Consider the following 143,038-nt stretch of genomic DNA (forward strand, 5'->3'; position numbering starts at 1 on the left):
ATGGTGAGAAAGCCACGGAGGCGGAAAATGAGGCGGACAAAGACAAGGGTGAAGTGGGGTCCGCGTCCCGCGCCAGAACCGCCACCGCGGACAGACGCCCACCCAGACCCTCCCCTATAGGTCAAGGTTTTGCGGCCGGGAGTCCGCACCTTTGGGGGTACTGTCACGTTCTGACCTTTATTTTCTGTGTTTTGTGTTTAGTTAGTATGGTCAGGGCGTGAGTTGGGTGGGCAGTCTGTTTGTTTGTCTAGGTTTTGGGAAATTCTATGTTTCGGCCTAGTATGGTTCTCAATCAGAGGCAGGTGTCATTAGTTGTCTCTGATTGAGAATCATACTTAGGTGGCCTGGGTTTCACTGTGTGTTTGTGGGTGATTGTTTCCTGTCTCTGTGTATGCACCAGATAGGACTGTAATTTGAGTTTTCACGTTTTCTTGTTTTGTTAGTTTGTTCATGTGTACCTTATCGCATTAAAAAGTACCATGGAAAATTACCACGCCGCGTATTGGTCCTCTGATCCGTTTCGCCTCTCCTCTTCGGAAGAAGAGGAGGAAACTCGTTACAGTATGCGAGTGTATTTGAGTATTTTCAAATACTTTCCAAGTGTAAGTCCAAATACATTCCAATATTCAACTACTTGTTTTTTTTCAAATAAAAGGTTATCTGAATACATGTTTCAAATGTATTGAAAATTAAATTAGTATTTGAACCGATGTCTGACACACACACACACACGTTTGTGATTTATAACAGGAGTCTATGTAAAGAATCAGAAACATGACAGGTTAAGTTTAAAGAGAAGGGAAAGCACACCTGGGTCGGTGAGGTGCAGGCAGGCAAAACACAACATGTGACATGACACAATACCATAGTAGATAATTTGCATTTGAGCAAGAGAATCCAGGCTTGTGGAACAACGTGCAGAAATACGCTAAAAGTGTATATACAAAATGTGCTGCTGATGTAGAGATTTGACGCAATTGGATGCAGTCTAACAAGGGAGCAGGACTGTCTACAGGCAGAGCCACGGACACTAACATGTTGGGTTTGGTCCCAATTGGCAGTGGCACCATATTCATTATATACTGTCCTACTTTTGACCAGGACCCATAGTGGGTGCCAATTGGGACGTAGCCTTGGTTGATACAAGCAAAAGACCAGCTGACTTAGACTAGTGGAGGGTGTTCGGTAGACAGACCAGGCTGCACCACAGCATCCACCTTCCTTCATCTCAGTACCTGGGTGGACTACATTCAAGTTTAAAGAGGAAATCGTACAATAAAATAACATATCCTTCACATTCCACCAGACATTCTAATACTGATAACCCCTCCCAGTTTGCCCAAGACTGCTCTCTCTGAGTCACCCTCTATACCAAAAGCCCACAGCCACTACTCAGACACCCCTCAGTGAGAGAACGCATCCAGGAACCCCAGTTTACATCACTACTCTCCCCCACCAGGGCTACCTCAGCAAACAGACCCACAGCAGACGTAGCTTCAGCAGCAGGCCTGTGAAACTCTTAAAGCAGAGGAGAAGGGTGTGGGGGAGGGAGGTTCAGTCTTTCAACGGTAGAAAGCACTCAAACAAGTGTCATTGTTTGTCTGTCTACACATTGGTTCTAGATGGTGGTTTTATACATTGTTGGATCCAGAGTTTTGTTGATTCTAGAAGTGGTTGGTTCTAGACGTCGGTGGTGCGGATGCCATCATCGTCCAGGCTGAAAGGGAAGCTGCCGGCTTTGGGGGGCTGAGGCTGAGAGCGGTGTCTCCTCCGGCTGCTGGAGGGGTCTGGAGCTATGGGGCCAGGGCAGGCTGGGACCCCCACACCACTGACTAGGGCTGGAGCTGGGACCCCCTGTGGGATGAGAGTGGGAGTGGAGGGGGAGGATGAAGATGAGGAGGTGGAGGAAGAGGTGGAGCGAGAGGAAAGACTGGAGGGCAGATTGCTAAATTGACTGTCCTTGTCAAGTGTGCCCAGAGCGGGAGCCTCTCTTTGGGGTACGGGCGTCCAGGGCTGCCACCCCGGGGCCACGGAACACGACTTCACTAGTGGGGGTCTCCTGTCATCTCCCTGGCGACCACGGAACACAGAGGGTGGGTGGGAGGAGTTACCATGGCGATACAGTGAGGAGGCAAACGTAAATGCAGAACCCTGAGAGAGAGAGAGAGAGAAAGAGATTCCATTTTTCCAATTCCCCCACTGAATCACGCTTGCATTTGGGAATGCCATAAGGACCACTAATAGTACTGGTCTGAATTGCTAGTCGGCCCGTCGGATCATGTGGGGCAAATTCTGAGGAGTTGTGATTTGAGGCTTTTGTATGTATCTAAATCTACCTTGGCAGGGCCTCTGAAATCCTGTATCTTCAACTCAATGTCTCTGATCCAGCCCTGCATGTCCTCTGGAGTGTCTGTCTGCAACAAAACCAGCACATGCTTACACATCACGCTTAAAAAAACTCAGTAAGCACACACACACACACCTCTCTGTGATCTGAGGCCCCCGCCCCTAGTCAGCTGTTCTCCCAAGGGGGACAAGGGATGTTATTGTTCTTACGGTTAAGTGTTGGGAAAGTACTCCTCCAATTCACAAAAAACATCCTGTCCATTTCTCCAAAAACAGAAGTAAGGCCACACATGAGCAACAGAGCATCAAGCCAGAGAGGAGTCAACACAGCTGGAAGCCCAACTGACGACAACACACACACACACACACACACACACACACACCCCCCCCCCCCCCCCTCCTACCTGGACGTAGAAGACCCTGGAGCTGGTGATGATTTCAAACAGGTTATCTCTCATCAGCAGGTCCCTGACAGAGATGAGTGGGTAAGACATTGAGCTTCTGTGTTTGTGTGTGTGTGTGTGTGTCTGGTGTCGAGAGAACGAGAGAAAAAGAGGTGTGTGACTCTCACCCAGATTTCACCAGACACTCATGGACCTTCTGAATGTCTCTCAGAGAAACAGTTCTCAGGGGCTCCTTATCCTGAAATACATATCAAATGCAGGTTACACACACATCAGAAAAACACCACTTTACTCTATTCCACTGACATATCTGTCACACAGAACACTAAACACACAAAACCAGAACCAAAGACAAACATGGAGGACACATGATTTCTCCTAGAATGTATTGGCTTGGTTTGTATTTCCTATCCCAAATCCATGAGGACATCTGTAATTACACCCCAGTGAGGTCTAAACAGCAACAGCGTTACCACTCAGAGCCACACACAGAGGAGAGGGACAGGATATGACCTCACCATCTCACACTTGTAGTAACTGACAGCGTTGTGGTCCAGTGTGAAAAAACGTCTCTTCCAGCTTTTCCTCTGAAACACATAACAGATTAGTTCAAAAGTGTGTGTGTGTGTACGAGTGTGTGTGTGTGTGTACGAGTGTGTGTGTGTGTGTGTGTACTCACCACGTTACCCTGTTTGACACAATAGCCACACCTCAGTACACCTGGTCTACTGCCTACAGAGGAGACCCTCCTGTCGCCTACCTCCATTTCTCCCCCCTCATTCTGCAACACATACAATCATCATCCTCACAACTATCATCATCATCATCATCACGTCATCATTACCGCCATCTTCACTGTCATCATGGCAATAGTATATTTGGTCTAGACCATAGTACCTGGTAGATGGGTGTGTGTACCACCACTCCCCCGATGATCTCAGTCTTGTAGGCCAGCCTCTTACCCCCTGCCTCACCGGTTACTGTAGAAACCTCTGATCTGGGCTGGAGAGGCCCTGCTTTAGGGACCTACAGAAAACAACAGTTTGAGCAATAAGTCAAACACACAGCTAGCAGTTGGCCTTTAGCCAACAACACATTACCATTCAGGTTTACTTATTGATATCCTATGAAACTATAAATGCATTTTAACACATTTATGGAGTGATAAACAAGAAATGTGAGATAAACAAGGCCCATAAGGCATACAGGGTTTATTCAATGGGAATACAGGGCAGTTAAAGAGGAAGTGGAAGAGCGAGAGTTGTGTGAGGACAGGTGACAATAGAGAAGAACGCATCACCACACTTCAGCCTCACAGAGCCACAGATAGTGGTGACCTTTCTGACACAGGTTCCAATAATCTCTCCTTCCTCCCGAAGTGTGACACTTCCCTTCATGGATTGGAAAGAAAATGACTGCTACAGTGCCGTACGAAAGTATTCGCACCCATTGACTTTTTCCACATTTTGTTGTGTTACAGCCTGAATATAAATGTGATTAAATAGAGATTTTGTGTCACTGGCCTACACATAATATCCCATAATGTCAAAGTGGAATGATGTTTTTAGAGATTTTTACAAATTAGTTCAAAGATCAGTCAATAAAAATTCCGCCCCTTTGTTATGGCAAGCCTAAATAAGATCAGGAGTAAAAATTAGCTTAACAAGTCACATAATAAGTTGCATGGACTCACTGTGTGAAATAATAATGTTTACATTTTTTTAATGACTACCTCACCCACCACATACAATTATCACCTGTAAGGTCCCTCAGTCGAGCAGTGAATTTCAAACACAGATTCAACCACAAAGACCAGGGAGGTTTTCCAATGCCTCACAAAGAAAAGGGCACCTATTGGTAGGTGGATTAAAAAAAGCAAGCATTGAATATCCTTTTGAGCATGGTTAAGTTATTAATTCGACTTTGGATGGTGTATCAATACACCCAGTCACTACAAAGATGCAGGCGTCCTTCCTAACTCAGTTGCCGGAGAGGAAAGAAGCCGCTCAGGGATTTCATCATGAGAGCAAAATGGCTGTGATAGAAGAAAACTGAGGATGGATCAACAAGTGTAGTTACTCCACAATACTAACCTAATTGACAGAGTGAAAAGAAGCAAGCCTGTACAGAATAAAAATATACAAAAAAACTTGCATTCTGTTAGCAATAAGGCACTAAAGTATAAAAAATAAAATAAATGAAATACTAACGATGTCCCGAATACAAACCGTTGTGATTGAGGCAAAGCCAACAACATGTGGCTGCATCATGTTATGAGTATGCTTGTCATCGGCAAGGACTCAAGTTTTTTTGTTATAAAAAGAAACGGAATGGCAAATAGAAATCCAATATGGATGGTGTTAAGAAATAGATGGGAGGGGTCTAATGGAGCTGAAGGTTGGGACTAATAACAACAAGATAATTAATGTAAAACATACTGTGCCCGGTAAACATATATAGGTTAAGAACTTCTATGAAAGAGCAGTTTGAAATATATGGCAAATAGAAATCAAACCGGATGGAAGTCAGGAATAGATGGGAGATGTTGAGGAAAGACGGGAGTAAAAACAAACAAAATAGAACTATTGTAAAATAGACTGTCCAGTAAATATATATAGTTTGTATAAGCTGGAAATACAGGCCTAAGCATTGTTGTTCATTAGTTTGCTCCAATTGGGGGAAGGGTGGTAGGGTAATAAAGGAAACTATATTTTTAAAAAGGTGTGTGTGTGTGTATAAGCAAAAAATATATATGGGGGATTGGAAGTGATGCAGACAATTAGATTGATGGAAACTACAATCTATCTGCAATATTAAAGCTGATCTACACACTAAATGTAAAAGAAATTCAAAAAAATAAAGTGTAGTTACTCCACAATACTAACCTAAATGACAGTGAAAATAAGCAAGCCTGTACAGAACAGAAATATTCTAAAACATGCATTCTGTTTGCAATAAGGCAAAAAAAATAAAAAAATGTGACTTTATGTCCTGAATACAAAGCGTTACGATTGAGGCAAATTCAACACAACACATCACTGAGTACAACACTATAGATTTAAAAGCATGGTGGTGGCTGCATCATGTTATGAGTATGCTTATCATCGGCAAGGACTCTGGAGTTTCTTGGGATAAAAATAAATGGAATAGAGCTAAGCACAGGCAAAATCCCAGAGGAAAACCTGGTGTTCAGTCTGCTTTCCAAAAACACCGGGAGACAAATTTCACCTGTCAGCAGGACAAGAACCTAAAACAAAGGCCAAATATACTGTTTACATATCTGGCATTGCTCATCTCATAGGAATATACTGTTTTCTACACTATTCTACGGTATCTCATTGACTTAATAATGCTTACATACTGTATCTTGCATTACTCATCTCATATGTATATACTGTTGTTTCTATACTATTCTACTGTATCTTAGTCCGTTCCGCTCTGACGTTGCTCATCCATATGTATATAGTCTTAATTCATTTCTACTTAGATTTATTGGGAACTGGGTATATGTTGTGTAATTTATTAGATATTACTTGTTAGATATTACTGCACTGTCGGAGATAGAAGCACAAGCATTTCACTACCCCTGCAATAACATCTGATAATGTGATTTGATATACACCGGAGTAGCTTACCAAGACGACATGAATGTTCCTGAGTGGCCTAGTTATAGTTTTGAATTAAAATCAGCTCAAAAATCTATGGTAAGATTTGAAAATGGCTGTCTAGCAATGATAAACAACCAACTTGACAGAGCTTGAAGATTCTAACATGTATTGATTCAGGGGTGTGAATATTTAAGTAAATGAGATATTTCTGAATTTAATTTTCAATACATTTGCAAACATTTCTAAAAACATGTTTTCACTTTGTCATTATGGGGTATTGTCTGTAGATACAGCCTGATTTTTATTTTCACGTAACACAACAAAATGTGGAACAAGTCAAGGGGTATGAATACTTTCTCAAGGCACTGTATATGGAAACTCCCTTTAGGCCTACACCAATCCAATGTTTTCACATTTATGTGGAGTGGTGAACGAGTGCACACTTCAGGAGAAAAAAAGACAGAGTTAAAATAAAGATTATTGGGACATAACCACTAACTGCTGCTCTCAGCCTTCTGTAGAAGTGTGGAGGGGAGGAGTTACAGGCCTTCAGCATTAAACTCTCTGGTCAAGAAGTTTGTGTGTGTGTGTGTGTGTGTGTCAGATTTTTACGGCAGCTCCACAGACAAACAGCAGATGTGTGTGGTCCTGGTAGAGCATGGCACTTGCAACTAGAGGCCTTCACGGGTCCAAAAAGTTGGACCCGTTCCGAAATGGACCTGGGGCATTCCCATCCGGAACAGATATGCATGAATTCACTTTCTTATTACCGGTTCCAAATGGACCTGGGGCATTCCCATCCGGAACAGATATGCATGAATTCACTTTTTTAATACCCGTTCCAAATGGACCTGGGGCATTCCCATCCGGAACAGATATGCATGAATTCACTTTTTTAATACCCGTTCCAAATGGACCTGGGGCATTCCCATCCGGAACAGATATGCATGAATTCACTTTTTTAATACCCGTTCCAAATGGACCTGGGGCATTCTCATCCGGAACAGATATGCATGAATTCACTTTTTTAATACCCGTTCCAAATGGACCTGGGGCATTCCCATCCGGAACAGATATGCATGAATTCACTTTTTTAATACCCGTTCCAAATGGACCTGGGGTATTCCCATCCAGAGCAGATATGCATGAATTCACTTTTTTAATACCCGTTCCAAATGGACCTGGGGCATTCCCATCCGGAACAGATATGCATGAATTCACTTTTTTAATACCCGTTCCAAATGGACCCGTGAAAATCAAATCAGATCCGGCCCAGAGACGTGCCATTATTTAAAATTCTGGATCTGGTCCCAGATCGGGTCTCGGGTATTCAGGTACAAGTGGCTCCGTGAAGACCTCTACTTCCAACGCCAAGATAGGGTTTGATTCCCGGGACCACATGTACATAAAATGTATGCACACATGAATGTAAGTCACTTTGGATAAAAGCATCTGGTAAATGGTGCAGTATATACAGTATTATATTATAAACAGTGTGTGTGTGTGTGTGGAAAGCCCCCACAGGCTGAATATAGGATTCAACACACACTGTGAGGGAATGTGCTCTGTGAAACCTCAAAACACAAATCATGCTGTCCTGTTTCACCATTTCCTCATATTCTAGATGAGAGATTGTGAGAGTATGTGCGCGTGCCAAACCAAAAGCATAATTAGCGGTGGGGGGAGGGGGGGGGTCCAATCGTAAAATGAGGAAAGGAGTAGCACTGTGTTGTGTCAAGACACAGAAATCAAGTAGCTGCCTGGTGCTTTATGGTGGGAATTTATTTCTCCTATCAATCAAATTTGTACATTTTGCATTTCACCTCATTTGAGAACAAGTTCTCATTTACAACTCCAACTTGGCCAAGATAAAGCAAAGCAGTGTGACAAAAACAACAACACAGAGTTACACATGGGATAAACAAATGTACAGTCAATAACACAATAGAAAATCTATATACAGTGTGTGCAAATGTAGTAAGATTAGGAAGGCAATAAATAGGCCATAGTGCCAAAATAATAAAACATTGGTGTGATAGATGTGCAAGTAGAGATACTGGGGTGCAAAAGAGCAAAAATAAATAACAATATGGGGAGGTAGTTGGGTGGGCTATTTACAGATTTGCTGTGTACAGGTACAGTGATCTGTAAGCTGCTCTGACAGCTGATGCTTAAAGGTAGAGGGAGATATAAGTCTCCAGCTTCAGTGATTTTTGCAATTTGTTCCAGTCATTGGCAGCAGAGAACTGGAAGGAAAATCAGCGAAAGGAGGAGTTGGCTTTGGGGATGACCAGTGAAATATACCTGCTGGAGCATGTGCTATGGGTGGGTGTTGCTATGGTGACCAGTGATCGGAGATAAGGCGGGGCTTTACCTAGCAAAGACTTATAGATGACCTGGAGCCAGTGGGTTTGTCGACGAATATGCCAACAAGAGCATACAGGTCGCAGTGGTGGGTAGTATATGGGGCTTTGGTGACAAAACGGATGGCTCTGTGATAGACTGCACCCAATTTACTGAGTAGTGTTGGAGGCTATTTTGTAAATGTAAATAAATTGCCAAAGTCAAGGATCGGTAGGATAGTCAGTTTTACGAGGGTATGTTTAGCAGCATTAGTGAAGGATGCTTTGTTGCGAAATAGGAAGCAGATTCTAGATTTAATTTGGATTGGAGATGCTTAATGTGAGTCTAGAAGGAGAGTTTACAGTCTAACCAGACCCCTAGCTATTTGTAGTTGTCCACATATTCTAAGTCAGAACCATCCAGAGTAGTGATGCTAGTTGGGCGGGTGGGTGCAGACAGCGATCGGTTAAAGGAGCATGCATTTAGTTTTACTAGCATTTAAGAGCAGTTGGAGGCCACAGAAGGAGTGTTGTATAGCATTGAAGCTGTCTGGAGGCAAGTTAACACAGTGCCCAAAGAAGGGCCAGAAGTATACAGAATGGTGTCGTCTGCGTAGAGGTGGACCAGAGAATCACCAGCAGCAAGAGCGACATCATTGATATATACAGAGAAAATAGTTGGCCCGAGAATTGAACCCTGTGGCACCCCCATAGAGGCTGCCAGAGGTCCGGACAACAGGCCCTCCGACTTGACACACTGAACTCTGAGAAGTAGTTGGTGAACCAGGCGAGGCAGTTATTTGAGAATCCAAGGCTGTTAAATTAATTATTACAAGGGAAAATTTACCTGTCTCTCACTATATGTTAATGGTAACGTTAGCTACAGGAGTTGGGGTACTCACAGTGATCTTGGTAGCTTTGTTCAGAGCGAGGACCCAGTCTTTCAGGTCAGCAGCATCGTTGGCATGGAGGAAATAACGCCGAGACACTGCATTGATCACTGCAGACATAGTTATATACAGAAATACAGAACATAAATACAGAGGTTATAATAGCACTGATCACTGCAAGGAGGATAGAACAGGTAAGGAGGAAGCACCAGAAAGAGGGTTGACACCCACCATCTTAGATTGTTCTTAGCAACAGATACGATGAGCATTTCTGAAACATTATTTTGTTGAAATATCATTTAATCTATGAGAAATTAAGCTAACCTATTGCACCCAAATTGGCTATTTTAATGTATAGGATTCAGATAATATTCAATTAATATAGTACCCAACATCCGATTCGGACCAAACGTCTTCCTACCACCCACACACACCCACACCCACACCCCCACACACACACACACACACACACACAGCTCAAAAAATAAAGGGAACACTAAAATAACACATCCTAGATCTGAATGAATGAAATATTCTTATTAAATACTTTTTTCTTTACATAGTTGAATGTGCTGACAACAAAATCACACAAAAATTATCAATGGAAATCAAATTTATCAACCCATGGAGGTTTGGATTTGGAGTCACACTCAAAATTAAAGCTGAAAACCACACTACAGGCTGATCCAACTTTGATGTAATGTCCTTAAAACAAGTCAAATTGAGGCTCAGTAGTGTGTGTGGCCTCCACGTGCCTGTATGACCTCCCTACAACGCCTGGGCATGCTCCTGATGAGATGGCGGATGGTCTCCTGAGCGATCTCCTCCCAGACCTGGACGAAAGCATCCGCCAACTCCTGGACAGTTTGTGGTGCAACGTGGCGTTGGTGGATGGAGCGAGACATGATGTCCCAGATGTGCTCAATTGGATTCAGGTCTGGTGAACGGGCGGGCCAGTCCATAGCATCAATGCCTTCCTCTTGCAGGAACTGCTGACACACTCCAGCCACATGAGGTCTAGCATTGTCTTGTAGACTCCGTCTCATGCTACCACTAGAGTGAAAGCACCGCCAGCATTCAAAAGTGACCAAAACATCAGCCAGGAAGCATAGGAACTGAGAAGTGGTCTGTGGTCCCCACCTGAAGAACCACTCCTTTATTGGGGGTGTCTTGTTAAATGCCTATAATTTCCACCTGTTGTCTATTCCATTTGCACAACAGCATGTGAAATGTATTGTCAATCAGTGTTGCTTCCTAAGTGGACAGTTTGATTTCACAGAACTGTGATTGACTTGGAGTTATATTGTGTTGTTTAAGTGTTCCCTTTATTTTTTTTGAGCAGTGTAATATATATATATATATATATATATATATATATATATATATATATATTTTAAAGCCACCCACGGAAGCCTCACACTTCATGCCAATCCCACCCCAACAACCAGTATACAGTATCAGCTCTCTATTTTTGACAAGTAGTATGAAGCTGTGGCTTGCTTCCCCATACCATGTAATGTATTCCCTGTGAATCTGGTCATGTTTCTTTTCCCCTGTTCAAAGAAATGAGTCATTGAAGAAGCTTGCATTATTTACCATAAAGTAGTGTCAATGGTTTATAGAGAGGGTTTTCTAAGTGGGGAGCGGACCGATGCGGACTGTTGACCTAGAGGCCAGAGAGGGAGCACACGTGACAAAGTTTCACCGTTTCTTTAAAGAATTGTACCCCTCTGATTGTAAATCCACTCCAAGCCAGACGGAGTCCTTTTTAAAAATGTAAGAACTCTTCTTCTCTCAACTGAAGCAGGTTTGATTTGAGCCCAAATCTCTCTCCATGAACTTAAAAAGGGCATTGGATTGCATGAATAAAGACAAATCACCTGGTTGGGACAGTTTTCCTTCTGAGGTCTATTTAATATTTTGGAACCAACCGATCAACTATTACTCGAAATGATTAACACAGCCAATCAAAGGGTCATTTGGAAGGAAATTAAATAAAATATTTGGCATGGGTCCTTAGATCCTCAAAAAGGTTTTACAGCTGCACAATCGAGAGCATCAGTGCCTGGTATGGCAACTGCTCAGCCTCCGACCGCAAGGCACTACAGAGGGTAGTGTGTATGGCCCAGTACACCACCGGGGCCAAGCTTCCTGCCATCCAGGACCTCCATACCAGGCAGTGTCAGAGGAAGGCCCTAAAAATGGTCAGACTCCAGCCACCCTTGTCATAGACGGTTCTCTCTCCTACCGCACGGCAAGCTGTACCGGAGCGCCAAGTCTAGGTCCAAGAGGCTTCCAAACAGTTTCTACCCCCAAGCCATAAGACTCCAGAACAGCTAATCAAATGACTACCCAGAGTATTTGCAATCCCCCCTTATGCTTTTGCTACTCTCTGTTATTACCACTTTAAAAACCCTACCTGCATGTACATAATTATCTCAACACCGGTGCCCCTGCACATTGACACATTGACTCTGTACCGGTATACCCTGTATATAGCCTCCACATTGACTCTGTACCGGTATACCCTGTATATAGCCTCCACATTGCCACTGTACCGGTACCCCCTGTATATAGCCTCCACATTGACTCTGTACCGGTATACCCTGTATATAGCCTCCACATTGACTCTGTACCGGTATACCCTGTATATAGCCTCCACATTGACTCTGTACCGGTATACCCTGTATATAGCCTCCACATTGACTCTGTACCGGTATACCCTGTATATAGCCTCCACATTGACTCTGTACCGGTATACCCTGTATATAGCCTCCACATTGACTCTTGACTCTGTAGCCTCCACATTGACTCTGTACCGGTATACCCTGTATATAGCCTCCACATTGACTCTGTACCGGTATACCCTGTATATAGCCTCCACATTGACTCTGTACCGGTATACCCTGTATATAGCCTCCACATTGACTCTGTACCGGTATACCCTGTATAAAGCCCCGCTACTGTTATTTACTGCTGCTCCTTAATTATTTGTTTTTCTTAAAACTGCATTGTTGGTTAAGGGCTTATAAGTCAGCATTCCACTGTAAGGTCTACCTACACTTGTGGTATTCGGAGCATGTCACATTTCATTTGAAATACAGCACTAATTTTGGTTTTACTCAAGAAAAAGGTAAAGATGCCACACAGTGCTCTCACCATCTTTGATAAACACAGAAATACAGTTATTTTCAAACATTCTGTCATTCCATCTCAAAACTTACTTTACCAAAATGGTACATCCAGACCAAAGCGGGTTTGTTCAATTATTATCCTCAGATAACCTTTGTCGTCTATTACTTATCTTACATCAGGGACTCTTTTTAAAAAATTGTTTTATTTTAGGACATAAGACTGTTAAAAATAAATAAATAAATCAGCTCCAACTGATATTAATTTTGGAAATATGTCCCAAAGTATTTCCACATATAGAGAGATATACACTGTGTATACAAAACATTACAAACATCTGCTCCTTCCATGATATAGACTGACCAGGAGAACGCTATGATCCCTTATTGATGTCACTTGCTAAATCCACTTCAAATCAGTGTAGATGAAGGGGAGGAGACAGGTTAAAGAAGGATGTTTAAGCCTTGAGACAATTGAGACATGGATTGTGTATGTGTGCCATTCAGAGGGTGAATGGGCAAGACAAAATATTTAAGTGCCTTTGAACAGCGTATGGTAGTTTGTGTCAAGAACTGCAACAATGCTGTTTTTTCACATTCAAAAGTTTCCCTTGTGTATCAAGAATGACCCACCACCCAAAGGACATCCAGCCAACTTGACAACTGTGGGAAGCATTGGAGTCAACATGGGCCAGCAACCCTGTGGAACACTTGACACCTTGTACAGTCCATGCCCTGACCAATTGAGGCTGTTCTGAGGGCAAAAGGGAAGAAGGGGCAGGGGGGGTGTAACTTAATATCGGGAAGGTGTTCTTAATGTTTTGTATACTCAGTGTACGTGATTGTTTTTTTCTGCATAGAAAAGTATTGGCTGGGCCACCTGATTGTTTTTTTCGGGACGTCTATGTCCCCAAAAATGATTCGTTGGGTTGGAAAAACATTTTCTGCGTAAACGACTAAAACCAGATATAAAGTATGTAGAAAAGGGACCTATATATATTTTTAATAAGATCATATTTGAGAACTAACAGTCAACAAAATAAAAGCTAGATAGTCAAGCTAGCTAAAAAATGTTAAATGATGTACATTGTACATGATGCGAACAGGTGACTTGACGTTTTGTCGTCAAGCTGACATCTTCCTCAGAGTGACCTGACCATTGCACATAGCTTCGATGTATAGCCGAGTGGCCAATTGAGACACAACAATGTAAAAAAATATAATATGTTTCAAGGTAAATGGCAAATTATAGCATAACATAATAAGATAGATATTGTGTCTTGTTAATCAATAGGCCATGTCAAAATATACATAAGTGATGTGTGTGTGTCTGGGAATCTGGAGACACAGATAGATACCAAAATAATCAAGCCAAGTTTTTCTTAGTAAACCATTCCTTATTTTTGTCATTGATCACCCCTCTGTTCCTTTGCTTGCTGAAGCGCAAAGGCCCACCTTAACACATGATTAAACTACTATATGCCAATCCCTCAGCCATAATAATGACAGGCAATACTGGCTCCATTCAGAATAACTAGAAGTAGCAGGCAAGGTGATCCCATCTCACCTCTGCTATTATCACCTCGCCATTATTTTTAAAACACACTCAAGAACCTCCAGAAGCTAACCAGCTAACTAGCTACAAGCTATTTAGTCATTGTTAGCCACTGCTAGCGGCTTTTACCTTTTGCACAGCCAGAGTTTTTTAAAACATGGATAACACTCGCCAGTCCAGCTTCCCTGCCCCATCCACCGCTGCCCCCCTGGACACTGATCATTTGGCTACATAGCTGATGCATGCTGGACTGTCCATTAATCACGGTACTCCATTCTGCTTGTTTATGTTTTATCTATCGGCCCCAGCCGCACTCAGGCTCTGTGTGTAGTTAATCTGACCCGCTCCGCCTAGTCAACACCATTTTACCTGCTGTTGTTGTGCTAGCTGATTAGCTGTTGTCTCACCTACTGATTTAGCTACTGTTTTAGCTAGCTCTCCCAATTCAACACCTGTGATTACTTTATGCCTCGCTGTATGTCTCTCTCAAATGTCAATATGCCTTGTATACTGTTGTTCAGGTTAGTTATCATTGTTTTAGTTTACAATGGAGCCCCTAGTTCCCCTCTTCATACCCCTGATACCTCCTTTGTCCCACCTCCCACACATGCGGTGACCTCACCCATTACAACCAGCATGTCCAGAGATACAACCTCTCTCATCATCACCCAGTGCTTGGGCTTACCTCCGCTGTACCCGCACCCCATCATACCCCTGTCTGCGCATTATGCCCTGAATATATTCTACCATGCCCAGAAATCTGCTCCTTTTATTCTCTGTCCCCAACGCTCTAGGCGACCAGTTTTGATAGCCTTTAGCCGCACCCTCATACTACTCCTCCTCTGTTCCGCGGGTGATGTGGAGGTAAACCCAGGCCCTGCATGTCCCCAGGCACCCTCATTTGTTGACTTCTGTGATCGAAAAAGCCTTGGTTTCATGCATGTCAACATCAGAAGTCTCCTCCCTAAGTTTGTTTTACTCACTGCTTTAGCACACTCTGCTAACCCTGATGTTCTTGCCGTGTCTGAATCCTGGCTCAGGAAGGCCACCAAAAATTCTGACATTTCCATACCCAACTATAACATCTTCCGTCAAGATAGAACTGCCAAAGGGGGAGGAGTTGCAGTCTACTGCAGAGATAGCCTGCAAAGTAATGTCATACTTTCCAGGTCCATACCCAAACAGTTCGAATTACTAATTTAGAAAATGTCTCTCTCTAGAAATAAGTCTCTCACTGTTGCCGCCTGCTACCGACCCCCCTCAGCACCCAGTTGTGCCCTGGACACCATTTGTGAATTGATCGCCCCCCATCTAGCTTCAGAGTTTGTTCTGTTAGGTGACCTAAACTGGGATATGCTTAACACCCCGACAGTCCTACAATCTAAGCTAGATGCCCTCAATCTCACACAAATCATCAAGGAACCCACCAGGTACAACCCTAAATCTGTAAACAAGGGCACCCTCATAGACGTCATCCTGACCAACTGGCCCTCCAAATACACCTCCGCTGTCTTCAACCAGGATCTCAGCGATCACTGTCTCATTGCCTGTATCCGCTACGGAGGCGCAGTCAAACGACCACCCCTCATCACTGCCAAACGCTCCCTAAAACACTTCTGTGAGCAGGCCTTTCTAATCGACCTGGCCTGGGTATCCTGGAAGGACATTGACCTCATCCCGTCAGTTGAGGATGCCTGGTCATTCTTTAAAAGTAACTTCCTAACCATTTTAGATAAGCATGCTCCGTTCAAAAAATGCAGAACTAAGAACAGATATAGCCCTTGGTTCACTCCAGACCTGACTGCCCTCGACCAGCACAAAAACATCCTGTGGCGGACTGCAATAGCATCGAATAGTTCCCGCGATATGCAACTGTTCAGGGAAGACAGGAACCAATACACACAGTCAGTCAGGAAAGCTTCTTCAGGCAGAAGTTTGCATCCTGTAGCTCCAACTCCAAAAAGTTCTGGGACACTGAAGTCCATGGAGAACAAGAGCACCTCCTCCCAGCTGCCCACTGCACTGAGGCTAGGTAACACGGTCACCACCGATAAATCCATGATTATCGAAAACTTCAACAAGCATTTCTCAACGGCTGGCCATGCCTTCCGCCTGGCTACTCCAACCTCGGCCAACAGCTCCGCCCCCCCCGCAGCTACTCGCCCAAGCCTCTCCAGGTTCTCCTCTACTCAAATCCAGATAGCAGATGCTCTGAAAGAGCTGCAAAACCTGGACCCGTACAAATCAGCTGGGTTTGACAATCTGGACCCTCTATTTCTGAAACTATCCGCCGCCATTGTCGCAACCCTATTACCAGCCTGTTCAACCTCTCTTTCATATTGTCTGAGATCCCCAAGGATTGGAAAGCTGCCACAGTCATCCCCCTCTTCAAAGGGGGAGACACCCTGGACCCAAACTGTTACAGACCTATATCCATCCTGCCCTGTCTATCTAAGGTCTTCGAAAGCCAAGTCAACAAACAGGTCACTGAACATCTCGAATCCCACCGTACCTTCTCCGCTGTGCAATCTGGTTTCCGAGCCGGTCACGGGTGCACCTCAGCCACGCTCAAGGTACTAAACGATATAATAACCGCCATCGATAAAAGACAGTACTGTGCAGCCGTCTTCATCGACCTTGCCAAGGCTTTCGACTCGGTCAATCACCATATTCTTATCAGCAGACTCAGTAGCCTCGGTTTTTCGGATGACTGCCTTGCCTGGTTCACCAATTACTTTGCAGACAGAGTTCAGTGTGTCAAATCTGAGGGCATGCTGTCCGGTCCTCTGGCAGTCTCTATAGGGGTGCCACAGGGTTCAATCCTCGGGCAGACTCTTTTTTCTGTATATATCAATGATGTTGCTCTTGTTGCGGGCGATTCCCTGATCCACCTCTACGCAGACGACACCATTCTATATACTTCCGGCCCGTCATTGGACACTGTGCTATCTAACCGCCAAACGAGCTTCAATGCCATACAACACTCCTTCCGTGGCCTCCAACTGCTCTTAAACGCTAGTAAAACCAAATGCATGCTTTTCAACCGTTCGCTGCCTGCACCCGCACGCCTGACCAGCATCACCACCCTGGATGGTTCCAACCTTGAATATGTGGACATCTATAAGTACCTAGGTGTCTGGCTAGACTGTAAACTCTCCTTCCAGACTCATATCAAACATCTCCAATCGAAAATCAAATCAAGAGTCGGCTTTCTATTCCGCAACAAAGCCTCCTTCACTCACGCCGCCAAACTTACCCTAGTAAAACTGACTATCCTACCGATCCTCGACTTCGGCGATGTAATCTACAAAATTGCTTCCAACACTCTACTCAGCAAACTGGATGCAGTTTATCACAGTGCCATCCGTTTTGTCACTAAAGCACCTTATACCACCCACCACTGCGACTTGTATGCTCTAGTCGGCTGGCCCTCGATACATATTCGTCGCCAGACCCACTGGCTCCAGGTCATCTACAAGTCCATGCTAGGTAAAGCTCCGCCTTATCTCAGTTCACTGGTCACGATGGCAACACCCATCCGTAGCACGCGCTCCAGCAGGTGTATCTCACTGATCATCCCTAAAGCCAACACCTCATTTGGCCGCCTTTCGTTCCAGTTCTCTGCTGCCTGTGACTGGAACGAATTGCAAAAATCGCTGAAGTTGGAGACTTTTATCTCCCTCACCAACTTCAAACATCTGCTATTTGAGCAGCGAACCGATCGCTGCAGCTGTACATAGTCTATCGGTAAATAGCCCACCCATTTTTACCTACCTCATCCCCATACTGTTTTTTATTTATTTACTTTTCTGCTCTTTTGCACACCAATATCTCTACCTGTACATGACCATCTGATCATTTATCACTCCAGTGTTAATCTGCAAAACTGTAATTATTCGCCTACCTCATGCCTTTTGCACACAATGTATATAGACTCCCCCCCTTTTTTTTTTCCTACTGTGTTATTGACTTGTTAATTGTTTACTCCATGTGTAACTGTGTTGTCTGTTCACACTGCTATGCTTTATCTTGGCCAGGTCGCAAATGAGAACTTGTTCTCAACTAGCCTACCTGGTTAAATAAAGGTAAAATAAAAAATAAATTTAAAAAATGGTCTATAGATGGGTTAGCTGATATCGTCACATGGCACCCATGTGCGCTGTTTCATCGGGCAGAAGTCAGAGTGTGTTGTTGTGATTCTGGATGGCCAGTTTGCTAGCAAGAATGACAAGAAACTGGCATGTGGGGAATCGTAAGTGGCTCATTTCATCTTGTTCTTGATAGCTGTCTTGTTTTGAGGTATTTTGACTGATTTCATGTCAATGCTAATATGGCAAAAACATTATTGCTAGCTAACCAACAACTGTAATGATGTATGAGAGACAACAAGTGCTCATTGTGCAAATGCATTTAATTATTCAATAAACATTGGAGATTAAATATCACTTACATGGGTGCCATGTGGCTCAGTTGATAGAGGATGGCACTTGCAACGCCAGGGTTGTGGGTTCAATTCCCATGCGGGACCATTACGAAAAGTAAAGACTCGCTACTGTAAGTCTTTCTGGATAAGATACATATACAGTTGAAGTCGGAAGTTTACATACACTTAGGTTGGAGTCTTTAAAACTCATTTTTCAACCACTCCATACATTTCTTGTTAACAAACTATAGTTTTGTCAAATCGATTAGCACATCTACTTTGTGCATGACAAGTAATTTTTACAACAATTGTTTACAGACATTATTTCACTGTATCACAATTCCAGTGGGTCAGAAGTTTAAATACACTAAGTTGACTGTGCTTTTAAACAACTTGGAAAATTCCAGAAAATTATGTCGTGTCAATTAGCCTATCAGAAGCCTCTAAAGCCATCATTTGAGTCAATTGGAGGTGTACCTGTGGATGTATTTCAAGGCATACCTTCAAACCCAGTGCCTCTTTGCTTGACATCATGGGAAAATCAAAAGAAATCAGCCAAGACCTCAGAAAACAAATTGTAGACCTCCACAAGTGTGCTTCATCCTTGGAAGCAATTTCCAAATGCTTGAAGGTAACACATTCAACTGTACAAACAATAGTACGCAAGTATAAACACCATGGGACCGCGCGTTCTTCATACCGCTCAGGAAGGAGACACGTTCTGTCTCCTAGAGATGAACGGACTTTGGTGCGAAAAGTGTAAATCAATCCCAGAACAACAGCAAAGGACCTTGTGAAGATGCTGGAGGAAACAGGTAAAAAAGTATCTATATCCACAGTAAAATGAGTCTATCTATATCGACATAACCTGAAAGGCCACTCAGCAAGGAAGAAGCCACTGCTCCAAAACCACCATAAAAAAAAGCAAGACCATGGTTTGCAACTACACATAGGGACAAAGATCGTATTTTTTGGAGAAATGTCCTCTGGTCTGATGAAAAAAAAAAAAAAAAAGAACTGTTTGTCCTGTTTGTCCATAATGACCATCGTTATGTTTGGAGGAAAAAGGGGGAGGCTTGCAAACCGAAGAACACCAACCGTGAAGCATGGGGGTGGCAGCATCATGTTGTGGGGGTGCTTTGCTGCAAGAGGGACTGGTGCACTTCACAAAATAGATGGCTTAATGAGGAGGGAAAATTATGTGGATATATTGACGCAACATCTCAAGACATCAGTCAGGACGATAAAGATTGGTTGCAAATGGGTCTTACAAATGGACAATGACCCCAAGCATACTTCCAAAGTTGTGGCAAAAATAGATTAAGGACAACAAAGTCAAGGTATTGGAGTGGACATCACAAAGCCCTGAACTAAATCCCAAAGAAAATGTGTGGGCAGAACTGAAAAAGCATGTGCGAGCAAGAAGGCCTCCAAACCTGACTCAGTTACACCAGCTCTGTCAGGAGGAATGGGCCAAAATGCACCCAACTTATGATGGGAAGCTTGTGGAAGGCTACCCAAAACATCTGACCCAAGTTAAACAATTTAAAGGCAATGCTACCAAATACTAATTGAGTGCATGTAAACTTCTGACCCACTGAGAATGTGATGAAATAAATAAAAGCTGAAATAAATCATTCTCTCTACTATATTCTGACATTTCACATTCTTAAAATAAAGTGATGATCCTAACTGACCTAAGACAGGGAATTAATTGTCAGGAATTGTGAAAAACTGAGTTTAAATGCATTTGGCTAAGGTGTATTTAAACTTCCGACTTCAAATGTATATTGTCAACAATCGAAACGAACCCTGTCTGTTTTGCCCCATAGTTGCACACATATCGGTTGTGTTGCTAAACAACCAACCTGTCTATGGAGCCCCTGACCCAGGCAGTTCGGCAATCCAAATAAATTACCCCAATTCTACGGATAACATCATGTCATTATACGCAGACAAGATCTTTCTTTATCTAGACAATGTATCTCAATCTCTCCCAAACACTTTGAAGAATGCTAATGTTTCAAACTACAGAAACAATTTCAGAACAATCTGAGATGGTGGGTGTCATGGCTTGTTGAAATGACATGGAACGATTCATATTTATTTTTTATTTTACCTTTATTTAACTAGGCAAGTCAGTTAAGAACAAATTCTTATTTTCAATGATGGCCTAGGAACAGTGGGTTAACTGCCTTGTTCAGGGGCAGAACGGCAGATTTGTACCATGTCAGCTCGGTGATTCAATCTTGCAACCTTTCGGATACTAGTCCAACACTCTAACCACTAGGCTACGCTGCTGCCCCATTAGGCTACGCTGCCGCCCCATTTTACTGTACATGTTTCACCAGGGCCATGAGAAGACCTTACACTCTCATACTCACGCAGACAGAAGCACTCAAACAAACACTTTGACTCACCAAAGCAGAACTCAGTCTTGGACTTCTGTTTCCCCGTGGCCTCGCTCACCTAACCCCCGAACAGAGGAGCAGATGAGATGAGAGAGAAGATGAGAGTCTGGAATCAATCAAAAACATTGGCCTTACTAAGTAGTCGGTTTAAGGGTGTTGTTACCTTGGAGATGTATGTCAGCTGCAGAATCCCAACTGCGTTCGCTCCACTAGGCAGGTTCTAGAGGCAGACATACAACACAACAGTGTAATAGACACAGTAACGCAACAAGTAGGGTGGGGCGGTAACCAGATTTTCATACCGTTTCTGTACCATACCGGGGTATACGGTATTACTGAATGTGCACACAAGGGCTGCTATAAATAATCAAATAAACATATATACCTGTATATATACTTTTTTGAGGGGACGCACAACACAATTGAGGCAACAGGGATCTTGATCCAGGAGGGGATTGAATGTCTCTGCTGTAACCAAGAATCTTGACTTATATATTTAGCCAGTTAGCTAGCAAGTTACCAAAGCAAATGCATAGCTCTAGCCCTGAGCTGGATATATATATTTATTATTATTATTATTATTATTATTATTTTGCACCCCCGCGAGTCAGAGGTGCCCTCAACCCCTCCCCACAAAAATAATATATAAATAAATATATACATACAGTACCAGTCAAAAGTTTGGACACAACTACTCATTCAAGGGTTTTTCTATATTTTTACATTATAGAATAATAGTGAAGACAACAAAACTTTGAAATAACACATATGGAATCCTTTAGTAAGAAAGTGTTAAACAAATCAAAATATATTTATATTTCAGATTCTTCAATGTAGCCACCCTTTGCCTTGATGACAGCTTTGCACACTATTGGCATTCTGCTTTCCTTCACTCTGCAGTCCAACTCAACCCAAACCATCTCAATTGGGTTGCGGTCAGGTGATTGTGGAGGCTAGGTTTCTGATACAGCACTTCATCACTCTCCGCATTGGTCAAATAGCCCTTACACAGCCTGGAGGTGTGTTTTGGGTAATTTTCCTGTTGAAAAACAAATGATAGACACACTAAGCGCAAACCAGATGTGATGGCGTATTGCTGCAGAATGCTCTGGTAGGCATGCTGGTTAAGTATGCCTTGAATTTTTATTAAATCATCTAAAGTGTCACCAGCAAAGCACCCCCACACCTCCTCCTCCACGCTTCATGGTGGGAACCACAAATTCGAAGATCATCCGTTCACCTACTCTGCGTCTCACAAAGAGGTGGCGGTTGGAACCAAAAATCTGGACTCCAGACCTGGAGTCTAATCTCCAATTTCTTGTGTTTCTTGGCCCAAGCAAGTCTCTTATTATTATTAGTGTGCTTTAGTAGTGGTTTCTTTGTAGCAATTCGACCATGAAAGCCTGATTCACACAGTCTCCTCTGAACAGTTGATGTGGAGATGTGTCTGTTATTTGAACTCTGAAGCATCTGTTTAGGGTGCATTTTCTGAGGCTGGTAACTCTAATGACCTTATCCTCTGCAGCAGAGGTAACTCTGGGTCTTCCTTTCATGTGGTGGTCCTCATGAGAGCCAGTTTCATCATAGCGCTTGATGGTTTTTGCGAATGCACTTGAAGTTCTTGAAATTTTCCAGATTGACTGACCTTCATGTCTTAAAGTGAAGGAAAAGCAGCCAACAAATGCTCAGCACATGTGGGAACTCCTTCAAGAATGTTGGAAAAGCATTCCAAGTGAATCTGACTGAGAAAATGCCAAGAGTGTGCAAGGCTGTCGTCAAGGCAAGGGGAAGCTACTTTGAAGAATCTCAAATATATTTAGATTAGTTTAACACTTTTTGATTACTACATGATTCCATATGTGTTATTTCATAGATTTGGTGTCTTCAATACTATTCTACAATGTGGAAAACAGTAAAACTAAAGAAAAACCATTGAATGAGTAGGTGTCCAAACTTTTGACTAGTACAGTATACCACACACACGGAACGTTTTCAGACCCCTTGACATTTTGTTATGCTACAGCCTTATTTTAAAATTGGTTAAATAGTTTCCCTCCCTCATCGATCTACACACAATACCCATAATGACAAAGCAAAAAGAGGTTTAGAAATGTTTGCAAATGTATAAAAAATAAAAATGGAAAAACTACATTTACATAAGTATTCAGACCCTTTACTCGGTACTTTGTTGAAGCACCTTTGGCAGCGATTACAGCCTCGAGTCTTCTTGGGTATGACGCTACAAGCTTGGCACACCTGTATTTGGGGAGTTTCTCCCATTCTTCTCTGCAGATCCTTTCAAGCTCTGTCAGGTTGGATGGGGAGCGTCTCTTCACAGCTTTTTTCAGGTCTCTCCAGAGATGTTCGACTGGGTTCAACTCCGGGCTCTGGCTGGGCCACTCAAGGACATTCAGAGACTTGTCCTGACGCCACTCCTGCGTTGTCTTGGCTATGTGCTTAGGGTTGTTGTCCTGTTGGAAGGTGAACCTTTGTCCCATTTTGAGGTCCTGAGCGCTCTGGAGCAGGTTTTCATCAAGGATCTCTGTACTTCGCTCCGTTCATCTTTTCCTCGATCATGACTAGTCTCCCAGTCCCTGCCTCTGAAAAACCTCCCAACAGCATGATGCTGCCGCCACCATGCTTCACCATAGAGATGGTGACGGTTGCCATTCAGGCCAAAGAGTCCAGACTCTACCATAAAGGCCTGATTGATGGGAGTGCTGCAGAAATGGTTTCCCTTCTGGATGTTTCTCCCATCCCCACAGAAGAACGCTGGAGCTCTGTCAGAGTGACCTTCGGGTCATTGGTCACCTACCTCCATGACCAAGGCCCTTCTCCCCCGATTGCTCAGTATGGCCGGGTGGACAGCTCTAGGAAGGGTGATGGAGGAGGCCACTGTGTTCTTGGTGACATTCAATGCTGCAGACAATTTTTGGTACCCTTTCCCAGATTTGTGCCAACACAATCCTGTCTCTGAGCTCTAAGGACAATTCCTTCAACCTCATGGCTTTGTTTTTGTTTGGACATGCACTGTCAACTGTGGGACCTTATAATATAGACAGGTGTTTGCCTTTCCAAATCATGTCCAATCAATTGAATTTACCACAGGTGGACTCCAATCAAGTTGTAGAAACAGCTGCTCAAGGATGATCAATGAAAACAGGATGCACCCAAGCTCAATTTCATGTCTCATAGCAAAGGGTGTGAATACTTAAGTAAATAAGGCATTTCTGTTTTTAATTTATTTGCAAACATTTCTAAAAATCTGTTTCCACTTTGTCATTACGGGGTATTGTGTGTAGATTTATGAGGGGAAAAAATTACATTTAATACATTTTAGAATAAGGCTGTAATGTAACAAAATGTGGAAAAAGTCAAGAGGTCTGAATACTTTCTGAATGCCCTGTATATATTTATTTATTTTAACAGAATTGAAAATCATACCGTCGGTATTTAGAAATATACCGTTATTACTGTATACCGGGGAATCGCCCAAAGCCTAACAACAAGTACTTATGCAGGCAGAGAGAGAGTTAAAAACCTTCTACTCCCAGTCTCACTTCCTCTACCCTGCTAGTGGCAGAACACACACACTGTTTGAACACACTCTGCCTCAGACACATCAGAGGTCATGTGTGTTTGTGCAGGGACTATAATGACTGTGTGTGTGTGTGTACCTGGGGGTTGTCCATGTACCACTGCAGTGTGTTGCCCTGTGTGTCCAGTATGAAGTAGCGTCTCTGGAAGCGACTGCTGCCCTCCTTCTCCTCAATATCCAGGAAGCCACACACACGGTTCTGCCTGTCCACGTATGGCATAGTGCTGCCTGCTACCACATATCACTGAGAGATGGAGAGTGGGAGGAGTCTATTTGTAAGGCATTTTGAAATAAATCTTGCATAGTAATGACACAGGCTTCCAATTCTTCAGAAAACCCAAATCCTCTTTTAGAGCAACAGTAACAGTTGGCAGTGAATTTGCCAAAAGAGAGGAAGAGAGCGAGCAGTCATGTCACACACACACACAGCAGTTTTTCATGTGACGTTATTGAGGCAGCCTAGCTAAGCATAAGGCCTCAAGCTGTGCTGCTAACCAGAGGATTCACCACAGCTGGAAATTATAGACTACTAAACAGATCTGCATACAGGCACATTTCATCTGGTCAAATTGATGGGGAGGGGGGCAGGTCAGAGAGAGACAAGGGAATGAACATTAGAGGACAACCTAACCTAACTCTTGTCAGATACTGACATGCTGAGGACTTGACATCATCCTGACTGATGCCTGTCTGTACAGTAGATGCACCTGCCTGGTCACATAAGCATGCTAACACAACTTCTCCTCTGGAACAGCAATATGAAGAACATTTCGTGTTCATTGTGTTGTTAAAGGAAAGAAAGAAATTAACACACACACACAGTGCTTTGACATCAGAAAAAGCATCTGTTTTGGGTATTTAGCATAGCAGGAGTGACCAAGTCTGAAATTATATATTGGCATCTATAGCAAACTTTAAGTAGTTCTCAATCTTTACAAGACATGGGACATTTGATGCATTTAAATTTAGCATTACATTATTATTGGGTTAAAAGGGATTTGTGTTTGGTACCATGCTGTCTATGTAGGCCTTGTTCGCAGGGCTGGCAAAGTTATCCTATAATTGTTTAACCGACAATTAATGAAAACAACTCTGAACAACAACAAAAATGGTCTTAATACATGCATTTTAGTAGAAGGGGAGGTTCAACTTTATATTCCACTAGATATAGTTTACCCAATAGCAGTTTTTCATTTTTACATGAATTGGGTAAAGTTGGTAGTCATTTTACGAGCAGACCGGCATGGTCGGTAGGAGAAGCTTCATTTCCAAAAGTTCAATGTGGTCAAAACCAGTTTTGAGACAGGGGTGTCACCAAGCTGTGATATTCATTAGGCAAGTAGTAGGTCATTTTCAAAAGATGCATCACAAGCTCAAAACAATTAAGACAACAGTGACCATTTGCATGACAATTAATTGTTACCCCAAATTCCAGAATCGTCACAACCCTACTGATTAGTGTGAATCATAAAGTTGTGTTTATTAATGTACAGCTATTATTCTCCAAACAGAATGAGGAGCAGATACAGAGATAGAGGCTACATATGAATACTATAGGAGGGCAATTCCACCATGCATTCCAACAGTGCAGATGTAATGTTTGGTAACAGAATGACAGCACAAAACATGATTCTGTTTCCAAACTTTGCATCTGCATTGTTCTTCAAGTAAATGGGTTTTTGCAAAACTTTTATGTGGAAAATGTTAAAAGTAGTCATTGTGCATAGAGTTGCATGGGTTGTTTAGTTCTGCAATCATTGTTTTTTATTTGACAAGTGAAAAATCTGAGTATTAGTGTCACCGTTCCAGAAGGATCAGATCCACGTGGAACCCATCCTGTATCATAGATATGCCTACATTATTATTTGATCAGGTGCTCAGGGGCTATGTTCTGTAGGCTAGATACTCTTGTCAGTTATTTCACTAGTTGTCGACTTGTATGGAGAATAGCTATGCCGCCCAATAAAGCATAATTTAGCATCAGGTTGAGATGACATGAAAGTTTAATGCTGAAACGATCTGCCAACCACAACTCTAGGTATGTCTGCCACACCTAGGCTACTCCCCCCCAACACACACATACAGACACACAAAACTTACCCGTTTTACTGTTCGGTGTGCGTGCGTCCCAAGTGTCGCAAAGAGTAAAACACGTCTCGTTTAAATCTGTTGTTACTCTTAGTTGACATCTGTCTACAATCTGAATTATATGCGGCACCCGAACACCGCTGTCAGCTGAGGCTTCTTTCCTGGTAGGGCTCGCGATTAGAATGAACCAATCCCGGAAATGATCTAGTCTCTTGTCGATTTTTGCAGTAGCTACAGTATGAGGAACTGCGTTGACATGAACTCTTGAATTTGTCTGGCTGAAACAAGGAGTTTGGCTAGCCAGACTCTTCACTGGCGCTGCCGCTGATTTCTCTGTTGTTGACTTTTAGGTTTTAACTGTTTTCATGGCTGTCATTGTGCTGGGTCATCAAACATTAATAGCCGTGGTGTAAAGTACCTAAGTAAAAAATACTATCAAGTACTATTTGTGTTTTTGGGGGGGTATCTGTACTTTACTATTTATATTTGTTACTACTTTTACTTCACTACATCCCTCAAGAAAATAAACTTTTTACTCCATACATTTTCCCTGACATCCAAAAGTACTCGTTACATTTTGAATGCTTAGCAGGACAGGAAAAGGGTACAATTCACACGCTTATCAAGGCGCCATCCCTACTGCCTCTGATCTGGCGGCCTCACTAAACACATGCTTCGTTTGTAAATTATGTTGGAGTGTGCCCCCTGGCTTTCTGTAAATTAAAAAAACAATAATATGGCGCCATCTGGTTTGCATAATATAAGGACTTTGAAATTATTTGTACTTTTACTTTTGGTACTTAGCATATTTTAGCAATTACATTTACTTTTGATACTTATGTATATTTTAATCCAAATTCTTTTAGACTTTTACTCAAGTAGTATTTTAATGGGTGACTCACTTTTTACTTGAGTTATTTTCTATTAAGGTATCTTTACTTTTACTAAAGTATGACAACTGGGTACTTTTTACACAACTGATTAATAGTAGGTGTACCACTCACTTCATAATACACAGGTATGCTCCCTATACATCTGATATACAGTCAAATAGATTGTGTACCGACCTATACTTTATTTAGATAACCTCTAGGCTATTACCAGTACTTTGGACTGAAATAGGTATCGGTACTCATGTTGGGTGCCGGTACTGTTTGTATTTCGGTGCAGGAGCTCCACAATAGTTTTGGCTAATATTCTATAAGAGGAAAAGGAGCTGAAGCAGCAGAACATTTGAGGTGGTGTAGCCGGTACCCAGGTCCAGTGAGCACCTGCCCTAGTCAAGCATGGCTATTACATACAGTTGAAGTCGGAAGTTTACATACACCTAGGTTGGAGTCATTAAAACTCGTTTTTCAACCACTCTACACATTTGTTGTTCAGAAACTATAGTTTTGGCAAATTGGTTAGGACATCTACTTTGTGCATGACACAAGTAATTTTTCCAACAATTGTTTACAGATTATTTCACTGTATCACAATTCCAGTGGGTCTGAATTTTACGCACACTAAGTTGACTGTATAAACACCATGGGACCGCGCATTCGTCATTACCGCTCAGGAAGGAGACATGTTCTGTCTCCTAGAGATTAACGTACTTTGATGCGAAAAGTGCAAATCAATCCAGAACAACAGCAAAGGACCTTGTGAAGATGCTGGAGGAAACAGGTACACAATATCTATATCCACAGTATAACGAGTCCTATATCAACATAACTTGAAAGGCCGCTCAGCAAGGAAGAAGCCACTGCTCCAAAACCGCCAAAAAAAAAAAAAGCCAGACTACGGTTTGCAACTGCACATGGGGACAAAGATCGTACTTTTTGGGGAAATGTCCTCTGGTCTGATGAAACAAAAATGAAACTGTTTGGCCATAATGACCATCGTTATATTTGGAGGAAAAAGGGGGAGGCTTGCAAGCCGAAGAACACCATCCCAACCGTGAAGCACAGGGGTGGCAGCATCATGTTGTGGGGGTGCTTTGCTGCAGGAGGGACTGGTGCACTTCACAAAATAGATGGCATCATGAGGTGGGAAAATTATGTGGATATATTGAAGCAACATCTCAAGACATCAGTCAGGAAGCTTGGTCACAAATGGGTCTTCCAAATGGACAATGACCCCAAGCATACTTCCAAAGTTGTGGCAAAATGGCTTAAGGACAACAAAGTCCAGATATTGGAGTGGCCATCACAATGCCCTGACCTCAAGCCTATAGAAAATGTGTGGGCAGAAATGAAAAAGCGTGTGAGAGCAAGGAGACCTACAAACCTGACTCAGTTACACCAGCTCTGTCTGGAGGAATGGGCCAAAATTCACCCAACTTATTGTGGGAAGCTTGTGGAAGGTTACCCAAAACATTTGACCCAAGTTAAACAATTTAAAGGCAATGCTACCAAATACTAATTGAGTGTATGTAAACTTCTGACCCACTGGGAATGTGATGAAAGAATTAAAAGCTGAAATAAATCTCTACTATTATTCTGACATTTCACATTCTTAAAATAAAGTGTTGATCCTAACTGACCTTGTCAACTGAGTTTAAATGTATTTGGCTAAGGTGTATGTACACTTCCAACTTCAACTGTAGGTTAGTTTTACTTGTTCAATACATTTATGATGAGAATTTATTAGCAGAGCGATATTCTAACCATCTCTTTCCTTCTTTCTCCATCTCTCAGCTGGCAACATCGCTATGGGAACTGGGTCAAAGTCACATCATATGATTCAGAATTTCACCCCCCCTCTCTCTGTCTCTCTCCCCCCGTCTCTCTCTGCTCAGCTGACTTGTATTTATGACAGAGGGAGAGAGACATGGCCTCAGACGGAGGAGACACTAGGCTAACAGGGAAATAGAAATTACAGTAACAGTATGCTACAGTGCCCAGAGCTACTGTGACTAGCCTAAATGGGGTAGATATTCTGTCTGAATGGGGTGATTGGGGGGGGGGGTGATTAGCGGGTGCAATCTGTATCCTTGTCTAGACCAGTTGTTCTCGTTGGACGAGGGTCCAACTGTCCTTATATCAGTCTTCCCTGCACCAAGTGATTATACAGTCTGACAGAGAAGAAGTCCGCGTTCACTAAAGACAGACTGGAGGTGTGACGAGGAAATGTGTGTGTGTGTGTGTGTGTGTTCGTGCATGCGTGTGACCTCACGTCCTGTCATGTGGCCTGTAACTAGGTCAGAGGTCACAGAAACTGAGGAGTGAGTCTAAAACTATGGTCTCAACATTTTCCACTGATGCCACCCACTGACAGTCTCACACTGTAGCACGCTACACACACACACACACACAACAAAACCAACTGCTGAGAGATAGAAAGGAAATGTAAGGGTGTAATAGCATGTTTATTTATAAATAAGTATTGAAGCATAACAATATTAACAATGGACCAACAAGTACCAACATGTCTTTCAGTGTTGAGTTCCTGTTCAATTCATGATGATTGGATTCTGAAGGCTGAAGAGTGCCCTAGCGTATGTGGTTACTGTGGAAACGAGCCTAACACGAGGCCTACTGGGAGCCCAGCACTAACCAACAGTATCATACATACACACAGGCTACCATGGGTGACATTTTAGATCTGCCCCAGGTATAAACATAGTATATACATCTAAAGTTCTAAGCCCAGCCTGGCTCACATCCACTCAGAGTCTGACACTACAGGAGTTCCATCCTCTCTCTGATCATATCAAACATCTCAGTTTGTACATATGACTGGTTACGGACACACAACTCTGACAGATCTGAATCATGCGGAGTGATACATCAGTTCCATCGGTCTTCAAACATGATTGAATGTGCTTTAATGACCCCCCCCCACCACCACCGGCATCACACACACTCTTACTAATCCCTGTATGATTCACCAAACCCTAGTTCATCAGCATTCTGCAGACACACTCTGAGGGGATGGATGGATAAATGGTTTCAGGGCTGTATGAAATAATGAATACATGAATAGATGGATAGTAAAGGGATGAATGTATTTATGATCATGAGTTTAGAACCTGCTGAGGGCCATGCGGAGCATCAGAGCCCCAAGTAGCAGAGCAGGGCTGGCTCCCAGGGCTCCAGCTGTGTTTTTGTGCTCCCCATGCTGGTGGCCCTTATGAGGCCCATTGCAGTCATCAGTGAAACAACACTCCATCTTGGCTCCAGAGTTGCCACTATGGGCCTTATCACAGAATGCTTTGTAGGAGCATGACTTCATCACCGTGTCTGAAACACAGGAGGGAGGGGAGAGGAGTGGAGAAGGGAGGGAGAGTGAGAGGAAAGATGTGAGGAATTACATATTTGGGGGTTTTACAGCTTTTCATCTACATATACATACATTTTACATACACAGTACCTTTATATACAGCAATCACATGACTATTTTTTTTTACAACATTTTGATCTAACTAGGCAAGTCAGTTAGTGGCATGTTAGGTCAGTAACCGTAAAGGTTGCTGGATCGAATCCCAGAGTTGACAAGGTAAAAATCTGTCTTTCTGCCCCTGAACAAGGCAGTTAACCCACTGGTCCCCGGTAAGCTGTAATTGCAAATAAGAATTTGTTCTTAACTGACTTGTCTAGTTAATTAGGTTATTTACAATGACGGCCAAACCCGGACAACGCTGGGCTGCCCTATAAGACTCCCAATTGGGGTTGATAAAGACTGCTGGGAATTTATCCAGAATCCCGAGAGATGATGACAGTGATTACAGGGCACGGCGAGGGAGAACTACTGCTGACAAGAGAGAGAAATACGTACACATGTACTCTATTATCGAATGTCTGTGGTCATTGATTTAGTGTGTAAAATAGTATAGTAGCTTTAAGACTTGTGTTTATTTAGCTTTAAAATCGGTTTTGTACAAGATGAGTTCGTGTCAGTTTCACAGTAGCTAGAACACCGATAATATACATTTGAAGTCTAAAAAGTATACCTTGCGGATCTTTGCGGAATTTAATATTTTTGCAATCTAATCATTTCAGATCTACAGAAGTGTCTATAGGAGGCAGGGTCGATGTGGATTTCGGCACTTGTACATCTGTGCTCTATTTTCTGCTGTGTATAGTCAAAGATAGTTCATCTGTGTTGTTTTCAATGGGAGAAAATGAATCATAGTGGTGTGTTCTAGCAGGTATTTGCATATTTCAAGAGTGCACATGTGCTATAACTCAATTCGCCCTTGCACTCCTTGTAAACAATACAATTTGTAGAAATGTTGGCAAAGGGTAACATCTACAAAACGTAGTGCACTCTGTTCTTAACATATTTTAGTTTTGGGAACAGAAACCTGAATTGAGAGCTTTCCTTAGATGACAAAATCCGCAGAATGTTGGCCCAGTTCTCTCTCGCGCCATATTCCCCCACTGCAGACCACTGGGCTTCCTCTTCACACCATATTTGGTGGAGAGTGGAAATTCAACCATACTGCCGGTGAAACATATGGCTCCTTGTTCTATCTGTGGTGTAGTGCTGATGGTGGTGCCACAGAGTTTCTAAACCCAGACCAAGTCAGTGGGAGAAGTAAAACATTCTTCCTTAGCTGTTCATTTTCTCGAAATCTAAAGGCACAACCTATGTTCGAGACAATTTCGTAAGTAGTCGATGTTATTTCTCCAAACTCGTGAAAGTGGCACTGAAACGTTTTCATTTTCGTCAAACCAACTTTATATCAAAGGAGTGAGTGCCTTTGATTTGATGGCCTGCACAGGCGCAGCTCAGCGCGAGACAACCGTTGGACCGGTGACGTGTTTCTACGTATGAGGCTACCTAACCAACGTCGCCTTGACATCGCCTACAGGTGTGATCAGGGATTTCTAAATGGAGAAGCAGTTTCAGCCTACCTTCACACTGTACTGTCATTGGTGGCGCTGTCCTACACTACAGTCAGGAAAATCAACTGACTCCTAGAACTAGCCTGACATCTAGTGGTAGAAAATAATATTGCACGCTTTGGTAATAATGTATGGGTGTGTACTCACTCTGTCCTGTGATGGTGGAGCAGGCGTCAGCGAATTGAGGGCAGGTGGTGGATCCTTGTTTAGTACAATCATCCTCATTGGATGCTACGCACGAGTGACACTTCAGTGCGTGACCTTTACACATGGAACAGGAGAGAACATCTGAGATGAGACTAAGCAGCATGTACCAACACACACAGACAGAAAGACTAGCAATCCCTCTGCAAGAAGGTTGGATCGATGCTACCTCTCAACATAACCCTAACTCTGTCTCAACATGCACACATTGTCCCTGAGTAACCGGGAGCCCATAACTACAAACTAATAACTGATAATGTACAGAGCATCTCCAAGGCTGTCTCTGTGACCTAACCAGGAATGACCCTGTCCATATGATCCGTCAACCCCTCTGGCTTTTATGAACAAATAAGAGCACACTGAAACCCACTGTCAGCCGGTCAGACAGAGAGACAGAGACAGATAAGTAAACAGAGCACTTCAAGGCACTTACCATTATGATGAATTAAAATATACTGAAACCTGACCCCCTGGTACATTTAGGGTTAGTGTTGACCTAGGGCTAGTGTTGACCTACGGTTAGTGTTATCATCAGTTACTCTCATTGTGTCCCAAACTCTTCCGTGAATTATGTGATCCAACTAAGCTCTTGACATTTTGTTTGCCACCCACCAGATAAACACAACATTTCTAACCTGATTACATCGTTTAACAATGACCCAGTAAAGACTACATATTCAGACCCACCGTTTAGAGTCAGAGCCCCCTTCAAAAAGCCCTTATAACCCCCTTGTAAAACCCTGAACCCCCCATATGGTCCCCCTCTAGTTGATCCAATAACCCTGCTACTATATGATCACGGGTACTTACTGTGGCAGGCCAGGCATACCAACATCAGCAGAGCCAGGACAGTCTTCATAGTGCTGGAGTGGGAGCAGAGAAGAGGTAAACGCAGAGGAGAGAAAAGAGAATGGGGGCAGAGAGGAGGTAAACGCAGAGAAAAGAGAATGGGGGCAGGGGTGTCTTGGGGGCAATAACATCTTAGCCCTAATCCCTATCAACCCTGCACACCCAGCACCCTTTGTTATTGTGTTAATGAGCTTACCCAGGGTAGCTTTGACAGGGTCAGGTATACTGTCAGTACGGGTTGTCTGTACTGTATTCACTCACCTACCTTCGCGGTCAGCACCCCCCCTACAGTATGCTGTCTTAGTGATCAGAGAAATAATGCAACCACACTGGGGTTATCACAGACCAGTCACAATAACTACAGGGAAATTCAACCTAAAATGTGTCACTCACATGTGCTTGCCCTCTAACATGCATTTCACACAGTATGTATGAGTCTGCGCGCATGTGTCTATCTCTGTGTGTCACACAGAGGACATAATTGTGTCAGGGGATGTTAGCTCTGAGAAGAGGATAAAGCCGACATGGTGATGCCTTTCACACTCTTCTCTGTTCGGCTGCTAGTCCAGGGCTAGACGACGGTTCACTCTGGCAGAGACCGAGGATTCAGTTCAGTCAGTGCTTGTAGCAGTGATGTCAGACCCAATCTGTCTAGCTGTGATGTCAGACCCGTCCTCTGAAGCTGTGATGTCAGACCATACCTGTGAAGCTGTGAACAGAGAAACTCTCCTGCACACAGAAGCCATGAGAACACACTCCTTTATTACTGCAATCTTGTTTACTCAGGACACACTGCATATACCGTATTAGTCAACATAGCTGTACTTTTCTTATTACCACTTCACAAATAATGACAATTCAAAAAAAGAGATCGGTGACACGTTTAAAAAAACAATGTTTAACGAAACCGTCAATGACGCTGGAGGCAACGCAACTGCAGAATGATGCAAAAATGTGCATGATAGAGACGGCTGTCAACGAATCAGCATTCAGGTCTGGAACCACTCAGTTTATAATGCATCTTGTTGAACTATGGACGTCTACAGAGCAGTATGGCGGAGAGGGAACAAGTACTGTGAGGCGGTGTGACTCTCCACAGGGGTGACGAGCTTTTAACACACCCAGTTCAGCAGAGAACAGTCAAGCAGTGAATAAGAGAAACGTTATCTTTCCATGCCACTAAATAGGTGCTGAAGTAAAACATACTGTGTCCCAAAGGGCACCCTATTCCCTATATAGTGCACTACATTAGACCAGAGCCCTATTCCCTATATAGTGCACTACATTAGACCAGAGCCCTATATAGTGCACTACATTGGACCGGGGTCAATGGGAGTTCAAGTAATCCTGGAACAGTTCCCTCTACCGCCATGGCATAACGTTTCACACCTGGACACTACAGCTGCTGTGCATGTCAGTGGCCAGAGGGGAACATGAGTAGGATATTCTGAGCATTTTTAAAATTCTGAACTAAAAATAACAGCCACAGTCATTCAAACACTTCCAGTTTACAGTATGCTTGAACATATACAAAATATATAGTCTTTGTATTAAATGCACCATTTCCAGATTGAGTTACTGAGTATTCTACTCTCTGCTCCAACACACTGGCCTGAGACAAACACTAACCAGGTGGAGTTTAGGACAGCGAGAAGTCCTCCCCTGTGCAGTTATGCTGGAGGTGATCTAAACCTGTCCAAGACCACACAGAGCAGACTATACAGTAGACCTACAGCCCCTCCTCCACTGCTAACACAAGGCCTCATTACAGACAGGAGAAAAGATTTATACTTTCCAGGACAACGCCCCACACGACCCCTATCAATAGCAGTGCATCCTAAACCCTACATCCATATCCTCCCTCCCTGTAATAGTGTAGTCATACAGAAGGGTCAAACACAGCTCACCCCTGACCTCTAACTGTCTGAGAGCGTGTCTACCTGGTTCCACCCTAGTCTCCTAGTGTTCAGAATAAATATGTACAGTACATCTCAGCCAGGGTGTTTATATACAATCTATTAATAAGTGCTCCACAAAATGTTATCGTCAGGTAAATAAGCCCAAATCAATGCAATGCCTAGACAGCACATTATATTTGTGTTACAGGACAGAACGACAGATGGAGGGAGTAAGGGATTTGGTCTTGCATGGCGAAAATGACCAAAACAAAAAACAGTCCACATGTAACAATCTCTGGCTCAAATGACACCCTATTCTCCATAGGGTACACTACTCAAGAGAAAATGGGTTATCATATGACATCGGACCAGTACAGCAGCATTAGAGACAGACGCCCCAAGGGAAAACAGAACTGCTCATTCGCTGGATGCATGCACAGGGCAGAGTATGCCATAGGTTGTAGGCAGGGATTTCTCGGCGGGTCAAGATTGAATGATTTGGATGTATGGAATCTGCCTCAGTCTGTTCTGCCCATCTTGGCGATGAGCTCGTCACAGATCTTGGTGAGCTCCTCGATTTCCTCGGCCTGTGACAAGATGGAAGATCACGTCAGGGTGATTCAAGACTGAGATCTGGTTAGCAAAAACGCATGTAGGGCAAGCAACCTTCTGTTACATGTAGAATTTGTGTTGCACTTTACTTTATCCTATGGGGCTAGCAAAAGGCATGAGCATGTAGCATTTATGTTGTGCGTTACCTTCTGCTGCAGGGCTCTCTCCAGAGAGTCCACCCTCATCTGCTCCTTCCTCAGGCTGGCGGTCAGAGCAACACTCTCAGAGCTGGCCTTGCTGCGTACCTGGGCTATGTCCTGATTAGCCCTGAGGGGAGGAATAGGGTAGATGTTTCATTGGTTGGTACGTAGTCACAGACCACTGTGTGTGTAGTGTGTGTGATCATACTGGTCTAGTTTCTCCTCGGCGTGGAGTTTGAGCGTCTGGTATCTCTGCTCCTCCTGCTTGACTCTGGCCAGATACTCCTGAGCACACTTCTTCAGCACCTCCTCATTCTACACGCACACAAATGGTAGAACGACCACATTCAACATACAGAACATACGTCAAATGTGCTTATAGACTAATGATACTCAGGTCAGACTATTCTTGACCCTTGAACTCTGACCTTCTTGAAGCCGTCCAGGGTGCTCTTCATGTTCTCATAGCGGCGGAACATGTCAGACAGCGAGCGCTCTACAGAGTTCAGGTCCGCTAGCGCCAACTCCTTCTCCATGGTTACAGCCTGCAAAGACTTCTGGGCGCTCAGGGTGTTGCGCTGTTCGTCCTCTGAACGAGAGAGAGTTCACGCGGACGGGTCATTTTACGATTCCGTGCATCAACGCCACCACTACACTGGGTATACCTGTCATTATACGGAGAGGAATGTTTGAAGTGGTTGGTTGACCAGGCCACTCACCAATCATCTGGGCGATGGTCTTCTCATACTCTGCCACAATTTTCCTGTGAGAGAGGAGGAACGGCTACTGATGAGTCTATACTAGCTAACCCTCAGTCTGTTCACTGCTCAGCACACAATCATATGATTACTAGCCTCACAGTACAGTTCAGGTGAATGGTACATGAGTAGGGTTGCAAAATTCCTGTAACTTTCAATAACCAGGATTTCTGGAAAACTAGGGAATTTATTGAAAGTTCCAGAAATTGTGTAACCCTACATGCGAGTTACCTCATCTCCATGACTTCCTGTCTGCTGTCCTCATACTTTCTCCTCCAGTCACTGGCCTCCGTCTCCTTAGTGATGATCTGACACAGGAAACAGTTATTACTGTGTTACCCTGTGTGAGTGTGTGCAGTCTATTTTTTAACCTACCTCCTCTCTGATAAGGGTGAGAACAGCCATTTTCTCCTCCTCGCTGATGCAAATGGCGTCTAGAACCTCACTTCCTGTCTTCTTCTGCGTGTTACTTCCTCCCAGCTTGGCATTCTTCAGCTGGCAGGGGTCCTCATACTGCAGAGGAGAGAGGAGTTCCATAAATACCTGACTAGATGTTAGAATCAATTGACCCAAACCCTGATTTCGTCACAATGTCAACTGTGGCCTGTAGCATTGGATACACTGAATGTTTCTGGGTTTGGCAGACTGGTTTAAACAGTTTGTTTATAGGTCATTTCCATCTGTGTGTTTCACTCAATAATAAAACAGATTATAGTAGTGTTTGTCAGAGCCATATACAGACAATCACTTCTGTATTGGCTCTGCCTTCAGCATGCCTACTCTGGTGCTCTGAAAGGAGGGGGGGCTAGAAGTTTAGGTCTTGTTCCTCAGTGCCGGAGCTAAGGGTAGTTATTTCCATCTCTTTCGCTAGCCCTCCCCCTCCACCTCCTCTTATCCTTCCCTGGATTATAACTCACTCATAATATCCTAATCCTAATCATCTCAAACCCTCTATCACCTGACAAGTTGGAGATGACAGACAGGCAGGCTGAGGAGACTTTGGTCAGTTCATGTTCAGACAGTGTGGGAGTAAAGCTACCATGGTAGTGTAATGTGCTACTGTAGTAGGCACCGGTTAGCCTAGATGACTAATCAAGCCAGTCACCATTCCAGCGGGCCAGATAGCTCCTCAACGTCACTGAACACAGCTGTAGTCCACTACATCTACTAAAACATGATGAGAATGATTGTTAACGCTCTACAGTAGCATCATGGCCATAATCTGTTTTCAGAGAAAAGGGTTTTATACAGCTGGCTCAACAGCTCGCTCACTGGTGGCGCCATCTAGTGGTCACCAGGGGGAGCACATGATTCTGACAGAACCGTCATCTCCAGAACCGGATCTGAAGTGGACCAAACTCTCACTGGGCTATATGTGACTGTTAACAGGGCATGTTAGTGTACTCACCATAGAACAGCAGTCTGACTCCTCTGGTCTGGCTGACACATTCAGCTCTGGAAGAGAACATCACATCAAACCTTAAATTCTTATTTACAATGACGGCCTACCCGGCCAAAACCTACCCCGGACGAAGCTGGGACAATTGTGCGCCGCCCTTTGGGACTCCCCAACACGGCCAGTTGTGATGCAGTCTGGAATCGAACCAGGGTCTGTAGTGGCACCTCTAGCACTAAGATGCAGTGCCTTAGACCCCTGCGCCATTCAGGAGCAGCGGTCTATCCCACACTGTATTCTCAAAAGTAACTGTTATATTCTGTTCTGTTATTTTTCTATTCTTATCCGACTCCAACCACTGGGAGCTCCATGTACTGCTGCTGTGTAACCAGGAGGGTGCAGTGTATACCTGCAGCTCAGAGGGCATGATGACACTTCTGTCTCATAATAAACTCCTAAGATGACGGACAAAATCTACCATATACTTCTCTCCAGACTAGACAGAACTGAAAAGAGAACAGAGCAAAACAGACAATATAAGGCCAACTCCGCTCCGGAGAAAAGAACACAGCTACAGTAGAAGTGTCACATGTAGCCTGAGGGACTATTGATCGGGTACAGTCTGTCTGCTTCCTGTCACACTAATGGGGTTCTGCTTATTGGCTCATACACAGACCTACCAGTCATACACAACAACAAGCTGCATGAGTCATAGACAGTAGGTCTAGTGGTCGAGTCAGCTGAGGGATGGAGGGAGCCCAAATCAGAGCATAGGAACACGCAGCTTCAAATGAAGCAATTGTGGATGTGGACAATTCAAGTTACTAATTCAAACTGTCACATGCGCCAAATATAACAAGTGTAGATCTTACCGTGAAATGCTTACAAGCCCTTAACCAACAGTGCAGTTCAAGAAAGAGCAAAGAAAATATTTACCAAGAAAACTACAATGACCCCAAGCATACTTCAAAAGTTGTGGCAAAATGGTTTAAGGACAACAAAGTCAAGGTATTGGAGTGGCCATCAATGCCCTGACCTCAAGCCTATAGAAAATGTGTGGGCAGAATTGAAAAGGTGTGTGCGAGCAAGGAGGCCTACTAACCTGACTCAGTTACACCAACTCTGTCAGGAGGAATGGGCCAAAGTTCACCCAACTTAATGTGGGAAGCTTGTGGAAGGCTACCCAATACATTTAACCAAAGTTAAATTTAAAAGGCAATGCTACCAAATACTAATTGAGTGCATGGAAACTTCTGACCCACTGGAAATGTGATGAAAGAAAGAAATCATTCTCAACCATTATTCTGATATTTCACATTCTTAAAATGAAGTGGTGATCCTAACTGACAGGAAATTATTACTAGGATTAAATGTCAGGAATTGTAAACTGAGTTTAAATGTATTTGGCTAAGGTCTTTGTAAACTTGGTAGGGGTGAAGTGACTATGCCGTCAGGATGCTCTCGATGGTGCAGCTGTAGAACCTTTGAGGATCTGGGGACCCATGTCAAATCATTTCATTCTCCTGAGGGGGGGCAAGGGTGTTGTCGTGCCCTCTTCAAGACGATCTTGGTGTGTCTGAACCATGATCGTTCGTTGGTGATATGGACACTAAGGAACTTGAGACGCTCAGCCCGCTCCAGTACAGCCCTGTCAAAGTTAATGGGGACCTGTTTGGCCCGCCTTTTCCTATAGTCCACGATCAGCTCCTTTGTCCAGCTCACATTGAGGGAGAGGTCCTGGCAGTGTGGTGACTGCTCTTGGGGGGGTATAGGGGACAACAATGACCTTCCCTGTGATATTGATTTACCAACACATGGGTTCACACACAATGATGTTGGGTGTGTCTGATCCCCTTATTCTTCACTCACCATTGTGGTCTCCATCAGCTCCGAGTCCTGTTGTGCTGGCTAGCTTCTCCTCATCTGTAGCATGACCTTTGCGATGGTCGTTGTCCTACAGACAGGGAGGGAGGGACAGACGGTCAGAGAGATTTTCATCCGTCTAATTTGACAGGCTCCCTTCTCGCCCGGTTGCCGTGCCAGAGCAGGCCTGACATGTGCCTAGGGCTGAGGTAAAGTAAGAGGACAGGGCTCTCAGAGAGAAATGTGTACAGTGACCACAGTCATGGTCAGGTACACAGAGGAAAGGTACCAGCGTGAGAAACACTACACTAACACGCATACAGACACACACAAAATGTGATACAATGACCAAGGACAGCGATACACACTTATCTGGAGTATTTAAAATCATTCTTTAAAAAAAGATAAGACCTAAATAAAGTTGTCTTTATGAGTAAAGGTGTGAAGAGGAGTACAGCATTTCCTGTTTGAGAAGCTGGTAAAAACATGAACCATTACCTCTCCACTGGTGTTCTGTAACGGAGTCTGGTTGTCCAGCTTCTTCACTTTATAGGAGTTCCTGAAGACAAAGATCACTGAGGTCAGACCTTATGCGAACCCTAACCAGATCATCGCTGACCCACCGACCATGTGTGTCTGGGACAGCAGCCAGAGCCAAAAGTAGCAGAGTCCTATTGTCAGTGTGCTCCATCTCCCGGCCTCTAGGTCACCAGGCTGCTCGTTATGGCGCACACCTGTCACCATCGTTAAGCACACCTGCGCGTCATCAGACTCACCTGGACTCCATCACTTCCCTGATTAACTTCCCTATATATGTCACTCCCTTTGGTTCCTTCGCCAGGTGTTATTGTTAGTGTGTCATGTCTGTGTGTTGGTTGTGGTTCTTGGTTTGTATTTAGTTGTGTTATTTATTAAAACACTCCCTGAACTTGCTCCCCAGATATGTCCAGAGTTACTTTGTACATATGTGCTGCTAAATTACTAAATGAAAGCAGAGAGCAGATTAATGAAACAGGCTGTTGCCTCACCAGACTACTACACAGAGCATGATTACGCTTGAACAGAGAGTATTGTTAAGTTTCTGTAGACTAGAGTATTGTGAGGTTCTCCCTCTCTCTGAGGTGAGGTAGTGATAATGTAACAGGCTCTGAGATCGACTAGCGCTGCCTGAGAGAATCTGATGACCAAACAGTTATGGTTAAATCTATCTCCATGCGTCAACCTGACACTGCACTAAAGAAGTCTAGCAATGGCTGCTCTGACTGCAGTGAGTCGTGGTGTAGGCGAACATGTATGGAGGGCAGGGAGAGGGGAGACACAGAGGCAGGGGATGTGGTCAAGGTTTAGTGGCGGGCCAACAGAGACAGTACAGTATTCTGTACTTACAGCATCATACATAGTAAACAGACCTGGTCAGCAGTCCTCATGCCACACAGAAATAGACTCAGAGACAGGTGAAGGACAGAGAGACAGTGGAGTGTGGGGGAGACATAAGAGGAGGGGGGATGATTGGTTGAGGAAGGGAGAGATAAGATCATGTGATTGTATGCTAAGTGGTCAGGCATGTGTAAGATAAGATGTCTTATGTGAGTGTTACTCACGTGATGTCCGTGCTCATCCTAGGTGACTGTCTGTCTGAGTCCGGTCTGTCCAGTTCAGGGGTCAGGCTTTTGGGGTCAGAGTTCATGTTGCCGTTGGGGTCATAGGTGATAGGAGAAATGTCATCAACCTCTGCGGGGTCAGGGAAGTTGTGGACAGGGAGCGAGGCAGGGCGTAGGGCGCGGGGCTGGGGCAGAGGGGACGGGGAGAGACCATCTCCTTCTCCAGGTCTTGAGATCAACCTCAGGTTCAGGTTCTGGTCTAAACCTGCTCCACTCAGAGAAGGAGAGGAGCTATTGAGGTTGTTTAGGGCATCTTGGACTTCCTGTAGGGACGTGGGATAAACATCCTGATTGGAGTTTCTGTCCAGGAGGAGGCGGGGCGTCAGCTGTCCGACATCTTTGGTGAGGACTGAAGAGAGGTGGAGTTAGTATCACGCTGGAGAGAAGCAAGACAACAACCTTTCTTTAAAAGTGACACCAATAATGATGCTATGTCAACAAAAACAACAGCAGACATTTTAGCAGCAAATACATCTTGGATTTATCTTTGTATGGTTTTCTTATTTAATAGATAATACTCTACAGGAAATGCACATCTCTCTTTTCACCCGCTCTCTCTTCACCACTCTCTCTATAGCTCTTTTCTCTTTAGGATATTCTCTCTGTGGGAGTTCCCAGTGCATCAGGATGAAAAACATCTCTGGAATCAGACAGAGTATCGTAACTCTAAGTCCTATAGCGGCTCAAAACACAGGGAACACTTATAGCACTGCAGGTCAGCCTCAGTCCGTGCCTAGTTAAAAGCGTGACTAGCTGAGCTGCAGCTTGTGGACCGAGCTATGTTTGAATGGCCTCCTACTTCCTGTTAGAACAATCAGAATGGCTCCTAACTTCCTGCTAGAATGCTAAGAATGATCCCTTACAAAAATGGTCCCTGCAAACACACACACACACACACACACACACACAACAAAAACCTTGTCAACAGCAAACACACACACACACACACACACACACACACACACACACACACACACACACACACACACACACACACACACACACACACACACACACACACACACACACACACACACACACACACACACACACAATGGTCCTTTCCCTAAGAGCACAATAATGCTTTTGAGTGTATGTTTAGCTCAGGATCCTGTTGTGTTTACAACAGCTGACGGCGATGCTCTTAAATGCTTCTGTTCTCTGGGGTCTGGGGCTGCTCAATTCAGTCTGGGCTGACACTGCTGAGAGAGTAGAGGCTCTAGCCCAGTGTGTGTGTTTAAGTCAGGGTTGCTGACTCATGCTGCTGTACAGTGAGCTCTCTGTTATAGAGAAATCCCGCACAAAGCCCAGGAACGCACAACAATGTAACTACACTGCAATACACACACACACACACACACACACACACACACACACACACACACACACACACACACACACACACACACACACACACACACACACACACACACACACACACACACACACACACACGTGATATTGCTCAATGCTCTCTCTTTTTCTAGGGTGTGTCAGATCTGTTGTGTTGTGTTCAGCACTTATAACATCCATGATTTGTATGATCGATTGCACAGTCTGTTTTGTTGATAGGTTGTTATCGAAAATCACTGGGTGATTTGGTTGTTCTATTTCTGTTGTATGTGAGATGCTACCACAGATTATCCATTACATTGACCAGATACTCTAATGGCCACTCTAACAATGAAAATGTCTTAAAAAATGGAAGGCAGTCAGGAGGCAGGATCAGTGGGACCATTCTAGCCCATGAGAAGGCAGATACGTGTGTGAACAACAGGCAAAATGTTTTCCACTAGTTACCATAGCATCAAAGGCAAAATTGGCTATATCATAAACATTAGGAAAAACAAATTAGCGTTTTTTTGTTTTAAATTAAGGTTAGGGTTAGGCGTAAGGTTAGCAGTGTGGTTAAATTTAGGTTTAAAATCACATTTACGAAAAGTAAATAGGTGGGGTTTATGACTTTGTGGCTGTGCTAACTAGTGACGAAGAGGCACAACTCCGATATAAAATGTTTTTTTTTCTCAAAATTGCCGGGATATCACTTGTTCTACTTATATCAGTACACTCGTAACAGCCTAAGCTTTGTGAAACTTCTATTAGATCAAATAAACCAATTAAATGTTCAACAATCTCTTATTGTTAGCCAGAAGCACACCACCCTGTATCCCACTGCTGGCTTGCTTCTGAAGCTAAGCAGGGTTGATCCTGGTCGGTCCTTGGATGGGAGACCAGATGGTGTTGGAGGGCCAGTAGGAGGCACCCTTTCCTCTGGTCTATAAAAAAAATAATATTCCAATTCCCTACGGCAGTGATTGGGGACATTGCCTCGTGTAGGGTGCTGGCTTTTGGCTAGAATATTAAATGGGTGTCCTGACTCTGTGGTCATAAAAGATCCCATGGCACTTATTGTAAGATTAGGGGTGTTGACCCTGGTGTCCTGGCTAAATTCCCAATCTGACCATCATTGCCACCTGATCATCACCAGTTTACAATGGGCTCATTCATCTCCCCGTAACTATTCCCCAGGTTGTTGCTGTAAATGAGAACGTGTTCTCTGTCAACTTACCTGGTAAAATAAAAAAATTGTTCTCCATACAAAAACTTTTCGCTTAGTGAGTGGAAAAAAAAGGTAAAAATGCCACCTCCTGGAGACGACAGATCTTGGGCCCAGTTATCCCTCTCGCTTTGCCTCTTCCTCTTCCTTAAAAATAACATTTGGCGAACGAGGATGGCTGAAAGTGTTTCTACAATATCCCTCCACTGGAGTAGTGGCCTCACAAGGGAGAACCAACAATCCCATGGGACAGATGGAAGTCGTCGTTTGTACATGCTAGCTATCGGACTGGATGTGGTTAGTCCTAAGAGGAAAAGAGCCATTTCTCTCCACTGTCTCGGTGCCGAGGGCTTGCGCCTCTTCCAAACGCTCAGGGAAGCATACACATATGATGCAGCTGTTGAACGTTTGGATGGACATTTTGCAAAGAAGCAGAGTGCGCTTCTGAAGAGGCGTCATTTTCGACAGCGAGCGGGTGAGTGAGTGACACAGTACATTGCTGATCTTAAAGAGCTAGCGCAGTCATGTCAGTTTGGATATCTTCGAGATTAAATTATCAGGGACCAGTTAATTGAGAACCTCATGTTCACTTGTGTAAAAGCTGTAGCCATAGCTTCCCAAGTGGAATCAGCAGCTCACTGTGCATCTACGATCTGTGAGGTACAAACACATGCTTCCAGTGCTTTTCAAGCTGTGCAGTAAGCAAGCCCCGCAGACACACCCTTTCCTGTCACTCGCCTGGTTGGATCAAACCCAGCTGGATCACACCCCACAGCCACACCCCCTCCTGTCACTTGCACTGTTGGCTCAAACCTGACTGGGTTTTCCACTTGTACTGTACAGCTGGGTGACTCCTGCGTTCTCTCGTGCTAGACACAGGAGAAAAAGTGTCGCTCCTCAGCATGGCCACCTATGAGCAGTTCATGTCTCACCTGCCCCTCCAGCTGCCCAGCTTTAGCCTGTACGGATATGGGCGCTCAGTGATTGATGTCATCGGATTTATACACTCACAGGTGCAGTATGGCAACAAGGCCTTCACTCAGTACCCCTTCTAACATCACACGGCAGGGCACTAATACCTTAGATCTGGACCTGTTCACCTATGGTGACTCCAGTCATTCAGCCTCTACGCCAGGAGGTCACTAAGGATCTACACAAGCAGCAGGAGGATGGATTCATCTAGCCGGTGGATGCCTTCCCATGGGTATCCAACTTGGTCAACACAGTTGTTTCAAACTGTGCACTGACCACCAGGCCACACAGCCTTGATGTCTACCTCCGGATCGGGACACAAGCTCCTCCGCATGTACCGCTGGTCAGACCAATTCCAGCTGTTTAACTTTAAGCTGCAGTTCACACCGGGCAGGGACAATGTGTTGGCCGACCTCCTTTCGCGCTCAGTTCCTCCAGACTCCACCTGTTTCCAAATTGACTCAGATGAGGACCTCATCCAGCTCCTACACTCACCTCTCCAAGACACAGTGTCACACAAGGAGCTGACCCAAGAATCAACCAACGACCCCTTCTTCGCGACCTTGCGGGAATACGTAGCCAATGGATGGCTGGCACAGCGACCATCGGAACCAACAATATGCCAGGTTCAAACATGAGCTGTCATGCTGGAATGACACGTCTGGCCTGTGGAAACTGCACCAGCATACCAAGCAGCCTTCAGAGGACGAGTGTTGGCCATGGCTCATGAGGGCCACCTTGCTGAAGCAGTGCTGCTGGGACCTGGTGTGGTGGCCTGGCATCGGTCATGATATTGAAAGTCTAGTATGTGACTGTGCTCCATGTCTTCTCTGTGGAAAGACAGGACATCCTCCACTACCACTGCAACCACTGGCCTGGACTTCCCGTCCATGGCAACATATCCAACTGGACATCTGCAGTGAACTCTACAATGTGCCACATCACCAACACTTCCTAGTGGTTGAGTATGGCCTACATTCAAAATGGCCAGAGGTCACACCCATGAGTTCTGTCACATCAGGGGCCATCATAAACTTCCTGGATATGCTCTTTGCTCGCTGGAGACTGCCTGCAATTATGACCATGGACAATGACCCTTGGCTGGTCTCGGCTGAGTTCAGCTCTTACGTCCAAAGCAAGGGGATCAAGCACATCAGAACAACCTACTCACGACTCCACCACCAGTCTCTCCTGCCAAGCTGATGTTAGGATGTGAACTAGAGCTGCCCTTACACAGGCTCCGTCCCTGCATAGCCAACAGCGTAAAAGCCAGGAGCGCTACAAAAAAGAAAGAGAGCACGGCTTCGTGGAATCCAAGTGAGGGATTGGGTCAGGGTGCAACGACCACAGCGCGCAGACAAGCTCTGCACCTTCTGGTCAACACCGTGTCAAGTTCAACGTCAGCTGGGCCCAGCAACGTTTCAACTGCCTGACGGCTCTCGCTGGCAGCCGACTGATGAAGGTGCCACCTCCTGCATGTCCACACTCTGCCATTGATGCCACCCTGAGTAGTTCACTACCGGTGTCACACGCTCCCTTGGCCCCAGCGGAAGTACAAGACCCACAGGCACCTGTTGTTGTCGCTGTAGCAGCCGTCCTGCGACCTGTAAGGGTGCGCCCCCCGCCCTGCTCACCTTCAAGACTTTATCACCTCCTTTCATGCCTAGTTTAAATGGGGGTTGTGTCAGCACCGATTAGCATCCATTCATGATTAGTATCATCGGTTGCATTGTCTGTTTTGTTGATATGTTATCGTGAATCACTAGGTGATTTGGTTGTTCTATTTCCCTTGATAAATGTCTGACTCAACTAAGAACAAGTGTTTGTTCTCAAACATAACAAGATCATCTTCCAATTGTCTTTTCTCAGAGATATGAGTAAGATGTTACAGTCAAATTAGCCTTCTGTGGATGTGTAGTATGGAGAGATCCTGACAATCCCATATGTCTACTGTCTGAACAGGAGAGGAAACCTTCCCTTCCCTAACCTCAACTCTAACCAGAATCATCTGGGAGTAGAGCAAGACAACCTCGCCCCTGGCCTTTAGGCCTCACCCTGTAGCCTAGCAACCGATAAATAACAGCCTCTACACAGTTTAACAGGGTAACACACTGACCAGAGAGAGAGAGAGAGAGATGCGAGGTGGAAATGGGAGGGTCTATTTGATTTCTCTAAACAATCAAAGCACAATAACAAGAAAGGCCTTGAATTCTTCAGAAACCCTAAACTCCAACTCTGCTCAGACATCTAACCCAGTCAATAGACTATGTACATCTAATGTCTAGTATTGTGTTGTTACCGTGTACTTTCTCCCTTCGGTGCTGTAATCGAGTAGACTATTATTATTCCTCCAGACTGAATTATCTCTCAGTCAATGTTTTATTTATGCCAGTAACCCATAAGAGGTTATAAGAGGAGGGGTCGTTATTGTCTACAGAGACAAAGGAGATTCAGTACATTACGATTATAGAATCCCATCTTGTAAATTGCATTGTGTCCAGATCTAGGATTATGAATCCCAAACAATTGAACTAATCCAGTCCAAGAAGCCACAGAGCAGTTTAACATTTTAATAGGATAACATTGTTTGTCTATAAAACTCAATGGTCGACAACACATGATCTGTGTGTGCTGTTGGTTTGGGATGTCAGCGGTGTGCGTGCCTATGTGTGTGTTGGAGGGGTGCACTTGTTTATCTTAAACAGGTGAAGAAGCACCTGTACTTCAGGTCTCTGTGGCTTTACAAAGCGATGCTAGAGTAACTTGCGCTCACCTGCCATCCACTACTCCTGTCTCATTGTTCCTACTGACAAACAGGTAGAGAGGACAGAATCTCACCCGTGTGGGCAGAGTTATCCAGCTGGGTCAGGTCATTCAGCAGACCAGGAGACTCCGCCTCTGGGGTCTCAAAGTTCCCTTCTGAGTCCGAACTAGAGAGAGAGGGAGAGAGAGAGGGAGAGAGAGAGGGAGAGAGAGAGAGAGAGAGAGAGAGAGAGAGAGAGAGAGAGAGAGAGAGAGTGAGAGAGAGAGAGAGAAATTGATTACAAGTTTATATAGCACCTCCATGGTTCCAGAGTTGTGTTTGTGTGCCAGACTGAGCCAGACTACAGCCAGAGCAGACACAAAACACCCAGATCTGTAACACACGGTTCTGCTGCTACATGTTCAAAGGGAACTTCTCCTGGTTGTCTAGAAGGGGAACTTTCAGGCCAGTGGCTCGCTAATGGCTCCATCAACAGCCACCAAAGGAGTTTATAAGAAGTGTCCCTGTAAGAGAAGCAAAGGGGGAGGAAAGGGAAAGAGGGGAAGAAGGGAGGAGGGGAGGAGGGGAGCTTAACCCTGCCTGGCCACCTGCATCCACGAGCCTCCTCATCCTGCCCACGTGTCCCCGATACAAGGACAGACTGTGTTTCAGTTTCTCTCTCCCTCTCTCTCTCTCTCTCTCTCTCTCTCTCTCTCTCTCTCTCTCTCTCTCTCTGTCTCTGTCTCTCTCTCCCTCTCTCCCTCTCTCTGTCTCTCTCTGTCTCTCTCTCTCTCTGTCTCTGTCTCTGTCTCTGTCTCTGTCTCTGTCTCTCGCTCTCTCACGCTCTGTCTCTCTCTCGCCCTCTCTGTCTCTCTCTCTCTCTCTCTCTCTCTCTCTCTCACGCACATACATACACACACACACGCACACACACACGCCCACATGCACACACACACGCACACACACACACACACACACACACACACACACACACACACACACACACACACACACACACACACACACACACACACACACACACACACACACACACACACACACACACACACACACACACACACACACACACACAGTCTTAGGGTCTGCCCAGATGCCCAGCCCAGATTTGCTCCAGTGTGTGTTTGTGTTCCCATGCACGTATATGCACATCAAACTGTCCACACACTAATGAAAAACAGCTCACGAGGACAAAGACACAGGCTCTCTCTCTCTCTCTCTCTCTCTCTCTCTCTCTCTCTCTCTCTCTCTCTCTCACACACATCACATCACATCACATCTAAAATATACAGAGATCATCCTTAAAAACACACACACACACAAAGCAGAGCAAGACAATCAGAAATAAAGTCCCAGTGATGACCTCTACACGGTGATCTTGGACAGTTACTTGGAAACTAGAAACTAGCACAAAAAATCCCACATCTTTAGAAAACTCAACCTGCCTTCCCCCAAATTTCCCAAACGGGCCGCCATCCCTTTCCTGCCCTTCTCTCACACAGACACACATGAAGGAAGACATATTCTCCTAAGTATCTGTGGTCCACAGGAGACTGCTGATGGGAGGATGACTCAGAATAATGGCTGGAATGGAGTAATGGTAAATGCCTGGGTGTGTAATGGAGTAAAAGCCTGGGTGTGTAATGGAGTAAAAGCCTGGGTGTCTAATGGAGTAAAAGCCTGGGTGTGTAATGGAGTAAAAGCCTGGGTGTGTAATGTAGTAAAAGCCTGGGTGTGTAATGGAGTAAAAGCCTGAGTGTCTAATGGAGTAAAAGCCTGGGTGTGTAATGGAGTAAAAGCCTGGGTGTGTAATGGAGTAAAAGCCTGGGTGTGTAATGGAGTAAAAGCCTGGGTGTATAATGGAGTAAAAGCCTGAGTGTCTAATGGAGTAAAAGCCTGAGTGTCTAATGGAGTAAAAGCCTGGGTGTGTAATGGAGTAAAATCCTGGGTGTATAATGGAGTAAAGTCCTGAGTGTCTAATGGAGTAAAAGCCTGAGTGTCTAATGGAGTAAAATCCTGGGTGTGTAATGGAGTAAAAGCCTGGGTTTGTAATGGAGTAAAAACCTGGGTGTGTAATGGAGTAAAAGCCTGAGTGTCTAATGGAGTAAAAGCCTGGGTGTGTAATGGAGTAAAAGCCTGGGTGTGTAATGGAGTAAAAGCCTGGGTGTGTAATGGAGTAAAAGCCTGAGTGTCTAATGGAGTAAAAGACTGGGTGTGTAATGGAGTAAAAGCCTGGGTGTGTAATGGAGTAAAAGCCTGGGTGTATAATGGAGTAAAAGCCTGGGTGTGTAATGGAGTAAAAGCGTGGGTGTATAATGGAGTAAAAGCCTGAGTGTCTAATGGAGTAAAGGCCTGAGTGTCTAATGGAGTAAAAGCCTGGGTGTGTAATGGAGTAAAATCCTGGGTGTATAATGGAGTAAAGTCCTGAGTGTCTAATGGAGTAAAAGCCTGAGTGTCTAATGGAGTAAAATCCTGGGTGTGTAATGGAGTAAAAGCCTGGGTGTGTAATGGAGCAAAAGCCTGGGTGTGTAATGGAGTAAAAGCCTGAGTATCTAATGGAGTAAAAGCCTGGGTGTGTAATGGAGTAAAAGCCTGGGTGTGTAATGGAGTAAAAGCCTGAGTGTCTAATGGAGTAAAAGCCTGAGTGTATAATGGAGTAAAAGCCTGGGTGTGTAATGGAGTAAAAGCCTGGGTGTATAATGGCGTAAAAGCCTGGGTGTGTAATGGAGTAAAAGCCTGAGTGTCGAATGGAGTAAAAGCCTGGGTGTATAATGGAGTAAAAGCCTGAGTGTCTAATGGAGTAAAAGCCTGAGTGTCTAATGGAGTAAATGCCTGAGTGTATAATGGAGTAAAAGCCTGGGTGTATAATGGAGTAAAATCCTGGGTGTGTAATGGAGTAAAAGCCTGGGTGTGTAATGGAGCAAAAGCCTGGGTGTGTAATGGAGTAAAAGCCTGAGTATCTAATGGAGTAAAAGCCTGGGTGTGTAATGGAGTAAAAGCCTGGGTGTGTAATGGAGTAAAAGCCTGAGTGTCTAATGGAGTAAAAGCCTGAGTGTATAATGGAGTAAAAGCCTGGGTGTGTAATGGAGTAAAAGCCTGGGTGTATAATGGCGTAAAAGCCTGGGTGTGTAATGGAGTAAAAGCCTGAGTGTCGAATGGAGTAAAAGCCTGGGTGTATAATGGAGTAAAAGCCTGAGTGTCTAATGGAGTAAAAGCCTGAGTGTCTAATGGAGTAAATGCCTGAGTGTATAATGGAGTAAAAGCCTGGGTGTATAATGGAGTAAAAGCCTGGGTGTGTAATGGAGTAAAAGCCTGGGTGTGTAATGGAGTAAAAGCCTGGGTGTGTAATGGAGTAAAAGCCTGGGTGTATAATGGAGTAAAAGCCTGGGTGTGTAATGGAGGAAAAGCCTGGGTGTGTAATGGAGTAAAAGCCTGAGTGTATAATGGAGTAAAAGCCTGGGTGTATAATGGAGTAAAAGCCTGGGTGTATAATGGAGTAAAAGCCTGGGTGTGTAATGGAGTAAAAGCCTGAGTGTCTAATGGAGTAAAAGCCTGGGTGTATAATGGAGTAAAAGCCTGAGTGTATAATGGAGTAAAAGCCTGGGTGTATAATGGAGTAAAAGCCTGGGTGTATAATGGAGTAAAAGCCTGGGTGTATAATGGAGTAAAAGCCTGAGTGTCTAATGGAGTAAAAGCCTGGGTGTATAATGGAGTAAAAGCCTGAGTGTATAATGGAGTAAAAGCCTGGGTGTATAATGGAGTAAAAGCCTGGGTGTATAATGGAGTAAAAGCCTGGGTGTATAATGGAGTAAAAGCCTGGGTGTGTAATGGAGTAAAAGCCTGGGTGTGTGTGTGGTCGCCTGGCCGACTCTGATTTTAGATATGACAATATCATCTAGTCACTGTTACACGGTGGAAGGAAAGGACAAGAGACCATATCACAACAACATCATATCTGATTCTCTCTCTCTCTCTCTCTCTCTCTCTCTCTCTCTCTCTCTCTCTCTCTCTCTCTCTCTCTCTCTCTCTCTCTCTCTCTCTTTCTCCCAGCACAATCTGTCTTTTATCGCCTCTCTCACGTGTGCCATACAAGCATAAGGCATCACACACACACACACACACACACACACACACACACACACACACACACACACACACACACACACACACACACACACACACACACACACACACACACACACACACACACACCTGTAGCACACTTACTTTTCTCCATCATTGGTTCCAGGCGCTCCCTCCTCCCCCTCATCCTCCCCTCCCCCGCACAGCTGACCAAGTCCATTTGGCCCACTGGACTGGAGACAGCAAAGACCCCCAGGACATCTCTACAGAGACACACCAGCTCCTCTATACAGTATACAACCCCCTGGGTCTGGTTGCACCCCACTGGGTCTGATGATACTCCTGGTTGTAAGGGTCTGGTCCTTTACAGGTTCTACAGTTCCACTCTCGGTTCTGTTACTCCCACACAGTCTGGTTCTCCTCCTCTGGCTCTAGATTGAACTCCTCTCTTAGTTCTGCTGCTCCTCTGTGCATATAAGCAACAATGCACCAGAGGAGAGTAGAAGAGAGGAGGAGTGACTCACCACAGAGTCTGTTTACTTGTATCTCTCTCTCTCTTTCTCCCTCTCTCTGTGTGTCTTGGAGCTGATCCGTGTGTTCTCTCTCTCTTTTTGAAAGGATGTTGATTTTTTGGCATCTCTTGTTTCTCTCTTCACTTCCTCCTTTTGCTTTCGTTTCCCAGACTGCTCTTCTGCATTGTTGATCCCGGAACAAACCGTGACAAGAGGCTGACAGAGCTGAGATGACGCTGTTGGTTTCTTACTCTCTGTTAGATCACAGATTACTGTAGCATCAGTGCCTCTTCTCCCTCAGCCTCTCTCTCTCTCCATCCTCCGCTTCAACTCTGAATGCCAGAGCAGTGATCAGCTGACTGCCAGACTGCTCCCTCCTCCCTCCTCCCTCCTTCTTCCTCTCTCTCGCCCTCCCTCACTCTCTCTCACTCACACCCAAAAAGAGTTTGCCTAGCCCTCCACCCTCCCCCTACCCCAACTCTCTCAGGCTGCTCTATTGTAATAGAGGAGAGACTCAAAGCATGTTGTGAGAGGAGGGAGAAGAGAGGGGGTAGAGGGAGGGAGGGGTTAGAGGGAGGGAGGGGGGTTAGAGAAGTAAGGGTGAAAGTTTCCTGTTTCAAAAAAGCTGTTGTCTGAGAGTCATCTGACTGTTTACACCGAGTGGTAGTTCACTAGTGTCCTGTAGTGAGGGAGAGAGGGAGGAAGAGGGGACAGGAGGAGGAGGACACCTCACACAGCTAACACAACAAGTAGTACACGTTTCTGTCAGACCTGTCCTCTAATAGAGGATAAGAGATCTAAGAGACAGACAGATAGAGGTGTGTGCAGAGGATCAGAGTGAATCAGGCTGTGTGGACAGACAGAAACTCGGAGATGTACTCTATCTGGTCTATCTATCTCGACAAGAATAACAACATTTAGTTTGCTATTGGGCTGTATCTGTTCCACTGTCCTCTGTCATTACAGTCTAATACATCTGTTACATCAAAACAAATCAATCGTGTACATTTAGTTCCTCCTATGTGTATATAACCATCCTCCAGAGCTCTTCTTACTCTTCTCTCTATGGAACGTGCCGGTAAGTCTGCGACCATGGCAGGCTGTGGTTAGTCAACCATGTGGAAACTCTCTCTTTCCCATCTCTGCAGACACACACACACACACACACACACAAAAGTGTGCACGTACAACCACACGCCTGGAGGCTGTTCATGGTGGCTTACATAACTTCCAAAACGCAGACACAGATACACTCTCACACAGACACACTCTCACACTGACACAGCACTGAGTACCACATGCACTGACACAACTCTGATTACATGCATCCCACTCATGCTCGTACACGCACACACACACACACACACACACACACACACACACACACACACACACACACACACACACACACACACACACACACACACACACACACACACACACACACACACACACACACACACACACACACACACACACACACACACACTCTCTCTCTCTAACTAGGCCAAGCCAAATGAGATGTGTTGTATGAGAAACATCAACCATGACTAATCTAATAACCATTTGCTTCTGTGGAGGAGAGGAACGAGGTATGGATAAAGAGAGGTGGCAGAGGGAAGAGTCTCTCTCATCTCCTCTTTTATTTTCCCTTTACTCTGCTCTCTTCTGCTCAGACGTGATCAGCAAGCTGGAGAACCCACAAAGACACACAGAGGGTACCCTGTCTCTCTCTCTCTCTCTCTGTCAGTCTTTCTCTCTCTCTCTCTCTCTCTCTCTCTCTCTCTCTCTCTCAGACTGAACCCCATTTAGCACAGCTCTCTGTAACCCTTTGACAGAGAGAGAGGGAAGGCAGAAGAGAAAGTGAGTGAGTGTGTATGTATTTTGTTAGGATGTATCTGTTGTCATAGCTGTCAGGGATGCCTGGCATTGCTTTCCCTCCCCTCTCTATTGTCTGTTGTCTGGAGCAGGCAGGACAGACCTGTTAGGGGAGCTGTTTGACCTTATCACCTCTTGCTACACCTGTATAGAGTAGGGTCCACCCACATTAGCCTGGTAAACTAGCTAAACCGATACCCTCACATTTAGTTTCAGAATGTGAGCTATCGTGGGATCAGGCTGGTTTCACGAGGCTCCACCCTCACTACAGTTGGGATAAACAGTCCACCTCAAACACAAGCACACATGTACGCACTCACATACAAACACAGGAAGGTCTTAGTCACCTTGACTCACGGGCTGGAAAATGTGCAGAGGAGAGGAGAGAGAGGGAGATGAAGAGAAAGAGAGACTAATCAGGTCTTATGTAACTCTTTTCCTTGGACCCAGAAATAGCTCAGCACACATGGAACACTGGCGGACCCACAGACACACAGCCATGCTCTAGTCTGGAACCCATGCAGTCGGGAACACATTGAGACTTCTAGAACCACACCAAAGATCTCACACCAGGAAGCTTCAGAGAGGTTAAGTGGAACATAGGCGGTTTCTGAAGAGTAAATAAGGATATTATCATTTCTAACCGACACACAGGCCCAGTCACATTTGTGACTATAGACGACTTCAGCTTCCCTGGGTATAGACAGAGGTCACATTCCCGGTGTCTGGAATCCTCCATCTGAACCCAGACCCAATTCTCACCAAGACCACTGTGTGTGTGTGTGTGTGTGTGTGTGTGTGTGTGTGTGTGTGTGTGTGTGTGTGTGTGTGTGTGTGTGTGTGTGTGTGTGTGTGTGTGTGTGTGTGTGTGTGTGTGTGTGTGTGTGTGTGTGTGTGTGTGTGTGTGTGTGCGTGTGTGTATGCATGTGTCTATGTTGTGAGTGTACGTGCAGGCAGCCTAACCTATCATCCTTTTAATTCAATTAAGAGTTGACTGGAAGTCACAGATGTGTGTGTGGTTAGGAGCTAAATGTAATCAGTATAAACATGTATAGTAGACACATAGCCACATGAGGAGTGGTGTGATACTGTATGAGGTAATTTAGCACGCTGGAACACACATATGTGGATTACCAAAAGCATTCCTCCAATGATTCTGAATAATTATCTGAACAGTAAATGTATCTTTCCTATAATAGCACGGCTGCCTGGTGAAACTGTGGCACTGAGACAAAAACAGGCTCAACAGTCCCATCTAGTGGTAAACAGAAGTCAATACATCTCTCTGTCTGTACTGGGCAAGTACACACTGTAATGTAGTAGAGAACCACAGTATTGGTTTAGTGTATTAGGATCCCCGTTAGCTACTGCACATGCAGCAGTTACTCTTCCTGGGGTCCACATAAAACATACAAATACATGACAAAGTACAGAACAGTAAATATAAATATAATACAAAATAAGAGTTATATATATGTAACGGATGTGAAACGGCTAGCTTAGTTAGCGGTGTGCGCTAAATAGTGTTTCAATCGGTTACGTCACTTGCTCTGAGACCTTGAAGTAGTAGTTCCCCTTGCTCTGCAAGGGCCGCGGCTTTTGTGGAGCGATGGGTAACGATGCTTCGTGGGTGACTGTTGTTGATGTGTGCAAAAGGTCCCTGGTTCGCGCCCGGGTATGGGCGAGGGGACGGTTTAAAATTATACTGTTACATATAGAAGAGACACCAAGAGACCACAAAAATACTATTTACACACTATTCAGATACACATGTTCATAATCTTATAAACAGTAAATTTAAATGAGATATTTATAAATGTTAATAGGAAGAGGAGAGATGCTGTGATACTAATTATGTTTTTCATCTGTTTTTAAAGCTAAACTTGGATTAAATCTGTTTTAGGTTTGGGTACTGTGAAGAAACACATAGTGGAGTGGCTGGTGGGGTACGCATGACTGTTTGAAGTGTATGCAAATAGATTATACAAGTGGTCAGACATTTTCAACGAGAACGTTTAGACCCGAAGAGAAGTAGTCCATTTCTCCTCAATCCTCAACAGTGAAAGACTACCATGCGTGTTGTTGATGTTATTTCTGTGTGTGCAGTTAAGGGCAAGGAGTGCTGATTTGTTTTGAGCCAGCTGCAGCTTTGCTAGGTCTTTCTTTGCTTCACCTGACCATATTACCAGACAGCAATCAAGATGGGACAAGATCAAAGCCTGAATTATATTGATGATACAGTCCCCTCTAGTCTAAGGACATACATACCTCCACCCTTAGCCTCGTTCAGCACCGAAACAGTTTCATTCAAGGTTTGATCACAAACCACAACACTCAAACTGTCCATGTAAACTCGTGGTGTACACAGTACACACTTCTCTGCCTTGTGCGGGAAAGAGAGCTCCACCTCATGGCGATCAGTGGTCTCTGACCAGATCCAGTCTCTCTCACTGTCAAACTGGAGGCTCGTGTTGACTGGGATCCTCAGTCTCAGGCAGGCAGGAACACACAGGAACAAGAGAGAAACCCTGCTTAGAGTGCTGAGTACACTCACCCTCTCAGTCTCTCTTAGTCCCGGAGTCTCTCTGTCTCTCTCAGGCAGTAAAAGCCATGTTTGAATATAGTTCTACAACTCTGTCCTGAATGGAGTAATTCTTTAGCCTAGTTTCTCCCATGCTTTTGTGTGTGCGTGCATGTGTAGAGCATCATCATGACAAGTGTTTAAATTAAACAGAGGAGAAGTGTAGTTCAGCGCCGGTCGGCACGGTTACAGTAACCAGGCCAGCTGACATTAGAGCATCATCCCGGGGATGTAGTCTGAAGTGCATTACATCATCTTGTACTGCTACACCAGATATTGTAATTGTGCTAGCTGAGATTGAGAGAGAGAGGGGGATGAGGAGAGAGAGGGGGATGAGGAGAGAGAGGGGGATGAGGAGAGAGGGAGATGCGGAGAGAGAGGGGGATGAGGAGAGAGAGGGAGATAAGGAGAGAGAGGGAGATTAGGAGAGAGAGGGAGATGAGGAGAAAGGGGGATGAGGAGAGAGAGGGGGATGCGGAGAGTGAGGGGAATGAGAAGAGAGAGGGGGATGAAGAGAGAGAGGGAGATGAGTAGAGAGAGGGGGATGAGGAGAGAGAGGGAGATGAGGAGAGAGAGGGGGATGAGGAGAGAGAGGGAGATGAGGAGAGAGAGGGGGATGAGGAGAGAGAGGGAGATGAGGAGAGAGAGGGAGATGAGGAGAGAGAGGGGGATGAGGGGAGAGAGGGAGATGAGGAGAGAGAGGGGGATGAGGAGAGAGAGGGAGATGAGGAGAGAGAGGGAGATGAGGAGAGAGAGAGGGATGAGGAGAGAGAGGGAGATGAGGAGAGAGGGGGGGATGAGGAGAGAGAGTGAGATGAGGAGAGAGAGGGGGATGAGGAGAGAGAGGGGGATGAGGAGAGAGAGGGAGATGAGGAGAGAGAGGGGGATGAGGAGAGAGAGGGAGATGAGGAGAGAGAGGGGGATGAGGAGAGAAGGGGGAGGAGAGATACGTGCAGATAATGCTACAATAAGACCTTTGATGGTGAATTTGGGAAGCGTGACTGGGATAGTTTGCCTATATAGCTAACAACCGAAGACTTGGATGTCAATTAAGGCAGCCCTCCACACCTCTCTGATGCAGAGGGGGTTGGGTTAAAAGAGGAAGACACATTTCAGTTGAAAGCATTCAGTTTTACAACTGACTAGGTATCCCCCTTTCTTTTCCCTTAAAACAGTATCTGCATATTTAATCTAAGCCCAACTTGGGGCGGCAGGTAGCCTGGCGGGTAGGAGCGTTGGGCCAGTAAATGAAAGGTTGCTGAATCAAATCCCCGAGCTGACAAGGTACAAATCTGTTGTTCTGCCCCTGAGCAAGGCAGTTAACTCACTGTTCTCTGAGCAAGGCAGTTAACCCACTGTTCCCTGAGCAAGGCAGTTAACCCACTGTTCTCTGAGCAAGGCAGTTAACCCACTGTTCCCTGAGCAAGGCAGTTAAACCACTGTTCTCTGAGCAAGGCAGTTAACCCACTGATCCCTGAGCAAGGCAGTTAACCCACTGTTCCCTGAGCAAGGCAGTTAACCCACTGTTCCCTGAGCAAGGCAGTTAAACCCACTGTTCCCTGAGCAAGGCAGTTAACCCACTGTTCCCTGAGCAAGGCAGTTAACCCACTGTTCCCTGAGCAAGGCAGTTAACCCACTCTTCTCTGAGCGCTGATGACGTGGATATGGATTAAGGCGGCCCCCAGCACCTCTCTGATTCAGAGGGGTTGGGTTAAACGCAGAAGACACATTTCAGTTGAATCCATTCAGTTGTACAACTGACGAGGTAAACCCCTTTCCCTTTGTTGTAATCAGAGCTGAAAAACACACAGACACACAAATTATAGATGAGAGGACCAGTAGAACCGTTACTACATGGAGGTCTAGAGATGTTATGTTGGGATATGTCAAATCAAATCAAATATGTTGTGTTCAATGTTGGCCGACAGGCAACTGCCAAAATAAAGGAAACAAAGGAAACAAAAATATAAAGTGTCTTAATAGTGTGCTGGGCCACCCTATTCTACAAGTGTCTGGAATTCTATTGTAGAAATGCGACAGCATTCTTCAACAAGATATTCCATCCTTTGGTGTTATGTTGATAGTGGTGGAAAATGCTGTCTCAGTTGCTGCTCCAACTTTTTTTCACATGACCCTAAGCATGATGGGATGCTAATTGCTTAATTAACTCAGGAACCACACCTTTGTGGAAGCACCTGCTTTCAATATATTTTGCATCTCTCATTTACTCAACTGTTTCCTTTCCCTGTATGATGGAATATTTTAGAATATATTGGGTCTTTTCACCTCAAAAAGCAAATGGAAGAGGATTTCGACACCCACCATCTCAGATTATTCTAAAATCTGTTTCTGTAGTTAGTAACAGATATGATTAGCATTCCTGAAATATTTAAATATAATTTTATCTCTGAGAAATTCTGCAAATTAACTGCATGCAAATTTCCTATTTTAATTTATATGATTCAGATGATATTCAATAAATATAGTACACCCGATTTGGACCAAACTTCTTCCTACCAATAAGTAAGGAATCCCAAAAAATCTGAAACGCCACCCACAAACCCCCCACAACCCATGCCAATCCCACCCAAACAACCAATATACAGTATGACAAGTAGTATGAAGCTGTGGCTTTGATGATTGCTTCTCCATTCAGTGTAGTGTATTCCCTTTGACTCTGGGGATGTTTTTTCCCCCTGTTCAGAGAAATTTGTAAATGAAGTCGCTTGCATTATTTACCACAAAGTAGTGTGAAAATACCAGGTTTTGACCAGTAGATAATGCTGTTCCTGCTATACCGCCACACTCGTTTATCCATTTTGCTGGTCTCTTGTGTTATATAGATCACACAAAAAAATATTTGCAACTTTTGGTAGAAAAACCAATAGATTTTGCTCATGATGAAAATAAATTGTGTAGCCATCCTCACAATTCAAGCCAGTCCTTCATGGAAGCTAAAAAACATGGTGTTACGTTCGTTGTTTGAACGAGGAGGCCAAGGTACAGCGTGGTAGGCGAACATCTTACTTTTATTAAAATGAACACCGAAAAACAACAAAATACAGAACAAACGTAAAGTTCTGCAGGCTACACAGCAACTGAACAAAATCAAGATCCCACAAACTAAGGTGGGAAAAAGGCTGCCTAAGTGTGATCCCCAATCAGAGACAACGATAGACAGCTGCTTCTGATTGGGAACCATACCAGGCCAAACAAAGAAATAGGAAAACTAGATTGCCCACCCTAGTCACACCCTGGCCTAACCAAAATAGAGAATTAAAAGGATCTCTAAGGTCAGGGCGTGACACATAGCCAGATCCAAAGGGAATACATTACAAAGTATAAAGAAGCAATACTCCAAGCCGCAGCTTCATACTACTTGTCAAACATAGAGAACTGATACTGTGTCACACCCTGATCAGTTTCACCATTCTTTGTGATTGTTTCCACCCCCAACAGATGTCACTCATCTTCCCCATTATTCCCTGTGTATTTATACCTGTGTTCTCTGTTTGTCTGTTGCCAGTTCGTTTTGTTTCGTCAAGCCTACCAGTGTTTTTCCCTCTGTTCCTGTCTCTCGAGTGTTCCTGTTTTTTTAGTCTTACCGGTGTTGACCAGTTCTGCCTGCCATCCTGTGCCTTTGCCCCACCTTTCTGGATACTGTCCTCTGCCTACCTTGACCCTGAGTCTGTCTGTCTGCCTGCCGTCCTGTACCTTTGCCCCACCTATCTGGATTACTGACCCCTGCCTGGCCTTGACCTGTGTTTTTCCTGCCCCTGTTGGATTAATAAACTATTGTTACTTTGTTGTTGTCTGCATCGGGGTCTTACCTTGAAACATGATAGTACGAACTGGCCATGACTAACCCAGCAGACCCTCCCAAGGAGCCACCATCAGTAGGCACAAGGAATTGCTTCTTGGTTTTATGGAAGGGGTCCAAATTTTGGCTGAATGCCATAACTGGGCGTTGGACAATTTGCTGGAGCAATTCCACGGGTTATTTGGAAGGCCACAGTGGTAACCCCACAGCCCCTCAGTAACTCAGCTGTTTGCAGCGCCATCTCATCGGTCACTCAACCTTCTCGGGAGCCCCGCTTACCTCCTCTGGAACGCTTCAATGGTGAGCTGAGCACCTGTCAGGCGTTTCTAGCTCAGTGTGCCCTTATCTTCGAGCTTCAGCCCCCTTCCTTCCCCTCGTAATGCTCCAAGATAGCCTACCTCATCACGCTGATGTCAGGGAGGGCTCTCACCTGGTCTATTGCTGTATGGGAACAACAGTCGGCCATATGCGTTAGTCTGGAGGGTTTTTTGATGCCCCATTCTCCAGGAGAGAAGCTGCCCGGAAGCTAATCCAGCTCCGGCAGGACTCCCGCAGTGTGGCAGACTATGCGGTGGATTTCCGCAATTTGGCACCGGAGAGTGCTTGGAACCAGGAAGCACAGTCGATACGACGTCTCGGAGGAGGTCAAGGACGAGCTTGCAACTCGGGAGTTAGCTACGGATCTCGATTCCCTTATCGTGATGACAATCCGTATCGATGGGCGATTACGGGAATGACGGAGGAAGAGGAACTTCGATTTCGCACGCAAGTCCACCTTTCCTTAGTGTCATCCAGAAAGTCCCCGACGGTCCCGTTGCCGAGAGAACCCGAGGCTTCCCGACCTTCACCGAGAGTCGCCGAAGACGGCCGAGTCACCGCTTCCCGATCCTATGCAACTAGGCAGAGCTGGGCTGTCGCCAGTGGAATGGCAATACAAGGTCAACACGAAGAGTTGTCTGTATTGTGGGACTCTTGGTCATTTTGTGTCCTCTTGTCCTTTAAAAGACCAGGCTCACCAGTAGGAGCGAGTCATCTGGCGGGCCATATGGAGAACTTTTCTGCTTCTCCTGGCACCCCTTTTCATGCCATTCTGCGGTGGGGAAAGCAGGCTAAATCTCTTTGGGTTATCATTGACACTGGGGCTTTTTGGACACAACCCTGGCTTCGGAGCTGAACATCCCCACTCAGCCCCTCTCCATTCCCATGGATATTAGAGCACTGGACGGGCACTCTATAGGCCGGGTCACTCATAATACCACTCCCATAAACCTACGGGTGTCAGGAAATCACAGTGAAACTATTCCATTTCTGCTCATCAAGTCTCCACAGATTCCTGCGATTTTGGGATTCTCCTGGCTCCAACGACACAATCCTCTCATCAACTGGTCTGCTGGTGCCATCATGGGCTGGAGTCCGTTCTGCCACGCCCATCTGAAGTCAGCGCAACCTGGCCCAGGACTTCTTCTTCTTTCTTCTCGCCACCATCCCCACGGAGAATTAGGACCTCCGAGAGGTGTTCAGCAAGGCCAGGTCCACTTCATTTCCGTCACACCGACCCTGTGGGATTGACCTTCTCCCTAGCACCACACCGCCCCGGGGACGCATGTACTCTCTGTTGGGACCGGAGACCAAGGCTATGGAGACCTACATTGGGGACTCCCTAAGCTGCAGGATTTATCCTTCCCTCTTCCTCTCCCGCCGCCGCAGGGTTCTTCTTCCTTGTTCCTGTCTTTTGAGTGCTCCTGTTTTCTAGTTTTCCTGGGTTGACCATTTCTGCTTGACCTGATCCTGAGCTTGCCTGCTGTCCTGTTCCTTTGCCCCACTTATCTGGATTACTGACCCCTGCCTGCCCTAGACCTGTCTTTACCTGCCCCTGTTGGATTAATAAACTGTTGTTACTTCGACGTTGTCTGCATCTGGGTCTTACCTTGAAACGTGATCCTGTATACTGGTTGTTGGGGTGGGATTGGCATGGGATGTGGGGAAGTCTTTGCGTGGCTTTTTACTCATTGGTAGGAAGAGGTTTGGTCCAAATTGGATGTCCGGTTTTATATTTATTGAATATGATCAGAATCTATATATAAATTAAAATGTCAAATGTGGGTGCAATCAATTATCTTAATTTTTCAGATATCAAATCAAATTTTGACCAAATAATGTTTCTGGAATGCCAATATTACCTGTTTCTAACTACAGAAAACATTTCAGAATGGCTTACCAAGAAAATCTTCCAAAACGACTAATTTGAGGTAAAAAAGGAGTTGGAGCACTCAACCAAAAAAAGGCAGAGATTGATTTCTTATTGCTTACTTTAATCCATTGTACAGGATGTGAACAGGTGACTGACATTTCATGGTCAAACTGAATTCTTCCTCAGAGTGACCTGACCATTGGACATAACTTCTATTTATAGCCTAGTGGCCAATTGAGACACAACAATGTAAAACAGTTATAATTATATTATGTTTCAAGGTAAATGAAAAAGTATTGCATAAAATGATAAGAGAAATAGTGTGTCTCGTTAATCAATAGTCCATGTTAAAATATACATAGGTGATATTTGGGTGTTTGTGAATCAGACAAAGAGATCCAAAAAATCAAGGCAGCAATGTCCCGCCCTGACCTGAGAGAGCATTTTTATGTTTCTATTTTGGTTTGGTCAGGGTGTGATTTGGGTGGGCATTCTATGTTCTATTTTCTATGTTTTTGTATTTCTTTGTTTTGACCGGGTATGGTTCTCAATCAGGGACAGCTGTCTATCGTTGTCTCTGATTGGGAATCATACTTAGGCAGCCTTCTTTCCCTGTTGTATTTGTGGGTAGTTATCTTTGTTAGTGGCATTCAGAGTGTTTCTGGGTGGCCAGACTGTTAGTAAGAATGACAAGAATGTGGAGAATTGCAAGTGGCCTGTTTAAGCTCGTTTCATCTTGTTCTTGATAGTTGGCTCATTTTGAGGTGTTTTGACTGATTTCATGTCAATGCTAATATGGTTAAATTCACTAGTTAGCTAACCAACAACTGTAATGATGTATTTGAGAGACAACAAGTGCTCATTGTGCGAATTAATTAATTAACTTAATAAACATTGGAGACAAAATATAGCTTACATGTTGTCAACAATCTAAACCTACCCTGTCTCTAACTCTATTGCCCTAACAATCTAGAGAATACATTGAGCTGGGAGAGAGATGGTTTCAAGTATCAGGTTATATTAGTCATATGTACGGGATACATATGGTATACACCATCCAACGAAATTCTTACTTGCAGGTTTCTTATAGACAATGCAACAACGATAAGAAATAATAAAAGATAAGAATAGGAAAATAAAAGTAAATGGGTCAGTAAAATAGAATACATATTTTAGCAAGTATAATACATGAAGGCACAATTTATAGTCCAATATTTGGGGGAAGGTATTTTTGGGGGTGAGTTCTGAGAGGACTGACAGAGTAGGGTCAGGGAACAGACAGACACCAGGCTATTTTGTGTAACAATACAGGGACACAAAGGATACATAATTCCTCAAACAATGGTGCGCACACGCACGCACATGAACTCCCGAACACACACACTCTGAAGGTCATACAGGGCCTCTTATGGTCCATGTCTGTCTATCGACAGCCAGCTGAATTGTTGCTGATATAGTACTGACAGAGGAGGAGGACAGGTTTGGAGGAAGAGAGGAAGAGCTTCAGGCCAAAGATAGATCAGCCTAGTACAGTCTGAAATAGGGTCTAAAGGAGCTCCAAATGCAGGTCACTCTCTACTCCAAAAAGGAATGAGATGGAGGAGGGGCGAAGAGTGGAGGGGGGATTGAGAAAAGAGGACTGAGGCAGATTTCTGTTGCACTTAAAAATGAAAAAGATGATTTGCTTAATATAGATCTGAGAATAAGGGCCACGATCTCATGCTGCTACGGAACTTCTTAACCCTCTCATAGCCATACACACACACACTGAGAGAGACACACACACACACACACTCATTGCGAGAGAGCGACACACACACAGAGAGAGAGACACACAGAGAGAGAGAGACACACACACACACACTGACAAAGAAAGACACACACACATACAAACAAGGACATTGCCTAGAAAAACATTGCTTAACCTACAGTAAACACAGAAACCTGACAGTGTGTAGTGTGGGAGCACATCCCCATCCAGTGGAAAGTTGACTGGTTTATTTCCAATTCTAAGCTTGTTAATGTAATGTAAAATCCGCCAAACAAAGATGTCTCTGTCTGCAGACTCTCCTTTGATTCTCTGAGCGCTTCAGCTAACAGAAGCTCACAGAAGAAGTCTCAGATCTAAGTCTCAGAGCCACTCAGTGCCTAAGGCTCTCATTCTACTCTGCAGTTGCACTACTCTGGATCATTCAGTACCAATTGGAATGACTTCCAGTGTAAACAACAACTGCTGTAGAAGATGACAACACCCCTAATACTGCCAGTGGTACTGCTGAGTCACTGTGACAACAGGATGGGCAGAGCAGCATCAGGGTATGACTAGGAAGGACATCAGAGAATGGGTAGAAAGTGTAAAAGGCTCAGCAGCTCATTAACATGGTGATGATCCACTGGGAACTACTGGGAGAAAGAGAGGACTGGCTCTCTGTTACCATGGATTAGGGCTGGGTTTCCCAAACTCTGTCCTCGGGACCCCATAATCAACGAATCATCAAGCGGCGATAATTTGAATCAGCTGTGTAGTATTAAGACAAAAACCAAAACATGCACCCCTTCGGGTCCCGACTAGAGAGAGAGAGAAAGAAATGGGAGGAGGCATTTTGAGAGGAGAAACGGCCAAAAACAGCCTTTCACCATAACACCAATGGCGCCGATAGAGATGGCAGCTGTATAACAGTGGTAGGCTTGATTACCAACAACGACGAGACAGCCTACAGGGAGGTGAGGGCCCTCAGAGTGTGGTGTCAGGAAAATAACCTCTCAATCAATGTCAGCAAAACAAAAGGGATGATCGTGGACTTCAGGAAACAGCAGAGGGAGCACCCCCCTATACACATCGATGGGACAGCAGTGGAGAAGGTGGAAAGTTTTAAGTTTCTCGGTGGACATGTCACCGGCAAACTGAAACGGTCCACGCACACAGTGTGGTGAAGAAAGCGCAACAGAATGCGCAACAGTGCCTCTTCAACCTTATAAGGCTGAAAAAATGTGGCTTGTCACCAAAAACCCGAACTAACTTTTACAGGTGCACAATGAGAGCATCCTGTCGGGCTGTATCACCGCATGGTATGGCAACTGCACCGCCCACAACTGCAGGGCTCTCCAGAGGGTGGTGCAGTCTGCACAACGTATCACCGTGGGATAACTACCTGCCCTCCAGAACACCTACAACACCCAATGTCACAGGAAGCCAAAAAGATCATCAAGGACAGTATCCACCCGAGCCACTGCCTGTTCACCCCGCTTCCATCCAGAAGACGAGGTCAGTACAGGTTTATCAAAGCTGGAACAGATATTGAAAAAAAGCTTCTAGCTCAAGGCCATCAGATTGTTAAACAGCCATCACTAGCAGAGAGGCAGCTGCCAACCTACAGACTGATATCATTGGCCACTTTAATAAATGGAACACTAGTCACTTTAATAAAGCCACTTTAAGAATGTTTACATATCTCGCATTACTTATCTCATATGTATATACTGTATACTGTATCCTACACTATCTATTGCACCTTAGACGCTCTGTCACTGCTCATCCATATATTTTATATTTATATATTCTTATCCCATTCCATTACTAGATTGTGTGTATTAGGTTTTGTTGTGGAATTGTTAGATATCACCTGTTAGATACTGCTGCACTGTCAGATCTAGAAGCATAAGCATTTTGCTACACTCGCAATAACATCTGCCAACCATGTGTATTTGACCAATTTTTTTGTTGTTGATTTAATTGAATTTTAAGTGATTCAACCACACCTCAACACTTGCCATCATGAGACAATGCATTATAGTGTTATATTATTCACCTGATTAATGGACATAAACTGTTGGTCTTCTGTTGATTGATCACTCACCTTACATGCCACCTCATCTTGTGCATGTTCAGTACTAAAGAAGTGTCTCCGTCAGGACATCTGATCACATCTCTCTGATTACATCTCTCTGATGACCCTAATACTCTGTACATCTCCCCTATCTAGATCTCCTTTCTGAAGTCAAATAAGTTCAATCCAAACAAGCGTTATTGCCGTGTCGGGTTCTGCTGCACTTTAGCTAATGGACAATGCTGGGAAACCTGTTCAGAGAGCGATACACAACATTTACACAGGAAACTAAACCACATGCTCACGGGACAGGAACAAGATCAATAATGTGTATGCAAGCACACAGACACACACACACACACACACACACACACACACACACACACACACACACACACACACACACACACACACACACACACACACACACACACACACACACACACACACACACACACAATAACAGTGATTAGATTGTGTACTCACATGCTGCTCTTCTTTCTCAGGGAGCTGAAGGAGCTCTTCCTGTGCTGACTGAGGGAGCCCCCCATGGCAACGCTGGGTGTGTATGTGTGTAGTGTGTGTGTGTTGTATCTTATTCCAAGCGACAGGCGTATCTCTTTTAGAGCACTCTCTCCATATTCCCACTCTCTGAAAATAGTAGAATCCCAGTGATGAGGGCACGACCACTATAGCCTCTTCTCATCTCACACACCACATCCCTGACTAACTAGCTCCTTCTGCTTCTCTCTCTAGCTCCTTCTGTCTCTCTCTAGCTCCTTCTGTCTCTCTCTAGCTCCTTCTGTCTCTCTCTCCAGCTCCTTCTGTCTCTCTCTCTGGCTCCTTCTGTCTCTTTTTAGCTCCTTCTCACTCTCTCTTGCTGCTGCTGATGTTGTATCCAGGGTGAATGGTTTGGCTGCTCGGGAGTCCTGATCACATGTCAACTATTCTGCCAGTCCCTGCCTCTCTCTCTGTATGTCTGCCAGCCTCTAACCCCTCCTCTCCTCTCTTCTCTCTCTCTCTTTCGATCGAGTGGTCCCTCCTGCACAGACCAGATTCCTTGCATTACAGAGCTTCTCTAAAGAAAGAGAGATAGTGGGAGTGAGAAAGAATGAGAGAGAGGGCGGGAAGGGGGTGGTGTAAAGGCCACTAAGCTCTAACAGTAAAGGGGGAAGAGGGAAGGAGGGTAGGGCTGAGGGTATTGTTCCAGAGGGAGACTTGCCCCTATTGTTAGTCAGCTGAACAACAGACAGAGGGAAGAGAGCGAGGGATGGTGGGAGGAGAGAGAGGGTTGTAAAACCAGCCTATATTTATGTTTATTTATTTTCCCTTTTGTACTTTAACTATTTGCACATCGTTACAACACTGTATATAGACATAATATGTCATTTGAAATGTCTTTATTCTTTCTGAACTTTTGTGAGTGTAATGTTTACTGTTAATTTTGTATTGTTCATTTCAGTTTTGTTTATTATCTATTTCACTTGCTTTGGCAATGTAAACATATGTTTCCCATGCCGATAAAGACCCTTATTAATTTGAAATTGAATTGAGAGAGGGATGGTGGAAGAAAAGAGAAGGGGGGTGAGCATTAACACAGCCCCTGTTGTTCTGAGACATTCTACCTGCTGTGAACCAATGTGTGTCAGGACCCCTCCCCTAAGCCCAGCATTAGCATGCACATGTGCACACACACACACACACACACACACACACACACACACACACACACACACACACACACACACACACACACACACACACACACACACTGAGAGAGAGAGCATGCCGAGGTTGGACTGCACAGCGTACTTCTCAGTCAAAGAATGAAGGGAATCTGAGCACTGGTGTAAAGTACTTGAGTAAAAATACTGTAAAGTACTACTTAAGTAGTTTTTGGGGTATCTGTACTTCAAATGTTCCTAATGTTTGGTAAACTCAGTGTAGTTCAGCAATTACATTTACTTTTGATACTTAAATATCTTTGAAACCAAATACTTTTACTTTTACTCAAGCAGTATTTTACTGGGTGACATTCACTTTTACTTGAATCATTTTCTATTAAGATACACAATATATATACAAAAGTAGGTGGACTCCCCTTCAAATGAGTGAATTCGGCTATTTCAGCCACACCCGCTGCTGACAGGTGTATAAAACCGAGCACACTGCCATGCAATCTCCATAGACAAACATTAGCAGTAGAATGGTTTTACTGAAGAGCTCAGTGATTTTTAATGTGGCACCGTCATAGGATGTCACCTTTCCAACAAGTCAGTTTGTAAAATGTCTGCCCTGCTACAGCTGCCCATGTCAACTGTAAGTGCTGTTATTGTGAAGTGGAAACATCTAGGAGCAACAACGGCTCAGCCACAAAGTGGTAGGCCGCACAAGCTCACAGAATGGGACTACCATCTTTTATCGATGGTAGTTATGATATTGTTTAGTACCTTGAGCGTGGCTGAGATATACCCGTGACCAGCTCGGAAACCGGATTGCACAGGGGAGAAGGTACGGTGGGATTCGAAATGCTCAGTGATCTGTTCATTAACTTGGCTTTCGAAGACCTTAGAAGGGCAGGGCAGGATGGATATAGGTCTATAACAGTTTGGGTCTAGAGTGTCACCCCCTTTGAAGAGGGGGATGACTGCGGCAGCCTTCCAATCTTTAGGGATCTCGGACTATAGAAAGAGAGGTTGAACAGACTGGTAATAGGGGTTGCAACAATGGCGGTGGATCATTTTTAGAAAGAGAGGGTCCAGATTGTCTAGCCCAGCTGATTTGTATGGGTCCAAGTTTTGCAGCTCTTTCAGAACATCTGCTATCTGGATTTAGGTGAAGGAGAAGCTGGGAAGGCTTGGGCAAGTAGCTGCGGGGGGTGTGGATCTGTTGGCCGGGGTTGGGGTAGCCAGGAGGAAAGCATGTCCAGCTGTAGAGAAATGCTTATTGAAATTCTCGATTATCGTCGATTTATTGGTGGTGACAGTGTTACCTAGCCTCAGTGCAGTGGGCAGCTGGGAGAAAGTGTTCTCTCCTTACACAGCCTGGAGATGTGTTGGGTCATTGTCCTGTTGAAAACACATTAAAGTCCTACTAAGTGCAAATCAGATGGGATGGCGTATCGCTGCAGAATGCTGTGGTAGCCATACTGGTTAAGTGTGCCTCGAATTCTAAATAAATTACTGACAGTGTCACCTGCAAAGTACCCCCACATCATCACACCTCCTCCTCCATGCTTCATGTTGGGAAACACAGATGCTCAAATCATCCGTTCACCTACTGTGCGTCTCACAAAGACATGGCGGTTGGAACCAAAAATCTAAAATTTGGACTCATCAGACCAAAGGAAAGATTTTCACCGTTCTAATGTCCATTGCTCATATTTATTGGCTCAAGTCTCTTCTTATTATTGGTATCCTTTAGTGGTGGTTTCTTTGCATCAAACCGACCAAGAAGGCCTGATTCAGTTAGTCTCCTCTGAACAGTTAATGTTGAGATATGTCTGTTACTAGAACTCTGTGAAACATTTATTTGGGCTGCAATTTCTGACACTGGTAACTTTATTGAACGTATCCTCTGCAGTGGATGTGACTCTGGGTCTTTCTTTCCTTTGGTGGTCCTCATGAGAGCCAGTTTTTGTGACTGAACTTGAAGAGACTTTCAAAGTTCTTGAAATGTTCTGCATTGACTGACCTTCATGTCTTAAAGTAATGATGGACTGTCTTTGCTTATTTGAGCTGTTCTTGCAATAATATGCACTTGGTCTTTTACCAAACAGGGCTATCTTCTGTATACCACGCCTACCTTGTCACAACACAACTGATTGGCTCAAACACATTAAGACGGAAAGAAATTCCACAAAATAACGTTGAACAAGGAAAACCTGTTAATTGAAATGCATTCCAGGTGACTACCTCATGAAGCTGGTTGAGAGAATGCCAAGAGTGTGCAAAGAGGTCATCAAGTCAAAGGGTGGCTATTTGAAGAATCTCAAATATAAAATATATTTTCATTTGTTTAACACTTTTTTGGTTACTACATGATTCCATATGTGTTATTTCATAGTTTTGATTTCTTCAGTATTATTCTACAATGTAGAAACTAGTCTAAATAAAGAAAAACCCTTGCATGAGTAGGTGTGTCCAAACTTTGGACCGGTGCTGTATATACATATCATGGTGTGTATAGACAGTATGGACAGTATATGAATAGAAAAGGTGTGTACAGCACAAGTTATATAGGATGAGCCATGACTAGAATACAGTATACTGTATATTACCTTATGTGTTATCTCATAATGATCTTGACTAACTTACACAACAATTTTGAATCAGTTAAAAAATTCTACATAGAGATCATATCATCATATTTTAAGTTGATAATAAGACATAAGGCCCATACATGCTTTCTCAAGCAATACGGTACACCAGTCATCTTCAAATGAAATGTTATTAATATGATACATTTAGGTTTTAAATAAGTAATGTCACGAACTGCTAAACGTTATGTTATCAGAACAAAAGACTTTGGGAGTGAAGCAGAGGGTGAGTGCTCACAGAGCAGGGGTTAGGGGTCAGAGGTCAGGCGTCAGAGATTAGGGATATCTCACACAGCCCATTTTAAGCAGGGAATTAGCTGCCAAGTCAGAACCTCCAAGCCTCTTCTGTGGTTGAAGCATGTTGAGAAAACAGATCTACTGTTCAGCTATCTCTGGTCCAGTTTGTTAGGTGCGGCTTAATGTAATGCACTGGACCAGAGATAGCTGAACAGTAGATCTCAGTGTTCAGCTATCTCTGGTCCAGTGTGTTAGGTGCGGCTTAATGTAATGCACTGGACCAGAGATAGCTGAACAGTAGATCTCAGTGTTCAGCTATCTCTGACTAGCAGAGGAGAGTGAGGTCAGTGATTGATTCATGCCATGTTAAAGGACTGCTGTGGGTTTGTTGCTGTTTGACTGACAGCGAAACCAGCAGAGTTGGGGTAAATTCAGTAAGTACACTGAAATTCCAACTCTAGTTCTCTTCAATGTTGGGTCAATTTCTGAATTGAAACCAACCCTGGAAACCAGTGTCAGAGATCTCCAGAGAGAGACGGAATGTATGTATAGCTACAGGGGTTCTGCTGACATACCTTGTATAGCAGGATACTACATTTCACTCACAAGACACACCTATACAAGACAACCCTGTCCCCTTCCTAACCTCATACATTCCTGACTCTCCGATAAAGTACTTGGAGGAAAACATTTATTGTGTCAGTTCCATTAAAGATATATATCATAGTTATTTTTACAATAGTTGAAACACTTAGCCTTTACATCATACAAATAAATACAACAACTCAATTACCCATAGTCAGTCAGTCAGTTAGGCTAGAGAGGAGTGACATCAGAATATAATATTGCACTTTTTATGGTAACTTAGCGTGGTGATATGTAGCAATGATAAAGCATTCATAAAGGCTTTATATGCATGACAAAGAGTCAATGCCCTACATGTTTTTATACACTTTATAAATGCTTTTATGAGGTCTTATGCAGCAGCTAAGTAAAGTGTTACCCTTTTGGTAGTCAGGACTGATACGTACTGATATACAACCACTAAACACAAAGGAGAGGAATCATCGTCCTGCATAATCGTCAGTCTTTGTATATGTATTATAGGAATAATAAAGTCAAAGGCAAAGTAAAAAATAAGTCACTTTATCCTAACTTTTCTATCGGTTATTTTTGAGACATGATCAAAAAGGATCTGATTGGTTAGAAACACACAGTCGGTGCCTTAAACAGGAGGATCTGGCCCAGATCCTTCCGTGTGGTTTTAGGAATCCTGGTTTAGGAAGGCAACCCAAAAAATTCTGAGATTTCCATACCAAAGGGGGAGGGGTTGCAATCTACTGCAGAGATAGCTTGCAAAGTTCTGTCATACTCTCCAGGTCTATGCCCAAACAGTTTGATCTTCTAATTTTAAAAATGAATCTCTCCAGAAATAAGTCTCTCACTGTTGCCACCTGTTATAGACCCCCCTCAGCTCCCCGCTGTGCCCTGGACACCATATGTGAATTGATTGCCCCCCATCTATCTTCAGAGTTGGTTCTGTTAGGTGACCTAAACTGGGATATGCTTAACACCCCAGCAGTCCTACAATCTAAGCTAGATGCCCTCAATCTCACACAATTTATCAAGGAAACTACCAGGTACAACCCCAAATCTGTAAACATGGGCACCCTCATAGATATTATCCTGACCAACCTGCCCTCCAAATACACCTCTGCTGTTTTCAATCAGGATCTCAGTGATCACTGCCTCATTGCCTGCATCCGTTATGGGTCTGCGGTCAAACGACCACCCCTCATCACTGTCAAACGCTCCCTAAAACACTTCTGCGAGCAGGCCTTGCTAATCTACCTGGCCCAGCTATCCTGGAAGGATATTGACCTCATCCCGTCAGTCGAGGATGCCTGGTCGTTCTTTAAAAGTAATTTCCTCACCATATTAAATAAGCATGCCCACTGCACTGAGGTTAGCTGCCAGCTGCCCACTGCACTGAGGCTAGGCGACACGGTCACTAGCAATAAATCCATGATAATCAAACATTTCAATAAGCATTTCTCTACGGCTGGCCATGCTTTCCTCCTGGCTACCCCAATTACGGTCATTTACCAATCTCATTCTCGGACTGGAAATGTTGTTTGCAGAGTTCACAATCTCATTTTCAAGTTCATGTTTAAAAAATAATGATATTTTGGAGATTATTTAATTTTCAAATAACCGAAAGTGAGCGCTTGTAATCTGAATAAAGGGAGAAAGGCCATTCTTGAACATGGGTGAGACAATAGGCCCTTGTAATTTTGTCTGGCTTGCCATTCCAAATCAAATTGAATATTTTTGCTCATACAATTTTAACAGGTCGCTCTCCGCCTGACTCTCCACCAATGCAGCCTGGCAATCAACCAAAAACACAACATCTACTGTGGTATTCCATTTCCAGAAAGACTATTCAAGCCATCGACTCACTGATGGTTGAAGATGATGAGCGAGTGCTACAAAACCAGTTCGGATTTAAGTATAACTTTTGTGTGACTGACGCCTTTAGTGAGAGGTTTCTCTCTTTAGTGAGAGGTCTAATGCTTTAATATTCAATCATTTCTGCAATAATTTATCACCCATTCATTGTCAGGTAGAGACACATTTAGCGCCTTGAGACCCAAAAGCATAATCAGTGCTCTAACTCCCCCTTGCATTGGTCTGGAGTAATGAAACAATGATGCAGGGTAACGACCTAAACCACAAATGACCTCTAAGTCTCGCAGCATAATCTCTAAACTTTTAGTTGAGCAACCACTGAAAGCCCAATATAGGCTATATCTCCATCAATTCAAAAAATACAGTATTCTGGTGCTCCTGAATGTTATGTTGTGCTCCTAACTTTTTAAAAGTTGGGAGCACCAGCTCCAGGGGGGGGGGAGTGTATTTATGAATCACAAGTATATTCAGCCCACAGAAGAGGAAGATAATAAGCTTGAGTAGCCCAGTAGAACTCCATCCCATACAAAATGTCAACATAATGTGACAGTACATGGGTCAATGCAATCCAGTGAAAATGAATGACCCTGTCGTGGAAATTACCACCAGGGATACCTGAAGTCAAACTTAAATGAATCATTATTTATTGTCAGTTAACTGGAGAGGTTCCAACAAACTTATAATGCACCACAGTACACGTTGGTGTAACGTCTGCATCCAACTCACACTCAAACACGTAGATCCCCTGAACACAACTCACTTTCCAGCTCTCGCTCTCAAACACATAAATCCTCTGAACGCAGCTCACTCTCCAGATCCCAATCACCTGAATTCTGATCACATGTTCACACACCTGTATGTCATTATGACACACTATTTAGTTCAGTTCATTGCACCACATCATTGTGAGGTATTGTTTGTTTTGTTACATGTTTATAGTGCTGGTGTCCCTGTAATTTATGCCTCCTGTGTATGATAGTTTTTGCCTGCCTCACTAACAATGCCTATTCACTGCCTGTACTTTAGCCTATCGGCTTTCCTTTTATCAACCTATTGCCTGATCTCCCAGATGATGTTACTAGCCTTTTCCCTGCCTGTACTGGTGCCTCTGTATAGAGGCTTCACTAGACACCCTGTTTCAAATCCATGCTGCATTTCTATCAAAGTAAGTGCCTTATGTTATGATAGTTTCTGTATGTCATGTTGTGATTGTTATGATAGTTTCTGTATGTCATGTTGTGATTGTTAGTTTCTGCTGCAGCTCACTGTGTATACCGTGTAATATGTCTTATAACTGCGGACATGTGAGGTAATGTTACTCATTTCATAACCTTTATGGTGTTGTATTCAATTGTGCTTATGTAGCTACCTACATTCTTCCCTTAGTGCTGTAAAACAATGCTAATTGCCTCAGAAGTATTAGCTTGTATTGTATTTTGACGCTACCCTGGCCGTAAACTGCTGCACCACTTGGGAGTCATAAGGCACAGCATCTAGAAGTGTCACTACAGACACCCTGGTTCAAATCCAGTCTGTTTCTATCAAAGTGCCTTATTACATTACATACTTTCTGTATGTGATATCCATAAGAAATGTTTGTCCCATTAGAAAAGTACCTTGTTCAGTAATAGTTCACTGCCAACTAACAGGTGAGATTATGTGGCCATTGAGGGCAGCGGCAACCAGATGGAAAAATATCTTCTTATACCACTTGGTTATTTTCTGAGTGCATTCCACAAACTGTTTATCATGTCCGCCTTATCCACTGCCCCCATTTTTGAGGTTATAGTGTAATGGAAATGTCCTCTATTTACAAAATCATGGGAGCAAACCACACACACACACAAGTCGGAGTTAGTTATCAAAGTCCATCTTTAATTATATGAGCCCTATCACAACCCTGTGACTCTCAGATAAATTCAGTGTCTCAATGAATTCTCTGAGAGAGCCCCTTCCACATTGCAATAGCCTTTTGACTTTCAACAGTTCAGTATCTCTAATGAAAAGTTGAGAGTCCCCACACAATGGCAAAATGGGATCCTTTATAGCAAAGATCACACATAGTCAGACAGACAACAAATCGTTCAGCTTTGTCTCCTTACTCAAACCCCAGAACCATAAACCAATCCTCCATATCAACAGGCATATATCAAATTGTCATTTAGATACAACCAACTCTAAATACAACCAATCCTGGACAAGCTCACGGAGACACACTGAACTGGCACACAGACATTGTGGAGTCAAGAGATATATTTACACCTGATGACACTTTGACCTCTCCCCTCTCTGTGGCCCATGCAACTTAGTCTTGACATAGAACAGATAACTGCAACCCCGCCACAGTATTATACAAAAATACCATTCTGATGAGAAGTAACTTACACACATTTGATGAATATAAAACATCTTACATATGTTACCAAGAAATTCTGATTATTCCCTGAAAATAGTCAAGCACACAGTCTGGTTTAATTTCTCTCTCCAGTCAGGTGGAGCACCTTCCCTGTGGACAACATGGTTGCTGTATGGACAGTGGAGAGGACATGGACGTCTCGTTTGTCATGCCACTCTACTGTCAGCTGTTGACCATTCTCCTTGAACTCCACCTCCCCGCATATCCTTCCTGTTCGACCTGACTGTGCCACAGGCCGCTGTGCTGTTGGAGAGCAGATGCTGGAAGAGTGTGGGACTGATGTAACAATTGTCCATATACAAAGTGTGTCCCTTGCTGAGATGAGGAGCCAGCACTGTCATCACCACGGACCCGGACACCCCAAGCCCCTCATAATGTTGGCTGTCAGTGGTGGACCCGGTGTAAACTAAAATGTCCTGGACAAATCCTGTCTTCATATCGCACATGACCCCAAACCTGGTGTCTTTTGGAGGGAATTGACGGAACGCCAGCTTACCTTTCCCTAACATCAGGTACTCCTCAATGCATAGGTCCTTGTATGGCACAAAGACCTGACCAAATGCTGATGTCAGGCTGGTATGAACATTTATTTTGTGTCACAGGGTCATTTAGGATCGCAGTAGCATTGTTGATGAAATGTAGGCATCGCCGCAGAACTAGGAAGCGGTCTTGGGAAAAGAGGGTGGCAAAGAAGGGAGTTGCAAACAGGATCTGTTCTCCAGTATTCTCTTAGGGAGTTCTTCTTTACTATCCCCATGAGGACTGCCAGGAAGGTATACATTTCACTAATTGTGGTTGTCACTCCTGGCACTCTTCTCCTGTAGTTCCAAGGCATAGTGATTGGTCTCTTCTACGATGTCTCCCACCAGCCCCTCTGTCAGAAACAACTTGAAGCACTCTTTATCAAATGGAAAGGAGCATTGCACTCCAAACTGAGACTCATCAAAGTAAACTGCAGGGCCAGGAGGGGTGAAATGGCTGGCGGCCTTCCAGCTACCACAGAACCCCTGTACTTCATCCACTGTCGGTCTGCCACCAGAATCTTCAAAGGGACCTGGGACTGCGTCAGTGGACAAGAAGTCCTCAGATTCAGGGTTCTCAATGGCTACAAGGTTGGGGGCAGCTCCTCACTGTCAGAATCTGATTCCTGACTTTCATACTCAGACTCATTGTCAGAATTTAAAGAGAATCTCCAGAATTTGTGAGGTGTTTCCTTTTGAAATACATTGACAATGCTACGGCTTAGCTCACTAGCTACGTACATAAATAACATTGAGTGAGAGGTTATGTGATTTACTGGGGGGGATGTGCAACTTGTATCAATAAGTCACTATCAGAAAATGTTTTGTGTGGTAATTATTTACTGTTTTATTAACATGTTTTCCATTTCCGGTGACAAATCATGCATTCCAATTCTTGCATAGACTGTAATGGGCACATGTGTGTAAATACAGGTTTTTTGAAGGTTGTACTGATTATGATGAACTAAACTATTTCCAGCTGTTTGTGTGGAGGCATGTTTGTTGACATACAATGCATTCTGGGTTGCACATTATTCTGTCAGACCAAAGATGTTATAACCTAGTGAGGTGAATAAGGGTTCACTCATTTTTGAGAACTTCTGGAAATGAATGGTGGGATGTGAACGATGGTAGACGCACCCCCATTCATGCATACTATAAACAGACCAAACTCTTCTTAGCTTTGGTTTTTGTGAGGGGGGAAGCATGGCAGCGAACAGAAACTACCCATCGTCAGCTTACTTTCGAGTTTAACACTAGAGTTTAACTCTCTTTCGCACAATGGTGAGCTCACCTGTGATGTGATTAATTTCTATTAGCTAATTCATATTGTAGTTTGTCAGCCGAGAGTTATATAAGCGGTCATATTTTTGTTACTCGATCTTCCCTCAGTTAGTGCTCGGACAACTGTAGCCTAAGTTTTTCCCGGTTTGAATGATTGTGTTATGCTGTAGATACTTCTGTGAATGTCTGAACATTGTATCCAAAAATAAACTGCTCACATTCTGGACATCACTTTAAGGACTGTGTTTGTGCAAAATGTTTCTGAAAACTGTGACCAGCTCAAATGCTGATAGTTTCGAATGACGCAACAGACCATTCTAAATAAGCGTTCTAATCACACCAGTTTGATCGTACACTACAGGGACCAACCACTACAATGATCATGTACGTGTTAAAAGGTTCAATTGTATTAATTTTGTTATTACTTAGAACCTCCTTTGATTGTTTATCATAAGTAAACTAAATCAATGCATGAAACCAAAGACTTTCAAACCCTTCATTCTGTGTTGTACAATCCAACGAGAAACTGATCCTCTTTCCATAGCCCTTACTTGTAAAACCATTGCAGTAGAATGTTTTAACATTAGACCTTCGCTTCATGCAGCTACACATATGCTTCATTACACAATTTCATTAATGGATTCTGGCAATGACATTTCAGCTGGAGCATTTGTCACACGTGGCATGTTAATGAAAGATCAAACTGATACCCCAAAGAAACAATTTTGCACAAGCCTAAATCAATTACAGGCACGGTTGACCACCCCCCTCCTTCCCGGCACTCATTCTTCTTCAGATAGTCTTTCAGTTTGTCCAATGCTCATGTTCAAAGTGGATAGCCCTTGATAATGTCCCGATTTCTCTCACCTGAGCCACCATTATCCTTTACGGTCCATTATGTCTTGTCTTTTTTCCAACCAGTACACCAGCAGCATGAAAAGTTTGGACGGGATCTCTCTCCATGCTTAATCCACGTGGATAAAAGGCAGTTGATAGCTTCGACTGGACGCTGTGCACAAGTTGCTGGCTCGGACTCAGGAAGGACAGGGCCATAGTGAAAGCCGTTGTAGTCATTACTTCAGCCGGTTAGTGGGGTGAGGCTCACACTGTTCTTGGATTAATTATATCTTCCATGCATCTAGACACCATCTGCGGTCACCTTCGCCATAACCTCGAAAGAGGACAGACCAGAACAACCGTTTAGTTTAGGGCATTTCTGATTCAGGAAATCCAGGCAAACGATTCACTGTGTGACAGGCGAGGCTGATGCCGTGATCCATGAATACCAGGTGATCTATCACCTGAAAACACACACACAGGGTTCCACTCCTATTTGCTAAAAATAAGAAGAAGCCGCTCCAGTGGGCACACGATCACACTGGACAATTGAGGAGTAGAAAAACGCCACTTGGTCCGTCGAATCCCGGTTCCTGTTAAGTCACGCTAATTGCCGAACCCGAATTTGGCATAAGCAGCATGAGTCCATGTGTCCATCCTGCATGGTGTCAACGGTACAGGCTGGTGGCGGTGGTGTAATTGTCTGGGGAATGTTTTCCTGGCAAACGTTAGGTCCCTTGATACCAATTGAGCAATGTTTCCAGGCCTCGGGGAATTCAAATCAACATATGTAGACTTTACAGTGAAATGCTTACGTATGAGTCCATTCCCAACAATGCAGAGTTAAAAAGAGGCAATGTGCCGGGGAACAAGGTAGTTTATATACTTGAGGTAATACAGTATGTACATGTGGGTAGGAGTAAGCGATTAGGCAATCAGGATATATAATAAACAGAGTAGCAGCAGCATGTGTGAAAGTGTGTTTATGTGTGTGTGTGTGTGTGTGTGTGGTTTGCGTCAATATGCATTTGTGTGTGTGTGTGTGTGTGTGTGTGTGTGTGTGTGTGTGTGTGTGTGTGTGTGTGTGTGTGTGTGTGTGTGTGTGTGTGTGTGTGTGTGTGTGGTTTGCGTCAATATGCATTTGTGTGTGTGTGTGTGTGTGTGTGTGTGTGTGTGTGTGTGTGTGTGTGTGTGTGTGTGTGTGTGTGTGTGTGTGTGTCAGCATAGTGTGTGTGAGTGTGTGCATATAGTCTAGTGTGTGTGAGTGTGTGCATATAGTCTAGTGTGTGTGAGTGTGTGCATATAGTCTAGTGTGTGTGCATAGAGCCAGTGCAAGGGAGTCAGTACTAAAAAATGAAGATAAAGAAAGGAATAATAAAGGGTGTTAATGTAAATAGTCTGGCTAGCCATTTGATCAACTGTTCAGCACTCTCATGTCTTTGGGGTAGAAGCTGTTCAGGTACCTTTGGTCCCAGATTTGGAACTCTGACACGCTTGCCATGCGGTAGCAGAGAGAACAGTCTATGAGCTGCCGTTGGCAAACTTAATGATGGTGTTGGCAGTGGCGACCTGTCATTCAGGGCAGGTGGGACTCTTTGAACCCCAAATGTTTTGCTAAAAAAACAATGGTAAAAAATGAATATATATAGGGGGGAATTGCCTGTTTTGAATGTTATTTTGGCATTAATACGTGTTACATATCAGTTTGCAAACAAGTAAAAAGTAAAACAAGTACATATCAAGTACATAATAAAGCAGCATACAAACAGGCAGCTCCAAAATGCAGGTGTTTCAGCCTAGCTCAGTGCTTTCTGTGGTGATGGGGCAGGCCTGCAGCAAATAGGAGCATCCCACTGTGATTGGCTCAACATTGCACCGTGATTGGCTCAGTGTTCTGTCACTCATGGGGACACTGTCACCCACCTTTAGTAACGGTAGACATCAAGAATGTGAGCTGCCATAGAGTGGGTGCTGCCATAGAGTTACAGTGGGGCAAAAAAGTATTTAGTCAGCCACCAATTGTGCAAGTTCTCCCACTTAAAAAGATGAGAGAGGCCTGTAATTTTCATCATAGGTACACTTCAACTATGACAGACAAAATGAGAAAAAAAATCCAGAAAATCACATTGTAGGATTTTTAATGAAGTTATTTGCAAATGATGGTGGAAAATAAGTATTTGGTCAATAACAAAAGTTTAGCTCTATACTTTGTTTTATACCCTTTGTTGGCAATGACTGAGGTCAAACGTTTTCTGTAAGTCTTCACAAGGTTTTCACACACTGTTGCTGGTATTTTGTCCCATTCCTCCATGCAGATCTCCTCTAGAGTAGTGATGTTTTGGGGCTGTTGCTGGGCAACACGGACTTTCAACTCCCTCCAAAGATTTTCTATGGGCATGAGATCTGGAGACTGGCTAGGCCACTCCAGGACCTTGAAATGCTTCTACGAAGCCACTCCTTCGTTGCCCGGGTGGTGTGTTTGGGATCATTGTCATGCTGAAAGACCCAGCCCCGTTTCATCTTCAATGCCCTTGCTGATGGAAGGAGGTTTTCACTCAAAATCTCACGATACGTCGCCCCATTCATTATTTCCTTTACACGGATCAGTCGTCCTGGTCCCTTTGCAGAAAAACAGCCCCAAAGCATGATGTTTCCACCCCATGCTTCACAGTAGGTATGGTGTTCTTTGGATGCAACTCAGCATTCTTTGTCCTCCAAACACGACGAGTTGAGTTTTTACCAAAAAGTTCTATTTTGGTTTCATCTGACCATATGACATTCTCCCAATCTTCTTCTGGATCATCCAAATGCTTTCATGGAAACTTCAGACGGGCCTGGACATGTACTGGCTTAAGCAGGGGGACACGTCTGGCACTGCAGGATTTGAGTCGGCGTAGTGTGTTACTGATGGTAGGCTTTGTTACTTTGGTCCCAGCTCTCTGCAGATCATTCACTAGGTCCCCCCGTGTGGGTTCTGGGATTTTTGCTCACCGTTCTTGTGATAATTTTGACCCCACGGGGTGAGATCTTGCGTGGAGCCCCAGATCGAGGGAGATTATCAGTGGTCTTGTATGTCTTCCATTTCCTAATAATTGCTCCCACAGTTGATTTCTTCAAACCAAGCTGCTTACCTATTGCAGATTCAGTCTTCCCAGCCTGGTGCAGGTCTACAATTTTGTTTCTGGTGTCCTTTGACAGCTCTTTGGTCTTGGCCATAGTGGAGTTTGGAGTGTGACTGTTTGAGGTTGTGGACAGGTGTCTTTTATACTGATAACAAGTTCAAACAGGTGCCATTAATACAGGTAACGAGTGGAGGACAGAGGAGCCTCTTAAAGAAGAAGTTACAGGTCTGTGATAGCCAGAAATCTTGCTTGTTTGTAGGTGACCAAATACTTATTTTCCACCATAATTTGCAAATAAATTCATTAAAAATCCTACAATGTGATTTTCTGAATTTTGTTTTCTCATTTTGTCTGTCATAGTTAAAGTGTACCTATGATGAAAATTACAGGCCTCTCTCATCTTTTTAAGTGAGAGAACTTGCACAATTGGTGGCTGACTAAATACTTTTTGCCCCACTGTACATTAGAAGTGCCCTTCCAAGAAGGCTCAAGGTCATTGGCCATAGATAAAATGACGTCAAATCATGTTATATGTACAGTAGCTTCTTACTTTCAAAATCTTAGCCAGCAGTCATTGTCATAAATCAAGTAGACAATCTACTGGCAAATCAGTTTTAATCCTTGTCATATGAAGAGAAATAATGAAGATAAATTATAGATAAAACGTATCGGTGCTCAAAGGACATTGGAAATATACATTACACAACAAGTTGGAAATTGCAAATTCAACAATGAGTTGTTTGGAAGGAATCTGTGACATTGGCTAACCGTAAGCATTGCAACTGGGAAGTCAGACTGGGAAAAAATGTTTTGAACGGTCATCCAACTGTAATTCTTGTTCTTTGATGACAACTTGTTAACGAAGGACCGCCGCGTGCAAGGTGAGTCCAAAAATATCTTATTTACCTTTATTTAACTAGGCAAGTCAGTTAAGAACAAATTCTTATTTTCAATGACAGCCTAGGAACAGTGGGTTAACTGCCTGTTCAGGGGCAGAACGACAGATTTGTACCTTGTCAGATTATGGATTTGAACTCGCAACCTTACGGTTACTAGTCCAACGCTCTAACCACTAGGCTCTTATGATGGTCCCTCCCTCTCTGTCTAGGCTACTCCCTCTCTGTCACTAGGCTCCCCTGCCGCCCCAAAATGTTTTTATATGCTGCTGCATAAATTATGTAATATGCCAGGGAGATATGGTCAGCCATATCAGCTATGTTTTTTAAGAAGGCAGTAAACTAATTGTTTCGCTGCCAGACAAGGCTCCACTGATAGCCAGGTGTAGCGGTGGTAAGGATTCACTCCATGGTGCAGGAAATAAAGCTTTTCTGTTGAGACAGCTTTATGTAGGCCTTAACAGTTTGTGGGCACCGCTTGTCGCCGTTATAGTGCAATTAATGTATTGTTCAGTGTTGTGTAGTGTATTTGATGGCATTGCTGGCATGCATCTAAAAAAAATGTTGGAGAGTTTGCCCTACCAAGATTTACATGCTTTAAATCACCACTGGAATTTGGAGTCGTGCCCATCCATGCAGTCGTGGGTGATTAGGGAGTACAGGAGGGGACTGAGCATGCACCCCTGAGGGGCCCCAGTGTTGAGGGTCAGCGTAGCGGATATGTTGTTGCCTACCTTCACCACCAGTTGCAGAGGGAGGTGTTCAATCCCAGGGTCCTTAGCTTAGTGATGAGCTATGGTGTTGAACGCTGAGGTGTTCCTTTTTTCCAGGTGGGAAATGGCAGTGTGGAGTGTAATAGAGATTGCGTCATCTGCAGATCTGTTGGGGCGGTATGGGAATTGGAGTGGGTTTCTGGGATGATGGTGTTGATGTGAGCCATGACCAGCCTTTCATTGCTACAGATGTGAGTGCTATGGGGCGGTAGTCATTTAGACAGATTATCTTGTTGCTCTTAGGCACAGGGACTATGGTGGTTTGCTTGAAGCATGTAGGTATTATTCAGGCTGTTCGGGGGGCAAAGGAGGGTCTGACCCGATACTCTGACAGACCCTGCTCCCAGTACACAGCATACCTCTCCCCATCTACTGCCACTACCCCCTCCTCCTTGTCCTCTCTTCCTACAACACACACACACACAGATTCTCAATGAACCCAGATTAAACAGATGCTCACACTGCCTATTCATCTAGTCTATTCATCTAATCTCTGGCGGCAGCAGCAGGGACTGACCCAGTGGGCCGCAGTCCAGAGAGGAATGTTATGATATCTCACTGTTACTTCCCCTCCTCACTCACCGGTAGACCAAGCCTGTTCCAGTCTCTCCGAGTCCTCTCTGCAGATGGGGAGCCACAAGTCCTTGGAGTCTGCACAGTGACAGTAAAACCAATGGGGTTGTACAGGCTGGTAGAGGGGCAGGGTAGGCTCCATGTCAACAAACTCGAATGAGGAAGTGAAAAAAGGAGATGTCTCACCCACCACACCAGACACCTGTAGTGGTAACATCATTATGACATTATACTGTTACTTACAGTGTAACTAACAAACTAGAAATCTGTGTTTCCACAATCACACATGAAGCAACACTGAAGAAACTAAAATGTCTAAATAACACTTAGCTCTGCCAAACCAAAACCAATCCTTTAGTCCACATTTGTTTTCTGCATTCACCTAAACTGAGAAAATCTAGTTTAAAACTTCATAGAGATCCATAGGTGCTATTCTAGTGAGGGAGTAGCGTCACAACCAAGACGTAGCTCGATCTACCTTCCCCTCCACAATTGTTATTTTTTTATTGAACTTTTGTTCAGGGCGGCAGGGTAGCTTAGTGGTTAGAGCGTTGGACTAGTAACCAGAAGGTTGCAAGTTCCAATCCCTGAACTGACAAGGTACAACTCTGTCGTTCTGCCCCTGAACAGGCAGTTAACCCACTGTTCCTAGGTCATCATTGAAAATAAGAATTTGTTCTTAACTGACTTGCCTAGTTAAATAAATAAAAAATATTCAACTTGGCAAGTCAGTTAAGAACAAATTCTTATTTACAATTATCTACAGTTACAGCCAGGAACTTCAATAATTTAACATTAGCCAGGCAGTTGTCCTTGTCCCTGTAGCTCCCACTGATCAGAGAGGAGACCAGGACAGGCGAGAATAGCCGAGTAAAAGACTTCGGCCCGGATAAACAAAGCCCTGTTTTATTCTCTCTATCACTGCAAGCATCTCCTCTACTTTGCTCTTTCACTTGCCTCCTCTCCTCCCCTTTCTTCCCCTTTTTTTCCTCTACTTACAGCTAAATCGGTCCCTAGCTCAGCCCCGGGTGTGTCACTGTCCAGAGGTGTGTGTGCAGGTGTATTCAAATCAAATTTGATTGGTCACAAGCAGATGTTACTGCGGGTGTAGCAAAATGCTTGTCCAGAGGTGTGTGTGCAGGTGTGTCAGACAGGTCCTGAACGATGCGGGTGGGGCCAGGCTGAGACCCCTCCCCCCCGGCCCCACGCCCTCTGACATCACCCTGACATCTCAGGCCTACAGAGAGAGAGAGAGAGTTGGGTACGGAGGCACTTGCCACAGGGGTGTGGTCTGTGTGATGCTCTGTGCCAGACTAGGAGCCAGATCAGTGGGAACTAACAGAGGAACTGAAAGACAAATAACAAGAAAACAACCATGTTAGCTAAACTCTGAGCATTAGCCAGAGATACACCAGAGAGTACTGGTATTACCCATGCATGGCATCTCTGTTTAATATTAGATCAGCAATAGCCCAGATGACAACAGAAGTGCTAGTTCTTTGGGTCAAATTAGTGCCAGCTACCTGGCTTATACTAGAGGCTCATGACAGTGAAGCCAAGCTATTTAGCTAATTAATAGACCTATGTCTTAGCTATGCTAGTCAGCCAGCCATAAGGCAAAGCTTTCTTAGCCTGGCTGCAGGTTTAAATTGTATTTTTCTATTGTCACATACCCTGGAAAGGTGCAGTGAAATGTGTTGTTTTACAGTGTCAGCCATAACGTATCAGTACAAATTAAGGTTAAGCGCCTTTCTCAAGGGCACATCAACAGATTTTTCACCTAGCATTAGCTATTATTATTGCTAGTTATCCTTGGTTGCTGTATCTATCTAGCTAGTAGGTTTTTATTTTTTTATTTAACCTTTATTTAACAAGGCAAGTCAGTTTAAGAACACATTTTTATTTACAATGACGGCCTACCCCAGCAAAACCCTCCCCTAACCCGGACGATGCTGGGCCAATTGTACACCGCCCTATGGGACTCCTCATCACGGCCAGTTGTGATACAGCCTGGGATCGAACCTGTATCTGTAGTGATGCTTCTAGCAGTGCGATGCAGTGCTTTAGACCTCTGCGCTACTCAAGATCCCTACCCTGGAGTAGCTACATGATTGAACACCACAGTCCAGTCTTTGCTAGTTAGCTAAAACAGACTCACATCAGTCAGTGCATTGCCTGTTGCTCGCTAGCTAATTGTAGCTAGTCAGGACAGAGAAGGCAGTCCAAAAACAATATGAACTGACCCGCTGCTGATCTGGATAGTTTGGTAGGACAGTCGGTCAGGGCACTCACATCAAATTTTCTGACACTACAGACCAATGACTGTATACAGAAGTGCCACCCTGTCACTAAACTAACCCCGGGTTGCCTAATCAATAAAACCATGTAGTTAGCAACATTTGTTGAAAACATTCCCACCTAGCTATCCGATTACCCAGAGTGTGCGATAATCACTTGGCTGTAGTGTTGGTGCTTTGAATTTTCAATTGGGAACTTAAAACACCCGCTGTGAAATCATGACATCAGTGATCTTCAGGTCGGAAAGTCAGAGCTCTAGAAAGATGACAAATTTACGACTTGCAATTCTGAGTAGTATGACCTTTCAAAGCGATTTTTCCCAGTCAGAGCTTGTTTTTTTTTCAGAGTTCCCAGTTGTCTTGAACGTACTGAAGCCACCGGTCGGCCATATTGGCACTTTCCAGTAGGTGCAGTTCTCCATAGGAATGAATAGAATTGTACAGTATTTCAATTAAATGTTTCAAGGACATTATTTTCTTGTTGTAGGGGACAGTAATAAGTAATCTAAATATATATATACTTTAAGTGAAAAAACATGTTTATACTTCAAGGAAAATAAATATTTTAATGTTTATCTCACATAATATAATGTAAAAGTATGTATTAAGGTGTCTGGAAAAGAATGCATGTGTCAAAAACAAATGTTGACATTTATACATGCATTTCTATGGCTTCCAAAATATGTTTTACAACAGTGGGGGAGTGCCAAAAAATGTTGGCTGCCCCTTTAACGGGCCACTCGAGTCTTCCCATGTGCCTGTGAGTACCACTAGCAGTGGAAGCAAACTAAAACATTGAAAAACAACCAAACTTGTGAAAAAAACATGTAAATATCCAGGAAACACGAGGCTAAAGTCTCACTTTAGTAATTAGACCAACTTTTATGCCTGTGCGGACACACACACACATCTACACCCCCTTATGAAACTTTTGTAGTGGGCATATTTCTCATGGCAATGACACAAGTAACTAAACATAATACAGGAGTGGTGTGTATAGAATGAGTGATATTGTGTATCTCCCCTGTGAGTAGGCATATCACTGGTGGAAACCAGATGATTGACAGATCATTATCTCAAAACTCAACTGTAAATGTTACCCATAATGTTGGAAGTTGTTGTACCTCTAATATACAACCAGAGCTGTATAATTGTCAGACTTGGTTAGCCACTAAAAGGTCAAAAATCCTATATTCTAGAGAGATTTCAATCTGGAATGTGATGGGAGTGTAACCCTTCATTAAGTAGGAATGTTAGTGTGTGTGTGTTTGAGAGAGAGAGAGAGAGAGAGAGCGAGAGAGGAGGGCAGATGTTATTGCCGCCAGTTCGGTGGCTCTTCGCCTGTGGAGTCGAGGGGAAGCGTCATCATGCTTTAATTCGGCTGGCAGCTAACCGAACACGGCCATGCGAACCGAACGAGTGTGCTCGCTTACTCCATTAAAATACCTTCCCTTGAAAAACGAGAAAAAAACAGGAATAGTATTTTGTCCATTTTGAGTCCCCGTAGCCAGATTACTTCTTCAAAATAATGACAATTCGTGTAATATAACTCAATAAATCTGTTATTACTTTGACACTTTTTGGCGAGGAGATCTTAGTCGCTCAATTTAATATCTAACTAAGATGTTTGGTACAGTATTTCTAAGTAAAGAAATGTGCATGAAAACGAGTCGTCTCTCGTTGAATGACAACAGACTTTCCTGAAGAATCCCTACTGTTGACCAATCACCGTCGAAGAGGCGTCGACTTCGGCTCCGAAATCCGGATTGCCTCAAGAAAAAATGTCGTGTGCCCGAACAGGCGAAAGAAACCTTACCTAAATTCAAAATCAACAAAAACGTCGTCATAATATGTGCCCGAACAGTTTCGTCTGGGGAGCATGCAGACGCGTGAGCGTTGCTGCGCGAGGTGGGATAGCTATAACGTTATTATTCCTATTTCTTTCTGCATCAGTAGATATGAAACAAAGCTGCAGAAATACTTTGAAAACAGCTACTGCAGCATTTGTTTTGCTACGAAACACTACTCGCACGGACTTCACTTTAGACTATTTTCATGAAATGCTCGCACTGACCTACCGCCAATATGGCTGGTGAATTGACCATTCGCTAAGCCCCGCCCCCCTTGGAGAGGAAGACCTTATGTCAGTATATTTTTTATTTTACTAGGCAATTCAGTTATTAAGAACTAGTTCTTATTTACAATGATGGTCTATCCTGGCCAAACCCTAACCCGAACAACGCTGGGCCAATTGTGTGCGACCCTATGGGACTCATTCCTGTCTGTGATACAGCCTGGAATCGAACCAGGGCTGTAGTAACACCTCTAACACTGAGATGCAGTGCCTTAGCTGCGCCACTCGGGAGCTTATGTAGATCATCTTTGAATTTACTCAGTCAGCCCAAAAACATGAGCCAAAATTGTAACAATTTGTCTTCCTCTTCTGATGAAGAATCGGACCAAAATGCAGCGTAGTACGTGTCCATGATAACTTTAATAATTCGAGAAAATACCAAAAGAACAACATGCAGGAACGAAATGAAAATCAAACCAGTCCCATATGGTAGAAACAGAAAACAACTACCCACAACCCATAGTGGGAAAACAGGCTGCCTAAGTATGGTTCTCAATCAGAGACAACGACAGACAGCTGTCCCTGATTGAGAACCGTACCCGGCCAAAAACAAAGAAATACCAAAACATATAACGCCCACCCACCCACAAAAATGTAACTTCTCCTGCGATAATATATTTAAGTTGTATGTGGGAATAATGTTTTTTGAAACTATAACGATATTGTAAATTGATTAAAAAAAATAGAACAGAAACAGATAACACAATGGTCCATGAATCCTTAGTTTGGGGGTTATAATAATAAGATAACAGGATAATGCTCATTAAAGCATCAGCCATAATTATCCACCTATATTTGACTTCCATTTGGCCTAAACTAAAGTTAATTATCTCTGCAGAGGTTGCTGGCTGGCAAGAGGCTGAACAATTATTAACTCATTATGGTGCTGTCGTGATGATTGAAGCAAAATGCCATAGCTGCGAAAGACACCATTCCTGTATTTCCAGTCTTATCTCAGTCTAGTCAATCATTCAATCAAGCATAGAGGAGAAACAACTCCAGGAATAGGTCAAAACAGATACTGTTCACAGAGCCATGTTACAGTGTGTGTTGGTTGAGCTATAGGTTACATATGTGGTGTTATTACCTGTAGGTAAGCCTCGAACTGGCCCACTGGCTACACACTGGTTGAATCAACATAGTTTCAAATCACATTTTATTTGTCACATGTGCCTAATACAACAGGTACACCTTACCATGAAATGCTTACTTATGAGCATTTAACCAACAATACAGTTTTTTTTTAAGTAAGTAAGAAAAATGTGCTAAATAAACTAAAGGAAAAATAGTAACACAATAAAAGAACAATAATGATGTTATATACGGGTACTGAGACAATGTGCAGGGGTACGGGTTAGTTGAGGTAATTGAGATAATATGTACATGTCGGTAGGGATAAAGTCACTATGCATAGATTATAAAAATGAGAGGGGCAGCAGTGTGAAGAGTGTGATGGAATGTGTGTGTGTGTGTGTGTGTGTTGGAGTGTCAGTGTAGTATGTGTGAGTGTGTGGTTAGAGTCCAGTCAGTGTATTAGCATGTCCAAGAGAGTCAGATCATTTTTTAATTATGAATAATTATAGAATAAGAGGGGTCAATGCAAAAATTCTGGCTAGGCATTTGATTAACTGTTCAGTAGTGTTATGGCTCGGGGGTAGAAGCTGTTAAGGAGCATTTTGGTCCCAGACTTGGTGCTCTGGTACCACTTGCAGTGCGGTAGCAGAGAGAACAATCAGTCTATGACTTGGGTGGCTGGAGTCTTTGACCATTTTTAGGGCCTTCTCCTGACACCGCCTGGTATAGAGGTCCTGTATGGCAGTAAGCTTGGCCCCAGTGATGTACTAGGCTGTACGCACTACTCTCTATAGCGTCTTGTGGTCAGATTCTGACCGGAATGCAAACAGTCAGGATGCTCTCCATGGTGCAGCTGTATAACTTTTTGAGGATCTGAGGTCCCATGACAAATCTTTTCAGCCTCCTGAGGGGGAATAGGCATGGTCGTGCCCTCTTCACAACTGTGTTGTTGTGTTTCGACCATGATAGATCCTTAGTGATGTGGACACCAAGGAACTTGAAGCTCTTGATGAATTTCAATGAAATTATGTTGAACCAACGTGGAATAGATGTTGAATTGACATCTGTGTCCAGTGGAGTAGGATATTTATTATTACCTGTAGTTAGGCCTAGAACTGTAGGTTATAACTTTAAGCCTGATCATTAGGGTACGAAACTGACCTTAGATCAGGGGCTATAGGACACTTAATCCTACCTCTTTGGGTGCTCAGGTTTCATTCCTTGAATCCAATTATATTTCTGACTGCTCTCCCTGCCATAGGCACTATGATAAGTAGGTGAGGCTCTGTGTGTGATATAAAACTGTCTCTAGGATGGAATTTGAAAGAAGCTGTACCACTGTAGCCTGCAGTCAAATGAACAAATCGCCCTCTAGTGGCCTCATGGGTGGATTGTTATTCATATTTTTTATAATGTCATTATTAATTAATAAACTTGTTTTTTTTTAAACCCGCTGAAAACCTGATTTTCTATGTCGAACAAATGGTTTTGTTATGTTTCAGTATCCTTTGATGTATATAACGTGTAATATTGGGATGCAAACTTAAAATGGAATACATTTCAACTCTATATCTGACATGGTACAGGTGTCTTCTTTTTTAAGCCCATAATCATGTGTGTGAGGTGTATACTTTTCTTTCAAAGTAGATTTGTTTAAGACTACCAAGAAACACTGTGTGACCCTGATTTATCCCACTGCAGTAAAAAGATAAACTGGCATTCCTGCAAAGGAAAGTCCTGCACATGCGCACACACACACACACACACACACACACACACACACACACACACACACACACGCACGCACGCACGCACGCACACACACACACGTACACACACACACACCATTCATACACACATTACACACAGTCCATCCCCAAGTCTAATAACCAAGACATCTAACTTTACGTTCATGTTCTGTGAAAGGTGAGAGTTTCATAGCATGTGTTCCTTGTTCCTTATGTAAATGTGTGGGTCACCATAATGTATGTGTGATGACTCCCATTTCCCACATCCCTGGGTGTGTGTGTGACTAGTTTGATGGGTGTGTGTGGATAGCATGATCACACCTTTCCTCCAGGGCAGAGAGAAAAAGAGGGGGAGTGAGGGTAGAGGGGGAGGGGGAAGAATAAGGAGAGAGAGTGAAGAGAGAGAGAGACTGAAGAGAGCAAGATTGAGCAGACACCCATTTTCAACACCTAGGCGAGGCACAGCAGCTTTGAGGGAGAAGCAGAGAGAGTTACAGAAAGGGGGAAGGGGAGAGTTGAGTAATAGGAGGGTGTGGTTATCTTCCAGAGGGGAAACGATAAGCAGAGTTAGCTTGGTGGAACTCACTACACTCTTTCACTTGCTCCCACACACACTTTGCATATACAAATACACACATACAAACTCCAAAACTTACTCAATCTCACTCTGACCTGACGAAGAGAAGAGAGTGGGAACAGCAAGTCTGAGAGAGCAACCGCGTGCCAGCACAGAGAAACAAGAGAGTGAGGGAACAGCAAGTCTGAGAGAGCAACTGCGTGCCAGCACAGAGAAACAAGAGAAGCACAGAGAAACAAGAGAGTGAGGGAACAGCAAGTCTGAGAGAGCAACCGCATGCCAGCACAGAGAAACAAGAGAGAGTGGGAACAGCAAGTCTGAGAGAGCAACCGCGTGCCAGCACAGAGAAACAAGAGAGTGAGGGAACAGCAAGTTTGAGAGAGCAACCGGGTGCCAGCACAGAGAAACAAGAGAGTGAGGGAACAGCAAGTCTGAGAGAGCAACCGGGTGCCAGCACAGAGAAACAAGAGAGTGAGGGAACAGCAAGTCTGAGAGAGCAACCGGGTGCCAGCACAGAGAAACAAGAGAGTGAGGGAACAGCAAAAAAGGAAATTGGACATGAAAGACAAAGTGAAGAGAGGAGGAGCAGGAGATCAGGGAACGTCAGGTGAGAAAGAACACGACTGCTCAGCCTTGCTCTGGTGTCTGTTTCACAACACTCTTCTGTCTTTCACTTTCCCCCACTTCCTTGTTTTTCCATATGGTCTCTCTCTTTTTCTCTGCTGTTCCAGACTGCCCTACAGGGTGCTATTGTAGCACTGCTGGTCTGCTGTAGCCTGGTTCCAGCCTGGTTCTCTTTCAGTCAAACTGTTGTTGTCTTGCCAAATGGTCTGGTCTGCCAATGCAACACTAACAGTGTGGCATTGTTAAAGGCAGGTAGAGTAAAGTCAGGAAGCCTGACTATGTCTGTAGGGAACACAAATCCTATATAGAGAGTACAGTTTTCAACACTGCCAATTACTAAGCCATGTTGTTGAAGGAAACAATTGTATGTATTACGTATATTCCTAGGGGATGCAGGAATGTACCTAATATATAATCTCTGCTCTGTGTCGTTCCTCTTCGCCACACCACATGTCTCTCTGCATGCTACAATTTGTTGTGCCCTTTTTCCAAGGGAGGCTTTTCTCCCTCTTCCTGGCTTACACACACACACACACACACACACACACACACACACACACACACACACACACACACACACACACACACACACACACACACACACACACACACACACACACACACACACACACCCACACACACACACACCTCCTTCCATACTTGTGTAGTGAGCATATTTCTCATGGCATTGACCCAGGTAACTAAATACACACACATCTGCCTCTGTGTTACACTCACCCAATACAGGGGTGGTGCGTATAGAATGAGTGATAGTGTTTGTGTGTTTTCTCATGAATCCCATACCTGTGTATGGGGGGGCGGGGGGGGTTGTTATCTTCCCTGGCATATCTCCCCTGTGAGTAGGCATTACCCGGGGGCAACCAGATGATTGACAGATTGTTATCTCGAAACACTGTTGTACCTCTAATATATAGGTACAACCAGAGCTGTATAATTGTTAAGACTTGGTTAGACACTATAAGGTCAAAACTAATAGATTCTAGTGAGATTTCAATCTGGAATGTGATGGGAGTGTAACTTTTCATCAAGTAGGAATGTTAGAGGTGTGTGTGTGTGTGTGTGTGTGTGTGTGTGTGTGTGTGTGTGTGTGTGTGTGTGTGTGTGTGTGTGTGTGTGTGTGTGTGTGTGTGTGTGTTATCTTCCCTGGCATATCTCCCCTGTGAGTAGGCATTACCCGGGGGCAACCAGATGATTGACAGATTGTTATCTCGAAACACTGTTGTACCTCTAATATATAGGTACAACCAGAGCTGTATAATTGTTAAGACTTGGTTAGACACTAAAAGGTCAAAACTAATAGATTCTAGTGAGATTTCAATCTGGAATGTGATGGGAGTGTAACTTTTTATCAAGTAGGAATGTTAGAGGTGTGTGTGTGTGTGTGTGTGTGTGTGTGTGTGTGTGTGTGTGTGTGTGTGTGTGTGTGTGTGTGTGTGTGTGTGTGTGTGTGTGTGTGTGTGTGTGTGTGTGTGTGTGTGTGTGTGTGTGTGTGTGTGTGTGTGTGTGTGTGTGTGTGTGAAAGAGGAGGGCAGATGTTATTGGCGTCAGGTCTGGTGGCTCTTTGCCTCTGGAGTCGAGGGGAGTAAAGCGCCAGTTCTTCAGTTTGGCTGGTGGCTGGCAGCTTCCCTTGAAAAACTAGAAAAAAGCCACAATAGTACTATTGTCCGTTTTGAGACGCCGTAGAATCGATCGAAGATAACTTAACTGGGGTCTGCATTCTCAGCTGAAACAGTTCGTAAGAGTTTTTGCATATTAATGAAAACATTTTGTGACATTTTCTGTTCGTTTTTTTTTTTCAGACGTTCAGGCACCCAACATTTTTTCTCGAGGCAAGCTGAAGTCGGTAGCTGAAGTCTACACCCCTTTGTAGGTGATTGGTCAACAGTAGCAATTCTTCAATAAAGTCTTCGTTGTAATTCAACGAGAGACGACTCGTTTTCATGCACATTTTGTATTTGAAAACCACTGCATCAAACATCTTATTTAGATGTAAAATTGCGCGACTAAGATCTCCTCAGCAAAAACGTCAAAATGTTCTTTATTTATGTCTGAGAAAAAAACACTTTTCAACCTATATCATCTAATACACAATAAATGTATAATAAAACATAAACAAATATAATGATATGACAAATAAAGAATGAATAAGCCTTTTCATACTTTATTATATGTCCATATATAGTTATAATCTGTTTGAGGAACATATACCCCAAATATTTCACCTTCTTTTTTACTTTACCAAACATATCATGACATTGTTGATAGTCAAAATCTGTTCCATGTGTGCACGTCTAAGTCAACATTTGGGCCATTAAACTTAAACAGCGTGCGGGGGAGAAGGGCTTTGTAAATGGCTCGATTTTGTCGTTCTGACCCTATGCAATGTGTCTGCCTTCACCGTGAAACAATTTTGTTTTGACTTCCTCACAAAATTACTTCTTTACTTGTAAGTTTAAGAAAGTGTGTAGGTCACATTCTGTATCGTAGAGGTATGAAAGTTATGTATTTAGATCCACCTGCTCGAGACAAATTCAGCCATTTCTTTGCCATGTCTGCGTCGTGAAGCAGTTGAGCAGGATACATGTTTTTCTAAGGACTATCCCTTTGACGTGACTTCGCAGTGAAGTGATATAAATTGATGTAATGACGCAGCCGACCACCAAAGGGAGGCAAATACCATTTTATTCAACAGAGGACCTTTACATGGGGAATGGGGGATAGCTGGTCAGCTGTACAACCGAATGCATTCAACTGAAATGTGTCTTCCACATTTAACCCAACCCCTCTTAATCAGAGAGGTGCGGAGAGCTTCCTTAAACGACATCCACGGCACCCGGGGAACTGCCTTGCTCAAAACAATAGATTTTTGACCTTGTCAGCTCGGGGATTTGATCCAGCAATCTTTCACTGGCCCAACGCTTCTACCCACTAGGCTATCTGCCACACCTAATGGTCCTAGGAAGGTCTGGATTTCTGTCTTCTGACTTATAAAACGGTGGTAAACATATACATATAATTCTAGTGCCCAATTTTGGGGACTGACACCTTAAGAGGTTTTGAGTAAGCGCACTGTGCATGCTGCAGTACTTGATCAGGTCTGTGTGTGACATGGACTGTATGGTGTGTGAGTGTGAGTGTCGGTGTGTATGTGTGTGGGTGTCTCTGTGTGACTATGTGTCGGTGAGTGTGTGTAGGCATTCACATGCCAGGGTTGGGTGTGGCAGTCCCTTACCTCTGAGGTGACATCACTGCTTCTAGGCAAATACTGCCAACTCAGACACAGACCCACCCCTCACACATGCTGGGTCCTGCTCTTGTCTGTGTGGCGAGGTAGGGAACCTCTTCCTTTCCTCCTCCCCTCTCTCTCTCTGGCACACTACACACTCACTCTCTCTCAAAGCGACACTATAGCTGGCTACTGTGACATCTTGAAAAAAATGATAATCCCACTGCAACGCAGTCTGATATACAATGTTTCTGCGACCTTAATTCACCTGAACATGTCCAGGGGTTAGGGTTTGTTCTTAATGATCCGATTGGCATGTTCATTCCCTCCCTTAATCAGATACACTCACACTGACCATTGGGAAAACAGCTGCTGGTATGAAGGAGGAAGAAAACCCATCATTCCTTGTGAAGATCCAGGGGGCGGGAGTGGAACCATTTGAGCTGCAGGTAAAACAAAGAGAGACACTAACACATAGTAACCAATGATTTATATAAACTCTGGATTGGTGATGATATGTATTGGCCATTGAGAGGCTTTGACGCCACCTGTCAGCTGTATTAATGGAATTCTACAGTATTAAATGCATTGAAGTATGTTTGTTGTTGTAGTGGAGACAGTGACATTAGTAAACCCCCAAAAATTGTACTTTAAGGAAAACGCTTATATATTCTTTCATTTAAAAAAATGATTTTCGTTCATGATATAATGAAAAGGTATGAATTAAGGTGTCTGTAATATAATAAATGTGGCAAAACGAATGTAGACGTTAATAAAGGAATTTTTATAGTTTCCAAAATAGCTTAAAATATATAGTGTATATATAAATGAATCATTGACAGTCACACACACTACACATTCGCACACATTGGGCCTGAACCTTTAAACAACCCAGAGCCCCCTGTCCTCCAGGTTATGCACATCTGAAGGAAATGGATGCAGGAGTGTAGGGTGGGACATTCAATAGTACCACAACAGGTACAGATGTGCAGTGAGGGTGGAACAAGAGGTGAAAGGGACCAAAATTAGCACACCATTAATTAATATCACACTAGTGACTACATACCATGAGGCCACAGCCAATCTAAATGTGGAAACATCAAATCAAATGTATTGGTCACATACACATATTTAGCAGATGTTATTGCGGGTGTAGCGAAATGCAAACTTGTTAAGTATAATAATGCCAAGTTCACCCACTAACTATTCTAAAGGACCACTACATATTGTGTAAGGACCAGTCAAGTGCATGTATGGCCAAGCCTGTGAAAGTGTATATTAATTTGAGTATGTCATCTAAATAGCATAATAAAATAATCCCCATCAAAATCCGTCAGTTTAAACTGGAGATATATGAATAATCCATCAAATCCGCCTATGTCAGCCTTCTGCATCTGCTGTGGAAGGTGGCCGAGTTACTAACCTGATCTCAGAGCATGTCGTATTATTCTGTATGTAATCCGAGACACTTCATTTAGTAGGATATGTTGCGTTTCGTATGGTATGTATTAATTTGTGAATGTCCATCACTGACTTCCTATGATATATTATGAATTACAATTCATATTATATGTTAAGAAGTTTCAAAATGCACAATATGTGTATGAATTTGCTAAATGTACAATAATTTACGAATTTGCTAAACGTATCATATGTTACGAATTTGAAAAACGAATTGTAGCTAGGTGGCTAAAGTTAGCTAGCTCACTAATGTTAGCTAGGCTAGGGGTTGGGGTTAGGGGTTAGGCATAAGTTTAGGAGTCAGGTTAAAGGGGAAGGGGAAGGGTTAGCTAAAAGGGTTAAGTTTAAGATTATAGGGGAAGGATTAGCTAAAAGGGTTAAGGTTACCTAACATACTAAGTAGTTGCAAAGTAGCTAAAAGTAGTAAGTAGTTGAAAAGTAGCTAAAAGTAGTAAGTAGTTGAAAAGTAGCTAACGGGCTAAAATGCTAAAGTTGTCGTTGATGAGATTTGAACTCGCAACCTTTGGGACTTATGTAACCATACCAAATGTAACATATCAAACTAAATAGAATGTCTCAGATTCACATACAGAATAATACAAAATGCACTGGCGCTACAGCGGTGTTTCTCTGAAAATGCTTTAAAACCGTTGGGACTGCAAACTAATATAACGCCACTATGGAAAGGGGAGACTCACGAACACGATGGTGTTCTCCGTTTTGCTTTAGGACCCATCCACAAGTGTCACAGGATTCATTTGAATGTAACCCATGCAAATTAATGGAAGTATGGAGGTAGTTTTGTGCCAACAAAAATAAGAGGTTCAATATGTGTCCAAAAAACTAAAATATTTCCTGAGCTTTCTTATATCTCATAGATATAGGACAGACACTTCAAAACTGTATTCTTTATGATAAAAAAATACAATAATTGTGTGTATCTCCGTAGGTCCATGGTTTCTGGCTGGTTCAGGAGGCTGTGATGGCAGTGTTGGGGAGAGAGGAGGTGTTTCCTCGCTCCAGCCTCTCATTGGCCCTCTCCGGGATGACCCTTGACCCCTTGACAGAGCTGCAGAGCCTGAAGAACCTCAAACCAGGAGCCACGCTCCGCCTGATGGAGGGTAGGAGAAGAACTACTTTACATACAATACTACTGTCTCCATGGTTACATCCAAAATGGCAACCTATTCCCTTAGTAGTGCACTACTTTTGACCAGGGCCTACCATATACTGTATGAGTACCATTTGAGACTTAGCCTCTCTGTCTTCCCCTTTCTTTCTTTCTTTCTTTCTTTCTTTCTTTCTTTCTTTCTTTCTTTCTCTTCCTCTGCCTTTTCTAATTTAAATGTAAGAAATTTAGCAGACACTCTTATCCAGAGCAACATACAGTTAGCGCATTCATCGTAAGTAAGTACATTTTTCCTCAGTAAAGTACTGTAGCTACCAGCAAAGTCAGAGCTAGTAAAGGGGGAAAAAAGGTCAAGTGCGAGTGTTAGTTCACAAAAGGCATTATTTTATTTACTTGTTCTTTCTCTCTCTACCACTCCTGACTCAGTCAACATCAAAGTCTTGTATGGGTTGAGAACATCAAAGCAGCAGGCTTGGCACAGGGATAACCTTTCTGCCAACCAGACTGCTTTTCTGTCTGAATACGAAACAGCCAAGGAAAAACCCAGCAGCAGGGCAGGTCTATGCCTGTGTGTGCATGTGAGGTAAAGAGTCGAGAGAGAGAGAGAGAGAGAGAGAGGTGTGTGTGTATGTGAGGTAGAGAGTCGAGAGAGAGAGAGAGAGCGTGTGTGTGTGTGTGTGTGTGTGTGTGTGTGTGTGTGTGTGTGTGTGTGTGTGTGTGTGTGTGTGTGTGTGTGTGTGTGTGTGTGTGTGTGTGTGTGTGTGTGTGTGTGTGTGTGTGTGTGTGTGTGTGTGTGTCAGCGGGACAGGTCAGTGCAAGTAGAACTATAACAATTAACCATCGGGCTCATTGGAATATGACTTGTCTTTTGTCCTCTGTTCTCCAGAGCCATACTCCCCCAGGTCTGCAAGGGTTCATCTGGCTCGTGTGCTGGAGCTGCTGAGAGCTGTTGGACCAAACGATGCTCTGATGGAAGGACGATCACCTAGCCTACTGGACTCACTGACACACACACACTCTACAGGTACACACATGACAAACACATTAACACACACCAACACACACACACTGTAAGGAATCGCACACTTGTCATATTTCCAGGGTAATTGTTGCTATCCAGCTCGAAGGACCATGAAAAATAGCCCCTCTATTCGTACAGCTTGGAAGACCAACAAGTATATTGCCCATTCTCCTCTCTTTCTGCATGTTTTGTAGACTCTTCTGTCCAAACCAATGGGAAAAGCCTGAAACGCTCGTCCAGCAACACAAAGACTGACCCGGCCAATCAGGATGGAGCTCCTCCTGAGTACCTCCTCCCTGGAGCCGCAGAGAGACCACTACTGGCCATGCTGCCTCACAACACTCAGCCAGAGGTACAAACACACACACATACACATACACACACACACACACACTTCTCTCTCTGACTCTGTGCCTCTCTCCGAAGGTTCCCAGTTTTCTGCAGGACCTGTCACTCAGCTGTTGGAACCCGCCCCCTGGGCACAGAAAGCTGCAAGGGGACTTCCTGTACATCACTGTAGTGACCCTAGAGAGTCGCAAGTGTGACATCACATCCTGTCCACGAGGATTCTTCCTGAATAGGTGAGGTTCTCAGAAGTAACAAGCATATACGTTGAGGTCTGAAATTATTGACACACTTGATAAAGATGAACTATAATGACTGTATAAAATAAATTATTCAACTACTGAGCTATATTTTTTGCAACAATATAGAGAAATTATATTATTTTATACTAATACAATTGCTCTTTCTTTGAGCATTTGAATGAGTATAACATAATATCATTTTCCATTCAATATGTGAATTATTTGTTTTACACTGTCAATATTGCTCATCTTTATCGAGGGTGTCAATCATTTCGAACCCCACTCTACATGTTATCCATACGAGATTATTTCAGTCAATATATCTCAGCTGCATATTGTTATTATCACAGCAATGACAACAGCAATGTGTGTGTGTTCTAGGTCTACAGTAGAGGTGTTTGATCCTCGGCCAACCTCGTCCTCTCCAGTCAGTCACTGCCTCACTGACCTGCTCTCTCATATCAGTCCTGCCTTCAAACAGGCTCTCGCCACTCTCAGAGCCAGGTAACAGACAGACAGACAGACACACACACACACACACACACACACACACACACACACACACACACACACACACACACACACACACACACACACACACACACACACACACACACACACACACACACACACACACACACACACAGTGACGGACCCTATGTTCCGTATGTGTAATGTAGTGTCTGTCTCCCTGTAGGCCCCAACTGCCCCCAGTAGAAATGATGCTGACTCCCTACCGTACACTGAGCTGGCTGGGTCCCCCATCAGCCTCCCACTCCCACAGAAATCCTCTCAGTAGGCTGGGACTGGATCAACACTCTGGAGCACAGGTCTGTGTCACACACACACAGTTTAACAGCTCTTCTCAGTTTTTAGGCCAAAGGACGGACAAAAAACCAATCGACCAAGTGACTGACCGACTGACCAATTAACTGATTGATTTGGTGTTTGTGATGTAAAGGCTCCAGACTGGAACGAGGAGCTGCAGGCAGCCAGAGATCTGCCTCAGGGCAGTCAGGAGGAGAGACTACAGAGAGACAGAGCTCTACTACAGGTACGCACACGCCATACTCACTAGGAGTCCTCCGGGAATTATTCACTGCTGACAAGCTGTTATTGTTGCTCTCAAAAAAGGATCTGTCATGCTGCTGTGTTTGAACTGTAAGGCTATTGAGACATTTCTAGAAAATACATTATTCTCTCTCATTCAGGTGAACAGTGCGTTTGTGTGGGCGGTGGCCCAGGGTGCGGAGACTGTTATTGACGGCTGTGTAGAGCCAATCAGTGGAGGCCCTGATGACCCCGCCTTCCTGTGGGGCGGGCTGTTCCTGAGCCAGGGAGGAGCAGGGATGGCATTAGGGGGCGAGAGGGGACGCAGGTAAGATCTTGTTCAGCTTGTCTTCAGCGGATCTCATTGTATGTAGCGAGAGAATGACCAGTCTTTTTATAGTGTATAATCATAGAAACAATCCTGTTGAACCCATCATGCTGCTGTATAACAACACACTCCTCCCTCCCAGGGTGGCCCAGAGGCTGGAGCTGAGAGGTGTACAGTCCTACAGTGACCTGGAGGGGGTGCTCCAGGGCCTCCACACCCTGCCCACCGCCACCGTGGACTACAGGGGGATACGTCTGTCTGCCCAAGGCCTGGCCCCTGGCCTGGAGGGCCCAGAGCAGGACCAGGGCCCCTCTGCTCCTACCAGGTACAACTCAATAAGAACATAAACATGAGCTTTTATATGCTCCCCAGTGATTTGTTTAATTAGGACAGTGTTTGCATCTACCTGCAGTTCGTCTTTGTCGGGGGCATGCCACCCTCACCTTCTCCTACCTTCTCTCACCCGCTCCCTCTCTCTCCCCCTATCTCTCTCTCCCCCTCTCACTCCCTTCCTCACGCTCCCCCTCTTTCCCTCCTTCTCCCTCTCTCTCTCCCCCAGGGGTATTCTGTACGGGGTGGGTGCTGGGCCCCAGGAGTCCCCCCACCGACGCTGTCTCTTGGAGCTGCTGGCTCAGGCTGCTAAAGGCCTCAGCCTGCAGAGACACGCTGTAGTGGGGCCCAACGGCCACCAGGTGCCTCTGTTCACCGCACTTGACGCCCAGGGGCTGCTTGGGGCTGATGGGAGGTTCTACCTGCTGGACCTCTTCAGGAGCCTGCCGGCCGATGCCAACTACTGCCCTGCGGGAGGGAGGCAGAGGGAGGAAGTGGAGAAGAAGGAGGGGTCATGGGAGGAGGGCTGGCCAGAGCAGTACCAGAGCACTTCAGGTCTGCCCAGGAAGTTCCCTCATGGCCTCTGCAGGCTAAGACCAGAGCTGCTGCAGGCATTCATCCAGGACAAGTCAGTACAAAACACCTCTAGTTAGCTATACTGTAGGAATAGTTCTTATGTACTGTATGCATGTGGGACAGTTTTTACAGTAACTTTGCAGTAAGTCACATTTCTAAATGTTTTTTTTGTATTGTGTTGTTTCTAAGATTGTTCCCTCCCTCTGTTCCAGACAGTCCCAGTTCACTCGCCGCTGCAAAGAAAGGATGGAAGAGAATGGAGGCGTGGAGGAGTGTGTAAAAGCAGGTGAGGAAAGGCCATTTTTATTTTTGCTCTAGATTTCAAGGCTATCAGAGCTGACATGTTATTTTGTGTGTGTATGTGTTACCAGGTGACCATCGAGGTACAGATGCAGTGAGAGGTGCTTGTAAAGATGTGGGATCAGTCAGTGACATCATCTTTGAGATGCGCTTCAACCCCAGCGTGTTCTCCTCGGGTATCCCATCTGCTCCACACATGCACGAACAACACACACCCTCCCCTTCCCCATACAGCTGAGACAAAACCACTGCTGTGGCATACCAGAGTGTAAAAGTTGCCCCTGTCTCTGTCTCACCTCTCTGTATGTTCAGACGTGACGTTCCCCAAGAGTGACCATGAGGCCGTGAGGCTGCAGGAGAGGCTACTTAGAGAGGCTGCAGCCTCCATCATCACACAACAGATACCTGCCATCGTGAGTGGAGGAGCTCTCTATTCCTGGAGTTCAGTTTATCAACCTGTTGTAACCTGTCTCTTACTCTAGCTGTATGTGTGTCTCAGGTGGAGGCATGCCTGCAGGGCAGTGAGATGCCTCTAGATGGAGCTACGCTGAAGCAGGCGCTACACCAGAAAGGCATCAACCTCCGCTACCTCGGCCAACTGACCAAGGCCATCAGCCAATCAGAACACAAGGAGCGGCTTAGACATATAATGGTCAGACTCAAAACTCACTCACACACAACGCAACGGCACTCGAAGAACAAGATATACATACGCTGAGTGTACAAAACTTTGGGAACATGCTCTTTCCATGACATCGACTGGCGAGGTGAATCCAAGTGAAAGCTATGTTCCCTTATTGATGTCACTTATTAAATACACTTCAATCAGTGTAGATGAAGTGGAGGAGACAGGTTAAAGAAAGATTTTAAGCCTTGAGATAATTGAGACATGGATTGTATGTGTGCCATTTAGAGGGTGAATGGGCAAGACAAAAGATTTAAGTGTCTTTCAACGGGGTATGGTAGTAGGTGCCAGGTGCACCGGTTTGTGTCAAAAACTGCAACGCTGCTGGGTTTGCTCAACAGTTTCCCGTGTGTATCAAGAATGGACAACCACAAACGACATCCAGCCAACCTGTGGGAAGCATTGGAGTCAACATGGGCCAGCATCTCTGTGGAATAGTTTTGACGCCTTGTTGAGTCCAAGCACTGACAAATTGAGGCTGTTCTGAGGATATATGCTTATATATGTGTATATATATATAGGAGTGGCAGGTAGCCTAGAGGTAAGAGCGTTGGGACAGTAACCGAAAGGTTGCTAGTTCAAATCCCCAAATGGACAAGGTGAAAAATCTGTTGATGTTCCCTTAGGCACTTAACCCTAATTACTCAGGGTTGTTGTTGATAATGGTAGACCCTGGCTAACTACGACCCCAGTCTCAGGGGGAGTTTCTGACTCACATAATACCCACATATACATGTGGGAAACATGACAAATATAAGCACCTACCTAATAAATGTTTTATACGCGCTGTGATGATAGGGATTTTCTAAACGTCACGCACCCTCGCTTTTCTCTCTTACAGAGGCTAGCTGTTGGAGAGATTGTGGTTCGTTCTTCCAGAAGGATCTTCAACAACTTCCTGCAGGTACTGAAACAGTCTTCATTACAGTGTCATTATCACAGTCCTTATTAACTGGTCTGGGGTCAGTTCCTTGACTGGGTGTGGGGAAAGCATCATTACTGTCTGTAACCATAACAACCTCCTCTCCTCTGTCCACAGGGTGTGGAGGTGTCAAGTCTCTCTGCAGCTGTCAGTCACTTCCTCTGCTGCCTATTGGTTGCCCTTTACAGCACTGCCCCCACAGGGGAGGAGCCTAAGAAGAGGTCCAGGAGGCGGGGTCGTGGGGGAGGAGCTTCAGACAGCACTGCCTGGAGTGCGCTCAGTGGAGCGGAGCTCTGGATCCTGATTGGCCAGGACGCAGCAGAGACCTATGACATCACTCATGGCCTAGGGTTGGCACATTTAATGAATTAGTCATCAATCGATTAATCAATCAATTAGTCCATCACTGGTTACTTGTACAGTTCCTTGCGTTGTCACCTAATGATTATGATAGTATAATAATACCAGTAGTTAGTGTGAGCTGATGTTTTATGTGTCTCTGTGTTGCAGTTCCACTGCTGACCAACTAGTAGAGACGTATGGGCTGCAGAAGGTCTCCCTGCTTAGAGAGTTCTGTTTGAAGACTGGATTACAGGTACACACACACACACACGCAAGTACACACACACACCTTCTCAAACAGACCTCACAATCTTTATGTGTGTCCCTCAGCTGCGACTGAGAGAGTACTTCTTCGACAACCGAACTAAGGCTCCCATTGGTCCAGACGACGTGCTCAACATTTTTCCTGTTGTCAAGCATGTCACCATGACAACACACGATGCCTCGCGAGCGTTCCGAGCTGCTCAGAGTAGCGTTCAGAAAGGTGAGGTGGGCGGGTCACTGCTTGGTTCAACACACCTGGTTAGAGTTTGTTGGTGTGTGTATTTCTGTCGTTTGACACCAGCGGATGTGATATGTATGTTTTCCCGTCCCCCAGGCATGATGGAGCAGGCTTATGAGCGTCTGAAGGAGGCAGCGTATCTGTTTGGTCGTGTGTGTGACGACCTGAACGCGGAGGCCTGCTCCTGTCTAAGCCTGATGGCCAGAGTGGCTTACTTACAGGGCCAGCCCACAGAGGTATATACACACACACACCTCAGATTATGGCCTCAAATGTAAGGCATAGGATTGTACGGATGTGTAACTCACTATTAACCTGTGCATCTCTACCCCCACCCACAACCCACCAGGCCCGCAGTGTTCAGCTCAAGGCTGTGGTCATTAGTGAGAGAGTCCTGGGCTTTGACCACCCCAACACTATCCAACAATATGTAAGTACCACATTGTCATCCACTACTCATCCAAAGCACCACCGTCCTCTGGGGATATCAAAACTCCCAAGGATCAATAAATAACAAGTTAGCCTTTGTATACCTTATTTATTTGTCATCCGAGTCATCTTTAGCTAAGTGAATGAGGTGTGTGTCCTGTAGGCTCTGTTGGCGGTGTATGTGTTCGCTGGAGGAGAGTCTGCTCTAGCTCAGAGGTGTCTGTTCAGAGCCCGTCTCCTGATGCTCACAGTCCATGGAGAGGACCACCCCTACACCGCTACACTGGACGTAAGTCTGCTACACTCCAAACCTACACCGTTATACTGGAAGTGAGTCTGCCATACCCTAACCCACCCCTACACTGTTACACCCCCAAGACCTGTTAGAGGAGACTAAACTCTCTCCCTATCTCTCAGAGCTGTCTAGGTTTGGTGTTGCAGAGCGAACAAGCAGGGCAGTTCCTACAGAACGCACTCAAAATCAACACTTCCTTCTTTGGCCCCACTGACGTGCACACTGCTCTCAGGTATCAAGCGCTTAAATCCCTCACTCTCTCAACCAATCAGCCAAGTCACTACGCAATCACTCTATCTCCCCCATCTCTCCAGTCAGCATCTGTTGTCCCAGTGGATGTGTGGAGTGGGAGACTATCGTTCTGCCATGAACCACGAGAAAGAAGCTCTGTCTGCCTTCACCAGCCTGGTCTGTACCTAGCATACTCTCTGTGTGTGTGTGTGTGTGTGTGTGTGTCAAATCAAACTTTATTTGTCACATGCGCCGAATACAACAAGTGTAGACCTTAGCGTGAAATGCTTACTTACAAGCCCTTAACCAACAGTGCAGTTCAAGAAGAGTTAAGAAGATATTTGCCAAATAAACTGAAGTAAAAAATAATAAAAAGTAACATAATAACATAACAATAACAAGGCTTTATACTTTATACAGGGGGTACCAGTACCAAGGTTAGAGGTCATTTGTACATGTAGATAGGGGTGAAGTGACTATGCATAGTTAGTAAACAGCGAGTAGCAGCAGTGAACAAAACACATTTATTTTGGGGGTCAATGTAATAGTCCAGAGTCTTGACAATTTTATGGGCTTTCCTCTGACACTGCCTATTATATACGTCCTGGATTGCAGGAAGCTTGGCCCCGGTGATGTACTGGGCTGTATGCACTACCTTCTGTAGTGCCTTACGGTCAGATGCCGAGCATTTGCCATACCAGGCCCTGATGCAACCAGTCAGGATGCTCTCGATGGTGCAGCTGTATAACTTTTTGAGGATCTGGGGACCCATGCCAAATCTTTTCAGTCTTCTGAGGAGGAAAAGGTTTTGTCGTGCCTTCTTCACGACTGTCTTGTTGTGTTTGGACCACGATAGATCGTTGGTGATGTGGACACCAAGGAACTTGAAACGCTTGACCCGCTCCACTACAGCCCTGTTGATGTTAATGGGGGCCTGTTCGGCCCGCCTTTTCCTGTAGTCCCCGATCAGCTCCTTTGTCTTGCTCAGATTTAGGGAGAGGTTTTTGTCCTGGCACCACACGGCCAGGTCTCTGACCTCCTCCCTATCCCTATCTCATCGTTGTCGGTGATCAGGCAACCACTGTTGTGTCGTCAGCAAACTTAATGATGGTGTTGGAGTCGTGTTTGGCCACACAGTTCTGGGTGGCCACACAGTCGTGGGTGAACAGGGAGTACAGGAGGGGACTAAGTACACACCCCTGAGGGGCCCCAGTATTGAGGATCAGCGTGGCAGACATGTTGTTTCCTACCCTTACCACCTGGGGGCGGCCCGTCAGGAAGTATAGGATCCAGTTGCAGAGGGAGGTGTTTAGTCCCAGGGTCCTTAGCTTAGTGATGAGCTTCGTGGGCACTATGGTGTTGAACGCTGAGCTGTAGTCAATGAACAGCATTCTCACATAGGTGTGTGTGTCTGTGTGTCACCCTGTTGTCTCTGTCAGTATGGTGAGGACCACCCCCAGAGACGTTGCAGCTATGAGTTCCTGCGTTCCATTACCCAGCAAGCAGTGCGTGTGGAACGCTCTCTGAGGCAAGGCGGGAACCCGCTCACAGCTGAGGTAATAAACCTTATTCTGTTCTCTTTGTGTACTAAATAAAGGTCCAGAGAAGGTGACCATTAAATTCCCTTCTGCCTGTCTCCTCTCTCCCCAGGGGCAGTCTCTGTCTCCCTCAGCTGAGACCACTCTGGAGCAGCTGGCCCTGGTCACAGGCATCAGGACACCAAGCCACAGGTAACACACAAGTGAAGAATTGTATTAATATATATGTATTCATATATTACCAAAATTATATTGGCAGACACAAATCTAAGCGTGGTCTGGTCTCTTAGTGACAGGCTCCTGGAGTTCAAACAGAAGCTGATGGAACAGAGAGAGGCAGAGGAGGCCGCTAATGCCAAACCAGACAACACACACACAAAAACAGTGAACGGAAAGGAAGTGAAGACCCCTGAAAGAGAGGAAGAGGAGGATGGGGTAGTCCAGGAGACCACCAGTGAGGAGCTCCCAGAAGAGGTAGATCCAGAGAAGAACACAGCCGACAAACAGACAGTGGACGGCCATCAACTGGAGGCCAATGACTGGTCCGTAGATGTGGGATCAGTAGTAACAAGCATAGTAGAGGGGTCAGCAGCAGAGAGTAAAGCAGTAGAGAATGGAGCTGTAGTAGAATCCAGTGAAAGAGATGGAGATGAAGACAGAGCTGCCCCAGAGGCTGAGCAGCACACAGGGACAGAGGATGGAGAGGCAAACCTGATGGCTACAGAGGAAATGCAAACTGAGCCAGTCAGAGACTGTTTAGAGGACAGTCAGAGTCTGAGACAAAATGGAGGTTTAGAATCAGAGGGAAACCAATCAGACAACGATGTGGAGGTAGCCAATGAGAAGCCAGCGTCAGATAAGGTCAGCGGTGTGAACGGAACGCAAAGCACCAGCAATGACCAAGCCTCAGGAGGTCTTTGCGAACAGGGACTCCTCGACGACCATCAGCCAAACAAAATAAACACTGGTCACAGCAGAGGGCAAGATGCTAGCTAATGGAACAGTGGTGTCAGAGTGAAGACAGAGAGGGAGGGTCCATCATAAGAGCCTAGTGGTTAGAGCATTGGACTAGTAAGCGGAAGGTTGTAAGATCAAATCCCCTAGCTGACAAGGTAAAAATCAGTCGTTCTGCCCCTGAACAAGGCAGTTAACCCACCGTTCCTAATAATTTGTTCTTAACTGACTTGCCTAGTTCAATAAAGGAAAAAATAATCATAATTAAAAAGAGCAAATGACCATAGAGAGGAGTCATAGGACAGACAGGCAGCTGCCAACAAGGTGGTAACTTATTAACGGTGCTGTTGATTCAGCTGGATCAGAATCTTTAGAGTAGAGAGCTGTGGAGGATGAGATGAAAAACAAAAGCAGAAAGAGAATATAGAAGTGTACCATTTTCCTTGACCTGGTGGTTTCTTTAGGGATACTGGGAGAGGGCTACACTTTGTGTTGCTTTTTTTCAATATTAAACATTTTAGTCTTGACTGTTAAACAAACCAGTGTTTTTCTTACTGCTGTTGTCTAATTTAGTTACAGATAAATCAAATGTTATAACAGCATAAAACTGAATGTTTACACGAACACAACTGAACCAAAATAATAAATACATTGGGAAAAAGAGGCAGTCTGGTAATTGTTCTTTAAAAAAAATGTATTCTTCTTCCAAATGTTATAACATACATACATTCCACATATCAACAAACACACACAGACAGGTCCACAGTACTCAGACACTTCTGCCAGATTTTCCGACTGTGGAAGTGAATCCACCATCCTATCCAGGGTTTTTCCTGGAACAAAAAGGGGCTTAGGGGTGGGCGTGGTTTGCTGCAGTAATGAGCACAGATGACCGTCGGCGTGGCTACATTTTAGAGGACCCTATCTTGGCGCTGTATCAAAAAATAAGCCAATTTCCTGCAAGTCAACAAATGTCTCCATGGAGCGGAGAATGTTTTTGGCCGTTTTAAAGCTAATTTCCTGCGATTCTATATATTTTGCCATGGAGCTGAGAGACAATGTTGCAGTTTTAAAGCTAATTTCCTGCAATTCTATGCATTTCACCATGGATAATGCTGTGTTCTTTTGTTCAAACATAATAACAAAAGGAATACGTTTTTTGGAATTTTCAATTCTCCCTGTCTAGCTTTTATTTTGGTGATTGATAGTTCTCAAAGATTATATTATTTTGAAAAATATAGATGTTCATTGACTTTTCTACATACTTTATATCTAGTTTAAGTTTAAGCTTAACACATTTTTCCACCCTGAAAATAAATTTACCCCAAAAAGAAAATGTCCCACCAAAGGATTGCAAGGGCAACAAAAAAAGTATTGTTATCCTCTCATTTCACTGGGAACCACAGAGACCACAGTGATTCCTTCATCCTCCACCCCTCTCATCTCTGTGGGCCTCTGTATGATCTCCAGATCGGGGCAGTGTTGGTATTGGGGCTCTGGTGCTTCCCTCCAGGCGGATTGTGGGAGTTTGCAGAGGCTGCTGGGCTTAAAGGTGATGAGGGCAGTGTCATTGAAGATGTCCAGGAGTCGGGACGGGCATGGAAGGGGCCACTCCTCACACAAACACACAGCCTGACACACACAGGGGGGGTTAAGGGTCAAATAACTCCATAGACAGTGGATCATATTTAGCTATACTGCATTTCTATTGTATATCTATTTTCTTATGACACTGTACTTAGTTTTAAAGGATACGTGTGCTATGTAGCTGTAGTCTCTCTGGAGTTCTCTCTGAATCATCCTGAAGGAAAGACAATCGTTAGAGGATCACACACACCACACACACACACACACACACACACACACACACACACACACACACACACACACACACACACACACACACACACACACACACACACACACCTGTCCTGTATGCCTGCAAAGCTGTTTCCTATGATAGTCAGTAGAGGCAGTGCATCTCTACTCCAGTTCTTCCAAAGCAGGTTGTTGTACAGAGCCTTCCCACAATGCATCAGGTAGAAAAGAGTTGGCCTCGACACTGCTCGCTTCCCCTCCTGATGACATCACACACATGAATGCAATAGCATTTCATTAGTCCATCTGCAGAGACAAAAATTGTGTTCTGTATTTCTTCCACACACACCTCGTTCTCAGTCAGCACGTTGAGGCCAAGCTGTCTCAGTACCTCCATCTCCCCTGAGGAAAACACAGGGTCGTACACACTGCACCACTCCATAGGGATCTAGACAGGAATACAGTATACATTACACACAGTATAGTATGGAATATAGGGTCGATTAAGGCAGCCCTCCACACCTCTCTGATTCAGAGGTGTTGGGTAAAATGCGGAAGACACATTTCAGTTGAATGCATTCAGTTGTACAACTGACTAGGTATCCCCCTTTCCCATTACACACTGCACTTCTTCATGGGAATCTAGAGTGGGACAGGAGAAATACAGTGAAGCGGTGTCTTTAGGCCGTGTCTTAGTTCTTGAGAGAGAGAGAGAGAGAGCGAGTACCTGTAGTGACTCCAGAATCAATAGCAGCATAGCTAGTTGGTAACGAGCTGTCACACAGCAAGAGAAGGAGCCCAGACCATAACACACACACTCCAGTGGGCCGCTAGGGGCCTCCCGGGCCCGGTCCCCACCCTCAGGTCTTGGGTCAGAGCCTGCTGCTGGGTCCCCTCCAACCTCTGGGGAGTCTGCCTTAGCCACAGCCGTCAGTCGATCTGAGAAAGGAAAGAACTCTATTACCATAGTTTTTACACTTATCCAATTCTTTCAGGTTTATTGTGTCGCTATTGGTAGAGGCTGGAAGTTATGGGACTGGCCAAATGGGACCGGATACAGAACAAGATAATCTATTAGAGTTCTGTTACGCACCTCTCCACTCAAACCAGAAGTCTGCACACCTCAATTCAGCCCTACAATGGGAAAAATAAAGAAACACAGTTATGTTTTTGTGCCAACTGCTGTGATTAGATAGGCCTACTGTCCACCTTTGTACAATACAGTACAGTGAATGACATATGGGAACAGTCAGGATAATCCTTGATTTTAATAGCTTTGTTCTTCTTACATGGTTTCTGTGATCCTTTGTTTGGTCTTATCTATGTCCACAGCGTCGGCGTGTCCAGGTTCATGACAGGCCGTGTGAGGAATCTTCCCTCTGCGGCCTGCTCCCTTCCGTCGCCGGGCCACCTGCCACTCCTCACCATTGTTCGGCATCTGGAATAGTTCGCTTATCTACATCCACACAACAGCTCACCTAACCAACACATGTATAAGACTCATGCGTTTATGATAATGATACTGTCACTAATTGTGTAATCGTAGGGAAAATGAATAAAACAAAAAGTTAGTAGCTAGTATTTCTGGCAACACAGGGGGGACTGTTTTGAAAGTGGCGCACGCAAACCCATTTTGCTTCCGGTGTAATATTTGTCAAGGGGAAGTACTTGGGGTTTCGTCTTCGTTACAATGCTAGCTAGATAGCGGTACACATTGTCCATCTATTTTTTATCGTTCATCGATAGTTGCAACAACTGAGCAGTTCAGGTAAGTCATTAAGTTCCCACTCCTCACCATTGTTCGGCATCTGGAATAGTTCGCTTATCTACATCCACACAACAGCTCACCTAACCAACACAGGTATAAGACTCATGCGTTTATGATAATGATACTGTCACTAATTGTGTAATCGTAGGGAAAATGAATAAAACAAAAAGTTAGTAGCTAGTATTTCTGGCAACACAGGGGGGACTGTTTTGAAAGTGGCGCACGCAAACCCATTTTGCTTCCGGTGTAATATTTGTCAAGGGGAAGTACTTGGGGTTTCGTCTTCGTTACAATGCTAGCTAGATAGCGGTACACATTGTCCATCTATTTTTTATCGTTCATCGATAGTTGCAACAACTGAGCAGTTCAGGTAAGTCATTAAGTTCAATGTACTTTCCTAGACATGTAAATCGAGCTGGTCCCTCCAACGACGCATAGCCAGAGCAGGAAACCCGCTGTCCCATGACGATGTTAGACTAGCTAGTTTGGTAGCTAGAATTAATATATAACTAGCTAACACTATATAGATCTAAATCAGCTTTATCAATGTCAACTTGTATATTCTGCATGCAAACAGGGTCATATCACTTAAGTTGTTTCGCCATAAAGCAAGCAAGTCCAGACAATAAATACCTAACGTTACTATGTTACTTTCTAAAAAGTGTAGTCCATAGACTGTACAGTGTATGCACTACCTACGTTTTAATCGTCCATATGAGGAAGTGACTGGGTAGTTTCTGTTAAATATTCCTTAACGATGAAGGCTTGAATAACTGTTTTCTTCTCAGAGACCCAGCCATGTCTATGTCCCACCTGTACGGACGGCAGGGAGAGGAGGAGGATGAGGGGGTGGAGGTAGAGAAGTTTGAGGTGACAGAATGGGACCTGGCCAATGAGTTTAACCCGGAGCGTCGCAGACACAGACAGACCAAAGAGGAGGCCGTCTATGGCATCTGGGCAGAGAGGGGAGACTCCGACGATGAGAGACCCAGCTTCGGAGGGAAGAGGTAGGAGGCTGGTTCCTCTACACTGTCCACCTGATAAAATGCTGATGACTGAACTACACACACATTCAGAAAGAGGAGACGGTGGCAGAGATGGATGTCACAATCTCATGGTCTTCATTGGGTCTGTGTCTACTCTTAATCCCAGGTCTAAGGACTACTCTGCCCCTGTGAGTTTTGTGAGTGCTGGGCTACGCAAGTCTGCAGCAGAGGAGAAGCAACAACAACAGCAGCAGATAGATGGAGGGTCAGATGACTCTGACAATGACAACACTCCCCCTGCCCAACCCCCACCCCGCGACACTGCACCTAAGAAACTGCAGACGGTAGGTGTATGTGGTGTGTGTTTTATGGAACCTTGAAGGAGCATTAGGTTCTGTGAATCAAAGGTTCAACACAGAATCACATATTAATGACCAATAGACAGAATTATTAGGAGGATTGATTTTGTCTTACTTGCATGGTGAACTCTGTTTTTCCCTCTTCTGTCTGATTTCTCCAGGGTGGTCATTTCCGTGGCAATAGCCAGTCCCAGAGGACGGGGTTTGCGGCCGGTATCCGAGCTGGAGGAGACTTGGGCACTTGGGAGAAACACACCAAGGGGATTGGCCAGAAACTCCTCCAGAAGATGGGCTATGTACCAGGGAAAGGACTGGGGAAAAACGCCCAGGGTGAGTATATGAGAGAGAGAGAATGAGAGAGGGGAATTCTGCTAATTCTTCTGTTAAGGTTCAAAAGTCCTCTTTCGAATGCTGCCTCTCTCCTCAGGTCTGACCTCTAAACCCTCTCTCATAAGGTATTTTGAATCCCATTGAGGCAAAGCTTCGGAAGGGAAAGGGGGCGGTGGGCGCCTACGGCAACGAGAGAACCAAACAGTCACTACAGGACTTCCCTGTGGTTGACTCCGAGGAGGAGGAGGAGAAGGTAGCTCTCTCTTTCTGTTTCTCCCCATCCTCAACCACTTCTGTAGTCTGAGCACAGATCTGAAAGGGACTGGTTAGGTATAAACAATGCAGTGATGACCTTTCCATATTCCTCTCTCCTATTCAGTCCTTTTAGATTTGTGAGCACAACATCTGTACCCGGTTTAATGATGTATGCCTTTGCTCGCCTGAGGTAGAGTATCTCATGATAAGCTGTAGACAACTCTTTTTAGATAGTGTATTTTTTGTAGCTGTTTACATACCACCACAGACCGACGCTGGCACTAAAACTGCACTCAATGAGCTGTATTCCGCCACAAGCAAACAGGAAAACGCTCACCCAGAGGCGGTGCTCCTTGATGTGGCCGGGGACTTTAATGCAGGGAAACTTAAATCGGTCTTACCAAATTTCTATCAGCATGTTAAATGTGCAACCAGAGGGAAAAAAAACTCTGGACCACCTTTACTCCACACACAGAGACGCATACAAAGCTCTCCCTCGCCCTCCATTTGGCAAATCTGACCATAATTCTCTCCTCCTGATTCCTGCTTACAAGCAAAAATTTAAGCGGGAAGCAACAGTGACTCGATCAAATAAAAAAGTGGTCAGATGAAGATGTTAAGCTACAGGACTATTTTGCTAGCACAAACTGGAATATGTTCCTGGGATTCTTCCGATGACATTGAGGATTACACCACATCAATCACTGGCTTTATCAATAAGTACATGGAGGACGTCATCCCCACAGTGACTGCTGCTTTCAAGGACCGGGACTCTAACCCGGAAGCTTATAAAACATCCCGCTATGCCCTCCGAACCATCAAACAGGCAAAGCGTCAATACAGGACTTAGATCAAATCCTACTACACCGGCTCTGACGCTCGTCGGATGTGGCAGGGCTTGCAAACCATTACAGACTAGAAAGGGAAGCACAGCCAAGAGCTGCCCAGTGACAGGAGCCTACTAGACGAGCTAAACTACTTTATGCTCGCTTCGAGGCAAATAACACTGAAACATGCATGAGAGCACCAGCTGTTCTGGGAAGACTGTGATCACGCTCTCTGGACCCGATGTGAGTAAGACCTTTAAACAGGTCAACATTCACAGGACCGCAGTGCCAAATGGATTACCAGGACATGTACTGCAAGCATGCGCTGACCAACTGACAAGTGTCTCACTGACATTATCAACCTCTCCCTGTCTGACTCTGTAATACCAACATGTTTTAAGCAGACCACCATAGTCCCTGTGCCCAAAAACACTAAGGTAACCTGCCTAAATTACTACTGACCCGAAGCACTCATGTCTGTAGTCATGAAGTGCTTTGAAAGGCTGGTCATTGCTCACATCAACACCATTATCCCATAAACCCTAGACCCACTCCAATTTGCATAACGCCTTAACAGATCCACAGATGATGCCATCTCTATTGCATTCCACACTGCCCTTTCCCACCTGGACAAAAGGAACACCTATGTGATAATGCTGTTCATTGACTACAGCTCAGCATTCAACACCATAGTGCCCTCAAAGCTCATCAATAACCTAAGGACCCTGGGACTAAATACCTCCCTCTGCAACTGGATCCTGGACTGCCTGACGGGCCGCTCCCAGGTGGTAAGAGTAAGTAACAACACATCCGCCATGCTGATCCTCAACACAGGGGACCCTCAGGGGTGTGTGCTCAGTCTCCTGTACTCCCTGTTCACTCGTGACTGCACGGCCAGGCACGACTCCAACACCATCATTAAGTTTGCTGATGACACCACAGTGGTAGTCCTGATCACCGACAATGACGAGACAGCCTATAGGGAGGTGGTCAGAGATCTGGCTGTGTGGTGCCAGGACAAAACCTCTCCCTCAACGTGATCAAGACAGGAGATGGAGGAGATGATTGTGGACTACAGGAAAAAGAGGACCGAGCACGCTCCCATTCTCATTGACGGGGCTGTAGTGGAGCAACTTGAGAGCTTCAAGTTCCTTGGTGTCTACATCACCAACAAACTATCATGGTCCAAGCACACAAAGTCAGTTGTGAAGAGGGCACGACAGAACCTATTCCTACTCAGGAGACTGAACAAATTTGGCATGGGTCCTCAGATCCTAAAAAAGTTCTACAGCTGCACCATCGAGAGCATCCTGATGGGTTGCATCACTGCCTGGTATGGCAACTGCTCAGCCTCCGACCGCAAGGCACTACAGAGGGTAGTGCGTACGGCCCAGTATATAACTGGGGCAAAGCTTCCTGCCATCCAGGACCTCTATACCAGGCGGTGTCAGAGGAAGGCCCTAAAAATGGTCAGACTCCAGCCACACTAGTCATAGACTGTTCTCTCTGCTACCGCACGGCAAGCGGTACTGGAGCGCGAAGTCTGGGTCCAAGAGGCTTCTAAACAGCTTCTACCCTCAAGCTATAAGACTCCTGAACATCTAATAAAATGGCTACCCAGACTATTTACATTGTCCCCTCCCCCATTTTACAATGCTGCTACTCTGTATAGTCACTTCAATAACTCTACCTACATGTACATCGACTAACCGGTGCCCCCACACATTAACTCTGTACCGGTACCCCCCTGTGTATATAGTCTCGCTATTGTTATTTTACTTCTGCTCTTTAATTACTTTTATTTCTTATTCTTATTTGTACTGCATTGTTGGTTAGGGACTAACTAGTAAGTAAGCATTTCACTGTAACCTGTTGTATTTTGCGCATGTGACTAATAAAATTAGATTTAACATACCTTTATCCCCCTTTTTCTAGGAGTTCCAGAGGGAACTAGGTCAGTGGCGTAGGGACCCTGCAGGTGGTGGAGGGAAGAAGAAACCAAAGTATTCCTACAGGACTGTAGAGGAGCTGAAGGCTAAAGGCAAGCTGGCTGGACGGACCACACAGACACCCGCTGGAGAACTGGCTCAGGTCAAGGTGGGGGACACTTGCACACACACACACACACAGTTACACATTTAAGTATCCAGAAACTGATTTAAACGCTTTAATTTTATAATTTAAGAAGAAAAAATGCTCCCCACCTCTCTCTAGGTGATAGATATGACAGGCAGGGAACAGAAGGTGTATTACAGCTACAGTCAGATGACTAACAAACTCAGTGTACCAGAGGAGGCTCCACTGAGTGTGGCCACACGTGAGCAGAAGATGTCTGGCTTTGCCCTGCCAGAGCTGGAACACAACCTGCAACTATTGATCGACCTGACGGAACAAGACATACTACAGGTAACCCCTAACCCCTAGGATACACAACTTTCTGCTTCTGAGACAACACACCTCACTGATTTACTATAACACTATTTCCAGAGTTCAGAAACTCATATAAACTCACACTATATTCCCCTGTCTGTCTGTAGTCCTCACGGCGTCTGCAGCATGAGCGTGACGTGGTGGTGACTCTAAGCCACGAGAGCTCCGGTCTGCAGACGAGGCTCGGGACGGAACGGGATGCCATCCAGAGGCTAGAGGCAGTACTGCAGCTGGTGGATCGCTTTCAGAGCGGGGAGACTGCACCCGGGGTAGGACCCAGCCTGCAGGTACACATGTTTGTGCTTTCTCGGGACAGGTCATTTTTCAAGTTGGAGAATAACAATGGTCCCAGTATTGAACCTTGTGGTACAAACTTTTCTTTATTGTATTTTACTCCCCCTTTCTCTCACCCTAGGAGTGTGCTGGTGTTTTTGAGACTCTACAGAGTGAGTTCTATGAGGAGTACAAGACTCTAGGTTTGGGAGATCTGGCTGCGGCTGTAGTACATCCACTACTCCGAGAGAAACTACGCACATGGGATCCTCTCAAGGTACACACACACACACTCCCTTGCAAGCTCCACCTTTTAGTTGTGGAAGCACCACCAAGTGCATGAAAACACTTGCATGTACTCCTAGTTCCCTCCACTCCTGCTGGAGTCCGGCTGTTTGTGCTGTTTGTCTGTAGGACAGTTCATATGGTCTGGAGGAGGTGGGTCAGTGGCGAGCCATCCTGGAGTCTGATCAGCTTCACCACGCCAATGCCCCTGAAGCACACATGGACCCATACCACAGGTAAATCAATACCACTTCACACCTCAGGTGTGTGTCTGTGTATGCACAGTGGGCAAGTGGGGAAAAATACCAGAATGTCAAGCCTTATGCGAGTGAATATAAAACGTGTGTGTGTGTACAGGCTGCTGTGGGAGGTGTGGATCCCTGTGCTGCGAGTGTGTGTGTCGGGGTGGCAGCCTCGCATGGTAGGACCCATGGTGGACTGTGTGGAGGTCTGGGCCCCTCTGCTGCCCCTCTGGATACTAAACCACCTCCTGGAACAACTCCTCTTCCCCAGGCTGCAGAGAGAGGTAGAATCACACAGTAGTAGTAGTAGTTTGGTCTTGGTGGGGTAGCTCAAAATGTCACTTTTTTCTACCCAGAACCATAAACATAATGAACGCACTCTTTCTACCCCCACTAACCCCACCCCTTCTCTTTCATAGGTGGATAGCTGGAACCCCCTGACCGACACAGTGCCCATCCACTCCTGGCTCCACCCCTGGCTGCCTCTGCTCCAATCACGGCTGGAGCCTCTCTACCCGCCCATCCGCAGTAAACTGGCCAATGCGCTGCAGCGCTGGCACCCGAGTGACGGCTCCGCCCGCCTCATCCTCCAACCATGGAGAGACGTGTTCACGCCCGGTGCCTGGGAGGCCTTCATGGTCAAAAACATAATCCCTAAACTAGGTAAACATACACACACTTACCTTCAGTGGCCCGTGAAGCCAGCTGAATGACACTACGCTGAATGACACTACGCTGACTGCGTCCCAAATGTCACCTTCTTCCCAAGATAGTGCACTTCTTTTGACAAACTCTGGTCATAAGTAGTGCATTATAAAGGACATGGGGTGCCAAAATGGGGACGCAGACAAATATTACTGGATAGTAGAACAGTAGTTTCTTCGCACTCTCCTTCCCTATAGCTCTGTGTCTGGGGGAGCTGGTAATAAATCCTCACCAGCAGCAGATGGAGCCGTTCAATTGGGTGTTGGACTGGGAGGGCATGCTGTCTCCCTCTAGCCTCGTATCACTGCTGGACAAACACTTCTTCTCCAAGTGGCTACAGGTATGTATGTGTGTGAGAGCAGAGGTTGTGCTTAATGATAATTGACTTACTCTTGATGCGTTTACCTGTGCTGTTTTTTTTTTAGGCCTAAATAGTCTGTAAATGTTCTTAACTATGCGGAGATAATTGATTTGTGTGTTTGTCTGTTTGTGTAGGTGCTGTGTTCGTGGCTCAGTAACAGTCCTAACTATGAGGAGATTACAAAGTGGTACCTGGGCTGGAAGTCCATATTCAGTGATGCTGTTCTGGCTCAGCCACTCGTTAAGGACAAGTTCAACGAAGCTCTGGACATCATGAACCGCGCTGTCTCCTCTGGCCTCGGTTCGTATTACACACACACACACACAGTTCCAAACAACATGAATTGATCACCGACCTTTGGCATAGGTTAATATGATACACACGCACCCTTCTCTTTCTGCAGGTGGGGGGTACATGCAGCCTGGTGCCCGTGAGAACATAGCATACCTCACACACACAGAGCGTCGTAAAGACTTCCAGTACGAGGCTCTGCAGGAGCGCCGGGATGCTGAGAGCGTGGCGCAGCGAGGCATCGGTGCCAGCTTGCCCACCAACTTCAAAGACCTGATCCAGACCAAGGCTGAGGAGAACAACATTGTCTTCATGCCGCTGGTTGCCAAACGCCACGAGGGCAAACAGCTGTACACCTTTGGACGTATCGTCATCTACATAGACAGAGGAGTGGTCTTCGTACAGGGAGAGAAGACCTGGGTCCCTACATCCCTACAGAGTCTCATAGATATGGCCAAGTGATAGAGGGAGTACGTAGAGATGGCGATAAGGTGAAAGATGTGTAGAGGCAGCACGCTTGTCATTTGTTTGTAATACGTTTGTTATTCAGCTGGTAATCACTGAAATATGTAATTGGAACCATGAATAAATGATTTTACTTTCTACATAAGTTATTTTTTGTTGTAGACTCACCGCTGCAAACCAAGAGTATTGCTCGTAGGAGTTTAAATTACTTGGCTGTAAAATCACGACTGAAACACATTTTTAACCTTTATTTATCTAAGTCAGTTAATAACAAATTCTTGTTTACAATGATGGCCCAACCCGGGTGACACTGTGCCAATTGAGCGCCGCCCTATAGGACTCCTAATCACAGCCGGTTGTGCTACAGTCTGGATTCGAACCAGGGTGTCTGTAGTGACGACACTAGCACTGAGATGCAGTGCCTCAGACCGCTGTGCAACTTGGGAGCCTGTATGTATGTTTGCCTACCACTGTTGCACAACTTCTAGTGAGAAGAGAACTCCTGAGTGGCACAGTGGTGTAAGATGCTGCATCTCGGTGCTAGAGGTGTCCCTACAGACCCTGGTTCAATTCCATTCCATTCTCAACCGGCCATAATTGAGAGGCCCATAGCGCGGTGCACAATTGGCCCAGTGTCGGCTGTGTGTCGGTAAATAATTTGTTTTTAATGGACTTGCCTAGTTAAATAAAGGTTCATTGAAGACAACGAACTAGCTGAGGCGCGGTACTCCAGTAGCCTAGATGGCGGTATGCCTCACTAATGTACCCGCTGCCATGACCAACGAAAAAGACTGTTACCCATAGTGCTTTGCGTTGGAACTGGAAACTACGAGCTTAATGGATAAATGAACGTTCTGGATTTTGTTTACCGTATTTTATATCGTTTTGGTGAGTATATCGTGTGTGGTGCCTGCAATAATTGTTATTGCTACTTTGATAGCTAGCTTGTGTATTTTCTAACTTTAGCTGGCTAGCAACTCCATCGTTATAAAAAATATTTGCCATTTTGGCCAGATCATAGGTATAAAGGACTCATCGTGGATAACTCAGTTTGGCATGGACATAATCACATATTGCCTAGAAAGCCGATATTGAATTCTACGTCGGCAGCATTGAGCGTTTGAATCAGGAAAGTTTCCTCTCATGACCTCTACAAAGCCTCCACTTTACTGGTTGTCCGACCATGCGGTTTGCCCTTTATCCACTATATCTACAGAATTGTAATTACATCAACTTTTCAAAGCGCTGGTAGCGCAAAGTGTGTTCAGAGTTGGAGCATGCGCAGGAGCATGTAACGTGCACGGCGCATGCTTCAGGTGCTATACATTTGAATGCGTCAGAATCACAGCATTAATCATGCTACAACGCACCAATAGGATCTCGCTAGCTCCTGCGTGGCTTTGCTCACCTCCTTACTGGTTCTACGCACTGCTTCATTTTCTCCCACTGTAAACGACCTTATTTTGGGTTAGTTATAGCTTTGATATTTGCACAACGGAAAGCATTCAAGTGAAATGTCTCCCGCATTTAACCCAACCCCTCTGATTGATACCATTCAATTGACCCCATTCCAACCAATTATTATGAGCTATCCTCCACTGTACTTAACCTGAATCCAGAAAATGAATGGTGAAAGCAAACATTGTTATACTATTTTTTATGTTCTGTTAATTACTGATGTCCCCTTTAAGGATGGAGCACCCTTGATCATGCGCAGTGTTGTTCTATGTTATTCTGGTACTTACTAACTCTGAGTAAATGTGAAGCTCCAGTTCAATTGCTTTGTATTCCGAGTCTTTCTTATTATATAAATATGTACTAAGTGTTTAGACACTACACTATTGATAGTTTCAGATGATTTCAGGGTTTGTATATTGATTCATCTCAAATGTCATCTGATGCATTTGTTGTTCCAGACTGAATTGTTGAATCAAACTTTTTGCCGCCAGCTCCTGATATCTGGGCATTAAAACTCCTGAAATCGCGAAGTGCGCCCAGCTATATCCTGTCCCGAGTTTGTTTTACACGGGTTTCCATGGTTAAGCTAGCTGGCTAGTTTAACAATGCTGGTTTTAGTCATCTTGGCCAAACTTCTTAAATACTGCATTGACTTAACGAGTCACACAATTATGCAACTTTTTCGCTGGAACTAAACTTAAATGCATTGTTTAGTTGAATAGTCATGGCTGCTGGTTCGAGCTATATGTCGTGCCGTAAGACAACGGTGGCGAAGCATATATCATTGCTACTTAATTAAAGTAAAATATTTAACTTTTGAAGTGACCAACCAAATTCACAGAAATGTTAGTTATATCTGTCACTGGTTGAACGTCTAAGTGGTGGATCTGTTCTATTTGCACTATTTCTATGCTTCCCAGTCTAAAGTTTTGTTTTTGCGTACAATGTGGTTATTGAGAATATTTCAGCGGTTTCGATGGTACAATGATTCTCTATACTTTGTTTTGTCGAACTGAAATTCGGCAAACTATTCAATGTTTCTAATAGGAAATGGCGGAGCGATTTCTGCATAATGTACCTTTATCGCAGATCCAAGTTCCGTTTTGAGCTCCACCGGAGTCATTGGCTAGGGTTAGCTGGACGTTTCTGACTGGTCTTGGAACTGTGACAACGGACAGCCTCTGCCCGCATTGCTCGATGGGGTATCTAGTGATTTTTTTTTTGCCATCACAGCCAGATATGTACAGTCTTGTACCATTAACCTTTTCTAAACTGATATATTTATTGATTTACAGTGTATTCAGACCCCTTCACTTTTCCACATTTTGTTTACCTTAACCGTATTCTTAAACGGATGAAATATCCCCCCCCTTAATCTGCACACACATCCCCATAATTATAAAGCAAAAACGGGTTTAGAATTTTTTTGCACATTTATATATATTTTTTTACAGAAGTCACATTTACATACAGTTGAAGTCAGAAGTTAGGTTACACCTAGGTTGGAGTCATTAAAACTCGTTTTTCAACCACGCCACAAATTTCTGATTAACAAACTATGGATTTGGCAAGTCTGTTAGGACATCTACTTTGTGCATGAATTAATTTTTCCAACAATTGTTCAGACAGTGAAATAACCCATCACAATTCCAGTGGGTCAGAAGTTTACATACACCAGTTGACTGTGCCTTTAAACAGCTTGTAAAATTCCATAAAATGATTTCATGGCTTTAGAAGCTTCTGACAGACAAATTGACATCATTTGAGTCAATTGGAGGTGGAGATGTATTTCAAGGCCTACCTTCAAACTCAGTCTTTTTGATTGACATCATGGGAAAATCAAAAGAAATCAGCCAAGACCTCAGAAAAAAAATTGTAGACCTCCACAAGTCTGGTTCATCCTTGGGAGTAGTTTCCAAACACCTGAAGGTACCATGTTCATCTGTACAAACAATAGTACGCAAGTATAAACTCCATGGGACCACGCAGCTGTTATACCACTCAGGAAGGAGACTCATTCTGTCTCCTAGAGATGAACGTACGTTGGTGCGAAAAGTGCAAATCAATCCCAGAGCAACAGCAAAGGACATTGTGAAGATGATGGAGGAAACGGATACAGAAGTATCTACAGAGGGGCAAAAAAGTATTTAGTCAGCCACCAATTGTGACATTTCTCCCACTTAAAAAGATGAGAGGCCTGTAATTTTCATCATAGGTACACTTCAACTATGACAGACAAAATGAGAAAAAAAAATCCAGAAAATCAGATTTTTAATGAATTTATTTGCAAATTATGGTGGAAAATAAACATTTGTTATTGACAATTCTTATCTCAATGCTTTGTTATATACCCTTTGTTGACAATGACAGAGGTCAAATGTTTTCTGTAAGTCTTCACAAGGTTTTTTAAGTGGGAGAACTTGCAGAATTGGTGGCTGACTAAATACTTTCCCCCCCACTGTATATCCACAGTAAAATGAGTCCTATATCGACATAACCTGAAAGGCCACTCGGCAAGGAAGAAACCTCTGCTCCAAACCCACCGTAAAAGTGCCAGACTACGGTTTGCAACTGCACATGGGGACAAAGTTCATATGTTTGGAGAAATGTCCTCTGGTCTGATGAAACAAAAATAGAACTGTTTGGCCATAACGACCATCGTTATGTTTGGAGGCAAAAGGGGGAGGCTTGCAAGCCGAAGAACACCATCCCAACCGTGAGGCACGGGGGTGGCAGCATCATGTTGTGCGGGTGTTTTGCTGCAGGAGGGACTGGTGCACTTCACAAAATAGATGACATCATGAGGAAAGAAAATTGTGGATATATTGAAGCAACATCTCAAGACATCAGTCAGGAAGTTAAAGCTTGGTCAAAAATGGATCTTCCAAATGGACAATGACCCCAAGCATACTTCCAAAGTTGTGGCAAAATGGCTTAAGGACAACAAAGTCAAGATATTGGAGTGGCCATCACAATGCCCTGACCTCAATCCTATAGAACATTTGTGGGCATAACTAAAAAAGCGTGTGCAAGCAAGGAGGCCTACAAACCTGACTCCGTTACACCAGCTCTGTCAGGAGGAATGGGCCAAAATTCAGCCAACTTATTGTGGGAAGCTTGTGGAAGGCTACCCAAAACGTTTGACCCAAGTTAAACAATTTTAAAGGCAATGCTACCAAATACTAATTGAGTGTATGTAAACCTCTGACCCACTGGGAATGTGAAAGAAATAAAAGCTGAAATAAATCACTCTACTATTCTGACATTGCACATTCTTAAAATAAAGTAGTAATCCTAACTGACCTAAAACAAGGGAATTTTTACCAGGATTAAATGTCAGGAATTGTAAACTTGAGTTTAAATGTATTTGGCTATGGTGTAGGTAAACTTCTGACTTCAACTGTACAAGTATTCAGACCCTTTACTCAGTACTTTGAAGCACCTTTGGCAGTGATTACAGCCTCAAGTCTTCCTGGGTATGGCACTACAAGCTTGGCACACCTGTATTTCAGGAGTTTCTCCCATTTCTTCTCTGCAGATCCTCTCAAGCTCTGACAGGTTGGATGGGGAGTGTTGCTGCACAACTATTTTTAGGTTTTTCCAGAGATGTTTGATCGAGTGGCTGGGCCACTCAAGGACATTTCAGAGACTTGTTCTGAAGCCACTCCTACGTTGTCTTGGCTGTGTGCTTAGGGTCATTGTCCTGTTGGAAGTTGAGCCTTCGCCCCGGTCTGAGGTCCTGGGCACTTTGGAGCAGGTTTAAGTATCTCAGGACTTTGCGCCATTCATCCTTCCCTCAATCCTAACTAATCTCCCAGTCCCTGCCGCTGAAAAATATCCCAACAGCATGATGCTGCCACCATGCTTCACCATAGAGATTGTGCCAGGTTTCTGCCAGAAGTGCCGCTTGACATTCAGTCCAAAGAGTTCAGTATTGGTTTCATCAGACCAGATATTTTTTTTCTCATTGTCTGAGAGTCTTATGTGCTTTTGGCACATTCCAAGCAGGCTGTCATTTGCCTTTTACTAGGAGTGGTTTCCATCTGTCCACTCTACCATAAAGGCCTGATTGGTGGAGTGTTGCTGAGACGGTTGTCCTTCTGGAAGGTTCTCCCATCTCCACAGAGGAACTCTGAAGCTCTCTGAGTGACCATTGGGTTCTTGGTCACCTTCCTGACCCTTCTCCCCCGATTGCTCAGTTTGACCGGGCTGCCAGCTCTAGGAAGAGCCTTGGTGGTTCCAATCTTAAGAATGATGAAGGCCACCGTGTCTTTGGGGACCTTCAATGCTGTATAAATGTTTTTGTACCCTTCCCCAGATCTGTGCCTTGAGACAATCCTGTCTCAGAGCTCTATTGACAATTCCTTCAACCTCATGGCTTGGTTTTTGATCTGACATGCACTGTCAACTGTGGGACCTTATATGGACAGGTTTGTGCCTTTCCAAATCATGTCCAATCAACTGAATTTAACAAAGGTGGACTCCAATCAACTCGTAGAAACATCTCACGGATGATCAATGGAAACAGGATGCACCTGAGCTCAATTTTGAGTCTCATAGCAAAGGCTCTGAATGCTTATGTAAATAAGATATTTTAGTAATTGTTTTGTTGTTGACATTTGCAGAAATTTCTAAACCTGTTTTCACTTTGTCACTATGGGGTATTGTGTCAATTGAGGAAAAACATACATGTAATCATTTTTAGAATAGGGCTGTAACATAATGTGTAAAAAGGGAAGGGGTCTGAATACTTTCCGAATGCACTGTAAATCTGACTTTATTTGTGTGAGTAATCCAAGAATGTTACGTGTTAATTGACACGAACGCCAATGGCTAAATTTCCTCCGATCTCCTCATCACCTCTCTATTGCCATTGAGGGTTTCCACCATGCTTCCGTTGTCAACTGGGTAGGGATTTCTATAGGTTTTACAGACACTATAATGGCACAGAAAAAAAAGGCAGGTCCTCTATCTCTATGGGCCAGAGATAGGAATCTCCATTGCATTTGTATTAGTCCCCATTATGTATGTTGCCCGTACATTGCCAATGGGCTGTGCGGTGTATTCTGGGTACAATCCTGCAAAGAAAGCACTCCTTCAAGGAGTCAATTGGGTGCAAGCACAAAAACCCAACATGCGCATGAATTAAGTGAACTAGAAGCTCAACATTACAAATATTTTCTGAGATTTGAGAATTCATTCTTTGTAATGTCATGATTTCAAAGCGATAATGCATATTTTCCTCGAAAGTACATGTATGTTTCTCGACTCACTCGTACATTTTAAATGGATTGTGTGACGATTATCTTAGCAACTGCGTTACGCAGCATGACAATGAACGTGATTGGTTGACAGTCTGTTGGGTGGGGCGTTATATGTTTCTCCATTCATTGGCCACTGGGATTCCTATCTCCTCCTTTCTCCAATATCTCTGTCGTGCCTAGCGTATCTAGCTATCTTTCGATATAAATATGTTTTCTCTATTTAGTGTCCTCTGACCTTCACAAGCCATGTCTGACGCCCTGAAGAAGCGCAAGTCGAAAGTGCTCCGCAGCGAGACGGGCACACCGGAGGGGAAATGCGGCCGCGGAGAAGGGGACCAGGTGAGCACTAGTCTCTCTAGACAGACAGGTTACCTTCCACAATATACCAATGGTGCTGTTGTCTGGCTTTTCAAATCTAGGTGAGCAAAGGAGTGAACAGCAGATACGGGTGGGCGGGCGCAAGTTGAGAACTGTAGGGCGAGGGGAGGCAGAGGAGTATGGAGGGAGCGGTACTGAAATTGACTGTGTGTGTTTTCAGGACATACGTGTGTACAGTGAGGAGGTGGAGCTAGATGGCAGGGACCCTGAAGAGGACTACCAGCAGTATAAACTGACCTGTGAAGCTCTGGCCAAACTGATGAACGACATCCAGGAGCTGAAAGCCAACGGTGCCAAGGATGGGGTGAGACACACACACTCAGTCAGAAAATGAGTGTCCTATACAATCAGACGCTACTCCGTCTTATAAGAGAATTGCTCTAACCCCCATGATGGCTGCCCTTCCCTCCAGTGTGTTGAGGTAGAGGAGAAGAGGATGCAGAGCTGTATCCACTTTATGAGCCTGAAGAAACTCAACCGCCTGGCTCACATGAGACTGAAGAGGGGGAGAGACCAGACACACGAGGTACTTATACATACAGTGAGGTCCAAAAGTATTTGGACAGTAGCAAGGTTTCCGTCCAGTTGGTGACAAATTTTCATGCAAATATTCTGGAATCCACATAAAGAAAATCCGCTTATTTTCCCACCAATAGTGGGTTAACACCAAATGGACTTGTTACGGGTAAAATAATCAGTGCATGATGACTTATTGAACACAATGTACTTTTTCACTCAAGTTTTCATGTACCAAATAAAAATCTAAAGTTCAATGTGTTCCCATCACATGTTCAACTATACAGATACACGACATGGCCAAAAGTGTGTGAACACCTGCTCGTCGAACATCTCATTCCAAAATCATGGGCATTAATATAGAGTTGAGCCCCCCCATTTGCTGTTATAACAGCCTCCACTCTTCTGGAAAGGCTTTCCACTAGATGTTGGAACATTGCTGCTGGGACTTGCTTCCATTCAGCCACGAGCAGTAGTGAGGTAGGGCACTGGTGTTGGGTAATTAGGCCTGGCTCGCAGTCGGCGTTCAAATTCATCCCAAAGGTTTTCGATGAGGTAGAGGTCAGGGCTCTGTGCAGACCATTCAAGCTCTTCCACACTGATTTCGACAAACCATTTCCTATGGACCTTGCTTTGTGCACAGGGGCATGGTCATGCTGGAACAGGAAAGGGCCTACCCCAAACTGTTGCCACAAAGTTGGAATCACAGAATCGTCTAGAATGTCCAGAATCGTCTATGCTGTAGCGTAAAGATTTCACTTTACTGGAACTAAGAGGCCTAGCCCAAACCATGAAAAACACCCCCTGACCATTATTCCTCCTCCACCAAACTTTACAGTTGTCACTATGCATTCGGGCAGGTAGCGTTCTCCTGGATTCCGCCAAACCCAGATTCGTCCGTCCGACTGCCAAAGAATGCATTTCCGCTGCTCCAGAGTCCAATTGCGGCGAGCTTTACACCATTCTAGCCGACGCTTGGCATTGCGCATGGTGATCTTAGACTTGTGTGTGGCTGCTCTGCCATGGAAACCTGTTTCATGAAGCTGCTCACAAACAGTTCTTGTGCTGATGTTCCTTCCAGAGGCAGTTTGGAACTCGATAGTGAGTGTTGTAACAGAGGACAGACCGTTTTTAAGTGCTACGCGCTTCAGCATTTTGGTACCCTTCCCCAGATCTGTGCCTCGACACAATCCTGTCTCGGAGCTCTAGAGACAATTCCTTCGACCTCATGGCTTGGTTTTTGCTCTGACATGCACTGTCAACTGTGGGACCTTATATAGACCGGTGTGTGCCATTCCAAAAAAACAAAACATTTATTTTACCTTTTTGATTTTAACTAGGCAAGTCAGTTAAGAACAAATTCTTACTTTCAATGACTGCATAGAAACAGTGGGTTGACTGCCTTGTTCAGGGGCAGAATGACATATATTTTTTTAACCTTGTCAGCTCGTGTATTCGATCTTGCAATCCTTCAGTTACTAGTCAAACGCTCTAACTACTAGACTACCTGTCGCCCCCAAATCATGTCCAATCAACTGAATTTACCACAGGTGGACTCCAAGTTGTAGAAACATCTCAAGCATGATAAATGGAAACAGGATGCACCTGAGATCAATTTTGAGTCTCATAGTAAAGGGTCTGAATACTTAGGTAAATAATGCATTTTAGAACAAGACTCTGCAAACTTGTTGGATGTATTTTCAGTTTGTTTTTGTTTCAGATTATTTTGTGCCCAATAGAAATTAATGTGAAATAACGTATTTTGGAGTAGCATATTGTAAATTAGAATAGAATATGTTTCTGATAATCGTGAATAATGAGTGATGAAGTTGGAGGCATAACAAACCCCCAAACACGCAATAAAGACTGTTAACCTCCCCTGTTATTGGTAAAGGTGAGAGGTTAGACTGTCTTGGGGTAAGATTTTTATCACTCATCATTCTTCGCAATTCATTCAACATTATCCATAGTCATGAATGTAGAAGTGTTAAACATTGTATTCTTATTTACAAAAAAAGTGACTCAAATGACAGTGCATTATTTACCATTCATTCCTATTAGGCACAAAATAATATGAATAATATGAAACACAACCAAAACAAATGGCAAATGCATCCATCAGGCTTGATGTAGTCATTGTGTGCTAGGAATATGGGACCAAATACTGAACTTGCTGTGCTTTCTAAACAGTTCACCTGATATGGATGAAAATACCATCAAAATCGAAGCTGACAGTCTGCACTTTAACCTCCATAGTCATGTGCTGGAGTAAAGAGACAAAACAGAACATTTGTCACTGTCCAAATACTTTTAGACCTCACTGTATTTACACTTTCAAACGTTACATTATAGAAAACCCTCTACACACCCACAGCAAAAGTATCTAATACCCCTTCCTCCCCTATCTCCCTCCAGGGCAAGCAGAGAGTGGATGTGTTGCACCTGCAGCTCCAGAACCTGCTTTATGAGGTCATGCACCTGCAGAAGGAGATCAGCAAGTGTCTGGAGTTCAAGTCAGTACCATGAGGGGGGGCTGGCTAAGTCCAGGAATGAGAAGCTTCGAGAGTATTGGTCTTTTCTAAGTTGTTGATTTTTGTTTGTGTCCAGGTCTAAACATGAGGAGATAGATCTGGTGAGTGTAGATGAGTTCTACCAGGAGGCCCCCCCTGAGATCTCCCGCACCCCCCTCACCAAGGACGACCCCCACCAACTCACACTGGCCAGGTTGGACTGGGAACTGGAGCAGAGGAAGAGGTGCCACATACATTGAGACACTGTTGTTCCTCTGTAGGTTGGCTAAGCAGTACATGAACTCCCACTTTTCTCTGGTGTGTGTGTAGGCTGGCTGAGCAGTACAAAGAGTCTCTGTCCAGTAAGGAGAAGATCCAGAAAGGCATTGAGGTGAAGAAGGAACACCTGAGTTCTCTACAGCCTGGACTCAACGCTATCATGCAGGTAACACACACACTCTCTCACACCCCCTAGAACCTGGACACAATGCGATTACACAGGTACAGTGACGCAAAGTGAACATAAATATCCCTGGACAGAACAACACCAGTTCCACAGAGCTTTTACAAGTCCAGGGTTCTGTCTGGTATGGATGGCTGGACTTGTGCAAGATAACATAACTGCAGGCAGGGCCTTCTGAAATGGTGTTGTACCCAGAATGTAACCTACCAGGCCTGAAACCTAAACATGTCTCACTCCCCAGGCATCCCTCCCGGTTCAGGAGTACCTGTCAATGCCGTTTGAACAGACCCAGAGACAGACAGAGATCGCCCGCCACCTTCCCCCCTCTCTCTACGTCCTCCTGGTACAGGCCAGCGCTTACGGACAGGCCTGCGGTGAGTGTTTTTGTATGTTTACTTAGATTTTGTGAAAAGTTTGATCATACCCACATCCTTAAACTTTAGGCGCTGGGCTAGTAAATGATGCTTGTAAAGAACAGGAGGGCCCGCACACTGTTTATGCTCCCAGTTCACTGCTTTATTGACAACGTATCAATCCAAAACAGCTCTTCACCAGCTTTACTTTCTTGTGAACACGATTTTTGTCTTTTTTTTCCCCTTTGTCAAATGATCAATTTTGTGGAGGGACAAGTCTTGGGACATGTGGTTTTCATGTTTCTATTTGTGTGTGTTTCAGATAAGAGCCTGAGTGTGTCCATCAGTGGAGACGTGGACGAGGCCAAAGCTCTGTCTAAACCTCCAGAGGACTCCCAGGGTAAGACTGCAGCATGCCTGGATGCCTGTTAATGACGTGTGTGTGTGTGTGTTCGACAGGGCAGTGATTCTTTTTTGACTGTGCAGTGGTGAATTAATGAATTGTGTTGGTATTGAAATGTGTGTGTTCTGATTTCTCTCCTCTCTAGATGATGATTCTGGTGACTCTGATGCAGAGGAGGAGCAGGAGAAGACGGTCTGTCCCACACCATACTGCCACTAGAGGCCCTTCTAATACCATTCTGTACACACACAGACACGTCAGTGTCAACGAGTTCACCTATCCTCTACATACATTGTTCCAACAACCTCTGCTGACACACACACACAATATTATAGCAGACAGGGAAAGGAGGTCTATTGATCGCTTCCTGACAGGTGCCATGTGGTGGGTTCTGGGAAGCATGGATAAGATGGGTCACTGTAACCCAAGCCCACCCACAGTTGGCAGTCATACTCTTCACTCTCACACGTGTGTCATACTCCTCACACACACACTCCTTCACACACAACTTACACACACACCTTACACACTCTGACACATACAGCCAAGCTTTTTTAAATAATTTATTTATTCATCTTTTTGCTGAAGGCAACTGTCTGTGATTTGCTTGGTCACATTACTGCTGCTCTGTCACTACACCTCAGCTGACCCTCCCTCCCTTCATCTAGTCTTTCTCTGTGAAATAATTCCGAGGTGAAGGGCAAGCCCAGGTTAACTCTGTCCTCCTTTAGCCGGCTGCAATGATCGATCAGTTAGGATTATAGATTGTGTCCCAAAGAGCACCCTACTCCGTATATAGTGCACTGCTTTAGACCAGGACCAGATATCCGTACATCTGATTAATTAAGCAATAAGGCACGAGGGGTTGTGGTATATGGCCAATATACCACGGCTAAGGGCTGTTCTTATATTGGCCATATACCACAAACCCTCGAGGTGCCTTATTGCTATTATAAACTGGTTACCAACATAATTAGAGCAGTAAAAAAAAATGATCTGGGGTCATTCCTGTCATGTACAATCTGATATAACACAGCTGTCAACCAATCAGCATTCAGGGCTCGAACCACCCAGCTTAAAATGAGCAGTAGAACATGATGGCATGATAAAATACTAATGGTAATACTCCCCCCTTTGTCTGTCTGTAGAAGAGGAGGCGACCTACTACAGGTGGTCAGCTGGATGATAAGAGACGTGAGATGCTGAAGAGACACCCTCTCTCTCTTTGCCTGGACCTCAAATGCAAAGGTACACACACACTGTTCCTGTGTGACAGGTAGCAGGACCCGGTCGCTGCTTCTCAGTCTCCCTTGGACAGTAGAGGAGAGAGGATCATTCAGCGATATATGATAGGACTGTTAGGAACTGATATTAATCGTGCTGATGAGGATTCTGTGGACAGTATATATGATGATAAATAGGTGGGTTCTTGTATTTGTCCTATTTCGATGATGGTTCGGTGCATAGATGACAGTGAATAAACTGTTCTTGTCCAATGGGCAATGACATCACTACAGAGGTTACACAAGGTCACCTCTCCTCTTCTGCCTCTGCAGTCAGACAGAACCCAATGACACCCTGAGAGACTGACACGCACACACTGCTTTTAATGCAGCAAACAGCCAAAAACTGCCCGTGGTTTAGAGGACAACAGAGAGAGCAAGAAGAGGCTGATGAAAATATCTAGAATAAGGTGTGACTGCTGCAGCCCTACACTGCTGCCAGCTCCACCTACACGCACTGTCCGCACCCGCTTGCCTATCAGTGGATGGATGAAGTTACGCCTGCAATGCTGAACCTCCTTCTCCACCTCCCTCTTCTCATCCCCATTTCCTTTCTTCTGCCCCTCGTCTTCTCCCCCTGTCAGCAGGGTATAAACAGTCCCTCTCTTCTCCTTGGCTCATCCTGTCCTATACAGCTACCTACACAGTAGCACTACGTGGCAGAGTGGGGCAGTGACCCCACAATTCACACTGAGATGACTGTTGCAGGTGGAACCTTTTGGCAGAGAGGCAATTTACCGTCCACAGTACATAGATACGCGTCCCAACTCCCTGTTTGCCGAATAGAATATACACATATACAGTGGGGCAAAAAAGTATTTAGTCAGCCACCAATTGTGCAAGTCCTCCCACTTAAAAAGATGAGAGGCCTGTAATTTTCATCATAGGAACACTTCAACTATGACAGAAAAAATGGGGGGGGGGGGAATCCAGAAAATCACATTGTAGGATTTTTAATGAATTTATTTGCAAATTATGGTGGAAAATAAGTATTTGGTCAATAACAAAAGTTTATCTCAATACTTTGTTATATACCCTTTGATGGCAATGACAGAGGTCAAATGTTTTCTGTAAGTCTTCACAAAGTTTTCACACACAGTTGCTGGTATTTTGGCCCATTCCTCCATGCAGATCTCCTCTAGAGCAGTGATGTTTTGGGGATGTTGCTGGGCAACATGGACTTTCAACTCCCTCCAAAGAAATAAATATTTTTTTGACCCACTGTATATATAAGTAGATGGCATCATGCTCACAGACACACCCAGTGAACCTCCTCTCTCTCCCTCCTCTCTCTCCTCTCTCTCTCTCTCTCTCCAGACGGCAGTGTGCTGCATCTGTTCAACTACTACCTGATGAACCTGAACATCATGACTGTCAAGGCCAAAGTCTCCACCGCCACAGACCTCACTGGAGCCATCAGCGCAGGGTACGTCTCAGCGACCCGTGTTTGTTGGAGCTTGGAGTGTGTGACCTGTGCTGTAACAATTGTGTTCTCTCTCTCTCTCAGGGAGCTGTTAAATTCTGACACGCTTCTCAACTGCCTGTATGCTAATGACCAGGGCCGCGAGACACCCAACCCCGCTAACCGTTACCAGTTTGATAAAGTGGGGTATGGATGCCTCCCTAATGCCAGACCCCTGTATACACACCTTGTACAATTGCTTCAGTATCAATATACATAATGTAGGATCAGTATGGCTGATTATGTTGTATTTTCTTGCAGGATTAGTTCGTTTGGAGACTACGTGGCAGAGTTGGGTCATCCCTACCTGTGGGTGCAGAGTCTAGGAGGACTGCAGTTCCCAAGTGATGCCCCAGAGGTGTGTGTGGGTGGCCCTGCCATTGTGTATAGTAAAATGTCTCCTGCTATGGGGTGTGCTTTCTGTGTGTGTCTAACCCTGCTGTGTGTGTGTGTGTGTGTGTGTGTGTGTGTGTGTGTGTGTGTGTGTGTGTGTGTGTGTGTGTGTGTGTGTGTGTGTGTGTGTTTTTTTTTCAGGGTTTGCGTGCAGGCAGTTCTCTTAGTGCCAGTCACATGGAGAGCACCATGAAGCTGCTGAGAGGACGAGTCCAGTCCCGCCTGGCCCTGCACAAACAGTTCTCCTCACTAGGTACACACACGCCTGGCCCTGCACAAACAGTTCTCCTCACTAGGTACACACACGCCTGGCCCTGCACAAACAGTTCTCCTCACTAGGTACACACACGCCTGGCCCTGCACAAACAGTTCTCCTCACTAGGTACACACACGTCTGACCCTGCACAAACAGTTCTCCTCACTAGGTACACACACGCCTGGCCCTGCACAAACAGTTCTCCTCACTAGGTACACACACGTCTGACCCTGCACAAACAGTTCTCCTCACTAGGTACACACACGTCTGGCCCTGCACAAACAGTTCTCCTCACTAGGTACACACACGCCTGGCCCTGCACAAACAGTTCTCCTCACTAGGTACACACACGTCTGGCCCTGCACAAACAGTTCTCCTCACTAGGTACACACACGCCTGGCCCTGCACAAACAGTTCTCCTCACTAGGTACACACACGTCTGGCCCTGCACAAACAGTTCTCCTCACTAGGTACACACACGTCTGGCCCTGCACAAACAGTTCTCCTCACTAGGTACACACACGCCTGGCCCTGCACAAACAGTTCTCCTCACTAGGTACACACACGTCTGGCTCTGCACAAACAGTTCTCCTCACTAGGTAGACACACGTCTGGCCCTGCACAAACAGTTCTCCTCACTAGGTACACACACGCCTGGCCCTGCACAAACCGTTCTCCTCACTAGGTATACACACGCCTGGCCCTGCACAAACAGTTCTCCTCACTAGGTATACACACGCCTGGCCCTGCACAAACAGTTCTCCTCACTAGGTAGACACACGCCTGGCCCTGCACAAACAGTTCTCCTCACTAGGTAGACACACGCCTGGCCCTGCACAAACAGTTCTCCTCACTAGGTACACACACGTCTGGCTCTGCACAAACAGTTCTCCTCACTAGGTAGACACACGTCTGGCCCTGCACAAACAGTTCTCCTCACTAGGTACACACACGTCTGGCTCTGCACAAACAGTTCTCCTCACTAGGTAGACACACGCCTGGCCCTGCACAAACAGTTCTCCTCACTAGGTACACACACGTCTGGCCCTGCACAAACAGTTCTCCTCACTAGGTACACACACGTCTGGCCCTGCACAGACCGTTCTCCTCACTAGGTATACACACGCCTGGCCCTGCACAAACAGTTCTCCTCACTAGGTACACACACTTCTGGCCCTGCACAAACCGTTCTCCTCACTAGGTATACACACGTCTGGCCCTGCACAAACAGTTCTCCTCACTAGGTACACACACGCCTGGCCCTGCACAAACAGTTCTCACTAGGTACACACACGTCTGGCCCTGCACAAACAGTTCTCCTCACTAGGTACACACACGCCTGGCCCTGCACAAACAGTTCTCACTAGGTACACACACGTCTGGCCCTGCACAAACAGTTCTCCTCACTAGGTACACACACGCCTGGCCCTGCACAAACAGTTCTCCTCACTAGGTACACACACGCCTGGCCCTGCACAAACAGTTCTCCTCACTAGGTACACACACGCCTGGCCCTGCACAAACAGTTCTCCTCACTAGGTACACACACGCCTGGCCTGACCATAAACAGTTCTACTCACATTTCTCATCTCCGGCTACACACACAGACAAAATAACCTGTCTCCTGCATGCTGTTGGTATTGTTTGTCTGTTTTCAGAGCACAGTATAGTTCCAGTGTCCACGGAGTGCCAGCACCTGTTCCCTGCTAAGGTTCTCTCCCGCCTGGCTCGCTGGACAACCATGTCACATCAGGAGTACACAGTAAGACACGCACAACCTCCCGTTGTGTTTCATCTCGCTACGCAATCGAGGAGTACACAGGAAGCGCACAATCTTGACTACAACTCAACCTCGCACTCACTATAACTTCTGATTCTCATTGGCGCTGCGGTGTAGATGGTGTCGCTATAAAAAGCATTGTGTAAATCAAGGTGGTTTAATTAAGTAAAACGTATACTGGTAGCTTACTTTTCTTCGTGTGTTCTATCTCTCTCTAGAATCTGTCGTTCACGCAGCATGTGTCAGATGCAGGTCTGGCTCGGGAAACGGACCTGTTCTTCATGGCTGTGGTGGAGAGAGGAACAGGTAAAGATCAGGGCCCAAAGAGATGATTCACTTCTTAATATATGAAGACATTCCTGACGAAATGGAGGCCTCTCTGTTTTCTTTGTTTGGACCATAAGAAAAGTCTGGAACCATAAACTATTTACCCCCCTCCCTCAGCTCGTCTTCAGGCTGCAGTGGTGTTGAACCCCCGTTATCCAGAAGTCTCTCCTCTGTTTGCTCTTTCACTCAGCTGGAAGGGCGAATGCAGTGGACGTACAGATGACAACCTTAGAGTGAGTGTATATACACACACACACACTCATCACGCACTGAATATGAGACCCTAACCCAGGGGAGGATCTCTATATTCTGTTATGTCCTTTGATGTCAGTGGTTAGTCATGCACACCGGCTGTGACTGACATGTGTATCCCCTCCCCCAGGCCATGGAAAGTGAGGTGAATGTGTTTAAGTCAGAGCTCCAGGGGCCCCGCCCAGGGCACCAGCTGCTGACCAATCAGGTGGCTCGTCTCTGTGTCTGTCTGGACGTATACCTGGAGACCGACGGACAAGATGACAGCGTGGAGGGACCACGGGAGTTTCTCAGAGAGAAGATGTGTCTACGCACCGTAAGGTACGTACATGCAAACACACACACACACACGCGCATACACACTCCTACACTCCTTTCGCAGTAATTCTGACAGCGTGTTTCTCTCTGGTTGTGTTTCAGGGGTCCGAACCGTCTGAAGCCGTTCAAGTACAACCACCCCCAGGGCTTCTTCAGTCACCGCTGACCTCCCCCTTAACCCCTATCCCTTCACCTCTTATATCTTACAGCTGATTTCATAGCCCACCTCCAGGCTTCTTCAGTCACCGCTGACCTCCCCCTTAACCCCTATCCCTTCACCTCCTATATCTTACAGCTGATTTCATAGCCCACCTCCAGGCTTCTTCAGTCACCGCTGACCTCCCCTTAACCCCTATCCCTTCACCTCTTATATCTTACAGCTGATTTCATAGCCCACCTCCAGGCTTCTTCAGTCACCGCTGACCTCCCCCTTAACCCCTATCCCTTCACCTCTTATATCTTACAGCTGATTTCATAGCCCACCTCCAGGCTTCTTCAGTCACCGCTGACCTCCCCTTAACCCCTATCCCTTCACCTCTTATATCTTACAGCTGATTTCATAGCCCACCTCCAGGCTTCTTCAGTCACCGCTGACCTCCCCCTTAACCCCTATCCCTTCACCTCCTATATCTTACAGCTGATTTCATAGCCCACCTCCAGGCTTCTTCAGTCACCGCTGAACCTGACCTTCTGCCTCGTCCCTGCCTTCATATCCCCCTGTTTTTTAATACACCGTAGTTTTGTCTGTTTTAGTTTCACACATTCTGTGTGTTGGTTGGACAATAAAAAGCTAGTGGTTTTGTTTGAATCAGCAAGTTCTTGGTATTTTGGTGTTATTCTTCGCTGCTATGATTTATGTTCAGCTGTATTCTATCATGAATTACCTCTCCTTTCTTCTTTTAGCTATTGCATATTTCATCTCTCCCCCTCTTTTTATTTTCTCTGCATCGGATCACATTATTTTATGGCTTTTATTATCTTGGCTCAGCACTTCTCTAAGCTGACTCATGCCCACTGGTTCTGGAAATACAGAGAATACATTATCACACACACACACACACACCTAAAAATGCATTCCCTGTCCTGTAGTTAGTGTAGTAAGAGCTGATAACAGGACTACTGGTGGACTGCATCACTGCTCTGGATTTAAACAGACATTGGTGCAGCATCACAGAACCCCAGTAGCCCTCCCCTGCAGGACATGCATTCCACTGTTAGGATGTAGCCACTGTTTTTTGGGGGGCTCCTTATGCCATGGTGATCATTCTGAGGATGTTTTTTGGGGGGCTCCTTATGAAATGGTGATCATTCTGAGGATGTTTTTTGGGGGGCTCCTTATGAAATGGTGATCATTCTGAGGATGTTTTTTGGGGGGCTCCTTATGAAATGGTGATCATTCTGAGGATGTTTTTTGGGGGGCTCCTTATGAAATGGTGATCATTCTGAGGATGTTTTTTGGGGGGCTCCTTATGAAATGGTGATCATTCTGAGGATGTTTTTTGGGGGCTCCTTATGAAATGGTGATCATTCTGAGGATGTTTTTTGGGGGGCTCCTTATGAAATGGTGATCATTCTGAGGATGTTTTTTGGGGGGCTCCTTATGAAATGGTGATCATTCTGAGGATGTTTTTTGGGGGGCTCCTTATGAAATGGTGATCATTCTGAGGATGTTTTTTGGGGGGCTCCTGAGGAAATGGTGATCATTCTGAGGATGTTTTTTGGGGGGCTCCTTATGAAATGGTGATCATTCTGAGGATGTTTTTTGGGGGGCTCCTTATGAAATGGTGATCATTCTGAGGATGTTTTTTGGGGGGCTCCTTATGCCATGGTGATCATTCTGAGGATGTTTTTTGGGGGGCTCCTTATGAAATGGTGATCATTATGAGGATGTTTTTGGGGGCTCCTTATGCCATGGTGATCATTCTGAGGATGTTTTTTGGGGGGCTCCTTATGAAATGGTGATCATTATGAGGATGTTTTTTGGGGGCTCCTTATGCCATGGTGATCATTCTGAGGATGTTTTTTGGGGGGCTCCTTATGAAATGGTGATCATTCTGAGGATGTTTTTTGGGGGGCTCCTTATGAAATGGTGATCATTCTGAGGATGTTTTTGGGGGGCTCCTTATGAAATGGTGATCATTCTGAGGATGTTTTTTGGGGGGCTCCTTATGAAATGGTGATCATTCTGAGGATGTTTTTGGGGGGCTCCTTATGAAATGGTGATCATTCTGAGGATGTTTTTTGGGGGGCTCCTTATGAAATGGTGATCATTCTGAGGATGTTTTTTGGGGGGCTCCTTATGCCATGGTGATCATTTGAGGATGTTTTGGGGGCTCTTATGCCATGGTGATCTCATGCCATGGTGATCATTCTGAGGATGTTTTTGGGGGGCTCCTTATGCCATGGTGATCATTCTGAGGATGTTTTTTTTTCAACAGAACTTCCTTCAGAAAGTATTCATACCCCTTGAAATATTCCACATTTTATGTTACAGCCTTAATTCGAGATGGATTAAATATACAGTACCAGTCACAATTTGACACCTACTCATTCCAGGGTTTTTCTTTATTTCTACTATTTTCTACATTGTAGAATAATAGTGAAGACATCAAAACTATGAAATAACACATGGAATTATGTAGTAACCAAAAATATTATAAAAACAGAAGAATATAAAATCAAAAATATATTTTGATTTGTGTACCATTTTGGTTACTAAATTATTCCATGTGTTATTTCATAGTTTTGATGTCTTCACTATTCTACAATGTAGAAAATAGTAATAAAAAGAAACCCTTGAGTGAGTCGGTGTCAACTTTTGACTGGTGTACTGCACAGTATATATTTTTCTCACCGGTCTATGCTCAATACCCCATAATGACACAGTGAAAACATGTTTTTTTTAATTGAAAATGAAATCCAGAAATGACACATTTACATAAGTATTCACACCCCTGAGTCAATACTTGATTGAAGTACCTTTGGCAGCAATTACAGCTGTGAGTCCTTCTGGATAAGTCTCGAAGAGCTTTCCACACCTGGAATGTGCATCATTTGCCCATTTTATTATTTTCAGAATTCTTCAAGCTCTGTCAAATTGGTTGTTGAACATTGCTCGACAACCATTTTCAGCTCTTGCCATAGATTTTCAAGGAGATTTAAGTCAAAACTGTAACTCGGACACTCAGGAATATTCCCTTTCTTCTTGGTTAGAAACGCCTTCTGTTGAGGTTATTGTCCTACTGAAAGGTGAATTCATCTCCCAGTGTCTGGTGGAAAGCAGACAACCAAGTTTTAGCTCCATTCCTTAAATATCCTGAAACAATTACAAGCATACCCACAACATGATGCAGCCACCACTGTTTGAAAATATGGAGAGTGGTACTCAGTAATGTATTTGCCCCAAACATAACATTTTATTCAGGACAAAAAGTTAATTGCTTTGCCACATTTTTTGCAGTAATACTTTAGTGCCTAATTGCAAACAGGATGCATGTTTTGGAATATTTTTATTCTGTACCTTATCTTTATTTAACTGGGCAAGTCAGTTAAGAACAAATTCTTATTTTCAATGACTGCCTATGAACAGTGGGTTAACTGCCTGTTCAGGGGCAGAACGACAGATTTGTACCTTGTCAGCTCGGGGATTTGAACTTGCAACCTTCCGGTTACTAGTCCAACGCTCTAACCACTAGGCTACCCTGCCGACAAATCATAATGGATTACCATTTTAAATTAAGGCCGTAACACACCATGTGGAAAGAGTCAAGAGGTGTGAATACTTTCTGAAGGCACTGTACATGCGCTCCAGTCCCTATGGAAAACTATTGTTTCCATTGTAACTCCGCAGAATATCACAACTACTGACTCCACTGTAGTTTCCACAATGATTGTGGACAACTGTCACATCAAGGACATCATAGACAGGACTCTAAAACTGACATTAAAGTCTAATGGAAGCCTTTGTTGTGAAATAAAGGTTGTGAAATAAAGGTTGTGATGTCTGTTTATAACACGTCTCATAATGTGGTCTCACTGCACTGTCGTTAGCAGCACATGCATGGATGGAGCCTCAGATTAACTGGTGCATCTCCTCTGGCTTGGCAGGTCACTCCAGAATCGATCGATCTAGATGGTGTACGTTATCATATTATTTATGATAATTATGCTTTTGGACTGTTTTGATCCATGCTTACCGTTTCAGCAGGCTAGATTTGTGGAGCAGGTATAGAAGAGAGTTCAAATGAGGGTGCGATGAGGATGAGCGACCTATCCTAAGGATAATCGCGAGAGATGTGCAGGGGGCAGCTGTATTCTCTAACTCCAGGATGTTGTGGTGTAGAAAGCAGAGGGGGAGCCGCTCTGTTCAGGTAGCGCTGTTCTCCAGAACACCTGATGTATATATGAGCCCAGGCTATGTGACGTCAGAGCAGGGAGGGGAGGTGCACTCCTCAGCCGCAATGCAGTACAGCACACACACATAGTGAGATCCTCATCTTCCTCACCTCCGCTGTGCTTCTTTTCATACCACCTCAGTTGGTGTTCCGTTCAGAACTGTTCCTTTCTTCATAGTGTGTATACTGGCATGTGCAGTTGAAGTCGGAGGTTTACATACACCTTAGCCAAATACATATAAACTCCGTTTTCACAATTCCTGACATTTAATCCTCATAAAAATTCCCTGTCGTAGGTCAGTTAGGATCACCACTTTATTTTAAGAATGTGAAATGTCAGAATAATGGAAGATAATCATTTATTTAAGCTTTTGTTTCTTTCATCACATTCCCAGTGGGTCAGAAGTTTACATACACTCAATTAGTATTTGGTAGCCTTGGGTTAAATGTTTTGGGTAGCCTTCCACAAGCTTCCCACAATAAGTTGGGTGAATTTTAGTCCATTTCTCCTGACAGAGTTGGTGTAACTGAGTCAGGTTTGTAGGCCTCCTTGCTCGCACACACTTTTTCAGCCCACTCATTTTCTATAGGGTTGAGGACATGGCTTTGTGATGGCCACTCCAATACCATGATTTTGTTGTCCTTAAGCCATTTTGCCACAACTTTGGAAGTATGCTTGGGGTTATTGTCCATTTGGAAGATCCATTTGCGACCAAGCTTTAACTTCCTGACTGATGTCTTGAGATGTTGCTTCAATATATCCACATAATTTTCTTGCCTCGTGATGCCATCTATTTTGTGAAGTGCACCAGT

The 143,038-nt window shown here is 44.5% G+C and overlaps 7 protein-coding genes and 2 long non-coding RNA genes across 11 annotated transcripts; 4 read left to right on the forward strand and 5 right to left on the reverse strand.

The window, feature by feature from the left end:
- Positions 1 to 714: 714 nt before the first annotated feature.
- Positions 715 to 27,216, reverse strand: LOC118393291 (pleckstrin homology domain-containing family A member 2-like). Its single transcript, XM_035785846.2, has 12 exons — positions 26,809 to 27,216; positions 24,788 to 24,952; positions 21,274 to 21,330; positions 21,120 to 21,168; positions 9,603 to 9,700; positions 3,648 to 3,776; positions 3,430 to 3,531; positions 3,269 to 3,337; positions 2,918 to 2,988; positions 2,751 to 2,814; positions 2,337 to 2,414; positions 715 to 2,151 (listed from the first exon to the last, which is right to left on the reverse strand). Exons 2-12 carry the CDS (start codon positions 24,926 to 24,928, stop codon positions 1,681 to 1,683), a joined length of 1,329 nt encoding a protein of 442 aa, XP_035641739.1. The 5' UTR covers positions 24,929 to 24,952; positions 26,809 to 27,216; the 3' UTR covers positions 715 to 1,680.
- Positions 27,217 to 30,129: 2,913 nt separating this feature from the next.
- LOC127907271 (activin receptor type-1C-like) lies at positions 30,130 to 34,288 on the reverse strand. The gene is made up of 3 exons (XM_052461602.1): positions 33,645 to 34,288; positions 32,778 to 32,891; positions 30,130 to 31,022 (listed from the first exon to the last, which is right to left on the reverse strand). Exons 1-3 carry the CDS (start codon positions 33,691 to 33,693, stop codon positions 30,805 to 30,807), a joined length of 381 nt encoding a protein of 126 aa, XP_052317562.1. The 5' UTR covers positions 33,694 to 34,288; the 3' UTR covers positions 30,130 to 30,804.
- A 137-nt stretch (positions 34,289 to 34,425) lies between these two features.
- Positions 34,426 to 68,163, reverse strand: LOC118393292 (transforming acidic coiled-coil-containing protein 1-like). The gene is made up of 13 exons (XM_035785848.2): positions 67,680 to 68,163; positions 48,379 to 48,470; positions 41,952 to 42,360; positions 40,849 to 40,909; positions 40,357 to 40,441; positions 38,500 to 38,546; positions 37,467 to 37,604; positions 37,323 to 37,399; positions 37,053 to 37,096; positions 36,762 to 36,922; positions 36,542 to 36,648; positions 36,340 to 36,460; positions 34,426 to 36,168 (listed from the first exon to the last, which is right to left on the reverse strand). Exons 1-13 carry the CDS (start codon positions 67,742 to 67,744, stop codon positions 36,100 to 36,102), a joined length of 1,476 nt encoding a protein of 491 aa, XP_035641741.2. The 5' UTR covers positions 67,745 to 68,163; the 3' UTR covers positions 34,426 to 36,099.
- A 24,211-nt stretch (positions 68,164 to 92,374) lies between these two features.
- si:ch211-166a6.5 (clustered mitochondria protein homolog) lies at positions 92,375 to 109,684 on the forward strand. Its single transcript, XM_052461603.1, has 28 exons — positions 92,375 to 93,076; positions 96,680 to 96,789; positions 98,751 to 98,922; positions 99,817 to 99,954; positions 100,146 to 100,303; positions 100,378 to 100,532; positions 100,920 to 101,042; positions 101,236 to 101,368; positions 101,500 to 101,592; positions 101,750 to 101,916; positions 102,059 to 102,241; positions 102,476 to 102,874; positions 103,035 to 103,108; positions 103,194 to 103,298; positions 103,435 to 103,535; positions 103,622 to 103,774; positions 104,649 to 104,711; positions 104,847 to 105,079; positions 105,240 to 105,324; positions 105,402 to 105,555; positions 105,670 to 105,809; positions 105,923 to 106,003; positions 106,166 to 106,291; positions 106,420 to 106,529; positions 106,612 to 106,705; positions 107,968 to 108,084; positions 108,179 to 108,258; positions 108,357 to 109,684. Exons 1-28 carry the CDS (start codon positions 93,028 to 93,030, stop codon positions 109,060 to 109,062), a joined length of 4,302 nt encoding a protein of 1,433 aa, XP_052317563.1. The 5' UTR covers positions 92,375 to 93,027; the 3' UTR covers positions 109,063 to 109,684.
- Position 109,685: 1 nt separating this feature from the next.
- On the reverse strand, positions 109,686 to 112,884 carry srrd (SRR1 domain containing). 2 transcript variants are annotated; one of them, XM_035785854.2, is made up of 8 exons: positions 112,687 to 112,884; positions 112,128 to 112,316; positions 111,932 to 111,972; positions 111,566 to 111,777; positions 111,188 to 111,286; positions 110,947 to 111,098; positions 110,776 to 110,821; positions 109,686 to 110,652 (listed from the first exon to the last, which is right to left on the reverse strand). In XM_035785854.2, the coding sequence occupies exons 2-8, from the start codon at positions 112,274 to 112,276 to the stop codon at positions 110,398 to 110,400; spliced, it is 954 nt and encodes a 317-aa protein (XP_035641747.1). In that variant the 5' UTR covers positions 112,277 to 112,316; positions 112,687 to 112,884; the 3' UTR covers positions 109,686 to 110,397. The 2 variants fall into 2 exon arrangements, with proteins under 2 accessions (XP_035641747.1, XP_035641749.1); XM_035785856.2 differs by lacking the exon at positions 112,687 to 112,884 and having other exon boundaries at positions 111,230 to 111,286; positions 112,128 to 112,514.
- Positions 112,458 to 120,560, forward strand: tfip11 (tuftelin interacting protein 11). 2 transcript variants are annotated; one of them, XM_035785853.2, is made up of 15 exons: positions 112,458 to 112,606; positions 113,395 to 113,613; positions 113,759 to 113,936; positions 114,113 to 114,281; positions 114,407 to 114,534; positions 117,299 to 117,460; positions 117,578 to 117,769; positions 117,901 to 118,080; positions 118,209 to 118,343; positions 118,481 to 118,587; positions 118,709 to 118,877; positions 119,013 to 119,256; positions 119,496 to 119,638; positions 119,794 to 119,959; positions 120,063 to 120,560. In XM_035785853.2, exons 2-15 carry the CDS (start codon positions 113,405 to 113,407, stop codon positions 120,410 to 120,412), a joined length of 2,532 nt encoding a protein of 843 aa, XP_035641746.1. In that variant the 5' UTR covers positions 112,458 to 112,606; positions 113,395 to 113,404; the 3' UTR covers positions 120,413 to 120,560. The 2 variants fall into 2 exon arrangements, with proteins under 2 accessions (XP_035641746.1, XP_035641744.1); XM_035785851.2 differs by lacking the exon at positions 112,458 to 112,606 and adding an exon at positions 112,828 to 112,976.
- A 578-nt stretch (positions 120,561 to 121,138) lies between these two features.
- LOC118394071 (THO complex subunit 5 homolog) lies at positions 121,139 to 138,116 on the forward strand. Its single transcript, XM_052461604.1, has 20 exons — positions 121,139 to 121,303; positions 127,362 to 127,476; positions 127,676 to 127,819; positions 127,928 to 128,041; positions 130,447 to 130,544; positions 130,639 to 130,785; positions 130,872 to 130,986; positions 131,246 to 131,378; positions 131,680 to 131,757; positions 131,906 to 131,952; positions 132,909 to 133,008; positions 134,361 to 134,469; positions 134,551 to 134,652; positions 134,767 to 134,863; positions 135,040 to 135,151; positions 136,813 to 136,916; positions 137,153 to 137,240; positions 137,379 to 137,494; positions 137,644 to 137,834; positions 137,934 to 138,116. Exons 2-20 carry the CDS (start codon positions 127,384 to 127,386, stop codon positions 137,995 to 137,997), a joined length of 2,052 nt encoding a protein of 683 aa, XP_052317564.1. The 5' UTR covers positions 121,139 to 121,303; positions 127,362 to 127,383; the 3' UTR covers positions 137,998 to 138,116.
- Positions 135,176 to 136,075, forward strand: LOC127907273 (uncharacterized). Its single transcript, XR_008063974.1, has 4 exons — positions 135,176 to 135,323; positions 135,496 to 135,581; positions 135,926 to 135,968; positions 136,055 to 136,075. It is a non-coding gene; the product is annotated as an uncharacterized LOC127907273 (long non-coding RNA).
- Positions 137,961 to 138,635, reverse strand: LOC127907272 (uncharacterized). The gene is made up of 3 exons (XR_008063973.1): positions 138,486 to 138,635; positions 138,196 to 138,314; positions 137,961 to 138,110 (listed from the first exon to the last, which is right to left on the reverse strand). It is a non-coding gene; the product is annotated as an uncharacterized LOC127907272 (long non-coding RNA).
- Between the last annotated feature and the right edge of the window lie 4,403 nt (positions 138,636 to 143,038).

This window comes from Oncorhynchus keta, chromosome 14 (genome assembly GCF_023373465.1).
Source record: "Oncorhynchus keta strain PuntledgeMale-10-30-2019 chromosome 14, Oket_V2, whole genome shotgun sequence".
In the NCBI taxonomy this organism is placed as follows: domain Eukaryota; kingdom Metazoa; phylum Chordata; class Actinopteri; order Salmoniformes; family Salmonidae; genus Oncorhynchus; species Oncorhynchus keta.

Bases quoted from the DNA above. Each gene is read 5' to 3' on its own strand.
- LOC118393291 (XM_035785846.2), bottom strand. From the start codon at position 24,928: ATGCCATACGTGGACAGGCAGAACCGTGTGTGTGGCTTCCTGGATATT. The intron at 21,169-21,273 runs GTAACAACACCC...TTCGGGGGTTAG, and splicing joins AGCTGACATACATCTCCAAG to GTGAGCGAGGCCACGGGGAA. The intron at 2,815-2,917 runs GTGAGAGTCACA...CATCTCTGTCAG, and splicing joins GAGTGTCTGGTGAAATCTGG to GGACCTGCTGATGAGAGATA.
- LOC127907271 (XM_052461602.1), bottom strand. From the start codon at position 33,693: ATGAAGACTGTCCTGGCTCTGCTGATGTTGGTATGCCTGGCCTGCCAC. The intron at 32,892-33,644 runs GTAAGTACCCGT...CCATGTGTAAAG, and splicing joins GGTATGCCTGGCCTGCCACA to GTCACGCACTGAAGTGTCAC. The intron at 31,023-32,777 runs GTGAGTACACAC...CCTGTGTTTCAG, and splicing joins CTCCACCATCACAGGACAGA to ACACGGTGATGAAGTCATGC.
- LOC118393292 (XM_035785848.2), bottom strand. From the start codon at position 67,744: ATGGGGGGCTCCCTCAGTCAGCACAGGAAGAGCTCCTTCAGCTCCCTG. The intron at 40,442-40,848 runs GTAATGGTTCAT...CCCTGTCTGTAG, and splicing joins TACAGAACACCAGTGGAGAG to GACAACGACCATCGCAAAGG. The intron at 37,400-37,466 runs GTAGGTTAAAAA...TTCCTGTGTCAG, and splicing joins TCACCCTTATCAGAGAGGAG to ATCATCACTAAGGAGACGGA.
- si:ch211-166a6.5 (XM_052461603.1), top strand. From the start codon at position 93,028: ATGAAAGACAAAGTGAAGAGAGGAGGAGCAGGAGATCAGGGAACGTCA. The intron at 98,923-99,816 runs GTAGGAGAAGAA...TCTGTTCTCCAG, and splicing joins CACGCTCCGCCTGATGGAGG to AGCCATACTCCCCCAGGTCT. The intron at 106,706-107,967 runs GTCTGTACCTAG...TGTCTCTGTCAG, and splicing joins TGTCTGCCTTCACCAGCCTG to TATGGTGAGGACCACCCCCA.
- srrd (XM_035785854.2), bottom strand. From the start codon at position 112,276: ATGCCGAACAATGGTGAGGAGTGGCAGGTGGCCCGGCGACGGAAGGGA. The intron at 111,287-111,565 runs GTACTCGCTCTC...ATTCCTGTCTAG, and splicing joins TGATTCTGGAGTCACTACAG to ATCCCTATGGAGTGGTGCAG. The intron at 110,822-110,946 runs GTGTGTGTGTGT...TCTTTCCTTCAG, and splicing joins TTTGCAGGCATACAGGACAG to GATGATTCAGAGAGAACTCC.
- tfip11 (XM_035785853.2), top strand. From the start codon at position 113,405: ATGTCTATGTCCCACCTGTACGGACGGCAGGGAGAGGAGGAGGATGAG. The intron at 118,081-118,208 runs GTACACATGTTT...CTCTCACCCTAG, and splicing joins GGGTAGGACCCAGCCTGCAG to GAGTGTGCTGGTGTTTTTGA. The intron at 118,878-119,012 runs GTAGAATCACAC...TCTCTTTCATAG, and splicing joins TCCCCAGGCTGCAGAGAGAG to GTGGATAGCTGGAACCCCCT.
- LOC118394071 (XM_052461604.1), top strand. From the start codon at position 127,384: ATGTCTGACGCCCTGAAGAAGCGCAAGTCGAAAGTGCTCCGCAGCGAG. The intron at 128,042-130,446 runs GTACTTATACAT...ATCTCCCTCCAG, and splicing joins GGAGAGACCAGACACACGAG to GGCAAGCAGAGAGTGGATGT. The intron at 134,470-134,550 runs GTACGTCTCAGC...TCTCTCTCTCAG, and splicing joins ACTGGAGCCATCAGCGCAGG to GGAGCTGTTAAATTCTGACA.